Below are 144,179 nucleotides of genomic sequence, written 5' to 3' on the forward strand. Positions count from 1 at the left end.
TATAGGTGACCATTAAGGTCGACCAATGAATGATTTAAATATGATAATGAAAATTTCGATTAATGACAACAATAAAATATGAGGTAGCACTTTCAAGCGTGTATTGCAACATCTGAAATCCTCGTTCTTCGCACGGGGAGAGAAGGGTTTCGGAAAGTGTTTGAACCTCTTTTCCTTTAGAATATGTATGTGGTATACAGCATAGCGCTAAATTCGTTGTACAAAAGCGAAGGGGTGATTCCCGAGATTAAAACAAACAAAAATGTCTTAATAAACATAGGGCGAAAACCTCGTCGTTTACGTGTTACAGGCTGCCGAAAATGTGGAAAAACGAACTCTAGACTTAAATATTTCACTAATTAGTGAGCGTAGACTTGATGCGGCATGATACCGTCAAAGGATCCTAACCTGTTCAATCCAAATGTGCAGCTTTCAGATTTGTGCAGTGGCGGCGCAAGGGATTCCCCAAAGGATTTTAGGGATTCCCGGACATTTTATAACGTAAATTGAGTGGACAAGAGCATGTAAAAGACGCCTCATTGACTAGAAATAATATACTACTTGGCAGATCAGTATTCATACACGCAGATTAAAAGATGGCGGATGAGGTAAAGTTCACTGTGCGTGGTTGCATACCTTCTCAAAGAGTACTAGTAAAAACGCTGTATACTCCACATCAAAAAAAAAATTGCGACAGCTAACGACATGCAGTTAGGCAACCCAATATACACATTCTTATCCCATAATCATGTCAGGAAAAGAGACCCCCTCTCTCTTCTCCTTTCTTCTCTCCGATACTAAAATTAGCTAACAACATGACTGCAGTTCTTATTTCAAACTACACATGTATTAATTTCGACAAAATGAAATAACAAATCCGAGGTGAAACAAGATTCACAAGTTGATGTAGAGGGAAATTGAAACACACACAATGAGAAATTGAAACCAATGGATGTCTATTACACAGAGATTCAGAAATGAGGCAGAGAGAGAAGAGGAGAGAAGAAGAAAAAGAAAAGGGAGAACAAATAAAACTGTGGAATTCAAACTTAGTAAGAAAATAACCTAACATAATAAAGTTCCGTTTTCAGAAATCCAACAGTAATATAGAAATAACGTTTGTTTTTACATATTTTTCAAAACTATTCGAATATATAGAGGATGCTTTAAACATTCATTATGTCCCTTTCATAATGGATAGCATACTCAATTTCAAGTAGAACTGTATATCTCCGAGACATATCTAGGATAATGTCAAAAGTTTAACACACATGCTTTGTTTACGAGTGGTTCGATTGCAAATTCGGAAGTTTTCATTGAGGTACTGTTAAAAAATACATTCTAATAAACCCAGTAGATAGCGTTGGACATATTCCCCATTTCAGACTACTAATTCAAACTGGACAAAAACAAAAAAAAAAACAATGAATCGAAACGGAAAGAAAAGAAAAGAGAGAGAGAGAGAGAGAAAGAAAATAGAAGAGTTCTATTTTACTGCTAAATTTCTATCAGAAATACCATATATAAAAAGTCCAAAGTGTAATGAAAAGTTTCAAATGTTGGAAAGGATAAGTTTATGTTATTCATAGATGTAGTATGTTTCCAAGTTGAACGTGAAAAGAAACATTGAATTATAAGATGAAAACAAAATTTTATTTATACTAGTTCGACACAAAATTGGTTCCCAAATAACCAAAGAGGTTACCATTTTCTAGTCTTTTCCGAATATTTATCCGTTCCAAACATCCAGCATTGATTTTATCTCTTCCGGACATAACGTAATTCGCATAGATAAAATGAACACGTTAAGAGCTCAAACGGATCATCGCGTCCGTCGGATGATCTTGGATAGGTTATAGACCACCACTGGGTCGAAGATTCAACTCCGTAGTGACCCTATAATTCGACTGAGACTCGGTAACCCAGAGGATAAAAGAGATATTTTACTTATTGCCTTGCGTTTAAAAAGTATTTTTTTGTCAGAGATGACAAAGACTGGAGATTTTATCCCCAGAGCACGAAAAACATGACGCCGAAATTAACAGTTAATTAGACCCTCCAGACCAGGTATATCGGGCCCTTGCTCCGTTTTAACTTTGGAACATGAAGTGAGAGTGTGAGAGAGAGGGAGAGAGGAGGAGAAGTGAAAGATGCAAAGACAGGTTAGGGAAACGTCAAGAAAGAGAGAAAAGGGGACGAATGTGAATATGAAACATACTTATCATTACAGTGTTTATTCGAACTAGAACGCACACACTGTTTGTTCGAACTATCGCCAGTGATGCCTTGTAAGTTCTCCAAAGGAAGATAAATCTCTGCAGCCATTATTTTATGCGAAAAAATCATACTACCTCATGCGGAATCGAACCAAAATTTAACATTTGGAAGTCTGGCACGTTACCATTGCACCACCGATTGCTTTAGCCAAACTTTGTTTAACAAATGATGTAGTGTTTCTTTCTGTGAACGATAACACGAAAAGTGTATACTGCAGATCAACAATGTCATTGGAATGCCCTGATAATTTCCTTGCCCTTTCCCAACCAGCTTTCGCAAATCGTCTCTATCATGATACAGGTGTTTGCTTCCACATACCTATGTATTGCTTGTCCAGTATGATAAGTCAATTCTTCACAATCACTTTGCAAAATAATTAAGTATGGCGTGAACGGGACTTGAACTTACGTTCGATAGCTGTATTATTCACAAGGCCATTATGTTACCCCTACACTATTATGCCCTCTGAAATTACAACCCAAATATCACTTACTTTAGCCCTGATCTTTGGAACGAACAAAAGAACACTACCAAATTGATCTTTTCGACGGCCCAGAGAGAAATTAGTGCCCACCAATAAAGGAAACATATACAATGCAGGAAAAATTACAGAAATAAATTATTTTGCCGTAATTTCGTCTTCAAGTTCAAAAGTACGTGAATAATAATAATAATAATAATAATAATAATAATAATAATAATAATAATAATAATAATAATAATAAAAATGTTCACATTCACAGTACAGTAGTCTATTATTATTATTATTAACATCAATTACCCGCTTCGTTCGGTTAAATTGAGAAAAAATAGTAATATGTTCCGTTACTTAGTGGCTGTGTAAGATTACTAAAGTGCTCTGTGATATCGGTCATTTTCGATGTGTTTTATATAGCCCCTCCCCGCCCAAGTGGCCGATTCAAAGGGGCGATCGCGCCCCTCAGAAGAGGCAACTTTCTTATATATATATATATATATATATATATATATATATATATATATGTATATGTGTGTGTATGTATGTATGTATGTATATGTATATGTATGTATAACCCATCTCAGAGTTTGGAGCTCTTAAAAGTAGCTCTAAGTAGCAGAATTACAACCCACCGCCCCCAGAAATCTGCCCTGGATCCACCCCTGCCCCACTCTATGTTGTGGGGCACGGCATCTGCAGTGTCATTGTTGATCTCAGCGACCCGGAAAACTATGAATTCGACACTGATATTGGTTATTTCGATCATTTTTATATGTCTCCCCTCCAAATTGAGGGGCTGAATTTGGATTTAAACAGCTTCATATGTGTCACTGTGACTCCAAAAATTATAGGTTCGCCACTTACACTGGTAATTTTTCGTTCTTTTTTTAAATGTCGCTCCCCCTCCCCAAATCTTAAGTTACACCGTCAAAATGATATGACAGAAACCATCTCAGGTTCGAACTTAATCAAGGCTGAAAATTTGATCGAGATTGGTTTGATGGGTCAAGAGTCATTAAGTTTAATTTAGTTTTATATATCTTCCTCTCCCAATCCCCTCCCCAAGTTCTCCCGTGAAAGTGAAACGATAAAAATCATCTCAGGCCTGAACCTCAGCTATGTTCAAAATTTGATAGTGATTGACCTTTTGTTTTACGAGCTATCAAGTTTAATTTATTCCTTTTAAACCTTTCCTCCCCTCAACCCTGTTATATAGTCAAAGTAAATAGATAAATACCATCTTAGGCCCGAAATTATTACATGTTGAAAATTTAATCGAGATGGGTCGGCTGGTTCAAGAGCGATGAAGTCACAAAGACAGTCACTTTCATTTTCATTTTTGACATATATCTCCCTCTCTCCGGCCCCTACGTTGCACCGTAAAACTGAAATGATAAAAGCCGTCCCAGATCCGAACCTTATTTATGTTGAAAGTTTGATAGAGATATTATTCGCATACTTTTGAACTTGTATGGCGAAATTACTGCAAAATATGTTTTATTTCCCTATCTTTTTCTCGATTGTATGCTTTAATTTATCAATGGACACTGATTTCTCTCTAGGGCGTCGAATAAATCAATTTTGTTGTGCACTTTGGTGCAAATAACGTTACAGAAAGAAGCCGGTTCGCTACAAATATCAGAGCTAAAGTAATGTTTGGCTTATAATTTCAGATGGCATAATAGTTTAGGGGTAACGTAATGGTCTTATGAATAATGCAGCTATCGAACGTATGTTCAAATCCTGTTCACACCATACTTAATTTTTTACAAAGTGATTGTGAAGAATTGACTTGTCATACTGGACAAGCAATACATAAGATTGTGGAAGCAAACACCTGTATCATGATAAAGACGATTTATGAATGCTGCTTGGGAAAGGTAAAGCAGAGATAGATATTCTCTTCACACAGGAAGTGGCTTTGCCTGAATTTTCCAATTTATTTACTCACTCCTGGTGCTCTAATTTTAATCCCCAAGCCTTAGGAACTGCAGTTATCTATACAAGTGATATAGACTTTATTGAACATCGTACTCCTCTAACTGATAGACTTACTGTGGGCCAACTACGGACTATACGGTTATGTAACAGTTATGCTCCTGCTGGGAACTCTCAAACTAGGGCACGGAACAATTTCTTCGAAACTGATCTCATGCAGGTGTTATACAATGGGTCCAACCCTTGTATCCTCGCTGGAGACTTCAATGCAGTACTTTCAGAGATAGATGCCCATCCTCATTACCCCTTCTCACCTTCCCTCCACAAAGTGATTGAAACATATGACCTCGTCGATGTGTGGCGTTTCTATTTTTCCAGCGATCCGGGTCATACTTTTTGGACATCGCATTCATCCTCGAGACTCGATCAAATTTACGTCAGCCGCATCTTATTGCCTTACGTCAACGACATCAAAATTGAACCTGTGGTTTTTAGTGATCATTATTGTGTCGTTATGACTATCAATTTACCCGTAACTAAATTCCTTAAAAGTAATTCGTTGTGGTATTTTAATACGTCGATACTCGCTGAAGCGGGCTACCAATCTGTCATCCGTGCTGAACGCAGGAGGAGAAACGCAGCTATAAAGGTACTCTTATGAACTTTTGGGAGAAACGTGTAAAACCTATGTTTCGCTTTGTTAGTAAACAATACAGTATTGCTCGTCATCAGGCCTTCTGTGAACAGTATGCATATTATTCTAAGCTTTTACGGGACTATGTGAAGGCGCAGGCTCAAGGCGAATCTGTTCGGCCTCAAATTAATCAAATCAAGGCTTTTCTTCTCTCTATGCATCGCCGACGTATGTACGGCCATATTGTTCGTAGCAAGATTGCTTCGACCGATTCCACAGAATCTGTTAGTACTGTCCACGTACAGCGAGAACGCAGTAGAGGTAAACAACAGCTGATTTCGCATCTTAAAGACCCCGATGGACATTTATATGAGGGACCTCATGTGACTGCATATCTTATAGAACATTTTAAACATCTCTATGCCAAGCCTTCTTTGTTTGTCAGTGATGATACTATTTTTGATCACAAACCAGCTACTTTAACTGATGGTGACAGGGAGCGTCTTTGCCAGCCTTCACGGTAGACGAGGTCATGACATCCCTTAAACTTGGTAAGCGAGGCAAATCCACTGGTTTCGACTCCTTGCCCGTGGAATTCTATGTCACTTTTATTGACATCCTTGCTCCCTTTCTCACTGACCTTTTTAACGAGTATCGTGATAGTTGCATTTTAGGAACCTCCTTACGAACGGGTATCACTGTGTTGGTTCATAAACATGCAAACGCCCATGACGTTGATGCCCTTCGACCTCTCAGCTTATTGTGTATGGAGCTCAAAATTTTGACCCGTTGCCTCACTCTGCGAATGAAAACATACATTGAAGACCTCTTAAGCCCCTGCCAATATGGCCATGGACAGACTCGCCGTATGTATGAAGCGTTATCCAATCTTCGAGATTTTATAGCATACTATGAGTGTAGAACTGATCATACAGTGTTTATTCTTTCAACGGACTACCCTAAGGCTTTTGATAGAATTCAGCATCAATATTTGTTTAATGTGCTAAATCGCTTTGGCTTTGTTGAGAAATTTATCTCTATGATTAAAGGTGTCTATTCTCAGAGAATCACTAAGATGAAGATTAATGGTGGCTTAAGTGTAGCGATTCCTTTTAATAAAGGAATCCTTCAGGGCGATAGCATGTCCAGTATTTTATTTAGTTTATCTCTGGCTCCTTTGTTATTTTCTGTTCAATCTCTTTTACCAGGGGTCCCTGTATATAATACTAAAATTGTTGCACAAAGCTATGTCGACGACACACATTACTTCGTGAACAGCCCTGTAGAAATTCAACATATTCTGTATTTACTAACCAAGTATCAAAGAATATCTGGTGCAAAATTAAATGACAGTAAAACGAAAATTATGTGTTTAAATGACAATTGTACTCAAGAGTATGGGGTTTATTTTGCGGTTGTCGACTCTCTTAAAATACTAGGCATTGAATGGTTTCCTAATACCATACGTACCATTACTACTAATTTCGCCCACGTTGCTGCAAAAATTAGAAATATTTTTTTTTATTTTCATAAACATCATCATTTTAGTTTATTAGGCAGAATGTTGTTTCTTAAACAGACTGGGTAAAGCGTACTCTGGCACCTTGCCCAGATTTATCCCCTCCCCCACAATATCGCACGCTCCTTACATAGTTCTGCGTTGTTTTTCCCTTGGCACGGCAAATTATTACGTGTTTCTACTTAGTTACGTTTGCTTCCCAAGGATGGGGGCATTTGCTTTCTAGATGTAAACATTCAAGTCAAAGCTCTCTTGTTACATCGCAGCTGTCAAGTCCCGTGTTCTACTCACAGCACTCTCTCTGCAGCGGTGCTTGCAGCGTCTTTTGCCTGTATTGTCCTTGAGGGACCTATCAATGTATTCCCGTGGAGTTGGAAATATCCTCACCTAAAAGACGTCGTAATAGACATGGCTTACGCACTTTTGACAAAATGTGAAATAGAATGCATGTCTGTTAAGGACTTGTATTGGTACTATTTAAACATTCATCCCGCAGTTACACCTCATATAATAGTCAGACAACCCTCTCATAACTGGTCTCGTATCTGGTGTAATGTTCATGCTAAATTTCTGAACTATACCCACAAATCTCTTTGGTATGTTATTGTTAATAATGCATATGAAACAAAAGAACGTTTGTATCACTTAAACACTGGTGCTGATAACTTGTGTAATATTTGCCAACAACCTGACTCTCTTAGTCATAGATTCGAAACTTGCTCCTCAGTCACTAGTACTTGGCAGCAGTTGTGTGTACTTTTAAGCAAAATATGTCGTCTTCATCATTCCTCTTTTCGTGCCACTGCTTTAATACTCTACCCAGATTTTAATTACTATCCTGTTACAAAGAATAATACTGTTATTTGGTTTGTGGCACACACTATTCTCTCTTTGTTAACCACCCCCGGACTTTATCACCCCAATCTTTACCTTGCTTTCCTCAAATCCGCTCTTACCAGCATTTCTATAATATTTTGCAGAAATATTTTGCTAATTTTTTAACAGTCTTAACTTAATCGACTGCTATCTTGTGTATATACTATCAATATGTTTGGTGAGTTTTTTTCTTATCTTTTTTTAATGTTAAACCTTCCTGTGATCTTTATGTAATACTAAGCATGTAAATAAATTGTTATAAAAAAAACAAAAAAGTGGTGTAATTTTAACGTGCCAGACTTCCAAATGGAAAATCTTTGTTCGATTCCCTATTAGGTAGTATGATTTTTTCGCATAAAATAATGTCTGCAGAGATTTATCTTCTGTTGGAGGACTTACAAGGCATCACTGGCGATAGTTCCAATAAACAATGTATGCGTTCTAGTTCGAATAAACACTGTAATGGTAAGTATGCTTTTTATTCACATTCGTCCCCCTTTCTCTCTTTCTTGAAGTTTTCCTAACCTGTCTTTGCATCTTTCACTTTTCCCCATCTCTCCCACTCTCTCACACACGCACTTCATGTTCCAAAGTTAAAACGGAGCAAGGGCCCGATATAATTGGTCTGTAGAATCTAATTAACTGTTAACTTTAGCGTCGTGTGTTTTCGTGCTCTGGGGATAAAATCTCCAGTCTTTGTCATCTCTGACAAAAGGTACTGTTTAAACGCAAGGGAGTAAGTAAAACCTCTCTTTTATCCTCTGGGTTTCCGAGTCTCAGTCGAATTATAGGGTCACTACGGAGTTGAAACCTCGACCCAGTGGTGGTCTATAACCTATCCAAGATCATCCGACGAACGCGATGATCCGATTGAGCTCTTAACGTGTCCATACTATCTGTGCAAATTACGTTACATCCGGAAGAGAGAAAATCAATGCTGGATGTTCGGAACGGATAAATATTCGGAAAAGACTAGAAAATGGTAACCTCTTTGGTTATTTGAAAACAAAATTTTATTTATACTGGTTCGACACAAAATTTGTTCCCATCCTATAATTCAATGTTTTTTTTTCACGTTGAAATTTGAAACATGCTACATCTATGAGCAACATATCCTTTTCCTTTCTAACATTTGTAACTTTTTAATTACGATACACTTTGTACTTTTTATATATGGTATTTCTGATAGAAATTTAGCAGTAAAATAGAACTCTTCTATTTTGTCTTTCTTTTCTTTCTCTCTCTTTTCTGTTCTTTTCTTTCCATTTCGATTCGTTTTTTTTTTGCTTTTTTGTCCAGTTTGAATTAGTAGTCTGAAATGGGGAATACGACCGACGCTATCTACTGGGTTTATTAGAATGTATTTTTTAACAGTACCTCAATGAACACTTCCGAATTTGCAATCGAACCACGCGGAAAAAAAGCATGTGTGTTAAAATTTTGACATTATCCTAGATATGTCTCGGAGATATACAGTTCTACTTGAAATTGAGTATGCTATCCATTATGAAAGAGACATAATGAATGTTTAAAGCATCCTCTATATAGTCGAATAGTTCTGAAAATATGTAAAAACAAACGTTATTTCTATATTACTGTTGGATTTCTGAAAACGGAACTTTGTAATGTTAGGTTATTTTCTTTCTAAGTTTGAATTCCGCAGTTTTATCTGTTCTACCAATTATTTTTCTTTTTCTCTCCTCTTCTCTCTATCTGCCTCATTTCTGAATCTCTGTGTAATAGACATCCATTGGTTAAATTTTTTCATTGTGTGTGTTTCAGTTTCTCCCTATATCAATTTGTGAATCTTGTTTCTTCTTGGTTTTGTTTTTTCATTTTGTCGAATTTAATACATGTGTAGTTTGAAATAAGAATTGCGCTCATGTTATTAGCTAATTTTAGTATAGGAGAGAGAGGGGATCTCTTTACCTGACATGATTATGGGATAAGAGGGTGTATATTGGGTGGCCTAACTGCACGGCGTTAGCTGTCGCAATTTTTTTATGCGGATTGTACAAGAATTCACTGGAAACGTCACGTTACTACAATGTAAAAATGCATACAACACAAGCTGATAGGTAACAAGATAAAGAAGCTGCGATTGCTGATGATCTCATATTAATGATATCGCAACGATTTTGTAAACGCTTCCAATTTTACTACTAAAGGAATTGAACAAGAACTACTTTTAAAAGACAACTAAAGAACTCGTTATAATAATAATAATAATAATAATAATAATAATAATAATAATAATAATAATACACATAATTGTTTCAGCACATTTGTTTTGATCAGTGTATCAAATAAATGCGACTATCATACGTTCTTTTTCAATTAATGTTCTAAACTGACTGACGTGAAACAAAACATTCATTCCACTTGCGATATTTGTTGTAGCAGAGGCTGATGTTTCTTGTCCCAAATCGTATAACGGGACTGCATACCGAAGAGAATTGTAGGGAATAAGGTACAGAGAAGAATCTTTGTTAAAATTAAAAGAGGATGGTTTTCAGAACTGTCACTACAAAACGAATTCAAAGTTTCGACCTGCCACTTCAATGCAAAGGTTACAGCAGCGGTGAAGGGACCGGCGGGCACGTTGATACACTCCTGGCGTTTCCCTAATGCTCCAGGCAGCACCAAAAAAATCGAGAAAGCAAATCCTACTCTGATTGTACAGGCTTCGTATAGACTGGTTGTTTCCTATGGCCCCAGAAAAAAGAAATCAAAGGGGTTAAGATCTGGTGAGCGAGGTGGCCAAGACACTGGTCATTCTACGCCGATCCATTTGTTCAGAAAGAATGCGTTGAGAAAATTTCGCATCTCCGTAGCGAAATGTGCTTTAGCACCGTCGTGCATAAAAAAGCATGTTTCGACGAACAGCCAGTTTCACAATCTCTAATAGTTCAGGCAGAACCCCTTTCAAAAATATGCGATACTCCCACCTGGTCAAGCCTTGTGGTAGTAGGTACAGTCCGATGAGATAATTATCAACGATTTCTGCCTAAACATTCACAGAACTCCGTTTCTGCTGGGCAAGAGTTGACGTTCCGTGTGGGTTTGTCTCAGATCACAAATGTTGATTGTGAGTATTGAACACTCCATCACGGGAAACGTAGCTTCATCCGTGAAGAGAACATGAGACATGAAGCGAGGTGCATTAACATGCCGTTCGCGTAGCTACTGGACAAGCTGATCAACGTAGTATTACTTCTAGTCAATGAGGCGTCTTTTACATGTTCTTGTCCACTCAATTTACGTTATAAAATGTCCGGGAATCCCTAACGTCCTTTGGGGAATCCCTTGCACCGCCACTGCACAAATCTGAAAACTGCAAATTTGGATAGAGCAGGTTAGGATCCTTTGACGATATCATGCCACATCACATCTATGCTCAATAGTTAGTGAAATATTTAAGTCGTTTTCCCACGCTTTTGGCAGCCTATGACACATAAATGACGCAGTTTTCGCCCTATGTTTATTAGAACTTTTTTGTTTGTTTTACTCTCAGGAATCACCCCTCTCTTTTGTACAACGAATTTAGCGCCATACTGTATATTTGTACTTGAACGCTATCGAAAGTGTCACTATTCATCTCATCAACCCCTGAAAACTATGAATTAGACACTAATATATATTGTTTTCAATTATCTTTACATTTACTCCTTTCCTAACTCCACTCCTTATCCTATACTAATCGGGGATGAATTTGGAATTAACTGATTTCGAGGCTGCCATCTCAAGAGACCCCGAAAAATATTAATGAGACACTTGGTTGTTTTCAATTATTTTTAAATATCACTCACTCATACACTTTCTTCCCGTCATTGCAGAAAATGTGCTAAAATCCTGAGTTAGGTTAGTTCCACACCATCAAGTACCAAAAAATCAAAATCTGTATACGGTCTAGCAGGAGTTAAGTGTCAAGGATTATTTCAGTCATTTTTCCTTATGTCCATTATGTAGGTAGCATGTATCGATGACGATTACTTTGTTACTTACCACTGAGACTTTCCAAGCTTCAAAATGTCCTTTGTCAGAAATGGAAAGTTAATGCCTTTTCAATAATCACATATCTACAAATTTTAACTTTCAAAAATGTGCAGAGATAAAACTATATAATCTTTAATAAATCGAACGTCCGGAATTCGAAAATACAATCCGTTTTTTTTCCTATCATCATCAGATTTTCTGCTCTGATTACGATGATGATGATTCACTATTTACAAAATAAACTTAATTTCAGATATAAAATATACGTTGCTTATAAACTCAAAGTTTTAATGAAAGAAACACATACTTATTACATTGCATTATACGATATTAAATGTTATAAAAAAACATTTATCATTGGTATTATTTGTGATACATATTTATATAAAGGCTGAATGGAAACTGATTTACAGCAAAGGCCGTTTCGAAACACTTTTCCTTTTGTATGTTGCTGAGCCGTCTTTCATGAGAAACCAAAAGTAATCACTCATCATGGACGGGTCCCATTTAACTTTATAACAATGTACCATCTGCAAAATGTCTTGGTGAAAACGCTCACCTTGTTCATCGCTCATATCACCTAGGTTTTCAGGGAAAAAGCTCAAATGGGAATGGAGATAGTGTATTTTGAGCTACATTCTACATCATTCTGCCTTGTATTTTTCAAGAATGGTATTCACCAGCATTTCATAGTTTTCGTCTGTTCGTTTACCGAGAAAACCATTCACAACATCTTTGAACGATCTCCATGCTTCTAGTTAACTTTCACTTAGCTTACTATCAAAGACATAATCGGAAAGCAATTTCCTTATCTGAAGCCCAATAAATACGCTTTATTGCAATTTCGCATCACTTAAACCTGGAAAGATCGTTCGCAGATATTGAAAACCCTCACCACTTTTGTCCATACTCTTCCCAAAGTTTTCCATTGATCTAAGTTTTATATGCAAAGGTGGAAGAAGCACTTTTTTCGAGTCAACGATTAGTACGCATTTTATTTTTATTGCCTAGGTGTTAATTCATCCCGTTCCGGCCATTCTTTAACAATATAGTGTTTCCCTGTTTCACGACTGTCCCACAAGCACAAAAAAAAAAAAACAAAAAAAAAACGGATATTTTGTGAAGCTACTTTGTAAGCAGAAAAGAAGTCCTACGAATTTGAAGTCAGCACAAATCTGCCACTTGTAGTCATTGTATTTAATAGCTTGTAGAATATTTGACATGTTGCTGTAAGTTTTCTTTATTGCTACGGCATATACTGCAGGTATAGAAGAAAAAACGTTACCATTATGTAATAGTACAGCTTTCAAGCTAACATTAGAAGCGTCAATGAATAGGCGCCACTTTTCCGGTTTATGCTTAATACCCAATTTTGAAGATAACCCGTTTAGATCATTACAAGCACAAACACCAGTATCTGTAACACTGAAATATGGTAACAACTCACTATTTCTGTTTCTAAACACTGTCACCTTCGTTCCTTAATCCAGAACGTTCCATTGTTGCAGACGAGAAACTAAAAGTTCGGCTTGGTGCTTAGATAATACAGATCACGAACGAGATCGTTTAGTTCCTGTTGTGTTATCAAATGAGGCCTGTCCTCTTCTTCTGGAACGTATGAATCACCAGACCTTCATTATCTCGTTTCATCCAGTAATGGCGGATCATCTTCACGGATCTCTTCTATTGCAGTTGGTGGAATAGGAATAGGCAAAGCTTCTCCATGAGGGATTGGTCGCAAAGCTGAAGGGAAATTCGGGTATTGGATGGCTTTCTTGTTTTTCGCATAAAATCCTGTCACATTTGTTAAGCGAAATAAGTCATATATATGATTAGATGGTTCTCGCCACACCAATGGAACACCGAAGGGCAAGCGATCTTCTTTACTCTTCAGCTATTGAGTTGGTCTTACATCACATCTTTTAGAGGTAAAATAGGGTGCCCATTTTTGATCCTGATCACCAAGAGGACAAACGAAATAATACCTGTATCCAGCTTTGAAAATATCAGAAATTCGTCTTGTCTGAGATTTAGGAGTAAATTCTCCACGAACATAACAAAATAGATCTGGTGAGTTTTCTCATTTCACTAAAATGCATAAAAGAAAAATTAATATCGGAAACATCATTCAATAGTAAACTGACAACTTTTGCCTGAGGACAGAATTTATATTGTAGTGGAGGGAAAAAAAACTGTTTTTAAAAACATTAAAACCCAATCGGTTTTCTATCTAAACCAGTTCCAGTTTAAAACCGGTTTGGCATTCTTTCAAAACTGCTTTGATTTTCTATCAAAACCAGTTTCCATCTTAAAACCAGTTTTGAAGCAAATTGAAATTGTGGGTTTTCTATAAACTATTATCTGCCTTTATAGAATCGGTTTCGACCATCCCAAAACCTAGCGAAACGGTAACCATACATTCAGTTTCATTTACAATCCAAATCGTATAATTTCTCTCTCGGAACTAGACTCTGAACTCTTGGGTCAAAAGCCTAGGGAGTCAATCCTAAGCGGATCTCGTTCAATTTGTACAGTTTAACTTGCAGTCCATACCACATAATTCCCCGACTGGAATTAAATCCATATCTCTTCAGCAATTGTAAGATGAGTAACCATATAGAATTTAGGGAACATTCATATACTTACTATCTGTGTTGAAAGCAAAACGGTAATATTGATGTGTTGGGAGGGACTAGGAGTGGATTCAGTAGGAACAATTATCTGAATGACTAGTAAGAATTATTCATTCAAATTAACAATGCGTTACTATCAGTTTCAGCGGAGACCACCCAGGTTCAATACAATTTTCTTTAGCGTTACAAAATACCATCCGATTTCAAGGCGTTGTCAGGAAAAATGATGGATCGTTCTATGTTGTGATGGAGGGAAATTTTGGGAAAATAATAGGAGCATGATTCAAACACATTTTCATTTTTGCTCTCCAGAAACTACTTTTTAAAAAGTTTTACTTTTCTTTCCTATGTACATGCATATAATAAAGTTTAAAGAAAAGACGCAAGAAGTTTGGGACAGAATAATGTAAATTCCCAATCCTTTACGAACATGACATACAGTCTACACCGGAGTGAGTTTTCTCACACTCACTACTAGTTTTACGGTTGGCAAACTCTTAGCAAATTCTTACTCTCTTTGTTCGTCTGGTTGGCTGACTCTTGCTTCATTTTACATTCGTTATATTTTTTCGTTTTGTGATGTGTCCGCCTTCAAACACAAATGAAAGGAGTAAAGGGGAATAATAAAGCAGAACGGAAAAAAGTGCGATGATAAACTAGGTTTATTTCTATGCAATTTTAAACCTCAGTGCTGGTTATCAATTTTCATGAACATTTATCCCCAAGGAGAAGAAAGAAAAAAAAAACAAGTAAATGGCGTTCTTAGAAATTTATTTTATCACTGTCCTAGTTTAGTGGCTTAAGCAATCTGAAGGTTCATCGTAGCAGAAACAGATTCTTCATATTCTATAGCAATCTGGCTCGTGACGTCCTGCAGTGTTGTGCAGTCTTTTTAATAACCTATCTCCTTCAGGACTTACTATAAATTATTTTCTGAATTTCTTCTTCAACTGCCGAAATACCATTTACCTACTAACAGTTCTATGTTCTCGTCATTCTATTAAACCAGAGGAAAGTACTGTTCCTATCAGATAACTTGTTTCATAAGGATAATGTAACTAATATAATCATTATCACAGGTACTCTGCAATTAATAGCAGGTCCCCTGCCGCAAATGAGAAGCTTCCATGCTTCAAGACCTTCAATTAACCTCTTCGTATTGCACATTTTTTTCTGTTTTATATCGTCAATCAGCTGTAGTCTCCTTCGCCCCTCCCTCTCTCTCCTGCTGCCATAGTCTCTACCACATCCCTCATGATAGATCCTTCTCAACCAATGCACCAATCAATTTATCTTCCTTTACAATTACAACTAAAATACTTCTTTTCTCCCTATCTATTTCTAAGACCCTCTAAATCGTTTTTGGCTCGACTGAGCTAGTTTTCTCCGTTCTTCTTCATACCGATACTTTGGAAGCTTTCAGTCTTTTTTTTTTTCATTCCCTTTGTGTAATATCCATGTTTCTACCCTATGCAGTACAATACTCCACATGAAGCATTTTATGAATAATTTCTTTCAACACTACTCAAGGATCCACAAAATAGGTCATCTTGCTAAATGCTTGTTTCACCATTCCTATCCTTGGTTTTATTTCATACTCGCACTCCATATGATCACCAATACAGAAGTTGTTCAGCCTACGTTTGGCCGACTTCGTTTCTTCCCCCTCCCGGGCAGAATTGACTCACCCGACCTGGCTCGTAGTGTCCTGCAGTGGTTTCCTGGGAACGGAGTTGCTTTTCCGCGCGCACGACAATAACACACAAAACAGGAACATTGTTGTGAGTGTTGTGTTAAATTTGTTTCCAAGTGTGTGGGTTTCCGCTCTGTGACCAAAATGCCACCCAAACTAAGCCGGTTTTGAGAAGGCTACGTTGCGGCTCTTTATGACGCCCACTTTAGTGTTTCTGTCATTAGAAAACAGTGCAAGAAGAATGGTACAACATCAGTTTAAGTGGAATAAAAAATGTTATTAAAAAGTACAAGGGAAACGAAGCTCCACATTTTGGATCACCAACGTAGTTGCCTAGGAATCGGGAATGCACCAAGGCCACCTCCACCATGCAGAGGAAACTTCGCAAAATGGCAATGCAATAAAATCCGCCAACACAAAGGTGTATGGCTAATCGCCTTGACGTGTCTTTGGGGACTTTTAGCCGGACGTTACACCATCAACTCAAGCTGGAAACAGTCATAAAAGCTCGCGGCTATCTTCTCACGGATGCCCACCAAAAGGAACGAAAGTGTAACGCCCGGAAGCTGTACGAACGGAATCTGCCAAAACAAAGGTGGATGTACGTCTTAACGCTCGATGAAGCATGGATTCACCTTTCCGACTGTGGTAAACCAAGAGCCATCAGGTACCACAGAAAGGCGTCAAGAACTTCAGAAGGTGGGTCCCTGTGTGTAAAGAATCCTTCCCAAAAGGGTTCATGGTCGTTACTGGCTACTGTTACCGAGGTAAACTGAAGATTCATAGGGTGCTGAAGAACTGCAAAATCAATTCACAGTATTTTCAGGAGCAGATCATGCGGCCGATCTACGAGCACGAGATTCCAACAATGTACGGAAATGACGCCATTCTGGTGCTCATTCACATGGACAAGGCCTCATCACATGTCTCACGATCGTCCCTCGCATTCTACAGGTAGATGGAGGAGGCAAGTGGTATACAGATGATACCTTTCAATGAGGTACCTGTTAAATATCCAGATGCAAGTCCTATGGACTATTGTGAATTTGGATTGCTGAAGCGGGCCTTGGGAAAAGGGCGTGTGACAACTCTGGAAGGACTTTGGAAAGATGTGCAAAGGGAATGGGACAATATTCCGCTCCCAGTTCTTCAGAGAAGCCTTTTACAGTGGAAATTACGCTGTCGGGCTATTGCTAGGAACCAAGGGAAACAATCGAGCACTTACTGACCTGGCGCCATGGATTCTTCTAAATTTTTAGGTAAGTCAAAATTGGCCAAATGTAGACTGAACAACCTCTGTAATACGTACTACCCAGGTATATATATATATATATATATATATATATATAAAACCTCCTACTTCCAACATAAGTAACAGTTTATTTAGAATTTTCCATGTTCATAACATCCCTTGCTTTCCTATATGTTGTTGTAGTAAGAGTATAAAGGCGGCGAATTCATTGAAACCTTTCAGCATCTACGCGGTTTGGATGTAGCTTAATAAAGTTTGCTTTGCGTTTTTGAGGGTCTCTTGTTCAAACAATTTCGCTGATACAGCGCTTCGCTACTTTCCTTTCGTAAGAGAACTGGTGATGTAAACGAATTTATTTTACTCTTCCCTTTCTGACACAACACACTTTGACACATACTAACTTTTGTTTTACTTTGTTATATGAACTTAATTTCATGAGAGAGAGATATTCTATATAAGTTTTATGTACAGTACCCTATGTTTTAAAATTGACAACAGCTAAATGACATGATGAAGTGAAAAATAAGTATAAAATAAGTGCGTATATCTACTTCTTTGAATTACACTAGGTTCATACCGTATAGTAATTTTGTACGGAGACATATACTACTGTCGTACGTAATGTAGCGATTGCCCCTTAAAATTTACCTTTGTTTCAATGTCGTCCTACAGCTTACTAGATCACTTATTCTAATATATTCATCTCATTTCAGATGTTTAAAGTACAAATGTATTACAATCTGTTTGTTTAGATAGATATGGATGTAGATATATGAGCGGCTCAGAGGAAGACAATGATAAATCACATTTCCTAAGTTTCGAGTAAACTGAAGAAAGAAGAGTTCAGAATGCCTATGTGATGCAGTGCAATACACTTCCTATCATTTCACTTAACTCAATTTCAAAGGAAGTGGCGCTTACCATTGTCTTACCCTGAGCCGCTCACATATTGTTGTTATAAAACATCAAAATATTTGTGATTAAAATTATATGTATTCATTTAGTTTAAAGAGAGATCAGGACGTAAATAATATTATATTGAATTAATGTCAATTATAACTTGTACGATTTTTTATCATATATATTTAAATATTTAAAATTGTTCTAATAAAATTTGTTAAAAATTGAAAACCTTATGCTATAAAACAAGTTATTTTCTTCAGCTGAATCTTTTTACGGTTTCTAATGCTTAACCACAATATCTGTGCAATGTTTTTTCTTGAAGTATATATATATATATATATATATATATATATATATATATATATATATATATATATATATATATATATATATTTAAAACAAATAAAATACTGTGTTTTCTTAAAATTTGAGAAAAAATCAAATAATTTACGAAAACATTCAAAATTTATAAATAAAATCTTCAATGCTTTAATTGGATATAACCCTTCACAGGGGACACAATGGTTTGGTGATAAAGCGCTTACCTCTGGTTCGTGGATTCCCTAGTTCGATTTTCGACCAAATAATTTTGTAGGGGTCATCATTGTGTCCGTGGGTTTTCTCGAGGTATTCCCATTTCCTTCCACATTCTCATTCTACAAAATTTCCTTCGCCATTTACTTGTCTTAATCATACGTCTCCCTTAGCAAAAAGGACATCGTGGGACGTTAAACTGAAAGAACATTTTAAATCGTTGTTCCTATATATATATATATATATATATATATATATATATATATACCTATTTTAAAACCTGACACCTCTCTCTTGCTAATTTTGTATGAAGTATTCGTAATTCCTATGTTTCAGAAACAGTTATAATTTCTGGCTCTTATAAGCTTAATTCTAAATAGGAATTGAGTAAATCCAAGGGTGTATATGTTATCGATGTATAAACAGGGGTAAAAGTGAGGGGGGACGCGGGAATCTATTATGTTCCCACACTTCAAAACAAAATACAATGGGTGAAGATAGGCACAGGGAACGGCATGACGTCATGCGTCCCCTCACCTTTTCGGATCCACTTTCACCCTTCTGTATAACTATCTCTATGCTATCACACTTGATCATGTGGAATTTAATGGATTCGATAGAATAAAAGAATGCATCTTTTTACATATGACTGGAAGCGAATTCGAATATCGCAGGGTATGCGGTTACCATTCATTACCAAATCAGAGTGCATATACGCGTTAAAGCATGATCATTGTATGCCTGGTTGTATAACGCTGTTCTCTCACCACGCACAGGGGGTCAAAATAAGCTTACTCAATAAGCAAACTGTGTATTCTGTTTTCTCCGTCATTCACGTATATATACAAACATGGTAATATTTGTTGACGTACTTACCTTGATGTAAAAGAGAAACAAGCATAAATGTTGAAAAGATGCTTCCTTTAAAATTGTTCTAAATGTTTCAAGAGAAACAGGACAAAATTTAGTGCTTATGTTATCTACATATGTAGCACTTATAGAATACAATTGCATTCTTATCTTGGAACATCCTCGATGATAAACCTATTCCCATAATCGACCAACTTTATGACATAAACTCTTCATAAGTAACGCAATACTATAGGTTCTGTGATTCAATATTTCTAATATTTCACTATGTGTTGTAACTGAGCCAGATAGTGAACACATAGGTCTGGCTTAATAAATTAATGCTTTAATTAATTAAATAAATAGTAAATTTACTATATATGTATTATGATACGCTATGAGATTGTATTGTTAATATATACTTAATTACACAATAAGTCCTTAAGGACTTCCTTTACTCTACACAATAAGTCCTTAAGGAAGGCGAGGTTCTAAATTCTGATTTTGCAGTACATAACCAGAGTAGGTATCTCAGTTGAACTCCTAAATGGAGTCAACCTGTTAACATTTTCACAGTAACGGTGGCTTTAACTGTAGATATCCATATCTCATTCATTCAAACAACAGTTCTTTCAAAGCACTTATCAGTTACGAGTTGCATAAATACAAGTCTAAAATATTTAGAGAGTTCCTTCGTGGCCTAGTGGTCAGCGTACGCGCCTTTGGCGTGGGAGCACATGTGGCTCGGATTCCACGTTAATCAGTAGGTCCTGTCTCCATATACCCTCGCTGCTCAAAGAGAAGATGAACTCAAAACCAACTCAACAATATATTTAGATGGTCTTAGTTCTTATTAAGGTTAAATAACACATAGTGTGCCGTTCCCATGCAATCCCCCGTCCATGTGGGAGTCCACAAAGTTTCTGTTTTTAGAATGTGACATCAAAAATTCATTGGATTGTCTTTTTAAATTTACGAATGACGTATCGTGTCTGGGCCATTCCTATTTTGCGCTCCGACAGGCCACCTCGAAGACAAACCAGCCCGGTCGTGGCTAGTCGGTTGCGATTCTTTGGCTTTCTTCGGAGTACACGAAACGATACGAAGTTGACCAGAACCAAGGAAAATTGTGTAAGCAGTAGCGGCACTACACGGCACGGCATGGAATGTTTGCCGCAGCGACAGAGACGTAGAATGGCAAGGAAATGGCACAGACACAGCACACTATGTGTGAATCAACCTTTATAAACTCAAGTCCATCCATTTGTAAATGTTCGCTTTGATTGAACCACTTTCTGTATTTAGTAGAGCTTATTTATTCATCGAAAGACACAACAGATTGCAAAACCCATTTACAGTGTCCGCAACATTTATAGTACTTAAGTGTTTAAACAATATTTAAGTTTTTACAACATGGACAAATTCTCTATAATATTGCATATATCCGCCCTAACCATATCCGCTTATTAACGTTCCATTCAGACATTCCAAACAATTAAACGTGCAAATGACCGCAGATAAGAAGTGTACTACTTTCCAGCATGACCTAGCAATGATAGCAGAATACTCAACATTCATAATAACAGAATTGGATTGTCATAAATGAAACGTGTGACAATCAAGCAGCTCAACAATCAAACATTCAATAAAGCTTCAAAATAAAACTCACTCTAATAATCAATCAATCAAGGGACCAAACAACACAATCAATTAACCTCTTGCTTTCCAGGTATCATTTTCCTATGCGCGTGCTGTAATACCGGTTTCATTTATTGTTAAGAGACTGTCTTGACCAGGGACGCAAATTAACATTCACCCACACTATTGTATCATCGGTGCGGGCGAGTTTTTAATATCGCTATTATTTATTTCAAATGTAAGTAAATGATTTTTATTGTGAAATGTGGGGTAGTAGCTTTTATCTTGGGCTAGTAAAATGTTGTTACTTATTTGTAAAAATGAAATCTTTGAGTTTTACGTCCCACGGTTATGCCGGTTAGGCTAAAGGAGACGGTGATGATGAGTAATGAATGAAATGGTGGAATGAAGAAAGTGGGAGGAAACGGGAGAACCCCGAGAAAACCCACGCACACGGTGTTTGTCCACCACAAAGTTCACTTGGCGGGGGCTGGGATCGAACCCGGGACCCCAAGCACCAGAGGTGAACGCTCTACCACTGAGCCACCGCGGCCCCTGTTACTTATTTGTGTCCCTGGTCTAGACCGTTATTTAGTGCATAGTTATTGTGCGTGCATGAGGAGAGAATTCACATTACTAATAAAGACAATTATTTGCATTGTGGGACATTTGGAGTGAAAAGGGAAAATGTTGATGTTCTGAAGGAATTTTATGCTGCTTCAGGTTGGCAACGCTGACCGGAGATCAAAGACAAAAGGTATTCTTTTCCGGCGTCGAAATAGATCTCGAAGTTGCTAAATGTTTATATTTAAAATAAACACATGTGCGTTGTAAGTGAATTCTCCCTTGAGCCTGACATCTACTGAGATAACACATTTCTTTTTTGTCTTTTTGTTTTGTCTGTAAGGTGCTGTTATCTAAGGAGAAATAGTAGAATTAAGTCTACGAATTTCTGCATCTCGTGGATTAATACGACCTTCAACAAGGGATATGCCATGCCATCCACTTGGAGGCCACTGGTACGCAAGGGGTTAATCTAAAACGTATTCGAGCAGCAAATAACCTATAAAATAATCAAATATTCAAAGTACCAATTTGCCAATATTCAAAAAAAAAATATTAATTAACGAAACAACACAATAATCAAATAATGAAACAAAAAACACATATCTACGATTAACGCTACGTTAAGAACATATTTAAAAGCAATGATTATATTTAATTTTTAATATCTTTAAACTTATAACCAAGAACTGTGGTTATACTGTGACATTCCTGTTAGAACTATCACAATACAGTACAACCCTTACTATTCGAGGTCATCGGGAAAGAGAATATTTCGGATAATGAAAATCTCGGATAATACGGAGGTGAAATGCGTTTAAAGTTTATTTTATAAGTAGAGCTTTCTACACAAATACATGAATTTAAAACATATTTATTATCAACACATCGAGTGTTAAGTCTATTGGGAAATGATTTCAAAGAAAAACAATTCTAAAGAATAATCATTTTAAGAATGAATACAGTGTTTCATGAGCAATATTTAACATTAAACTTAAATTTAAGTTCTCAAAAAGAAGTTTTAATACTTAAATATTACGTTCAAGCTGAAAATAAAAATAATAAATTTATAAATAATATCCAACTCGGATAACCCGGAAGATCGGATAACCTGGGCTCGGTTATTCAATAGTGTACTGTTCTTTTGATTTTATATATATATATAAAAAAAGCCGTCTTCAAAGAAGGTACCGATATTTTTGTTGGATTTAACACAATATATAATTCATTTATTGACAGAATGGAGATGAACATCCTTTTTTTTTCTTTGTATTGTGTCTTAAAATATGGAGCTTATAGCTGAACTATTGGGGTTTTCATCCAATGTAAGTTAGCCCACTGGGCACCAAAGTGTTGTTAAACACACAGACAGAATGCATTAGCAAGTCTCCACAAAAGTTATAAAAGAAAAAGGAGTGTATAATTTGAATTATGGATCGTAGTAGTGTTACGTATATACTGCTTGAAAAACAAAGTTAGGTATCTAATAAAAGAGAATCCTTACAAATTCGGTGACTAGTGATTACTAATTAGTTACATTTTTTTTTCATACCATCATAAGAGAGTTGAGATAACACGTTGATTCAATTTCGGCTGTATATATTCCTAATATTCATCAAATTTCTTTGTTAATATTTTGGTATGATATAAGACAGTCAATTTCACATGCAGAAAGTTTTGATAGTCCAGAAGATGTTATTTTTCTAGTAATAATATTTACAGCAAAAATATTGAATCAGTTAATGAAAAATGGATAATAAAGATGTTGTTTGAGACTCCCAAGGCGCCGAATTCGTTTGGCTTCACATCTCTACAGGTCTTCCGTCAGGTTTATGATCTTCTGGCATGATGATACCTGCTAGTGCGTGACCTGGCTGTAAGAAGAAAAACAAGAAAATACCAATTTGATAAACAATTACCTCCCTATGTTAAAAGATACGAACAGTGGCTAATGCAGAGGGAGACCTATATAGGCACTCTAAGAACTAGAAGTAACAATAAAAACAGAAGAAACAGAGAGAGAGAGAGAGAGAGAGAGAGAGAGAGAGAGAATGTGGTGGCTGCTTCCAGCTTAAAAGAACTATCTTTTTAGCCTTGTTTCGTAATTAGTCTTCTGTTCATGATTCATATTTTTCTCGGACATTTTGCTATTTTTCTTCATTTATCTACTATTCTTCAAAGTTTTCCTTCTGCGTCAGCAGAGAAAGAAGTTAATATGTGATTCTTTTTTAGTTTATTATTAGAGAGAAAGCTTTTAGTACATGGAGCTATTGATAACAGAAATAACTTGAAAATGATGTGTGCTGAATGCATACTAAAACAAGTATATTTAAATATACACACATACACATACACACACACACATATATATATATATATATATATATATATATATATATATATGTGTGTGTGTGTGTGTGTGTGTGTCACTAAACAATGTAACAATGTGTATAACATGTTAAAACTAGGGATGGCCACATGGCCACACAGTTACGGTTCCACGAGGGAACGGTTCTTGAAGATCCGGTTTTCAGAACCGGTTCCAGACCTGGATCCGAAAACTCAGTTGTAGAACCAGATCTTAGGTACCGGTTCCAGACATGGATCTGAAAACCCTGGTTCCAGAACCGGATCTCAGGAATCTACTCCAGACCTGGGTCAAAAAGCCCCTCAAAGCCAAAAGACCTGCAAAAGAAGCACAAAGTTCACCTTAAAACACTGTAAAGGTGCTCTCCGCTCCCAGACCCGCTTGCATAACCTAGAAAAAAATTTTGGTCCACCAGTGGGTCTTAGCCAAATGAGTTTGCCTGTTTAGCCAATGACTTTGCCAGTTACCCAGTTTGATAAGCCAAATGAGACAAGCGGCCGACGGCTGGGCGCCTGCCTGTCGCTTCCACCATTTCATCTAGCACACGGTTCACAGCGTTCCAGCAGCTCGGGTTTAGCGTATGGATGGCCACAAAGTTCCGGTTCCGCGAGGAACCGGTTCCAGACCTGGACCCGAAAACCCGGTTCTAGACCTGGATCCGAAAAATCGGTTCCGGAACCGGATCTTCTAGAACCGGATCTCTTCAGAGCCGATAACCGATTCCACCAGGAAGATTTTCCGACCATCCCTAGTTAAAACAAAAGGCGAATCTTTACACAAAATTAAGTAAATGAGCAAAAATAAATAGTGTTACAAAAATGGTTCGTTAAGAAAGCAGGATTGTTGTGAAACCAAGGAATGTTTTCAGAATGGTACAACATGTCAGTAAGAAAGCATTGACCCAAGGAACACGAAGGGGGAGGGGCCCTCGGAGGCTCACAGATTATTTTTGTTATATTTTGTAAAATTTCTAATTGCATAAAAAATCTGAAAAAAAAAACTATGTTGTCAAGCTTGACCCCATTCATCATAAAACGTACTTGCTCAGTTTTTAGTGTTTTTTTTATATATATTTATAAATAAAGAAAATGCTGTGGGCTTCAGAGCCCCACTCCCCTTGGTAGTACTATTCACCGCATACGCTAAATGCTATATTCCAGTGTTTTGGCTATTTATTTTATTTTCCTTTGAAACAATTTTGGTATTACAACATGTAAGGGCACCCTGAGCTATTATTTTGGTGCAGTGTTGCCAACTTCACATTATAAAAATTTATTATATACGTTTTTTCTGATTATTTTTTCCAACCTAAATATTTTACTTTCTATTAGTTTATTACTTGAAACCTGCTAACACTTTATATTATAATCACACACACACACACACACACACATATATATATATATATATATATATATATATATATATATATATATAGCGAGAGAGAGAGAGAGAGAGAGAGAGAGAGAGAGAGAGATACGTAGGTAGGTAGATAGATAGATTTTTATATATCTCCCCTTCTTTCCACTCCCCTACGTTCCTCCGTCAAAGTGAATAGCTAAAAACAGTCCCAGACCAGCTACGACAAAGATTTGATCGAGATCGGTCGGGCGGTTCAAGAGATTAAGAGTCACAAACATAGTCTATTTCAATTATTTAATATGTTTTTGGCTAGCTCTGGGCTCCGCACCCAGAACCCTGCGTTTTCTCGGCCCACGGCCTCACACCTCTTAAACTCAGAAATCTGCCGAATTTCAAATTCCTTTTCCTATTTGAACTATCTAAAAAAAAAAGATTTTGTTTCCCAAGAAAACGCCCATTTAAATAACAAGGGAGTTTTTTCATCCCCCTTTAGATCCCTTAAAAACTAAAAATATTCCCTTTTGGCAATTTCTCTGTGTGTTAGTACCACAAGACTACAACCATGCCACATTTTATTATCCTAACCCTGCCCGAAGTGCCTAAACATTTTGGAGTGAATAAGATGTCCCATAAATGACATGGGAAATTTTTCACTACCCTATAAGAACATTTTAAAGCTGTAAATGTTTAATTTTGGTGATTTACTTAGATAAGGGTAACCGAAACGTACAGGCATACTGGATTTCAAATTTTTATTCGAATTCCAATTATATAAAATATATAAAAAAGTAAATAACCTGGGGAATTTCTTCATCCTCAAAAATATTTAAAAATATTCACTTTTGGCAATTTTTCTGTGGAATAGTCACGAGAAGCTACAATCATGCCTAAATTAATCATTGTAACTCTACAAGAAGTGCCCAATAATTTTGCCATGTAAAAGGTGACCCAAATAACCGAATGTGACCATTTTACGGCTACAATACCTGTACAGAGTTTCATTCACTTTGGTTAACTTCTTTCCTTTCGGGCGTCAAATTTCAAAATTGAAGGTGGGGCTTTTGCCCCTAAAACAGTTTTTCCGCAGAAAATAAAACATATTCGTTTATTTTTTCGTATGGTCACTACACAAAACTTTGTTCCAAGTCCTCATGTTCTTTAGGCACTTTTGATTTATTGCTATTATCACTTTTTATATTTCATGATCAAAGATTTGGAGGGGTCCGTGCCCCACTCAACCGTTTATTCCAGGGAAATACGAAACCTGTAATCCCTCATTTTACGTCTACAATATCTTACGTGCACAATTTCATTCACTTTGGTGCGCTTCATATTGCCTTTCGAACATCAACTTACTAAATTTTTGGTGGGGGCTTTTGCCCCATAAAACTGCTTCTCCGCAGAAAATTAAAAAAAAATATTCGTTTATTTTATTTCTAGTATCTACTTGTCATAGTATCCGAATTTTATCAAAATCGGAGTGTGACACTGGGAAGTGTTACTTGTTAGTATAGTCCTGACGGGTAGGAATGAGCAGTAAGATGAAATGTATAATAACCTTTGAAATACTGTAAGTCAGCGTAATCCAGCCAAGAGTCGGGCACAGCTCAAGAGGTATTGTGCTTTGCTAGATTAGTCTAACAACTATGGCCTTAAAGGATGGAAAGGATGTGCATTGCAGGCCATGCATGAGCTGCTTTTGTCATAGGTGTCCAAAGTAGCAAAGTCAAACTAAGCAGTTGCCAACCTAAGTAGCAAAGTCGGACTAAATAATTGAGCACGAGCCTCAGTAAAATAAGTAAGTGCGAGACCCGGTAGAGAGAAGTGAATGCCAGACCGAGTGAGCGATAGCGCAGATGTGAGAAGTGATCGCGAGCCTCAGTGAGCGGAAGCTCAGTTGAGAGAAGTGAGCGCGATTCGTTGTGAACGCGAGCACACTTAGGATTAGGATCTTTTAATAAACAAGCGGTATGTTTTCATGTTTTTTGATTTTTTTTTAAAGTATAATTCCTTCATTTCTTTTCAAATAACACTTAGGGTCACGGTAGCTCAGTGGTAAAGCGTTTACCTCTGGTGCGTGGAATCCCTGGTTCGATCCTCAGCCAATTAGGTTTGTGATGGACAACATAGGGTTTTCTCGGGATACTCTCGTTTTCTTCCACTTTTTCATTCCACCGATTCCTCCATCATCATTCACTTTCTTGAATCACCGTCTTCCTTAGCCTAAAGGGGATAATCGTGAGAAGTTAAACTGAACGGTTTCATTTCATTTTCTTCTGATTTTTCGTAAAAGGAGTTCTTGGTCCTGCAGACAATAATAAAAAAAAAAAAGGTTACATGTACATCTTTATGTTTGTCACTAATGTCATTCACTTCTGTCAGCTACCACTGACCATCATATACACATGCCATAGAATATCTTCTGTGAAGTGTAATTTATACAATTTTTGTAGTGTGAACTGCATTTCATATTGTGTACTTTGTAAAGCAACGAAGCATTTAAGGTTCCTCTCTGACACAGAGACAAAACAATGAATACTCCTTACGCCATTAATTATCACAAGTTTGCAAATCGATTCATGAGTTTATTGTTTCGATGTTGGATAACTGCTTGCGCAGGAAACTGTCATTTGTTGTCGGAAAATAATATGCATTTTAAGATAAGGGAATATATCTGACGTTCTCATATTATCAATTGACTGACCTCGTGGTTTCGAGTTTAAGCACAGGTATTCGATTCGCTTTATGAATATTGTATTGTTTTTTAAGTTGTGTGTTTGTAGATCATTATGGCCAATACTGTGCATTACTATTTAATGGACAAATACTAACAGCTGGGGATCCTACTGACTACGCTACTGTTGACATATAAAAGAAATCACTTATATGACTAAAACTTGTTTAGTATATACTCTTAGTAGGCGTTTAGAAATTAAACAAGACATCATTATTCTATTCACATTGGCCGTAACACTAAAATACTTCATTACTTGAAACATTGGGCATTAACGTACATAATTTCTGCACAAAGCTCATTTCAAACTTAACAGCAACAATCGTAATTAAATTATGAACCCAATCCAGCTCTGGCACTTGCTTGTCCGTCTTCCGTTTTGCTGTTTTCTGATAACAATACCTTTTCTGTGTGATTTTTAACGTCCGTTAACTTGCCTTAAAGATAAATATTGATCATGATATCTGCCCAGAAGCATAATACACGATTGTGACTTGTGCGATCTGTCAAAATTTTAGATTTTTAAATTGTCCCACTGGACATACAGGGTGTCCAAACTTGATTTTTTCTGAAATTTTTCATTCTTGAAACATTGTAACTTGTAAAGGAAAACACTATCAGCGATTATTATTATTATTTTTCATATAGCACATTAAGATAGCTACAAACCTGCAAGCAATTACGCCTGATATTACATTCCTTATTGGGTTGATATCCCTTCGAACATTATGATTTGTTGGATCATGCAAAGTTGTGTGTGAACAAAAGAGGTTCCTACTTTAAATACACCCATGTAAGTATATTCTACTCATTGTTCGTACAGCCAGTTTCGCTTCATAATAGTCGCACTGTGTAATTCCTCCTTTATGGCGTCGGCCCTTACCTTCCATAGTTGCTTCTGTGTTCTAGATTTATTTTCCTTTTATATCTTCCTCACCCTATTTAATGAAGAGTTAAGAAGCAAAAGTTTTATTTCATCTCCATTTTGAGATACTACTGAATTATGATGATCATCCAATAACGTGTACGTCCTTCTTTCACCTTCAATACAACAGCAATCTGACGTCGCAGGAATGTAACAGATATTCAATAGTCACCCGCTGGTATGGCCAACCCAAGTTGCATGTAATACAGCCTTCAATACCGAATCGGACATGAGAGGTGGGGAGTGGCAATGTTAAGTTAATAATATTGTACCATAAATTTTCCCTATTACTATCAGAATTCTTAGTTTCAAAAATTCCACCATCCACGCTTCATTAATTTTGCATTTACAGAGGAAGAATAAGATATTAGAAAACTGTATCCACTAATAACGACTTCGCCATATCATACAAGTTTAAGACTAAATTCATTAATAAATTTTTCAATATGACTTGTCAAATTTTGTCCACTACACTGAACAGTTCCATCACACCATCTGCATTACAAATTTGTACTTACGTCAAAATATCTGCTGTCTCTTACAAACTGTTCTGGAGAAATTTGACCAGACATTTTTCGAGCTTCTACAGAACTCTGTGCGTCAGTAACATATCTTGTATTTTCTTCACTAAGTCTCCTATAATCGGTTTTCTTGGAACCATCGTTACCTGAACACGACATATTTTGATCTTCTTGCAATAAATATTCAACCAACAACGGCTCTTCTGAGGTTTTAATATCAAACCTACAAAAGAATGAGATTTATTACGAACTTTTATTCTTAATACAAGCAATTTTCAATACATAAATTCTAAAGTTCATACATCAAAAAAATGTGTAATTTGCTTTAGGTAATGCTCATGTCATACCTACTATTAATGTGGGCTTTGAACTACACCGGTACTTAATATACGGTACAGCTGCCCTACGGACAGACTCTCATGCAAAATCATTGTGGTATCATACCGAGTTCTAAAATAAAATAAATTAAAAAAATATATATTGATGAATACACTTAATATTTACTCCTGAAAATATGGCTACAAAACCGAACAAAAAAAGATCATTCTCCACCATATTACCTAGGTACTCTGTTTACAAGAGAGCAGATTAATATTATCACATCATTAAATTCTTGCCATTTATGTAAAATTCTCTTAATTTCACTTTAAGAAAAAAAAAATGAACGTAAAAGAGCAAATAACCTTCATGTTAGCCTTACAATTTGCTGTCTGTCAGTTCCTTCTGTAAAACTTACTCTTGGACAACGCAATCGACTTATCAATAATTTCTTGAAAATTTCATTCCGAAGACTCATTTCTATTTATTTTTAAAGACATGGAAGACAGACATAAAGCGATCTTAGTACTTGCAGGTATTTTACTTCTGGATTAGAAATTATGTTAGCTTCGTTAATATGAGGTTCTAGGTTCAATTCTAGGATAAGGCAATTAGAATCATGGGTTTTCTTTAGTGCCAACAAGAAACGATGGAATAACTAACTAACAAACTCTATGGCTTATGGAACCCGGAGGTTCACGAAAGCTCTCCATTGACCTCTGTCCTTAGCCAACTGGATCAAGTTTCTACTTTGTATTCCTATCTCTGTAAGATCCATCTTAATATTGTCCTCCCATCTGCGCCTAGGTCTTTCTAATGGCCGTTGTCCGATTGGATTTCCAGTTAAAACTCTGAAAGTGTTCCTACTTTCTTCCATCTTTGCTACATGACCTGCGCACCTGAGCCTCCTAGACTTAATGACCCTAACAATGTTCGGTAAACGGTATAAATTATGTAGTTCCTCGTTATGAAGTTTCCGCCATTTCCCAATCCCGTTCCTCTTGAGTCTGAATATTCGCCTCAGGATCTTGTTCTCAAATACTTTCAATCTGGATTCTTCCCTCAGAGTAAGTGATCATGTTTCGCAACCATACAGAACAACAGATGGAATGGCATCTATAAATAAGATTCAGAGCGATACGTTCCGAACAATATAAACCGAGTGGGCTCAGACTAATAGTTAGTGTTCTTGCTTCGCAATCGGGAGTAACCAGGTTCGAATCCGGTAGCCACTCGTTCTGATATTTTCCTCAAGTTTGCTAGCCGAATGCCAGGATGATACTGTTAAAAATAGGCAGTGGCCGATTTTTTTCTACTTTTCTCATTGTTGTTCAGTTTTAGCCTACTTATTGAAACGAGCATAGCGAATCTCCTACCACTCGATTCCATCAGAATATGTATTTGTCCGACTGTTCTACGATTATTATCATAAAACTTTTTCGATTTTTAATGAGACTGGTATGTGTCTTCTTTCAACTTTGCAGAAGTAACAATATTATTGCTTTGGAGTTGTAACTTATCAGATTAAATATTTCCGTTTTACGTTCCACTGTAATGCTCTGTAGGCTAAAGGAAATAATGATGATGCAAATGAATGAAAGGAAGAGAGTGAGAGAAAACGGGAGAACGCACAGAAAACCCAAGTGCATGGTCTTTGTTTACCATAAAGCACACTTGGCGCGAGCTGGAATCGAACCAGAAACCAGAAGCACCATCCCATAGCTTGAGGTTGAAATTAGTGAAAGGAAGATGAAGCACTGTTTCCTTCAACAACGCACATACTATCAATAGTTTCATTGCAAACTGACCACGCAAGCTGTAACTTAAAGTTTGTTAGATAAATAAGTGGTTCTCACTTGTGCCCTTCTGAAGATGATGTGTATTCAGAACACAATACACATCATCTTTGTCTTTAGGGTTCTAATCCTAAAGTAACAATTGTTCGTCATATAACGTTCGCGTACGGATATCATTTAGTTTGTGAACTTTTTCTTTAAATAAACAATTTATGTTCTATTGAAACAAAAAATGGTCCAAACGTTGGCTTAAGCCAGCCAACCTTATTTTATTATATGTTTAGTTACAGTTCTAAAACCTCAAGACTCTACTTGCAGTCGTGTCTTTACTGTACACGATTAAAACCTAATATTCTTACTAAAAGCAAGCACTGAACCCTAACTAACCTGCGTTGCTAAGGTAAGCAACTCATTTTTAGATAATACACTTTATTGTTTTCTAAAACGTAACTGCCTACATATAAATTCTCACACTATTACATACTGACAAATACTTCCGGATTTACATATTATATTCCATTAAGAGTATTTTTAAGCCTATTAATGTCAACTTAAAAAAAAAATCTCTATCAAAATAGATATTTATAACCTCGAGACAATTCTATTACCACAGATTATATCACAATGGATTGTGAGCCTGCTGTTCCCCAAATACATGTTTGTTCCAATTCCTCTTCAACAGACCTGACATTAAGAATATATTTTGTGAAAAGCACTTTAGTGAGGTTTTCAGATAGTTTGCATAATCCGGAAACAACTAGTTTGCTCCATGAACTTTAATATTGAAAATGGTATCCTCTCATACAGGAAAAGTTCAAGAACTACCTGTCTAAATTTAATTAGCATTACATGAAAAAAAAAAAAAAAAAAAAAAGTTCACTCGAGCAGATGGTTCTACCAAATAGAAAATTTATAGGTAAAATACGATGTAAAATAGTTTACATTTTTCGTGAAGGAATGGGAGTGTGAATATAAGTAATTACTGATAGTGCTCATCATATTGAAATGAATTTTGAGTGATAGTGAAAGTATTGTATAAGTGTGTTCTTCCAGTATCCTCGTTTATGCCTATACCACCCCGTCGCTGACGCGCCTGCTCCCTACGGACGCACCCCGTCGCTACCGCTCCCCCCCCCTGCTGTGCTCCTCCAAGTAGTAATGGAGCTTCTCATTTAGTGCATGTTTTGCTAAAAGAAATACAAAGCTCTACCCTAACCTGTAAATGTAAGAAATATGTTATAATTTGGTAGAACCGTCTGCTCGAGTAATGCAAAAAAGTACGAAAAACACTACCAAATGAACCATCTTTCCGCCTGTAATGCTTGTAATGCTACACTGTAATTATTTCCTACTTCTGAACTAAGTTCCTTAGCGTTACAGTCAATGAAGAGTCAATGCGAGACGGCTTATAATTGGCGAACGTAGTTAGCATATTAGTTCCCACCGCTGTTATTCATGGCTTTCTAATCGGAGTTCGCTTCTTAACTAAAGATTATAATCTACTGCAGCGTTTCCCAACCGGTGTGCCGCGGCACACTGATGTGCCGCGAATGGGCTGCTGGTGTGCCGCGAGGAAATCGAAAGAAAATTATTAACTCTACAGCAATCAAACTGCAAGGCATATGGAAAATGTATATTCGTATTTCACATTACTATGGACCTCTACTATGAATCTACAATTTTAAATTTCATACTGTGTTACCTTTCTCTACATTTTTAATGTTGAAAAATGTTTTTGTTATCATTGTTATGACCATTATTGCTTCTTGTTGCAGACTATTTCGCAACTTGAAATTTTAATATATCATTCAATCCTTTCAACAAAGCAAACATGCATACAAATTACCTACATTTGTGTTTTAAAAGTAAAATACATTTATTTGTTCGTTATTTAGTGATCTTCCCTAGTGAAAGGTTGGATACAGTTTTCCAAAATCTCATTGCAATTGTTTTCTTTTTTTAAATTAGAATGAAAAATAAGCATAATGATTTAGCACGGGGGAAAACTAATGAACGAGCTTTCTTCTTTGTGAGAAGATCAGTAATCATAGAAAAACTTACCACGGTATATTATATTTACCAATAATATTAATAATATCTAGGAAGTAACCAAGAAAGTTCTGTTGCTTTTTGCGTAGGTCTGTGTTCAGTTGGCCCTCACACCGTGATTTAAATGCGAATGGAGATAAGGCGAAGGTCAGTTGTTGGTGTTGGTATATTCAATATACTACATGGTTGTGGCAGTTCAGTTACACCGGGAACTCCGTGAGGACATAGTGAACATGGGACCTCCACAGAGGTCCTAAGGGGATGTATGCTGTACGAGTTCAAACTTTAATCAAACGCCGCTGCAGCAGGGGCGGAAGATATGCCAGGTCTTTGGTGAGGGTGTTGTGACTACGCAGACAGTGCAGCGGTGGTTTAACAAGTTTAAGGACGGTGACGAAACACTCGAAAATCAACGCGTGCGGGAAGATCAACATATGTACAACATAAAGATATTCAGACAGCAATTGAGGCGAACAGTGGCCAGACATATGAGGAACTGCGATTACAGCCATTCGGCATCATCTCCATCAACTCGGGAAGCTTTATAATTGGGTCGATGGGTCACACGTGATTCAACTCCGGACTAGAAGGTAATGCGAGCAGACACCTGTGTTTCTTTGCTGTCTCGTCTGAGGAAGGAACCATTTTTGGACAGGGTGTTGGCATGTGATGAGAAGCGGGTCCTACATGAAGCTCGACGGCGCCATCATCATTGGTTAGCATCCTATGAACTGATTCCAGAACAGCCGAAACCAGCACTGCACCAGAAGATGATCCTCCTGAATGTTTGTTGGACTGCTAGTGGCATCGTGCATCGGGAACTGCTACCAACTGGTCAGAACATCAATGCAATTGTGTACTGTCAGCAGTTGAGTCATGTTCAAGAAAAACTCAAAACTCTGGAGCCAGCACTTCTGAATTGCAAAGAGGTCCTCCTGTTACAGAACAAAGCTAAGCCCCAAGTTTCTAGGATGACCCGGGACACCATTCTACGCCTTGGATGGGATACATTATTGCACCTGCCATACTACCCGGATATTGCACCGTCCGATTATCACCTGTTCCATTCCTTGGAAAATCACCTTAGAGGACGCCAGTTCAAATACCTAGTAGAGGTGCAAAATGTACTTGATACCTTCTTCGCTTCACAGCACACCAAGTTCTACCGCGAAGGAATCCATGGCCTTCCATAACGTTGGCAGAAGGTCGTCGATGCAGATGGGGACTACTGTTGATCTTCCAGATACGTCTTAGGTGAAATATCAATGTTCGAATGTGGTGGGTTAAAAGCGCAGAACTTTCTTGTTTACCTTTATATATGAGTGTGCCGCGAGAATTGAAGTTACACTTGTAGTGTGCCGCAAGTTGAAAAAGGTTGGGAAACGCTGATCTACTGATTTGCGATGTTGGATATTTATTATAAATTCCATTTACTCATCGGCATTCTAACCGACAGACATGCGCAACAAACGCATTCATGATAACATAAATTCTATCTTCTAAACTTACTTAACTTTCTCCTAGATTATTACTATGCAGCACTTATATAGATTAAGGATTTTTATGCACGAAGAATCTGAAAATATGCACTTAAAAGTTGGAAAATATAACCCTTACTTACATTCAAGCCTAAACTTCCTCACAACGTCCTCACTCTCACATATTATTGATGTCCTCCTGTTCAAGCCTCAACTTCTAGTCACGTTCAGGCCTCAACTCACTCACCCACTCTTACTCTTAATGGTATTGATGCCCTCATTTTTATTTACATTCAAGTCTAAACTCAGTGACTCACCCGTATCTTTAAATATACTTATGTTCACCCTCACATTGAAGCCTCAAGTCCCTGACTCGTCCTTTCCCGAGATCAAACAAGTTTCGGGTACAGAAGTCCAGATAGAAGATTTATGCTATTTTATCTGCGATAAGGTAACACCAGAACCGGGACTTACTATGCATCATTACTAGATAGACTTCATTCAGAGCTAAAGGGAAAACGCCGTACAAAGTTGTCTATCTTCATGACGATGCATCCCCTCACAAAATCAATGCTACAATAGACAAATCGGTGGTATTATGGTTTGAAACATTGAACCATTTCCACTCTATTCACCTGACCCAGCCCAGACCACCACCTATTCCCAAATTAACATTTGAATAATAAATATACAAATAAGAGAGAAAAATTCAGCAACATTTCTGAAGCGATTCCAGCTGGAAAAGGTTTTTTTTTTTTTTTTTTTTTTTCGTTAAACAAACTGCAGTATCGAAGCAAAAAATGCATTAAACTGAACTGGGACTATAGTGAATAAATCCATCATAAAACTTTGACTTGCTTTTCTTAGGAAAGATAAAGACTTCTCAGCACCTCCTTCTAATGCTGAAGCGTATGTTTTAATGTCTCTACAATTGAAATATAGCCACGATCGTAATATAAAAGAATGAACTTGGTTAGTGTAGGGACAGCGGTACTTCTACTTTTGACTACATACACCATGTAATGTACCTCAAAATAACTAATATCAATCTTCTATTTATATCTTTATTTCTTAATTGCGTTTACTCAACGCCTATCTAGAAACATTTACACATTTCCTCATACTTGAGAATACGCACTTTTCCACTTCTATCTCAACGCTTTTCTAACCGAACTTGTACATACTAAATCCTTTACAACTGATTCTCCCAAAATACCTACTGGTCAAGCATGTGTTAATTCTCACTTTAAATTCTGGCTAGCTACTACACTAATATTTGCGCCCAAACGGGATAAAACTTGGCTCAGAACCGGAGGATAATTTGTGAACTTTCATATTCTGTTTTGTTTATTATTGAAACTATTAGAATCACGTTCGTTAGGTGTATAATGTACCCCGTCTACAATCAGCGAAACGAGTTTAATTTTAAATTTCATGGATTATCTTCTAGTGTAATTAAATCTGAAGTCCAAAATCACACTTCATGAACATTTCAATAAGAAAATTATGTTACGTTATACTACATGAGACACTGCAAACAAGTTCATTTTCAAATTATTTAGAAACTTAAAAAGTGTTATACAAAATCATGTTCTATGCATTCAATTATTATTTTTGGAGTTAAGTATAATAGCTTATTTTGGACTTGTACTATTCTTCAAACTACCAATTTATCTTTGAGCAAATTTTTATCCATCTCTTGATCAGATTGATTAATATTCTTGGCCTTTGACAACATTCGAGCTATACAGAACGAGACCTACAGTCTAAAAATGAGATCCGAATCACGGTATTGCATTAAGGTTATTCATTACGTCCAAATAGTTTGTGTCTAAAACGGTAGATGGCGCCACCGTCACCAATGTTAACATATGCAACTAATAAAATTAAAACAATCAAAAATAAAATGAACAATTCAAAAATTAAGCAAAAACGGATATAATCTGGTTAATGGACGTTACAAAATCTAGGGAATGGTACGTGTCGATTTCACTTATTGTTATTAGTTTCATTGTTAGAGGCCACCATTGTTAAGTAAACAATCAACTTTATCTGCCGTACTTTCTACCAGAAACTGACCAAACTTTACACACTTATTTAAGATTGAAGTATCTAGGGAATGGTACGTGTCGATTTCACATATTGTTGTTAGTTTCATTGTTGAAGACCACCATTGTTAAATAAACAATCAACTTTATGTGTCACACTTTCTAAAACAAACTGACCAAACTTGGCACACCCATCCGATTAGCACAGAGACATCTAGCGAATGGTACCTGTCGATTTCACATATTGTAGTTAGTTTCATTGTTCGAGGAAACCATTGTTAAACAAACAATTGCTGGGTTTTTCCATTGTTAAATAAACAATTAATTTTATCTGCCATACTTTATACTACAAACTAACCAAACTTGGCATACTCATTTACAATTGAGACATCTATGGAACCGTACGTGTCTATTTCACTTATTGTTGTTAGTTTCATTGTTAGAGGACATCATTGTTAAATAAAGAATCAACTTTATCTGCCATACTTTCTACCAGAAACTGACCAAACCTTACACACTCATTTAAGATTGAAATATCTAGGGAAAGATAGGTGTCGATTTGTCATATTGTTGTTAGTTTCATTGTTCAAGACCATCATTGTTAAATACACAAGCGTTGGATTTCTACATTGTTAAATAAACGATCATCTTCATCTGCCATACTTTCTAACACAAACTGACCAAACTTGTCGCACCCATCTGATTACCACAGGGATATATACTGAATGGTACCAATTAATTTCTCATATTGTTGTTAGCTTCATTCTTCGAGGCCACCAATATTAAATAAACAATCGTTGGATTTCTCCATTATTAAATAAACAATCAACTTTATCTGCCATACTTTCTACCACAAACTGACCAAACTTGCACAATCATTTACGATTGAGATGTCGATGGAACGGTACGTGCCGGTTTCACTTATTGTTGTTAGTTTCATTCTTTTGCACACGCATTTAAGATTGAAATATCTAGGGAATGGTACGTGTCGATTTCACATATCGTTGTTTGTTTCATTGTTAGAGGCCACCATTGTTAAACAAACAATCAACATTAATGGCCATACGTTCTACCAAAAACTGACCAAATTTTGCACACCCATTTAAAGTTGAAATATCTATGGAATGCTATGTGTCGATTTCACATATTGTTGTTAGTTTCATTGTTGTAAGACACCATTGTTAAATACATAATCGTTGGATTTCTTCATTATTAAACAAACAATCAACTTTATCTGCCATATTTTCTACCACAAACTGACCAAACTTGCACAATCATTTACGATTGAGATGTCGATGGAACGGTACGTGCCGATTTCACTTATTGTTGTTACTTTCATTCTTAGAGGCCACCATTGTTAAAAAAAAAACAATCAACTTTGTCTGCCACACGTTCTACCAGAAACTGACCAAACTTTGCACACGCATTTAAGATTGAAATATCTAGGGAATGGTACGTGTCGATTTCACATATTGTTCTTTCATTGTTAGATGCCACCATTGTTAAATAAACAATCAAGTTTTTCTGCCACACTTTCTACCACAAACTAACCAAAATTTGCAGAATCATTTAAGATTAAGATATCTATGAAATGGTGTTGTTTGTTTCATTGTTAGAGGCCACCATTGTTAAACAAACAATCAACATTAATGGCCATACGTTCTACCAGAAACTGACCAAGCTTTGCACACCCATTTAAAGTTGAAATATCTATGGAATGCTATGTGAGATGTCGATGGAACGGTACGTGCCTATTTCACTTATTGTTGTTACTTTCATTCTTAGAGGCCACCATTTAAAAAAAAAAAAAAAAAAAAAAACAATCAACTTTGTCTGCCACACGTTCTACCAGAAACTGACCAAACTATGCACACGCACTTAAGATTGAAATATTTAGAGATCAACTGATCAAACTTGGCACACCCATCGGATTACCACAGAGATATCTACTGAATGGTACCAATCGATTTCACATGTTGTTAGTTTCACTGTTCGAGGCCACCATTTTAAAACAATCGTTGGATTTCTCCATTATTAAATAAACAATCAACTTTATCTGCCATACTTTATACTACAAACTAACCAAACGTGGCATACTTATTTACGATTGAGATATCTATGGAATGGTACGTGTCGATTTCATTTATTGTTGTTAGTATTATTGTTAAGAGACCACCATTTTTAAATAAACACTCAACTATATCTGCCATACTTTCTACCAGAAACTGACCAAATTTTGCATACCCCTTGAAAGTTGAAATATCTACGGAATGCTATGTGTCGATTTCACATGTTGTTGTTAGTTTCATTATTGATGGCCACCATTGTTAAATATAGAATCGTTGGATTTCTCCAGTGTTAAGTACACAGTCAACTTTTGTCTGCCATATTTTCTACCACAAACTAACCAAACGTGGCGCACTCATTTACGATTGAGATATCAATGGAATGGTTCGTGCCGATCTCACATATTGTTGTTAGTTTCATTGTTAGAGGCCAGCGTTGTTAAGTAAACAATCAACTTTATCTTTCGTACTTTCTACGAGAAAATGAAGAAACTTTGCACAACCATTTAAGATTGCAGTATCTAGGGAATGGTACGTGTGGATTCCACATATTGTAGTTAGTTTCATTGTTGAAGGCCACTATTCTTAAATAAACAATCAACTTTATCTGCCATACTTTCTAAAACAAACTGACGAAATTTGGCACACCCATCGGATTTGCACAGAGATATCTACTTAATGGTACAAGTCGATTTCATATATTGTTTTTAGTTTCATTGTTCGAGGCCACCAATATTAAATAAACAATCGTTGGATTTCTCCATGGTTAAATAAACAATCAAATTTATCTGCCATACTTTCAACCACAAACTAACCAAACTTGGCACACTCATTTACGATTGAGATATCTATGGAATGGTACGTGTCGATTTCACTTATTGTTGTTACTTTCATTGTTAGAGGCCAGCTATGTTAAATGAACAATCAGCTATATGTGCCATACTTTCTACCAGAAATTGGCCAAACCTTGCACACACATTTAAGATTGAAATATCTAGGGAAACATATGTGTCGATTTCTCATATTGTTGTTAGTTTCATTGTAAAGATCACCATTGTTAAATAGACATTCGTTGGATTTCTCCATTGTTAAATAAACGATCAACTTTATCTGCCATACTTTCTACCACAAACTAAGCAAACTTTGTACACTCATGAACGATTGAGATATCTATGGAATGGTATGTGTCGATTTCACATATTGTTGTTCTTTCATTGTTGAAGGCCACCATTGTTAAATAAACAATCGTTGAATTTCTAAATTGTTACCTAAACAATCAACTTTATCTTACACTCTTTCTACCAAAACTAACCAAATTTGGCGCACTCTTTTACAATTGAGACATCCATCGAACGGTACGTGTCGATTTCACTTATTGTTGTTAATTTCATTGTTAGAGGCCACCATTATTAAATAAAGAATCAACTTTATCTGCCATACTTTCTAGCAGAAACTAACCAAACCTTACACACTCATTTAAGATTGAAATATCTAGGGAAAGATATGTGTCGATTTCTCATATTGTTGTTAGTTTCATTGTTGAAGACCACCATTGTTAAATACACAAGCGTTGGATTTCTACATTGTGAAACAAACGATCAACTTTATCTGCCATACTTTCTACCACAGACTAACCAAACTTTGCACACCCATTTAAGATTGAAATATGTAGGAAACAGTACGTGTTGATTTCACATATTGTTCTTAGTTTCATTGTTGGAGGCCACCATTGTTAAATAAAGAATCAACTTTATTTGCTATATTTTGTACCAGAAACTGACCAAACTTGGCACACCAATCGGATTACCACTGAGATATCTAGGGAATGGTACTTGTCGATTTCACATATTATTGTGTTTTATCGTTTTAAGCCACCATTGTTCAATAAATAATTGTTGAATTTCTCCATTGTTAAATAAACAATCAACTTTATCTGCCATACTTTTTACCACAGATTAACCAAACTTAGCACACTCCTTTACGATTTAGATATCTATGAAATGGTACTTGTCGATTTCACTTGTTGTTGTTAGTTTCATTGTTAGAGGCCACCATTGTTAAATAAACAATAAACTTTATCTGTCATACTTTCTACCAGAAACTGACCAAACTTTGCGTACCTATGTAAGATTGAAATATCTATCCTATGGTTCATGTCGATTTCACATATTGTTTTAGTTACGTTGTTGGAGACTACCATTGTTAAATAAACGATTCACTTTATTTTCCATACTTTTTACCAGAAGCTGACCAAACTTGACATATTTACGATTCAGATATCTAGAGAATGGTACATGTCGATTTCTCATATTGTTGTTAGTTTCATTGTTGGAGGCCTCCATTTTTAAATAAACAGTAAACTATTTTCCATACTTGCTACCAGAAACTAAACAAACTTTGCTTACCTATTTACGATTGAAATATCTATGGAATGATACATGTCGATTATCAAGGGCTAACAAGCCCTAGCCAAATTGTGTGTAATACATCAGTATGCGTTGGGATCAAACGATAATTATTCGTAATCAAACGAGCTGGACAAATTCCGATTGAATTTGTTTTCATGGTGGCTGTGGTGGAGGGGCTAACACGTCATCGGTAAATGTTATTGTTCGGAAAATGGAATAGTAAAAAAAAAAATAAATAAATAAAATAAAATAAAATAAAATAAAAAATAAAATAAACATATTTGAGTCAGAACTTTGTTGCGCCTGTTTTATAACCAGTGTGAACTAGTTGTGTGCCTCCAGATTTTTTTTTTTTTTTTTTTTTTTTGTCTCAGGTGGAGCGAGATGGCCCCCTACAGCGTTCCTAGAATTACACTCTAAAAGCCCACAGTGTTCCTAGAATTGCACTCTAAATCCCCTCCCATACAACTGACCTGTGCTTCCCAGCAGACACCTCAAATTTGAACTCTGTTGAGATTCTATGTAAGTTTGTCGGCTGTACGTACAAATTCAGAGAATAAACATGTATTAGGGAATGAGAAGTTCTCGAAATAAATTTGCAAGCTGAATATTTTTTCGCGACATAAGTGAAGAGTAATGATATACCCTTGAAGAGTACCCTGGAGAGTAAGAAAGCTCTAAGCAAAATAATCATTGAATAAATAGCAATGTAATCACAGTAATGTGTATATATGGCATGTTGTATTTCTACCAGATTGTCAGAGCACTAATTCTCTCATTTTTTGATGTGAGCGATCTCGCTATCGAATTTCCAGAAGAACATTTTAAAAAAAAGTTGTATTTAGGTCTATTCCATTTTAAACAAACGAAATACGTTGCGTAAAAGAACTTTCCATGTTAAAATATTTGATGGGTAGAGTAGTTTGTGTGGGATTTGATTGTTATTGCATGTATCTATTGCATGCTGAATAGGTAGCTGGGAAAGCAGCCAGGATATTCATTCTGACGGTTGCAAGCCCGTGAAAATACAGAGCAACAGTTACTCCAAGGGAGTAGATAATAGATAAAAATTCTTAAAACTACCGTGGGAGAGAGAGCCGAAAGAGGGTATAGTGTGAAAGTTTGGGCCCACAGTGTTCCTAGAATTGCACTCTAAAAGCCCCTCCCATACAATTGACCTGTGCTTCCCAGCAGACACCAGTAGGGAAGTTCCGCCAGGAACGCAAAATCACCTGTATACAGCTCTCATTGTTGAGACACTAAAATTTTTCAATTACTCGTATACGGAAGATAAACATTACGAAACTATTTTTATTTATTTATTTATTTACTTATTCCTCGGGGGGTAGTCTATCTCAGAAGATTACGATTAGCATAATTCTATGTTTCAGGAGTGCGCTTCGAACCCACCCCTCAGAGGCGGGTTTTTGGGCGGGCCAACTATATCTTGTCCGCAGGTCCACACATTAATTAAAGTATATGTAACACACATGTACGTGTGTGTGTGTGTATGTATATATGTATGTGTGTGTATATATGTATGTGTGTGTATATATGTATGCTAAATGTAAAATATTTTTGAACCAATGTTTCCAATCCAAATAATAGAGCCCCACGGCTCCAATTCGCCAAGGGCTCCATGAGAACAAATTCCGCCTGTGTCACCTTCTACACATCAGTGGCTATGCCCATAGTATATTCTATGATAACAATTGACTAAATGTGCTGTTCAAGTTTCACTTTCTTGGAAAGAGAATGCGTAAGACTCTCTTAGTGTTCCAACGAGACGGGACTCGACTTTTTGAAGCGAGACACGATACAATACGAAACGTTTTGTGAAATGTCTCGTTTCGTGTCTGGAAAAATACAAACACAGTTTCTGAATTTGCTTAAAAATTTATTAACTCGGAATGAATTATTTGCCTTCGAAATGTATACCATCTTTTATCATTTCAAATGATCGAAATAATTCAATGTTTCAGATCCTACAAAGAACAGGGAATACCTAAAGAATTTTTTAAAATGATTCTTACAAACAGCTTTCACTTCCATTTTTCAATCGATTCAAGTTTAATTATTTTGTGATAGTGCTCCAGATTCAAACACAAATGTAAAGCGTTCATTGAGATCAGTGTTTCAGAAGATTTTATTCCGGGGGCTGGTGGAGATATCTACGTATAAAAATCCTGTTATAGAAGTACAAGTACGCATAGATGTGGCAATTTTATCAGTAACTAACTATTGTTTCATGGTCTTTCTCGTTCCGAACCAAGACTAGGGATGCGCACGAGACAAGATTTGTGGCTGTCTCGTCTCGAAAATGTGCTGTAAAATTGATGTCTCGACTCGAAAAATGTATATTTTACTATTGGAAGAGCTGTGTCTCGACTCGAATTTTGTCAGGAAAATTCTGTCTCGACTCGTCTCGTGCGCATCCCTAACCAAGACAGAAATGTGTCAGCCTTTCTCGATACTGAGTTTTGAAAAGATGCTGATTTGACAACAAAATTTATCTTTTTTATTGTTTTAAGATGTTATTCCAAGCTAAACCATTTTTTAAATGGGAAAGTTACATAGGCCTCCTTATTTGTTGAAGTGGCGCCAGGGGTTCTGAAAAAAGTATATCAGAATAAATGGGGAAATCTTGCCTTTCGACTGTACTGACGGTATTGACAAATAATTACTGGTTCAGTCGAATCTAAGCAGTCGTTGCTGGAAGATTGCAGTCGTGTTGTGTGTTGTGCTACCAAACAAAACTTGGTTACAAGTTGTAATTTTAACCACTTGGTATAACAGCTCTTTTGTGGACCTCAGCCTTTCTGGTGTTGCCACGAGACGAGACAGAACCATTCGATACGAGACGAGACGGGCAGATCGTTTCTAGACGAGACGACACAGCCAGAAATCTCGTCTTGTCTCGTGGCAACACTAGACTCTCTAGATATATCAGTAAAAGGAATGACAACGTTCCTCACGGAGCACGTGTTAGCTCTCAGCCTCCTTCTTTCACTGATGTTTGTTTACATAGTAGATGAATATATAGAGAAATGAAATGAAATGAAATCTTTGAGTTTTACGTCCCACGATTATGCCGGTTAGGCTAAAGGAGACGGTGATGATGAGTAATGAATGACATGGTGGAATGAAGAAAGTGGGAGGAAACGGGAGAACACGAGAAAACCCACGCACACGGTGTTTGTCCACCACAAAGTTCACTTGGCGGGAGTTGGGATCGAACCCGGGACCCCTAGCACCAGAGGTGAACGCTCTACCACTGAGCCACCGCGGCCTCCATGAATATATAGAGAGTAACAAAAGGATGAGATATGCAGATTCTCCTGAAACCACATTAAAATTGTAGCAGTATTTGGAGCTTGTTATAAATGGATTTACCGGGGAACTAAAATAATTCTTGGAATTGATCATACAGTATTGATATAAAAAAACATGGAAACAAGTAAAGACAAAGAACTGAAATCGTGAGTTTGTTTTCAAAATACAGAAATCTCGAAGGAATATCTGTTTAGCCGACTTTAATTGTAAACGAATTTTGAATAAATTTGCATTCCTTGAATTCTTATACATAAAAAATAGAAATCTTTCTTTTAGCGTACGAATGAGAGGCTTTAGGAAATTAGGCCAAGATAATTAAAATGATACTGTCCTTTACAAAATTTAAGGGGAATACCATGATCGAAAAAGCATGAGTCAAACTATAAAGGTCAGTGGTAGCTTTTGTCATTTCTTACGACCACTATACGCACCAAATTTATTCGTATTATAAAACCGATATCATTCAATAAATGTCAAATTTAACAGATCTTGAGAGATGAAATGACAAAAATTGTCATTACCTCTGTCGCATAATATATTCTAGCTTTGGGACCCATGTCATTATATGACTTTCACGATAAGTGACAAGGAGAACATAAATCCCAAGTTCAAAACGTAAGGAAAGAAACCGGCTGTTCGCACTTCAAATTATGAAAAATGTACCAAAATGGTTGAAATTATGATTTTGTATTTCTTTACGAGAAAGAAGAATAAAAATAAAAATTGGAGCAATTCTAATCATGTATGTATAAGTCCACTATCTTCTTCAAGTTACTAAAGCTAACTTCAAGTGTTTCAACCATTTTTGATACATAACTCGAAAACTTTTAGTGATATTAGAGGCAAGAATACGTGGTTGATAATGAATTTTTTGATTATGTCACAATACTTTTGAACTTTACATTATGAGAAATGGCATATTCCAAAAATAATTCAGTACCACCCTAACCTGAATTTTACCAAAAGATTAGCGAAAGTGATACGGTGTGCGTCGTCCAGGGTTTAATTCCCGGTGTGGCACTCAAACATTGCTGTGTTGACCAAACATCGAGAGAAAAGTTGGGAAACTAAAGATAGCGGACTTCAATCTAGACAGCCGGCTACGTTGGGTGTAGTTGTGCTGACCACTAACATAAGCCCGCTGCAGACTCAGATCACAAGGGACTGTTGCGCCAGGAGTTTATATATATATATATTGGTGTTATTATTTTACCTTACCTCTCAGTAGCGTAAGTAAGGACGAATGGGCCTCCCCGCAAAAATGTTAAACGGACCCCCTCTATCCACATCCATGAGTCACGTAAAATTTACAGAGAGCAGTTTTGACTTTCTATGTTCTATCTAGTGAGTCACAACTTGCTCATATGCAAAAATATGCACATTATTATTATTATTATATTATTGTGCTATAGTTTTCGTCTATTCTGCTGTACCAACCTCGAGAGTCTACGACATCCGACATTTTTAATGAGGTGTAGTAGCCCCACTTTTTGTTGTTTGGTTCGATGCTGGTTTCACTGTCCTTTTCCCACCTTTGAAATAATAAGCACTTGAAATACATAACTTGAAATACATAAGCACGGCAGAACGCGAAAACTCGACAAGTCGCGCTGTTTCCGAAATGAAGCTCCCAGCCATTTACTCACCCTGATATATCGTCGTCCTTCCCCATTCAAGGCACAAGCACCACACTGACTAATCGAGTGAGATTCTTGTCACGTTTGGCGCGCGGTTGTGTTATGCCTTGTAGCTCTTATCTCTGCACAATGATTTCGTTCAAAAAGTAGCGAGTGGTCATAATGTTTTCGCTAGTCAGTATAAGTTTTGTTGGCATTTAATTTACTAAATAATCGCTCAGGTGTTACCGTCTTCACAGGTAAAAATGAGATATAGTTGGAACATCACATAATTTTTAACATCCTAACATTATAAAGTTTAACTTCGAAACTGAAATGGGCTTCTCAATGTTGCGGGCTCTGCAGGCCCTTTAGTTGCGCCACAGCATTCTCTCTACTCAGAAGGATAGGGACAAATAGAAAAATCAAAATTCATTATGTCCATTTTTCAAGCATCATACGCTTGAGGAAAAAAAAAAATCATATAATACTGATACGTAAGAAAATATTGGTATTGTTTGTTTTCTGTATACAAAGAACCATTTAGGTTTTTTTTATCTCATATTCTGGTAATAATCGAAAAAAAAGAAAAGAACTTCATGTGATGAACGGACGAAAAAAAATTGTCAACGCGATGCGAATGACGTTCTCTGCAACCTAATTCACGTTTTTCGTACAAAAACTCTATTCCTACCTGCAAAAAGAAAAGATTTCTGTTACCCGTCAATGGTTGAGATTTTTCCCTGCGGCTGAACAACACGGCTTGTAAAAATAGACTGACTGACTGCAGGTGCACAAAGGAAAAAAAATGTTGGATTCCTCTCCCCGCCCACTTCAAGTGTGGATATCCTGGACACATTCAAACTGAGCGGTACGATCTTTCAGTTCTTCCCAGTAGAGGTGCCAGCAGTGATTGCTAAATGAAAAAGTGAGCATCTGGTGGCGAAAAGGCGAAGTGCTCGGACAAGGGGGTGGGCACAGTAACCTTAAAAGTCCTTACAAAGGTCCTCGTGCACCACAAACGTGCGTTCGCCACCAGACCAGTGAGGAAAGTTCCAACTCTTGAATTTGAAATATTGTCTTCCCTATTGTTTTCAGAAAGGGGAAAATTGTGTCGCCATACCAAGATTATACTTACCGTATTTTGCAGTATATACTGTGCACCTACGTTTTGGTGCAACATTTTACGAAGAAAAGTTATTAGTATAATTTCATACATAAGTTTAAATTTTTACTTTATGAAAGAGATCCAAAGTGCTTCTTGGTAACTCCATTATCACAATCTTTAGAACATTTAATAAATTTTAGCTTAAAACTGGCTGTTCATGAAAACTGTTCCGTGATTTTTTCAATTTTCTTATCCAACGTCATAGATTGCTAATTAGCACGTAAGGTGTAGAAAGAGTAATACCAACTCACGCAATGTTATCAAACCGGCACAACATATTACAGTAACGGTGCTTCATATGCAGTTAATAGTCAATCTCGATTCGTTTGTTTACACTGTCATTGCAATAGTGTGCTTAAAAATTTTATTGTTGTATTGCATTGTAATTCGTATAGGGATGTCGCTAATGTTTTCAGAAATAACACTTCTAACGCACAAACATACAAATATGAAAATTAAGATCATTTATATACACTGACTGCTTACTGAATTGCGACCACACAAGAAGGCGTGGCAAGCTGCCGAGCTGATAACATGACTCGAGGTTGTACGTTGGCAGACAGCACATTGTTACATTAGAAGGTAAGCAGGATTTATCCGCATTCCAACAGGCCATGTTTGTAGGTGCCCGAGCAACAGGTATGTCAATAACCGAGACAGCAACATTAGTCGGATGCGCCAGTTTCAGTCTATTGAAGAAGAAAATGGGGTAACAGCCTCCAAGAGACGGAAATGCAGGGGCGTACGGAAGATCACACTCTGGGGTAAGCGTCATGTCAAACGGATCGTCACAGTCATACGAACCTTCAGTGTCTGGGAATTACGTGACTAATACAATAGTGGATGCATAACGCCCATATCCCACGCTACTATGCGGCGTACACTGGCACGTATGAAATTCCACAGCAGACGACCCGTTTTTCACCTACTACTCACGACTCGTCACCGCCTACCGTATCGCGCTTGACACAGGAGGAAGTTAGTTGGACCGCAGATAATTGGAAAGGGTGTGTTGGTCCAATGAATCGCGATTTGTGCTACACTACTCGGACGGGTGCATACATGTATGACGCCAACAGCACGAAGCTATGGACATCTTCGTACATAGTGCGTACTGTTCAGGCAGGTGAGGGCGGCTGTATGGTTTGGACATGCTTCTGTTGACATGGACTTGGACCTTTGGTGTCCTTGGACCACAGCGTGACATTCGTTGTGTACCTGCAGGTGTTACGAGATCACGTACACCTTACAATACAACGCTTCTATTCGCACAGAGATGGCATTTTCCAGGACGACAATGCACGGTACCACCGAGCCAGGACTGTACCTGCTTGGCTTTAGCAACATTCCACGAAGCTGAGGCACATGAACTGGCCCCTAACTAGCCGGACCTTAATCCTATAGAACATCTATGGGATGTTGTGGAACGAGTACTTCGCGCCACGACTCCTAAACCGACATCTTTGGTCTCTGTGAGATATCATCAGGAATATATGGTATCAGATCCCCGTGGAAACATATAAGCAACTTCATGCCACGCTGTGTCCAGATCGTCCTTCGAGTGAAAGGTGGACTAACAAAGTATTAAGTAGGTGGTCACAATTCAGTGATGCTCAGTGCAAAAACGCAATTAGTACAAAAGGTGTATAAGGCACGTCCTTATTTTTCTTTTTAAAATAATGACAAAAAGTTGCGCATTATACACGGCAAAATACGGTACATACTTTAATGAATACTCAACAATGAGACATTTCTAAAAAAACATACCTCGATGAAAACATTTTTTAAGCATTAATACTTGCAAGCCTTTAGGTTTTTAGTAATCACTTCGACTTTTCTTGTAACATATATCATCTTGTTTCACGGAAATATTTACATTAGTAAGGACATTAGAAGGTTGCAAACAAAACTTTAGAAAAGTCAATAAATAATATGCTATAGAACTAAGAGAACACAAACACTCCGTATCTCTAAGCCTTAAAAATACAAATCAGTGATGTTACGCTAGGACGTAGAAAAATGTACCTGCTTCATGTACTACCATGCTTTATCTATTTTAAATATACTACTAATAAAATGCACTGCAAATATTTCAGATACTTTTTGTCGGTAGCAATTTTGGATAAGAATTAACTTTGGACAAATATGGCGCATTTAGAAGAATGTACTCTTCTCTAAAAATTGTGCGCCTGAATTTTACCAAGTCCCTTAAAACATTGTCAGTTTGCCAACAACACATTCGAAGTAATAGGAGGGAAAATCATAGGAAAAAATAGCGAAACCTCCGAACACAGCTCACGGTTCGCCGTTCGAAATACCCAGTTCCCCTTTTGTTACTTAATGTAATTACACTTTTAGGAGAAAATACTACCTTCGCGAAAGCAGAAAATTTGGTTATGGCAAACCACACACACCATTAATACGCATACTCGGAAGAATAAACGCTTTAACCCATTTAGTAAGAATGAGTAGCATCTATTTACCCTTAAAAAAAGAATAAAAGATGCTGAGATGATTCATTTCCTTGGTGTTTGGTAATTCGTCGAGCACAAACGCTAATCAGCGTCTCTATGAATCATAAAATCAAAAACTGTAATTTAAGAACAGCGGATTTTTTTTTTTTTTTTTTAATGAATGCACCGAGTGTGATTCGAATCAGGTTTAAAAGTTTTGAATCCTAACAGAAAGAAAAAAATAAACACGCGCGGTTACGAAACAAACTATAAAACTACCTGTCAGTTGTATTGATAGCGAGTGAGCTCCTTCAAATCTTCCTTGTTTTTTACGATTTTCTTTGAGTTGAAAATCATGTGTTTTCTTTAACAAAACGAAAAATTTGCATTCGCCAAGGTACTATTTTACTCTGAAACTAACACTACATTAGGTAATGGAATATGACCTGAATATTTCAAACAGCAGACAACAATGGCTTCACTACTCTTTTCTTCTTTTGACTTCCCTCCTATTACTTCGAGTGTCTTGTTACCAAACTGACAATTTTAAGCGAATTAGAAAAATTCAGGCACCCAATTATATTTTGGAGAAGTGTACAAAAAGTGTTTTTTATACACACAGACACACACACACACACACACACACACACACATATATATATATATATATATATATATATATATATATATATATATATATATATATATATATATATATAATTTTGCATCTGCTTTTGAAAGGAGCCATTACTTTCATTTTAATTTAGGAACAACTCTTTGCTTACATTATTGGCGACGAGGGAAATGAGAGTTTCTGGAAAATTTTCAGTGCAATGCTTATATGTTCAAAATAGAACACAGATTATTTACAAGAATATGCACATTTCAAATTCATTTCTTTCTTCTTCAATATTGTTGAATAATGTGAAAATATTCCATAAGTCTTTAAAGTGACATAAAGTTTACTCACATTCCAGACTCAAAACCCATTCCAAGACTTTCCGTATGTTCAGCTTTAAGAAGATTGACTGTCCTTAATTTCTCCTCCTCTCTTTTCTCTTCTGAAGTTATCTCTTGGTGTGTTAACTGCAAATTTAAACAATGGTGTTATGCACGCTAATTATTAAGAAAGAAAAAAAGTTTAGTAGTATTAGTCATTTTAGTATTGTAAGTAAACAACATGAAAGCAAAAATAGGACGATGAGAGAGAAAGCGTTATTCTTGCTAAACATTTCTGTTCAGAATACTTTTAATAGATGTAATATATATATCCTAAACATTTCTACCATATAAAACAGCTCCCTCTTCGTGTTCATAACCAACTAAAGGAAACACACGAGCGTACTGAAAGTTTCAGCCGAAATTAAACAGCAAAACGGAAAGTTTTTTTTTTATTAGGGATATATCAAGTGGCGTATTTAGGGAGGCTTCCGGGCTTTAGCCTCCCCTCGGAAAATGTTATTTACTATATTAAAGTAAATGAAATATCTTGCAGAATTTTCACATTTCTAGGACTAAAGTTAGCGAAGCGCCCCGAAACAAAATCGTAAATACGTCACTGGATATATCAGTACTTGAATTCGGAACCTTCTTGCTCCGAAAAATATGCAGTTTACAATATATATTTATATAAATAAGTTTTTTAGGTTTTCGTATGTAAAACTTATGACATAATTTATGACAAGATATTCATCAACACCATATAAATATTTACCAAGTTAACAGAAACACCTACAAGAATGGAATTAGACAAACTTTCACCCTCACAACAGTTCTGAGACGATGTGGAATTAAGTCATAAATGTCGTCAATGAAACGAAATGGAATATTACACCATTCCGTGTGTAGTGTATAAGTCAGTTCCGTGAGACAATGGAGGGGAAAATATGCACTGGATTCATATCTCCAAAACGGACCACACATGCTCGATTAAGTTCAGCTCCACGATTGAACAGGCCAGGAAATGCTTAATTTCATCTTGATATTCGTCAAACCACTCTGCAACATCTCAGCTATCTGAATGGGCCAATTATCAGTCTGAAATATAACGTCATCCTCTAAACCATAGGATGCATACGGTCCACTACAAAGGCGACATAATAGCGGCCAACGATGCGATAGGTAAGTATTAGCACAGGACCGACTGAGAAACAGGATATTGCAGCGCACAGCATGCCAGAGCTGCCGTCACGTTAATCGGTTGGGCGGAGAGACTGCAGATCATATCTTCTTTTGGCGTCCGCCACACATAAACACGTCCTATGGTTACAAATAAGATGAACAATGACTCATCCGACCATATTACGCGTTTTCAGTCATCAGCGGTCCGTGTTACACGTTCGCGACATCATTGGCGTCGTGCTAAAGCGTTATGATCTCTTATAAGCGGCTTCACGCGTTGAATCGGACGCCGTATGTCTGTGTCATGTAACTCGCAGATGATTGTGATTGTCGACTGAGGTTGTGGGAGTTGCTGCTTGAGTTCCTTCGTTACCTGTACCGCAGCTGCACAACGGTTTTGAGTGACACTCCGAATTAATGCTCAGCGGGACCTGTTATTGAGGGTTTTCTTCCAACCACTGTTCCTCCCTGTCGATGTGATTTTGCCGTGAGCTTTGTAAGATGTCATCACATTGGACACTATTCCTCGCAACTATTTCCAAATCCCTGTGCAAACCATATATAGGATGTTTCAAAACAACACGAACAAAATTTGGCAGTTGATTCCTGACACCAAGATAAGACAAAAAGTATAGACTAACCCGGGTGCACAAATGCTTCCATTTGGAGTTATAGACTGCTGAAAACATAAAAATGAACTTTAAAGGTCCATAGCTCCAAGATTATGGGACTACCGTATTCGGGTCAAAGCTTCACTTAGGAACTAGCATGTGTTCTATCCAAATATCCAAGTTTCAGAATCTGCGGTACTTCCGCAGTAATTTTTAAAGAGGTAGTTGGTGAGTAACTTAGGATTCTGAAACATGTATTTTTGGATAGCGCACATATTAGTTCCGAAGTGAAATCTTGACCCAAGTACAGTAGGTCCCATAGTTTTGGAGCTATGAACCTTCAAATGTTCATCAAATGTTCATTCTTAAATGTTTCCGGCAGCCTATAACTCAGAAAGGAAACATTTGTGAACCCAGATTGGTCTATACTTTTTGTTTTATCTTGGTGTTAGGTATCATCTCCCAAACGTTGGCGGTGTTTTGAAACACCCTATATATATATATATATATATGACACGTTTTGAATGAATAGGGAAAAAGTTACAACGGATTGAAAATTATTTTTTTTTCGAAAAACTGTGTAGATAAGTATACCTTATCTAAATGCATAGGTGGTTATGAATAAATGTGATCACAATACCGCTTACAGCAATTTGGTGCCTCTAAACTTCTGGAGACATGGTAAAAACTGTTAAAGTTTGCAACATTACAAAAAATTATGTAATCCCGAGAACTTGTATTTACAGTTACCAAAAGTATTGTTGTACTGTTATAGAAGCAAAGTAAATCAAATATCGTTTTAAAAAGTTCCCACAAATACGAAATTTTACACAATATGTTAAATTTTATTTATTTATTTATTTCATATCTCCGGAATGGTTTGAGATATCAATTTGTCGTAAATTGCATTATTATCTTCATGTCTCTTGAAAACCAAGTATGTAATTCAATGTGATACTTTTCAAACTAGTTTTTTCGAAATAAAGTCCTTTGGAAAAAGTCACCTTTTAAATTACTTGTAACTTTGTCTTACTGTTTCGAAATATATCATATGAGGACGGTGGTGTTCAACATTAAAGTAATTTGATTAAAGTACTTTACACCGTCCCTCTTGTGTTATTACTGTTGTAGAATCATAGAAAATTTAGTTGCTTCTCGAAGTTTGTGATATAATAGCGTCCTTAATTTGCAACACAGCATGACAAGTGTAGTATTGTAAGTTTTAGTTTTTCATGTAGATTTGAAATATGTAATAACGTGACGTAGTTCCCTTTGTAAAAAATACAACTATGTGTTGTGTTGGCAACATTGTTAATCTTGTGGTACCACGGAGTATGCCAAAGAATGTCCCCGTATCCATATTAGCATAGGTTTCAGCGTTTTCTGTGTATTAATTTAAAAGTTTCAAAATAAATGGTCCACCATATATATATATATATATATATATATATATATATATATAAACAAAATTTAAAACATTGTGAATAATAGCAAACGATTGATCTTAGTTTCGTCACAGCGTATAATATTAAAAGGGTGTAGTTACATAACGATTTAGTAGTACTCAGTAAAACCAAGTGAGTTTCTACATATTTTGTTTTCAATGTGCACCTAGAAATAACAATTTGTGTTTATAAGCTACCGTCACATATATAGGTTCGTTTATGTATTTCTATACTTTTATTTATTTTTAAAAATTTTTTTTATCGTTAATTTGACAGAAGATACACATTTCTCAGGACTTTCAATGACTCTAAAATATAAGTATAGGAACATGTAGAATTTGGAATCTGCTCCTGCCTGAAGAAGACAAATATTTAGCAGATAATTTCTGTTCTCATGAAACATTGAGGTCCGTTTTAGAAACATCAATAAGACCTTTCAGTTAGTATGCATAATATACTTCAAGAATTAACGTTTGCACATTGATATTCGAAAGCTGTAATTGGATACATATGATCATGGAAAAAAAGGTCGTGGTCGAAGCGGGGAGAAGCCCCACAGTCTGTGGCCAATTCCACACTGAAGCCCAGGAAAGTTATGCTCTGCATTTGGAGGGATTGAAGGAGCACTATGCATGGCGAGCTGCTGCCGCCGGACAGACAGTACAAAACACTCGGATCTGTGCTGTGGACAACTAGCTCGAGTGCACCTAGCAATTCAAAAGAAATGGTCGGAACTGACCAGCAGCAAGAGTGTCGTATAATATAGTGACAACGCCAGACTGCATGTATTTTGAACGACCGGTTAGAAACCGACAGAACTTGGCTTGGACGTTTAAACGCAATGGATAACACTGTCAGGCTACCATTTGTTCCGGTCTCTGCAGAATCCCTTGAATGGTCTTATGTTAGTCTCAAAAGAAGCCTGTGAGAACCATGTATCACACTTTTAAGCCAGACCACAGAAGCGGGTTTATGGTGTTGCCGGAAAAATAACAGAAGATTATGAAATAAGATGGTGCATAGGTGGTTCTATAATGTTATTTTCAAATAACAATACATGTATTCTCAATTTTGACCTCCAAAGACTCAATACGTTTTAGATTTCCAGTTATAATTTCATCAATTAATTTACAGAGAACGAGAGCGCAAAGATCACTAATATATATATATATATATATATATATATATATATATATATATATATATATATATATACACGACGAATGTACTATAACTAGGCGTTCGTGGAACAAGGATGGCGAGGTCACTACGATAGATTCAAACCGCATTAAAATCATACCAGCAGGTATGAATGTAGTTTTAAAAAGTCACATTTTCAAAAATGAATCACGTAAAAATTATAGATAGTCAAGCAACTAATTCACAAGTTGTATCACAGAGCAAGACCTGGAAAAATGAAATGAAATAAAATCTTTTAAGTTTTACGTTCCACAGTTATGCCGGTTAGGCTAAAGGAGACGATGATGATGAGAGATGAGTGAAGTGGTGGAATGAAGAAAGTGCGAGGAAACGGGAGAACCCCGAGAAAACCCACGAGCACGATGATTGTTCACCACAAAATCCACACGACGCGAGCTGGGATCGAACCAGGGACCCCAAGCACTGGAGGTGAACGCTCTACCACTGAGCTATCGCGCACCAGCAAGACATGGAGTACCTGTTCCTCAAATAAGTGAGCTCTTATGCAAACATAGATGGCAATATAACGTAACAGATTGTGGGATATAGTTGTGTCCTTTTCGCAACTATTTTAGCTACTGGTCGCGAAATACCTTTCTCACTAAATGATAACCAGATGTGTCAGTATCATTTCCAAATGACAAATTTGTAGTAATACGATACAACTGTTAGCCGTTAGCGTGATGCTTTTATATTCCTTAGTGAATGTATATAGTAATATTTGTTAACTTGAAAATCATCCGTTGCCTTTATGTTATTATAAACCATTATTAATATTTGGCACAAAAAAAAAAAAAAAAAAAAAAACTTTTCAAGTACAAATAGTGATCTAGAAAAAATAATTTTTCTACTCTTCAATGTGACTGATGAGTGTTTGTATTTTGTACAGGTAAGTGTGTGTTATCTGCTTACACATATCCTTTTTAAGGTCACTGTAACGTATAGGTCTCTTTCTATATATTTCAGAAAAGTTTTCAGTAATTGAAGACTTTAGGGCAAAAACCCGTCAAGTCCAAAAAGTGAAAGTGTAAATGAGATACTTTCGCAAGGGTTTCTCGTCATCCGATTTTCTTCAAATTTGGCACACCGAAAATAAATCGACACGTATTTTTTTGTTTCTTTCGGAAAATAAATTAAGGGGGCAAAGGGCTCCTTTTCAAAAAAGGGTCCTCATGATTAAAAGGCCCACTTTAAACAAATGAAACTCTGCCGATGCAAAGACGACTTCAAAATAGGAAATACGAGTTTTGTCGCTTTTGCGAGAAAAAGGTTCCAGGGGCAATGCCCCATTCGAAAGGCAAAGAGCCCCGCACAATCCTTACGGAAATTGGATTTGAATGGTATTGCTTCAAACCGTGATATGTTGTAGATATGATGTTCCTAAGAAAAAGTCTCAACGGGCACAACCATCCATCACTGACTGTTTGGCCACTACTGGACTTTTTTTTTAAAAAGTTCTAAAGGTAATGGTATTCCGGATTTCGGTGGAATTGCTTGAAACCGTGGTATGTTGTAGATATTGTGATCCTGAGAGAAAGTCTCCATGGTCACAACCACCAATCAGTGACCATTTGGTAACTGCGGAGCCACATTTTTTTTTTTTTTTTTTTTTTAACAGCAGAAGGTAAGGATACTCTGGAATTTTGGTAGAATTGCATGAAACCCTGAAAATCCATATCCCACAACCCGGAAAGAGATGGGGAGAGTAACAGCGAACATCATTTAAGCATAACCCATATTCACATGCTCATCTCAAGGGATAAAACATAGCCCTAGACAATTTTTCTCAGGATCACGACATCTACAACATATCACACTTTCACTCATTTACACCGAGATCAAAAAATCGTTGAACCTGGCTTTTTTTAATGGGCTTGTAGTGCACAAATAGGGCTGCCAACTGGCCGGTTTTTGACCTGCCTGGACGGAAAAATTGCAGTTATTTTGATTAAAGCCGGTGATTGGTACAAACTTCTTACCAACCCCTTTATGACTGTTTCTTTTTTTCTCTCTCTCAAATTTGTATCTAGTTCTAAGTATAGATTTAAAAAGTAACTTTCATTCTGTAAATTCAAAACTGTCACCTTTCCCCATCTATAAATGATTAATATACTGTATTTTGTTCATGTGTTTAGGTAATTTTAAAGAAGACAGGGACTGTATCAGGGAAATTTTGAAATTTAGTTGAATTTGAATTTTATATATTTATTGAGAGTGAAAAAGGATTTCTTAAAGCAATTTCCTGTAGTTGAAGTATAAGTTTAAAGAATAAATTTCATTTTCCAAACGCAAAATTGTCACGGAAAAATTAATATTTATTTATTTATTTATTTAACAATCACCAGATACAGCTCAGAGGCCACTTTACACTGGATATCCAACAACAACAATATACTTTTGTTCATCTGTTTCAATGACTTTAAAGAAGTGATAGTTACTGTTAAATACAATAAAATGATCAATGCGATTTCAGTTTCTCATTTATAGCATAATATATCTATTAAGCTTATTAGTGATTGTACTAAGCATATGCAGAATACAGATGTTAGTGCACTTTTGTTCACGATAGTACATTTCCTTCCCATGAATGGGTCCGAACAGAAATATTTCACACTCAGACCAATACCACAGGAAATTTTGAGGGGGAGTATTATTATTATTATTATTATTTTCCAGAGTTGGCAGTCCTATGGCCAAACGATCATAATACGATGGTTGTGTCCATTAAGACTTTTTCTCATGATAAAATCTTCAAATCAGTTTTACTAAACCTTACCGAAATCCAGAACATTGTTATATTCCAGCTGTTTTCACGAAAGTAGCCCTGTAGTGACCAAAGGATTAGTGATTTGTGGTTGTGTCCATGGAGGCTTTTTCTCAGGATAACATCAACAATATCACAGTTTCAGTCATTTTCACCGAAATACAAAACATCACTATCTTAGTTTGCTTTAAAAAAAAAAAAAAAAAAAAAATGCCTCGTAGTGCGCAAACGGTCAGTGAGTGATAGTTGTCTCCATTAAAACATTCCCTCAAGATCACAATATTTACAACATATCACGGTTCCAAGCAATTCTACCGAAATCCAGAATATCGTTAGTTACTCTTTCCAAAAAAAGCGACACTGTAGTGGCCAAACGGTCAGTGAATGGTGGTTGTGCTTATTGAGACATTTTCTCAGGATCACAACATCTACAACATATCACAGTTTCAGTCATTTTAATCGAAATCCAGAATATCACTATCTTCGGCTGCTTTCAGAAAAGTGGTCTCGTAGTGGCCAAACGATCAGTGATTGGTGGTTATGACCATTAACACTTTTTCTCAGAATCACATTTACAACAGATCACAGTTTCAGCCATTTTCACCGAAATACAGAACATCACTATCTTCGGTTGCCTTCAAAAAACTAGCCTCGTAGTGGCCAAACGTCAGTGATTTGTGGTTGTGCCAGTTGAGACTTTTTATTAGGAATATGATATCTACAACATACCACGGTTTGAAGCAATTCCATTTAAATCCAATTTCCGTAAGGATTGTGCGAAGTAATTTGTCATTTCGAAGGGGGCCATTGCCCCCTGCAACCCTTTTCTCGCAAAAGCGAGAAAAAACGTATTTCCTATTTTGAAGTCGTCTTTGCATCAGCAGAGTTTTGTTTCTTTAAAATGGCCCTTTTAATCACGAGGACCCTTTTTTGAAAAGGGGCCCTTTGCCTCTTAACGTATTTTCCGAAAGAAACAAAAAAAAAAAAAAAAAAAAAAACGTGTAGATTTATTTTCGGTCTAGTATATATGTGCCAAGTTTGAAGAAAATCGGATGACGAGAAACCCTTGTGAAAGTACCTCATTTACACTTTCACTGTCTGGACTTGACGGGTTTTTGCCCCAGTCTTCAATTTGACCTTTTAACCTTGAGAGTGACCCTAGATGGCTGGTTCGGTTATTGGTCTCGGTACTGACCTAAGGTGCCTATACACAAAATTTGAGCCCCCTAGCCTTTATAGGTAAAAAGTTATCTTGTTTACAGAGAAACGTATTTCACCCCATTTGAGAATTTGTATAGCTCGTACCCCGCCATATAATTTACCCTTTCTTTTTCCGTTCCAAGTGCAGTGGATCACTGACGTTTGGGAGGCAGTCATAGGCATCTAGGACGTCCATCTACAATTTAGGGGCGTCACTGACAACGGGAAGAAAGACAGCAGCTTACTGTCCAACTCAGTTCTTGAACCCCTGTGAGTGTTACTAACGGACAACATGAAAAGTGATTATGGAGAACACCGTTTGACGTAGTGACGTCGTGGTTTCTGTGAAAAGAGGACGTGGCCTCTGCTGAAATCTACAGGCGATTTGTGGCAGTGCGGAGACTGGATAGAAGGTTGAAAATTGGGTAGCATCTCGACGAAAAAGAGACGCAGTTTTAGAAAACAAGCAAGTGACAACTCCGGCCATCATCGCCATGGTAGAAATGGTCCTTCAAGAAAACAAATATATTACATTCCCTGAAATGGAGGCTGCCACAGGAATAACCAGAAGCACCCTGCAGCGCATCGTGCACAACCACTTACAGCTGGGGAAGGTCAATGCAAGATGGGTTCTAAAACTCTTGGCCGCAGAGCAAAAACAATGTCGTGTGGACGTTGCAGAGAAATTCTGTAATGCCACGATCATGATCCCAAAGATTTCACGTCTAGGTTTGTGACTGGTGATAAAACCTGGCTCCATTACCATCAGCCGACGACGAAGTAGCAATCAATGCATTGGAAACATAATGCCAGTTCACCGTCAAAGAAATTTTGAACAATATCTTCAGCTGGGAAGTGTATAGGTACAATATTCTGGAACACGAAAGGGATTATCCTGATCGACTTGCTGGAAGGTGGATCCACAATTAATAATGCAGCGTATGTAGAGAGCCTCAGACGCTTACGACATGCCCGTTCAAATGAAGCGCCCAGGAAAATGTGTGAAAGGAGTAATTCTGCAACATGATAATGCGTCTTCACACTAGCCGGGAAACCACTGCTGCCATTGATCAACTAGCGTTTACAGTGCTGCCACACCGTTCCTACTCTCCGGACTTGGCTCCCAGTGATTACCACCTGTTCGGGCCAATGGAAAAACCCGTGCGTAGTCGTTGGTTTGCAGACACTCATGAACTTGAACATGTGTGGGACTCCAAATAATTGGTTCCATCGACACACCGCTGGCAAGAGTGCATAAAGGGAGAAGGCGGACACATCAGTTTCTGTGTAACCTATATAAATATGTCTGAAAAAAAAAATAGTAGAAGTGTAAATCACTATAGTACAATCCTTGTATATATGTTTTCTGGCTAAAAGACTAAGATATAGCTTTTCAACCACGAAAACCCTTTTCTCATTGCTGTTGTTTCTTCGGTTCTAAAACAAGGCATATAAAAACCAGGTTCGTTTTAAAACATTAACGTAATATTAAATGTATGTAGCAAGTACTTTCTCTTCAATTTTACTAACAGTAAGATGTAAAGCTGAGCACACTGCATTTTGTCAAAATACAAAGAAAAGTTGTTATAGTAATAATAATAATAATAATAATAATAATAATAATAATAATAATAATAATAATAATAATAATAATAATAGATGAACTAGGATTAGACATTTTTCAGTACAGAGTGAGTCTCAGGATTCGTATGTTGATGTATACAATAAATTTTCTCCTTTATCATACAACGACAATTTAAAATCTGCTACAGTTTTGTTTAAACATGCAAGTGCTCTTCTGCATAACAAAATGGTTAACTTGCAGTACATGTAATACCTGATTTAATTCCCGGTGGAGGAACACAGCTTTAGAGAGAAACGAGTAATGCTTCAGGACACATTGTAATAAATAAGCTATTTCATATTTTGAGTTGTGTGAAATACAATAAACAATATTCAGATAAGTAAATGGGTGTTGCAGCGAAACTAAAAAAAAAAAAATTAAGAAAACAGTTAATCTGCTGTAAATCTACTTGTGGTGACAGTAAAAATAGTACAAGGAAACCAAGTTGGACAAAAAACAGAAAATTTATTTTGCAGTTTCTCCAAAATTAGTAACAAAACTTTATAAACACTTGTGTATAGTTTTTCTACCTACAATATGGTGGTATAAGAACTGCGGTTGTACTACTGCTAAATTAGGTATTTGGGTAGAGTTACGCAAGCGCAGTGCACTCGCATGTTTTATTCAGGTTCATATGCAACACATTTTCAGCAGTATTAAAAAATGTTTTAAAGCGTATTGTTGGTGCATTCTATGAAACGTACAACCCAAAAATTACTAGCGTTTTAATATCAAATTTCCAACTTTACTAAATAATCGAATTCACGGCTTTTTTGGTCTAAATTTTTCAATTTTACGGTCGGCGAGTTTATAAAATTAACCTTTACTGATCGCACAATGACAATAGAAACCGCCAAGCAGTCGTCCTGTTGCAGCGGAATAACTAAACTTAGCCATCGTTCAATCTTACAATGTCAATTGTACATACAAGAAACCAGAAAACAAAACAAAACAAAACAAAAGTGATTTTATTGTATTTTTATAACCTTTTGGATTCTGATAACCTGTGTAGCTATCGCAGTTTAGGTGCTATTTTCGATTTTCGAAACTCACTGGAGTTTCATACTTATGGATAAATGTTTATTTAAATTAGTTGCCATATGACTTACCAGCACTTCTCGAGGGACTACGACATCAGTAACTTGCTTAAAATCAGGTGCGATAAGCATTTTTTCGCATTCCTCATCGTGTGTGTACAGGCTACTTCCAACAACAGTACATCCACAATACTGACAGGACTTCATCTGATAGTCATCAGATGATTGGCTCGAAACCAATGTATAGTTAAACGTCTGTAAATATAGAAAACAAGGAAATGAAATACTTTTTAAGTCCTACGGTTACGCCCTGTAAGCTATACGAAACATATAATGATATAGGAAACAAAGAGACGCATCTATGAAGTCCAAATAATATCATAGGTTATCTTTTTCATAGAAGGAAATAAATTACTTCGCAGATATTCAGTACCATTGTTACCTTTAAAGGAAGATAACCTACGGAACGTTAGGTTTGAGTTTGGTAAGAACTAAGATTATTACTACAATTATAAAAGCATTTTCATGTGTGACTTGTTATCTTTACACCCTTGCTAGGAACTCAAGTTGTAAAAAGTTCCACTACTACTGCTAGTTTATATTTTATAGTGTCCAACGTTCCCAAGCTTATCATGAAAGTTAAGATACAAATGAAAACTAAGATACAAGAAATATATTGGATACAATGCAAGTTACAGTGATACAAAGGCTATTTCTCGACACATGTGACACCATTGTCCAAACATTTGTTCAAATGAGAAACAAATTTTTGTATTCCAGAATTACAAAAATCCGGAGCCTCCATCTGGAACCATATTGTGACTTCTTCTCTAAACTCATCGTCACTGTTAAAGTGTTTTCCACAAAGATGTTTCTTTAGGTAAAAAGAAAAAGATCATAGGCGATGGATGCGAGATCGGGACTGTAAGGCGGATGTTCAAGAATATCTCATTGAAAACTGCAAGCAACTCCTTGGTGGCATTTGTTGAATGGGGCCAGGTGTTGTTATAAATGAAGCGGATTCCACATCACAACATGTCCCTCCCTTTGTTTCGAATTGAACGACGAAGATCTTTCAAAGTCTGGAAGTTTGTGTCAGTATTAATTTATTACTCTCCTCACATTTAATTAATGCACTAACGAATCTCCACAGTTTTTGTTTGTGTTTTAATCAAAATAATTGTATTCTCTAGTTGCGATCAAGTGACGTCATCATGGCGTACTTCACATAACTACATAATCAATAAAGTGTAGTAACACAACTAAGGTGTATAGCTCGTGATAATACAGATGATTTAAGTTTATTTTACCAAATTTCAATAAACTAAGTAGTCAGCCATGTTTCCAGGGAGGCGTTTTTTTTTCATCACATTTCAATGTTTCCTTTATTTCGGACATATAAATTAACTGAGCAAAATATTACATTTGAATGTTTTTCTTTCTTTTTCTATTATTTACGACGTATAAATTATCTGAGTAATATTGAACAGAATATAGTATTATTTCCTTATGGATTTCCATATGTTTAAGTGGGCGTTGCCATGTTCGTATACATGCAACTCTCTCTAGTGAGCGGAGAGAGTTCGGTATAGAAATAACTATATGAAGAACGACAAGTACATAAGTTCTTTCAAGAGCACTAGATATTACATATTTTAACAGTTTCATTCAGCTACAAGGAGAAATAGTGACAGTTCTCACATTTTAGTAAGTACTTTTAAAGAGTTTTCAGTTGAATTAACGTTCAAAAGTTATTTATTTGCTTCAAACAAGTAATTTGATATCATGGCTGCAATTTGCATAAAAACAGGCTTCAATACGTTTTAGAACCATGGACCTAATACCTAATTCAAATAATCTAGTTCCAATTCGGCTATAGTCAGTAGATAGTGTGCAATTTAAAGTATATTTTCGAAGTTCAAATATGCAGTGCAAATTTCTAATAAATTTTACTGACAGTTTTATGATTCTACACATGAGCAGCTGAGTCGTTTCGCAGTCTTTCCAACACCCATAGCCAATGCCTAGCATTTGTTCAATCCGTAATACAATAAAAGTATAACGAGCAAAATGGAAAATTCTGTCACAAAAGTTATTATGTCTTCGATTACATAAATTTGTTTTCATATGAAAATCTGAAGTAAATATTTTGGAAATGTCTAAATTTATCGTTTGATTTCTGCTACCAAAAGATGCATTTTATTTTGAATTCTACATGTGATTATATTTGCAATGAAATTTCGGATTCTAGATTATCTAAAAGACAGCAAAATGAAATGAGATAGTTTTTTTTTTTTTTTTTTTTTTTTTTTTTTTTTTACGATATTCTGAATGAATTTACTAAATTATTCAATAATTTATTTTCAGAATTATTAATCAACATTTTATTTCTTTCTGGTATAAATAACTAATTCAATTTCTGATCAATAGTAATTTAATTACTTTGGTGTCAGAGATCCCTATATTTGTTTCATTTACGTACAAATGCTGGTTTAAGTAATTAAAAAGAATGAATGACTGATTTATTCGTCGCAATGTATATGTTCATGATTTCAGTGTGAATATAAATGCATTGATAATATATCGAAAGCTGAATAAGATTTAATTCAGTGTATAACGTATTCTCCGAAATACAAAGAGTGTTCAATAAGTTCAATAATATTATAGCCATCAATAACAGATGGTTATAATATTGTTATTAGTTCCAATATGATGATGAAATTTTAGATGAACATACTTTGATCTTTTGGCTACAAGACCATGTCAGTTTATAGCTTCCATCTGCTGTGACGCATCTCGTCCAACGTTCTTTCCATGCCTTTGGTACAGGTGGCTGACTTTTACACCATTGTTTCACAGAAGAAATGAGGGCCTTGTCACTGTCGAAGTTTTTTTTTTTTTTTTTTTTTCGCACATAAGCCTTCAGACGACCAAACAGGAAGACATTCGAAGAAGCCAAGTCCGGACTATAAGAAGGCTGAGGCATGATTTCCTATTCTATTTTCATGATTTTCTGCTGTGCCACCATGGCTGTGTGAGGCTTGGCAATGTCATGATGGAGTTTCATGAACTTGCCTTTCAGCTCCGGTCTCTTAACCTGGAGAGCAGGTTGTACCTTATCCAATGACAAACAATAATGTTCCTTGTTGATTCTGGAGCCAGGCTCCCAGAAATCTATGAAAATGACACCACACTGATCGCCGAAAAAGAAGGCCATAATTTTCTGTCCAAAAAAGTAGTTACCATCTTCAAACCGCTGCAAAAACGTTGGATATTGGCGCGATTCATGTGTGATTACCATACACGGAAGCAACTTCCTATGAATTGATGTGGCTAATTCATCATCAGTTTTAAATAAGAATGTCATTACCGACCATTGTCAAGTCCTTATGTCTACTTCAATTTCCATTGTGGTTAACCTGTGAACAATAGAAAACAACAATTACTACCTTTTTGAAGCCAAAGAATTCAAGTATGTTCACCTAAAATTTTAACATCATATTGCAACTAATAAAAATATTTACCCGTCTGTGCAAAACTTATTGAATACCCTTGGTGAAGTATAAAATGATTTTATTTAAGATTTGGTCACCGCAAAGTATACTAACACTGCTAATTAACAGAATGTTATAGATAATAAATATTCATTTCTTGTTTAGTTAATTTCCAAAAGGATTTTATATAATATTGACTTAGTAGCAAATAAAAAGAACTACATTATACTATTTTCTGGTTTATTCAGAAATAATTTCAAATGTGTTAGAAAAAAATACGTATGTTAATTGATTTTATTTACTTCAAATTTTGATTAGTCGTGTATTCTTATTTCCTGACATTTGTTAGCAAATACAGGAAACTGGAATTATCAATTCGAATAAAAAAGCTGACTATCTAAATAATATACTAGTTTCTAATCTGCTGTTTAGTTATTTCAGTAGTACTGAATGTGTTTCTGCTAAATATTACGCATTGCTTTACTCTAATATATGTTTCTTTCTCAAATAGCAACAGAGAGCACCACGAAGTTTTAACGTACCTTATAAATATAATAAATAATTAATTTATATTGAATGCATTAGGTTTTCGCGATTTTGGACCTTCATATTAATAATAATAAAAAAGAAGAAAAAAAAAAGAAAAAAGTTTCTTCTAAGAGGCATGCATTCTACCATCAGGATACTGTGGCGATCCCTGAAAACTGTTGCCATCAGCTTCCGGGTTGAAAATGAGATTTTAAACTTCTTGCTTTCACAGTATGGGTATGGCGCCACTGCAGTGACTGCTGCTTTGGTTCAGGCGTATGGTGGAACACTGAAGTCTCATCACTTGTCACAATGCAGTCCATGGATGCTTCTCTCTCCTCTGCATAGCACGTAAGTTATCCAGTGTGTATTCCATTCGTTGGTTTTGCGTTCGTCAATTAATTGTTTCGGGACCCAGTGTGCACACAACTTTTGTACCCTAACTAAACGACAACTTTACGAATAATGTTTCTTGAAACATTAGAAAACACACACAATTCTCTAATTGTCACCCGCCTGTTTGCACGCACCTCTGCTTCAATGTAATTGCTGAGATCGTCAATGATCATGGATGACCTCCCGCCCCTATCTTCATCGTGAATATCACACCAATCTTCTGCAAAGGCACGACACCATTTCGTTCCATTTTGCCTATTTATTATGTTCCCGTACACTGGGACAATTTCTCAATGGATCTCCAATGGAAAATTTCCTTGTGCCTCCAAAAACCTGATCACACTAAGCATTTTATACCTGACGGGGATTCGGTATTGCCGCTGCCACTTCCAACGCATTTATTTCAATCCTCATCGTATGAGTCAAGGTTACTGCCAGTTTTGCCGACTTTGGTATACATTTTTCCGCCAACGTGCAAATATTTTTGTATCTTAACTTTCCTGGGAAGCCTCTTGTATATTTAGCGCTATAGCTGTGTCTAACCGTAATTCTAAAATTTGTGTTAACTCTTTTAACTGTACCATATCATGATTTATTTACATTTTCTTAAAACATGCTTCATAGCCTTAAAAAAATAATTCAATAATACGGACGAAGGATTAAAAATACGATACGGAATAACCTTCATTAGGAAAGTCAAAACATGAAAACTTTTACACATATTTATCAACTCAGCTTTAGATTTTTCCTGTAAGCTAGCACTTTTCTCAATTTGAATACAATTAGTCAGTAAAACAAGAAATCACTCACGTAAGACAATTAATATTATATTATTTCCTATTAACTAGTTGAATATACGCATGCTTCGCACGGGGGCTGTATTTGGAAGTCAACGCCTGTGGGAGCATCACCATTGATCTTAGCGAGCCCGAAAACTATGAATTTGATACTAATATCGGTCATTTTGAATTACTTTTATATGTCTCGGTATCCCCCCCCCCCGGTGACCCCCGGCCCGGGGCTGAATAGCGTGAATTTGGAAGTTAATGCGATCGGAGTTTCACCATTGATTTCAGCGACCGCGAAAACTACGAATTCGACACTAATATCGGTCATTTTCTACTACTTTTACATGTCCCGGTAAGCGCCCTCCTGAGACCACCCTGGTTTGAAATTTTACAAAAGGGCTTCGTCTTGATCTGGGGCCTGGGCCAAGTTACGTTTGTTAACTGTCGGTCCACTCGTCTGGTCCCCAGGCCGCACACAGACAGACAGATAAACACACAAACAAACTCTCTATTTTATTTATATTAGATTTTGAAATGTATTCTATTCTTACTGAATTCAAACATAAAACATACTCCTTAGCTCTACGATAATAACCACATCTGCCACAAAAATGGGAATATCTTTTTTTCTTTCCTATAAAGGAGGGCAGTTCAATATCATTTCATATATTTCGTGAGTTTGTGCACCCTACATAAAATGTTAAGAAATTATATTTGATTCTTCATATTAACCTATTAAGCATTCACCAGTGTTTTACGATACATCTACTTGAGCTTCCCTGTACATCATTAATTTATCTTTGAAAATACGACTATCCGATTTCTTGAACCTCTTCCCTTTCGGGTGGTAGTTATATCACGATAATAAAAAATAATAACGAGTAATCAACAACTAAGATTTAAAACATCTTTAAGACTCATTTAAAAAGTTCCTACGCATTTATATAGCAAATTCAGCAACTATTACGCCAACTAGATAGGCTTCTATCTCTAAGGCTTACACAAAGTTATTCTTTGTTAGCAAACACAAGAGCTATGTATCTTATTAGCATGCCTACTCTGCGAGGAAGGTGTCACTACAAAGTTACCAGACTTCAAGACTCTATGCTTACCGTACTAGTCCAAGACAAATAGTTCATAATTAAAAGAGAATACCACAACGTTTTCTTATATCATACACAATGAATTTCATTTAATTTCGCGTAGTTGGTTAGTTTGAGTTTAATATTTTTCTCCACAACTCATGCCTACAACTTAGCGTGTTAGAGCTTAACCACATAAGCCTTACCAGAAGTCGTATGAGGATCTCCCGTAAAGAAGTTCTGAACTTATTGAATTACTAAAATCATAAAATATAATTAAGAAACACTAATGAAACAGGGTCCATGGTGCCTCAGTGGTATAGCGTTCACCTCCGGTGCATGGGGTCCCTGGTTCGATTCCTGCTCGCGCCACTTGGACTTTGTAGTGGACAAACATCGTGTACGTGGGTTTACTCGAGGTTCTCCCGTTTCCTCCCACTTTATTCGTTCCTAAAATTCATTCATATCTCATCAACGTCTCCTTTAGCCTCGCCGGTATAATCTTGGGACGAAAAAGTTAAAGATTTAATTTTATTTTTCACTAATGAAACAGATCAATGCGTTCTAACGCCACAGAAATTTACCTTCGGAAGACATTCCTGAAGACAATGCTCCAGTTCCATTGGATTCAATGTAGTTCCAGATTCAATTGATACATAGGACCAGTGAAGATGAATTTTCTTGATCTTTCGTCTTCTTTTCAAGTCCGGAATGAGATCGAATTCCCTCATTGGAAGATTATCCAGCGGGCAAATTTGCTTATTCCTGTACAACGTGAAGAGTCGTTAAAATTAGCGTAAATATACATCTGAATAATCAATACAATTTCTATAATATTATTTCAACTTAAAGTAAAATAATCCGGCAACACTACATTAACTGTAATTAACTACACAAAAAATATCATTGGATTTTTTAGTTTTTATTTTCCTAAATGTCAATAAAAGTTTACTTTTATTATTTTATATTGATTTCTTGCATCGATGATACATACAATAAATTAGCAAATATACTTACGTATTTTTCAAAGGAAGGTAAAAAAAGCAATTCTTAATTTCAGCTAGGAAGTTGCTCGAATTAAGATAAATGTGCCTCATGAGTATTCACTTGAGAACCCGTTTGGTCAATCTTCACGTTAAACGTTTCGTGAGGGATGACCCGCTTAACGCTTTCCTCAGTAAGATATAAGTCTTTCAATAAATCACATTACCAGTAGCATCCCTCTACTGAAATGAATTATTATCAAATCTACTTTCTTGATCACTCTGAATATCTTCTTTACTTTTAAAAGAACACTGAGAAGGATTAATGATGTAATAGTTCTCTACTTTCCTCTCGTTCTCTACTTGTGCTGCCTCCTTTCTACTGATTTTAAATTCAGGAATGAGAGTCGTAATATTTCAACTGTACATCGTTTTTAAAAGCAAAGAACTGAATTTACCTTTTACGTTTATGAAAATTGATAATGATGTATTCTACAGTGCAGGAATACGACCGATAGCGTGATACTTTAAGCAACGTAATATTTCCTTAAAGAAGTCATACTGAGGAAAGCGGCAGCCAGTTGCTGAAACATCTACAACGAGAGTGAGAAAAAGATGCTCAAATGAGTATAACTGCATTAGTAACGTACAAAGAGTGAAAAAGTGACTGCTCGACCGGGACCCGAACCCGGGACCTCCGGCATACCGTGCCAATTCATTAACCACTACACCACCGAGTCCGCTTCTCAGAACAGCCACTCACTCTTTCACTCTCGAGGTTGGTGCTCTCCACTCGGTAACCTGTAAATAGTGCAGATACAGGTTACCATTAAAAATACTAAGACTATACCAAGAAACTATTTTGTCAGCTACCATGGCGTACGCATCCAGCGTTTGGATTGATAGACTATTAAGAAATAAGACCTACAAAAACCAAATCAATAGACCACAAAGAAACCTATTAATCAGAATGTCTGGAGCTTTTAACACTACTTCGCATAGCACACTCTGTATAATCCTTGGTATCCAACCAATGAACTATGTGTTATTGCAAAGGGCAACTAATTACTGGTTAAGAAAAGAAGAGAAAAGGAAAATTAGAGCAATTTTTAACAGGGATCTAAAAGACGAGAAAGAAATAAATGACAACATAATACAACTATGGGATAAAGACTGGCAGGAATACAGTGGAGCGCAACGATTACATAGAATCTTTCCCAGCATCGTCGACAGACTAAAAATAAATCATTTAAATCCAACATATGGATTGGTTCATTATCTATCAGGCCATGGACCATACGAACAACACCTCCACAGAATCAAGTTAAGATCCAGCCCAATGTGTGAATGCGGAGAAGAAGGAACTGCTGAGCACCATGTCATGTGGTGTCCATTATTAGAAGAAATTTTAGAATTAAGAACTCAAATAAGAGAAAAACCGCTGAAAGAGATAATACAAGTAGAAGAAGACTGCAAAAAATTGGAAAATTTGACAAATGAATACTCCGAACTAAGACGAAAAACTTACAGAAGAAGAATAGAAGGATGAGTGCAAGTAAAAGAATGTGTGAAGAAGTCCTCGGACCGGAGAAAAGACTCCTGGAACCCAAGCACTGGATTACCGTGCTTTCGCCGAGGACCAGAATGCGTGCTGCACCTCCAGCCTCTCGGTTTGGAAAGGAACTCCGGTGCAAGAGTGAATGTTGCGTGAGTGCATGAGTAGAGGTGAAGCGAGAATAGTGTCTCAGAGAGAAAACATAGAGAAACTCTCGCCAATAGGACGGCCCATCCCGGGCGTGCCGGCCGAAGGATAAAACGGACCAGGGCCTGCACTAAGTGCTCTGAGTGGGCCCTGGACCTCAAGCCAGCACAAATGGGTAGAAACTGGCATTGATACGCAACTGCATTGATTACCATGTCCCTTAGCCTCGGTGCATAATCATGAAACTCTAAACTTTAAAAAAAAAAAAAAAAAAAAATCTACATGGGAATCTGTGAATCCCACACTTCGTGGCGTTTCATGGGTAACATTTTGTGCAATTGACATTTGCTTGTATTTCGATTTGTAGAAAGAATGAAATAGGCAATGTTATAGAGTAACAAAGAGGAAGGTTAATTCTATATAATACACAACAGGAATAAAATTCCCTATTACACTCAGGATTTAAATCCCTGATCAAGCAATCCTGATTGAAGATTACTTTAGTTTCCCTCAAAATAGGCGAGGCATGTACTAGGATAGTAGTTGAAGTTCAGGAGCCATAGATAAATAAAAAACCTTTATTAACCTTTAACGCATTAAGCCTAAATAGTCAACGTTGTTTACCAAACTGGGGTCTTCTCGGGACTCGAAGTATTATTTTAATTTTTCAACTTATTTTTCTATTCTTTTTTTTCTTTTTTTTTTTTTTTTGTACCTTTTTAACGAACGTATCATTGATCTAATTATGTAGCAGATATCCAAAAAGGATGCAGGTCACATATAAAAATCGAGAATAAATTGGTCCTTATAGTTGCAGCAGTATCACTAAATATCACCTTCTGGGATCCCTGGAGGACCCCGCTTGGTGTGTTAAGGGTTAAATGGATGCTGGTACTTTATAAAAAATAAAAAGTATTTTTTCTTTTAAGAATTGAAATGTTGGAAATGCAAATGTTTTTATTTATTACTTTATTCTCATTTCCTGTTTGTCAATTTGTTTTATTTTACAATAGATTTTACAACTAAAGGGCCTTTGGCATATGATAATTTTTCTATATATCACATAGTCCACCAAATATGCAAGGAGAATTCGGGAGTTTCACTATCTGATAGCTGTTAGTGCTGAGAAAATAGAGGTATAGCTGTAGTTCTTTTTTTAAGTGAAGTGTTTTCGATTTGTAATCAATGGACATTTTCCGATTTGCAAATAACTGACATATGGAGACACCATTTGTTTGTCTAATATGCGAGCACGTAATACAAAAAGAAAGGGAATGTAATCGCATTGCTTTTCACATCAAAGTAGCTAAAACTGAAATTACCAGTTCATTTGTTCATTTATCGTAACTGGATGAGTATTATAATGTATATACGAGGTAGATTAAATGTTCTGTTTCCAATTCCAGTTCCTTTAGACCTTTTAGGATTTCCACTCACTTTTCCGTATTATACACTAGAAACGAAAAAATCGGAGAAAATTGGGAGTTTAAAAAGAAATCAAACTTTTTGCGCCCCTCTGGCCCGGGCCTGGGTTCACGTAGGGATCTAAAAATCTCTTGAAAAATACGTAGTTATGTACACAATGTAATGTTTGATTTTTCCTACACAAGTCATTAATTTAATCTCCAACTTGAAGAAAAATATTTACCTGAACTTCGCTTCATTAACGAGAAAAGCAGTGTACACAAGAAAGTGTTAACCCCTCCTTGAAGGAATAAGACGGTTTAAGAAAATAATATATATGCAAAAACCCTGATGCGATAAGAACTTAGGAGATTAAATACCCAATTCATGAAATTCTGAGTACGATACTGAACGATAGATATTGTGTTTGAATCCTGCCGTCAGCCATTCTGATTTCTATTTCTCCAGCTTCTACCTCAGTTTCATAAGGAAAGTGATAAAGTGGAATCTGTAATGTCTAGATGATTCGACTTTTTACAGTGGCTGGGTGTTTATATTAAAAAAAAAAAAAAAAAAATCATCGCGGAAACTGTATCAGACGTGAACCTATTGACTGATCGTGAAAGAGGGTTCAAAATGTATACCATAAATAGAGAATCTCACGAGACCTTTAAATTTCCGGACAAGAAGTTCGGTGTATAGATTACTAATTTAAAATAAAGAGAGACATATTCTAGTGTTTTCAAAAACTCGGTTTTTATGAATAGGAAGAGGTAATTTCTACAATGATTTTCTTCACATTCTAGTCAAATAGTCTCATCATCATCACTACCATGACTGAACCGTTTGAAATGAATTTTTGAACATAGCCAGGACTTCAGTCGGACATAGTTTTCATCCATATACTTTGATTCCAATACGCATCCTAAGAGAAGGACGAGGTTTAAACAAACTTTCAAATATTTTTGAAATAAATGTACAATTTCCGTGCAAAGAACGGATATTTGTTATATTAAATCATTAAATGAAGAAACTTCCCACACTACCTCAATCAGACGCAGGTTAAAATACAAACATAATATGCGCCCTTCATATGTAGACTAAACTATTTCCTGTTTCATGGCAGCTGTATTTACTTTACTGGTCTTAAATGGTATTGTACATTAAATCTGACGTTATTTATTTACAATCTGAAGTAAATACAAAAATATTTCAAGTATATGCAATTTGAAAATGGTTCTTAAAGTATGCTGCGTTCCCTTGCAAATAAGTGGTATTCTTGTGATAGAAGTGTGAGCACCTTGGATTCGATTTTTGGTGAAAATAAATCTGCTGTGTATTCCACATTAAGCTGTGGGTTCAGGTCTTATATAGCCTCGGTGCTGCAAAAAGACGTTAAATTTCCAACAAGTAATTGGAGCAAAGCTCCTCTACTCGATTTAGGCATTCCGTTTCTAACCAAATTTAAAATGGCGATTAGAGAGCGCACTCGTGTGTCGTAAGGGTTGTATGTCCTGACTGGACGTACCATTGAGGAATAATCGTCGATAAACTCGATCTCCAAGATGCCTAAACCGTTCTCCACTAAACTGGACACGGTGATTCGAGAACTCGCGCTCAGTGTTGTAAGGGGTCGCGTGCCCAGATCGGATATACTATTCAGAAATAATCACCGAAAAACGGGATACCCATAGACTTAACATTTGAAAAGCATTTGGCGCGAGAATTCTCATTGTAAACAATGGAAAATAAAATTTTCGGCATTATAAATATAAATATGACGAAACGCTTTTTGTTTTGTTGTGCGAACAGTTTTTCAAAGCTAAGCTTCTCTTTATTCGACTTAGTCGTTTGTTTGGCCGGATATTCCTTCCAGATGCCTGAACAATTCTCAACCAAATTTGATTCAAAAGCGTGCGCAGAATGTCGTTAGGGGTTCCCTGTCCTGATTGGACATACCGTTGAGGAATAATCACCGAAAAACGGGAATAATCAATACAGGTCGATTGCTTTCTTCCAAAATTGCAATTATTGCATACCTAGTTTATAAGTATGCTAGATGATACGGTAGTGAGATGAGAATATACAAAATAAAATACTGTCACTATAAAATACTTGTTTCTGCCTCCAATCAAAACTACATAAAAGGGGATTTGTCTGTGATGTATAGAACTTCTCTAAAGACATTCACTTGTACTAAACACAAACTAGTAAGCAAGAGTTCGTTTCATTGCTCGATTGACTTTCTTGACTGAGACTACAGTGCTACGGAAGCTACAGAACACATAAGCAAATGAAGAGGTAGTCACTCCTCACGCACATAACGCTTTACTGACAAAACAGCTTGTCATAATAATAGTGGTAGACGAAGAATTACAACATAAGCAAGGACGTCGAGTCTTTGTACTAACCAGACAAATTCCACACTCAAATTCATATCAACTGCGAAAAGCCACTTGTATACATATGACTGTACAGACTTGTATATAACCCGATCCCAACAACTTGATGACAGACGATGAAATCATTGTAAATTTATTGAAATGAAATGAAGTTATGTCCTTGAAGTTACAGGACACTAATGATAAATGAGAGAAGAAATTAATTTGTTGTGCTCTTCCAACGGAAATCATCCCGGGACCACGTGCACCAAAAGATCACTCACTACGCACTAGACCAATGGAAACGGCTTGAAACTTAATAGTTTATTTGATGATACAATATTGTATTCATATTTATTTGCAACAGTTTACGAAGAATACATAACTTTTAACTACTTTCTTCATTTATCCATATAACAGCTCCTAATAGTATTTCTTTAACTTCAGTTTCATACTAAATCAGCTATCAAGCCACGGTGACTGTATTATACATATTATTATTTTAATTCTTAAAAGATTTCATTTGCAGCGAAAAGGTCATTTTACAGTGAAACATTAATAAGAAAGGAATAAAATTTAAAGAAAGTCTGTGAAGGGATATATTGTAATGAATTATAGGTAGAAGCTAAACAACGGTCCGGGCTAGTCTTTTCCGCTTCACCAATTTATTATAAAATTTGTTAAATACAAATGTCTTTGATTATAAAGAGTAAAATAGTGTATATCTTGTTATTGACCAGATGAAAGGAAATAGGTGTTTTGCACGGTGCCCCTTCTCTCAAGGCAGTTTTCAAGGCACCTGCTGGTTCCGGTGAGTCTTGAAGGATAGCCCCCTTAGCCCAAGGCAGCTTCGTGAGGCTTGGTTGTAATAAGGATCCCTAGTCCAATGCGACCTCGGGTAAGGATCGGTGTACCCCTAGTCCAGTGCGACATCAGGGCAGGTGTTAGTTAGTTAATCAGTTGGTCGACTGATGCCGGGTCCCTCGATGGTCGAGCTTTTATCTGCCCTCTTCGGGTCCTTCCGTGAGGTCCGTCTTCTTTCGGTGTTCCTCCGTGTCTTTCGTGTCGGCTTCTTGCCTGCTACGCTGTTTACAATCAATAGCACGTGCTGTGTTGACAGGTGCTTTTGTCGTGATGTGCGGATCCTTACAATATAGAAGGTATCCCAGCACTCACCTGGTGGAACTGAAAAATGATCAGTCAAGATGCCTGATATCGAAATTCGAACTTGGAGACTCCTGACTACGAAACGCCAACGTTAACCATTAACCTACGTTTGATCAGTAGCTGTGATCAAATTATCTTTCTGAACTTATTTTTGTAAAAATGTTTTTTTTTTCCCTTTCTTATTTTCACAAAGTAAAGGGTTCGTTTTCTACTGGGATTGAGAATTATCTCTACTACTGTTTCAATTGACAATTAACAGCTTGCGTTCATTATTTCTTCTCATTTTCTACACGTTACAATGTTTCACTAAAGTTTGCTGCTGGCATGCTAATTAAAGTTTAAAAGTTTTAAAATTTCCTTTTTCAGATTGACAATGACTAGAAACAAAATTTTCTTCCATTTGTAAAGTTTTTGATAGTTTTAACGTTTTAATTTTGAGCTCCTTGCAAATGTTCAAATAAATCATAATGAATCGAAAAATATAATACATTCCTGGAGCAAAAGATGTTAATGAAATGGCTGAAACAACCTAGTAAAAAACTGCCGACTATGGAATTGAACTGACGTTCATCGGAAAAGTGAAACTACAGGTTATACGCCAGTCATCTCATCTACAAAAGTGGACCGGAATTTTGTTTGTTGGTAAATGTACAGCGTGGTCCGGAAGTGGACGTACCCCTAATTGGTGTTTTCTAACGGTTTTAGGTTTTACCCGCATTTGTTTGGTAACATTGCTTGGTATTGTGTGGTAACATTGCTTGGCATTATCTGGCAACATTGCTATCCATGTTCATTTATTTTCTTCTTGGTAACAGTTATTTGCAGTGAACTCCTGGCCGCTGGATTGGAAGAAGTTGTGCAGCTTCACCAACTCCCTTTGCTTGGCCTCCAAGAAGTCCCGATTTGACGACACCAGACAATGCTCTTTGGGGTTTCATAAAGCAACATGTAAGAAACACTCGATAGCGACAACGCAGGAATTACAAGCAGCTGTGCAATACGCCTTCACCCTCGTGACTCCAGAGTATCTCCGCAAAACATCTGCGAGAACTTGGCGCAGAATTGAGCTGTGTTACGTCATAGATGGTGATCATACCGATGTTTATGACTCTTAAGACTTCAAGGTTACTGTGTACATTCTACCATAACTAACACTATACTGTTGAAACTAAAGGGGAGTACACCCACTTCCGAACCACCCTGTATACAAGGAAATCACTAACAAAAAGTGCGCGATCGCTTCGCTTCGCGTATTTCGTAGCTTATTTTTATGTAGTCTTTTCTTTACGTGTAAAACGAAAAATACGTATGCATATTAGAGGTTTGCAAGATGTACAATAACACTATGAAAGATTTGTATTCAATTTCTAATAAAGGTAAAAATTCCCTTTTTCTTTATGAATATCGCTGCGTATTTTCGACATTTACGAAAACGGAACTTAAGAATTGTCAAAGAAATTTCATAATTTCTTCTTTTCATTAGAACTTGCTTATTTTTTAAAAAATCTTATATAAATATATTGGAAATATATTTTCTTCTTCTGCACGTTTCGAAGAAGATATATGAACAATGCCAAAAATGAAAGATATGCCAAAAATGAATATTTTTAGTTCTTAAGGGGTCTAATGGGGATGAAGAAATTTCCCCGTTATTTAAATGGGCGTTTTCTTGGGATACAAAATCTTATCTTTTAGGTTCGGTAGAATTGTGGGTTTAAGAAGTGCGTGGCCAAAGGCCGAGCCAACACGGGGGTCTGGGGACATAGCCCTCAGCTAGCTAAAGGCTAGTTAAAGCTATGAAACTGAATTCTCAGGAAACATTTCGCTAGATTTGAAGACGAAATCAGTAAAATCACGTAATTAAAATTCTAGTTGATTTCAAAGAAAATGTAAAAATAGCGCACCATGTAAATCAATAAACTAAAAGCAAAGATGGCTCATTCAACACTCAAATCAAAAGTCATAGACACGCTTGCTAAAGACAAACATATTGGACTCTCTTTCCTAAAGTTACACTCCAACTACTCATTTGCATACAACATTTAAAAGTGCGTAAGTAGAGCTGATAGGTATCCAGAACTAAATCGACAATAATATATTTACTTTCTTTCTCATTACCTCGACTTCTTCGGTTCCAAAGCGTTCCAACATTTTTCCCTCCGGGCTCCGCAGCATGATATAACAATCTGATTTTTCAAACCGTTCTATGGCAGCTATTCCACGGCCTTCACTAGGACAATGGGAGAAACTCTCTTCATTGTCATCATCTATGCGCAGGGTATGCAAATAATCTGATTGGAATATTTCTGGAATAATAATAATAATAATAATAATAATAATAATAATAATAATAATAATAATAATAATAATAATAATAATAATAATAATAATAATACTAATACTAATAATAGTAATAATAATAATAATAGTAATAATAATAATGATAATAATAATAATAATAATAATAATAATAATAATAATAATAATAATAATAATAATAATAATAATAATAATAATAATAATAATTCCTGTGCCATGAACAGCCTAACGGCAAAAATACAGCACGTTATCAAACATAAAAAAACACATATTGCATACAATGTAACCTACATATTGAAACAATAAAATATAATGATAAAATAAAATAGTATTAGATTAAATAAAATGTATAGGATTAATAATTCCTTGTCAAAGTAATACCAATGATCTATAGTCTCAAAAGAGATACATTGTCAAAAATACTACAAATAATATTTGTCAAACTCTAAAATTCATGCTTATGTATTGATAAAAATAAATTTAAATTAAAAGAAATGGTTGCTCTTAAAATTTCAGATTTTGGATTCAAAGGAACTAATCTTGATTCATTTTTCGTATTATACATTGATATCCTTATACGTTTATTATGCAAACAATATTCATTATGATATCTATTGTCTAGTATTTTCTGGATAAAATCTCTTACAATAAGTTTTCTCCTGTCACTTAATGCCTGTAATCCGCAGAATTTTTTTTCCAGTATTCGTAACTACGTAAGTAGTAATCTCTATTCATTTTATGGCATAGTAGCATAATAAAAGATTTTTGGACTAAGTCAATTTTGTTTGCCAATGTTGTACCAATATTATTCCGAATAAGTACAGCAAACTCTAGTCTTGATCTTGCAAGCATCTTCTACAAATATAATAATAATAATAATAATACTAATAATAATAATAAAAATAAAAATAATAATAATAATAATAATAGATAAATCTTGTGAAAAAATAACAGTTGTATAAATAAATAGTACACTTAGCTCTGTGTCTCGTGAAAATTTTTGGTTTATTGTATTTAGGTATAATACAGATTCGCTCTGGAACCCTTGTCAGCACCATTTTTCACTGTTGCACATGCTTACATAATCATTTAAGTAACCAGTGGTAGAAAAGTGGTCTCATAGATGATAGGTAAGCAAACCGAGCAGTGAGAAATAATGCTGACGAGGATTCCAGAACACACTGTACATTAAACCAATAATTTTCACGGGATACAGAGATGAGTTTACCATTTATTTATGAATTAATTATAGGTTCTATAATTCAGTGGTTTCCAACCTGTTTTGACTAATGACAGTCACATTCTACTAAACGCCGATGACATCGCTACATACTTACTTTACTTTTATTAATACTAATCTTTATAAAGTATGGGACAAAAATAAACGACCAAAACGGTCATTAGTTTTAATTGTGTTTTTGGTCGTTTATTTTTGCCCCTATTTCATACAAAGGCGGATACGAGTTAGTGTGTTACCTCATCACACAATAACTACTGAACCAATTCAGATGGTATTTAACATGATTATCAACATTAGACTTTCAAAGAATCTTATGGTATTATACTGACTAGTTTCAGCATGAGAGGTGAGGGGGTAGAGCGAGAAGTGGTGAGATGTAAAAATAACACTAGCCAACAGTGAAAATGTAACTGGAATGAAATAGATTTTTGTTAAATATATCGACCATGCTGATAACGAAAACCACACTGAAAACTGGAATTTACTCTCGTTTCTAAGTTAAACGGGGAGGATGTATTTAATTATATTTATTATATTTTATTAGCATTCATTGTCAATCCCTTCCCATATAGGCTTCAAATCCCGCTGATTGTAGACAAAGTGATTAGGGTTCCTGCAGGCGACAATAGCTATGTGTATTTTGTTGCTATTTTTAGCCCGGGCTCGTAGCAACAACGGGGATGGAAAGGAGAAGGGAAGGGAGGAGTGAAGCATGTTTCATTTAAGCGTAGTTTCTGTCTGTTACAAGCTGTGTTGTGTTCTTGTGCTGGAATAACGTGTTATTAAAGTGTACTTAGTGCGTGTGGTCATTGTAATTCCTGTGATTCAATATGGCTCGCAAATGCGTAAACAGTGCTGACTATTTTTGTTACATTTCCGGACAGGCTACATTGAAATCGCAAAGGAGGCCAATAACGCCATATATTAGGAAGACGTACAGACTGTACTTTGGATGTGAAATCGGGGACCAGGACAAGACCTGGGCTCCTCATGTATGTTGCACATCTTGTGTCTCGAGTCTTCATTCGTGGTTAAACTGTAAAAAATCTTCCATGGGCTTTGCTATACCCATGATCTGGCGAGAACCATCAAACAATGTGGATGATTGTTACTTTTGTATGACAACTCAGCTAACACATGGTATTTCCAAGAAGAAAAAGTCTTCCTTGATATATCCTAACATACTGTCGGCCATACGACCAGTGCCTCACGGAGATGTACTGCCTGTTCCTGTTCCACCTGATTGTGATTGTGATAGGGCGGTAGTGAAACTAGTGCTGAACCATCACCTTCAAAACCCAGTTCTTTGAAACATCCTGATTTTGTGTGTAACGATGAGTGTATAGAGAATCACAAAATAACACAGTGTGAAATGAATGACCTAGTGAGAGATCTGGAATTGCCGAAAGATAAAGCTGAACTGTTGGCGTTAAGACTACAACAGTAGAATTGCCTTGATAAGACGGTAAATGTGACTGCATTCCGTAACCGCCATATGTCATTCCTTCCATTTTTCGAAAGTGAAATGAACTTGGTATTTTGTAGCGATGTAGAGGGACTAATGGCAGCTATGGGCATTGACTATAAAAGTGATGAGTGGAGGTTGTTCATCAACTCCTCCAAAATAAGTCCCAAATGTGTCCTGCGTAATGGCAACGTGCTACCATCGATTCCGATTGGGTATGCACCTTACATGAAAGAAACATATGATAACATGAAACAATTATTATTGCGATTGAACTATGACAAGTTTAAATGGCAGATTTCCGGGGATCTGAAAGTCCTAAGCATATTACTTGGGCTACAACAGGGTTACACCAAATACTGTTGCTTCCTGTGCTTCTGGGATAGCCGCGCCAAAGCACTTCATTATAAAAAGAAAGATTGGCCTAAGCGTCAATCATTTGAACCAGGACCTTATAATGTTATGCACGAAGCACTTATCGAATCCAAGAACATAATTCTCCCTGCTCTTCAAGTAAAACTGGGCCTAATGAAAAACTTTGTTAAGGCCATGGACAAAGCTAGGGAAGCATTTCTCTATTTGCGCGAGAAATTTCCACGTCTTAGTGAGGCGAAAATAAAAGAGGGGATTTTTGTGGGTCCCCAGATACATAAATTGTACAAAGATGAGCATTTCAACACCATCCTGACAGGTGATGAGAAGTTAGTTTGGTATGCCTTTGTTGAAGTGTCAACAAACTTTTTAGGAAATAAGAGGACAGAAAACTATAAGGATCTTGTGGCAAATCTCCTGCACTGTTACGATAGACTGGGGTGTAACATGTCCTGAAAGTTACATTTCTTAGATTCCCACTTGGACTTCTTTCTTGACAACTGTGGTGCTGTAAGCGACGAGCAAGGGGAACGCTTCCACAGCAAATTTAGGACATGGAAATGAGATACCAGGGAAAGCGGAATGCATCAATGTTGGCTAATCAAGAAATCACCAGCAGAAAACTACAAACGCCAGACAAAGCGGTTGCGCCTTCAGTGACATTCCTCCGAGGGATAACAACAAGGTAAATACACGGATAAGCTTATATAGGCAATAACGTAAAATTATCATAACTTCAAAACGAGAATTAATCTTGCATTTTCATTAACATTTTCGTTATCAGCACACCCGAAAACATAAAGATTAGCTGTTATCATATCAGTTACAGAAAAAAAGTAAAATTTTGTTGGCTAGTGTAATCGAAAACAAACGACTTTAGCCTTCAATTTATAGTTTTCGAGCTCACTGAGATGAATAGTGGCGTCCCCGATACCGTTTAAATAGAAGGGGTGAGGTATAACGGTGGGAAAGGGTTTCCTTTGCTTAAACCATAAACAAAATGCCATATTTCTCACCACTCTGAGACACTAATCGAATATAAGTCTGAAACTCATCTGTATGATGGTAGGATTTTAATAATGCAAGTTTAAGCAATGTATATAGTCTTTTAGAAGACTCAGTTTTAGAAGACTCGGAGTGCACTAGTGTTGAGGATACTTGGATTGAAATTAGAGATAGCATTAAAAGTTCAGCAATAGAAAAATTGGGACACGCGGAAATACGTAGGAACAAACCATGGTTCGACCAAGAATGCATTAAACTAGCAGAGAAGAGAAAACAGGCAAAATTACGGTGGCTACAAAATCCGAATGAAATAACTACACAAAATTTCGCAGATATCAGGCGGGAAACTTCCAAAACTTTTAGAACAAAGAAACGGGATTTTTTGAAAGCTAAAATTAAGGAACTGGAAGATAATAGTAAAAATAAAAATATTCGGGACATGTATAAGGGGATCAGCGAATTTAAGAAAGGCTATCAACCTCGTGCTTATATATTAAAGAAATCTGACGGAACAGTTGTCACTGATACGGATAGCCTCTTAAATAGATGGAAAGATTTCTTTGACGATTTGCTGAACACGCAGCCAAAAACTAATGTGCGTGGAGAAAAGGAGATACACACCGCAGAACCGTATATTGCAGAGCCCAATCGAATAGAAGTGGAAGCCGCTATAAAGAAATTAAAGAAACACAAATCTCCGGGGGTAGATGAAATTCCGGCTGAATTAATTTTAGCTGGAGGCGAAAAATTGCGGAACAAGATACACAAACTCATTCTCCTTATCTGGAACAAGGAAGAATTGCCACAAGAGTGGAAAGAGTCAATCATTGTTCCAATTCACAAGAAAGGCGACAAAACTGACTGTAATAATTATCGAGGCATTTCTCTTCTGTCAACATCCTATAAAATCCTTTCAAATATTCTGTTAGCTAGATTGACCCCATACGCAGACGAAATTATTGGAGATTATCAGTGCGGATTTAGACGAAATCGATCAACTATCGACCAAATATTTACCATTCGCCAAATACTCGAAAAGAAGTGGGAATACAATACCCCGGTACATCAACTATTTATTGATTTTAGAAAGGCTTACGACTCGGTTAGGAGAGAAACATTATACAACGTTCTTACAGAGCTTGGAATACCGAGAAAGCTAATTAGATTAATTAAGACATGTTTAAGTGAATCCCAAAGTAAAGTCCGGGTAGGAAAATTTTTGTCCACGAGCATCCACGTTGAAAATGGCCTGAAACAAGGAGATGCGTTGTCGCCATTATTATTTAACTTTGTGCTGGAATACGCTATAAGGAAAATCAAAGATAGCAACCAGGGCCTAGAGTTGAACGGCATTCACCAGGTTATGGCATATGCTGATGATGTAAATTTAATAGGGGATGATAGGAGAACAGTAGAAATAAATGCAGAGATATTATTAAACGCTTGCAGGGACATGGGTTTAGAAGTAAATGCAGAGAAAACTAAATACATGGAAGTGCGTCGGGACCGTAATACGGCAAATTGTGGAGGCGTTAAAATATTAAATAATACTTTTGATAAAGTGGATACTTTCAAATATTTAGGGTCAATATTAACAGACGAAAATCATATTCACGAAGAAATTAAATGTCGACTAAAAGCAGGGAATTCGTGTTACTATTCGGTTCAAAATCTCTTGTCGTCGCGAATTCTGTCGAGGAATTTGAAGCTATAAATATATAAAACGATAATCATGCCTATTGTTCTGTATGGTTGCGAAAGATGGTCGCTTACTCTGAGGGAAGAACATAGACTGAAAGTATTTGAGAACAGGGTCCTGAGAAGAATATTCGGACCCAAGAGGAACGAGAATGGGGAATGGCGAAAGCTTCATAACGAGGAACTACATAGTTTATACGGTTTACCCAACATTGTTAGGGTCGTCAAGTCTAGGAGGCTTAGGTGGGCAGGTCATGTAGCTAGAATGGAAGAAAGTAGAAACGCTTTCAAAGTCTTGACTGGTAGACCCATAGGAAAACGACCATTAGGAAGACCTAGGCGCAGATGGGAGGATAATATTAAGATGGATCTCGCAGAGATAGGAATACAAAGTAGAAACTGGATCCAATTAGCTAAGGATAGAAGTCAGTGGAGAGCTTTTGTGAACGCGGCACTGAACCTCCGGGTTCCATAGGCCATAGAGTTAGTTAGTTTAGTTTTATATAGTCTTTTAGATTACAGTTAACGAGATAAAAATTTTCACTATGTAGTGATTGAATCATTTCATATTGTACAGAAAACTTGAAGAGAAAGCTTGAATTCATTTAACATTCAATACTCACACTTTTTAGTTCAAAATTGTACATACCATGCTAATACATATCATAGCCTTTTCACCGTAACTTTTGTTATATAAAATACAGGAAGAACCGTTTGAAATTATGTTTTAAACATAGCACATGGATCAAACCAATTTTTATCATGTCACCTTCATGAAGCTGCATATCGTACAGAGTGCAGAAGAGGTGGTTTAAAATGTGAAAAAGAGTACCTGACAAGCCCCTCATGATCGGAAATTGAAACTTCGTATATAAAATGAAACTTCATATACTTCAACGTTTTAGTAAATTCGGCTTCTAACGGTGGAGCCCGCAATTACTATGTTATTCTCAATGTATAAAATATTATCGATGTTATCTGTTTCATCACTACGGGAAAACGGGTAAACCGTTTGGAATCAATATTTCAGCGTAATTAGTACTTGACGAGAGGTGAGATTTTATTTTGTCACTTTCATCAAAAAGCATATCCTAAAAGGAGGGGTTTAAAATTGTCGCAATGATGTCAGAAATGATTCGCAATTCATTCTCATTTTCTTTTAATAGTACGAGTGGTAAATTAACACTTATCTGTGTTAATTTATCAGCTTTCAAACAATGCATCACCCATTACTATATGATGATTTTTGATATATGATGATAGAACCACCCGACATACAAGAAAATTGCAATTAACTTTAGCCCCAAGCAGCTGCCCCCGCAACCCATGAATTGTCTAGCTCCCGATGTGTTGCGATGAATAAAAATTTAAAGAAGTAGAAATTCAATCTTACTTCAACTAAATAATTCAACTTGCAGACATTTGCGTTTATCTGTGTATACATTGTGATTTTCAAGCCGCAAAGACTTCCCTGTTCTTGGAAAGAAAAAATCGCCAGTAACAAGTACATCGAACTTCGACCCAGAGTTTTGGATAAGGAAGTCCTTTTGTTTCTCCCTCTCCGAGATCTTTACCCTTTTTGGCCTTTAAGATTTCCAACAAAACTCTCGGTTCGCTTTATGCGCACATATACTGCTACTATCTGAAAAGATTCCTAGGCTAAGGAATTCAGAGAGGAGCTGCAAGTATCCCCACCCCTTCAACTTAATGGTTGTAGAATTGATCACTTACGGGAAGTTATTTTGAGGAGGGTAACTAGTGACAGACATAAGAAAATAATCTTCTCCGTCCCACTTCCTCAGCTGAGACTAGCAAACAAACCAACTCCCAACAATAATACCTAGGATGAATCAGAGATATTGAAAACGGAATGAGAAGGGGTAATATGATGTTGAAAGTGTGACCACGTGACATGTATCTCATGAGAAATCTTCCTTGTTAGTAGGACGTAGAAGTAATATCAAGCAAATACAAGAAACAAAGTGGTGGTTGTGTGCGTGTTACTTTGGTGCATGCAGGGTATTCCCACTATAGGTGGGGTATTATTGCTTTTAGTATTGATTATGATGTTTGAGGTGTCACATTTTTTAAATCGTAGGCTATGATTTTCCACTGTGCAATGCCCCTCCGCAATAACTATGTTCAGAAAACGTGTGTATCCTAGCGAAGCAATAAAAAGGGGCGGGGGGATGAAAGGAAGGGATGTTTTTACCAAGATCCCCCCGAAAATTTCTTTACATTTTTCAGTATTCAAAGAAAATGAACTTCATGTTTCACCAGAAACTTCACAAAATCAAAAATCTGAGTCTCTGTGAATTCAAGGTGTCTAAAAATATGGAATGCGAATCCATGGGAAGTAAGCATAATGTTTCTTGCCCTTCAGATAACAAACTTACTGAAATGAACAGTAGTTCTTCCTTCACCTTTACTTCTCAATTTAGAGTTGATCAAACTGCTGAAGCATTAATTTTCTCTCACAAATATTCAATTGATCGAGGTAATTTTGATTTTGAAATTCCAGAAAACTTAAAATGCATTTTGAGTTAAGGCTTCTGCAAACCATTCGGTCTTTCATTAGATATGAGAAACATATATGTTTCTCTTCGGATTATTATTTTTAAAATATAAAACATGGCAAAATTCCACGGCAATGATTATGTTATTCGGAAAAACTGAACCGCATATATTCTGAACTCTACTGGCTCTTTTCTAATAGGAAAGCAACTCACTTTCAGTCAACACGGATTGATGGAATAAGTGACTGGCAAGGACTAAGGGGAAAACAATTAGAGCACGAACGAACTCAATATCATATGGAAACTTGTATTACTTACACAACATGGAAATATAATTGTAGTATGAGAAATATTTTATTAACTGAAATGGAATGGATGAGATAAATTATTTTCGACAAATATTCAGAAGGATAATAGACATCACACCCAATCTGACAATGGGTAATATTGCCTTTGAGGACATCGAGAAAAAACTGTGCGAACCTCACAGCGGTAATTTTCTTGAAGTAATTGAACTGTTTACTAAATATGAACCCATTTTTCTCGATTAATAAACGATAGGACAAAGGGCAAAAATGCACACTTAAGTCCCGAAATACAAAATGAAGTTATTCAAATGTTATCAACGCAAATAGAACAAATAAATAAATATACATATACAGAAATACAGGATGCGTTATTTATTTATTTTTTTCTTTGATATTAGATACTACTCAAGATGTTTCAAAACACGACCAATTAATTTCATTTTTCGATACGTCCTAGCAAGAAGGGAAAAAAAAAACGACATCCCCGTAGGACTCCTCATACACGGAAGTTTCTTGAGATTTTTGAAGGTATCAGACGGAAGTATACAAGGACTAGTAACGACCATTTTGCAATTCATTGAAAATAAGGGAATTACAATAAAACACTGCGGTGAACAAGGCTACGACGGGGCGAAAGTGGAGAGCGGAATGTATTTGGGAGTGCAAGAGTGCATCAAGAGACTTGAACCATCAGCTAGTTATGTAATATGTACTGCTTACAACTTGAATTTAGTCCTGAGGGACGCAGCTGAAATACTACAGGTAACATCGTTTTATAAGCTCCTGCAAAAACTTTGTGTTTTTAAGTTCCAGTATAGAAAAACGGCAACTTCTAAAACTGACAAGAAAGCCACAACTCTTAAAAGACTATGTCTATCAAGGCGGGATTCAGCTTACGATGCCTTATTAGCTGTCTGTTTTCATTATGGAGATGCTATGAAAGTTTTAAGCAACATAACAGTGAAATATTGCAAATCAGATTAAAGTGACGAAGCAATTTTCTTTAAGAAAGCAAATGAAATCCTACGAGTTTGTAGTTTAAGTGATAGTACAACATAAAGTTCTAGAAATTACCAACATTGTATCGAAAAAACTACAGTCACCAAATGAAGATGCACAAGCTATAACTGAAGTACTGGGTGAGGCACTTATTTCACTTCAAGAATTGAAAGACTTTGGGGCAAAAACCCATTAAATCCAGAAAGTGAAAGTGTAAAGGAGATAGCTTCACAATGGTTTCTCGTCATCCGATTTTCTTCAAACTTGGCACATATATACTAGACCGAAAATAAATCGACGCATGTTTTTTTTTTTATTATTTGTTTCTTTCTTTCGGGAAATAGGTTAAGGGGGGCAAAATGCTCCTTTTCAAAAAAGGATCCCCTTAACTAAAAGGGACACATTCAAAAAACGAAACTCTGCCGACGCAAAGATAACCTCAAAGTAGGAAATACCTGTTTTGTCGTTTTTGTGAGAAAGGGGTTTCAGGGGGCAATATCGACATGAAAAGGACTCTGCACAATTCTTACGGACATTGGATTTCGGTGGCACTGCCTGAAATCGTGATATGTTGTAGATATTGCGTTCCCGAGAAAAATTCTGGATGGGAATAACCACAAATCACTGACCGCTTGGCCACTACAGAGACACTTTTTTGAAGACAGCCGAAGATAACGATATTCTGGATTTCGTTAAAAATGACTGAAACCATGATATGTTGTAGATATTGTGATCGTGAGAAAAAATTCTCAATTTGCACAACCACTCACCACTGATCATTTGGCCACTACAGAGCCACGTTTTTGAAAACAGTTAAAGGTATTCTGGATTTCGGTGAAATTGTATGAAACTGTGATATGTTGTAGATATTGTGATTCTGAGAAAAAGTCTCAAGAGGCACAACCACCAATTACTGGCCGTTTGGCCACTACAGGGACATTATTTTAAAGAGCAAATGGTAACGGTAGTCTGGATTTCGGTAGAATTGCATGAAACCGTGATAGTTGTAGATATTGAGATTCTGAGAAAAAGTATCAATAGGCACAACCACCAATCACTGACCGTTTGGCCACTACAGGGACATTATTTTAAAGAGCAGATGGTAACGGTAGTCTGAATTTTGGTGGAATTGCTTGAAACTGTGATAGTTGTAGATATTGTGATGCTGGGAAAAAGTCTCAAGAGGCACAACCACCAATCACTGACCGTTTGGCCGCTACGAGGCCACTTTTGCAAACAGTAGAAGGTAACGGTATTTTGGATTTCGGTGGAATTACTTGAAGCCATAATATGTTGTTAAAACTGTGATCCTGAGAAAGTTTCAATAGGCACAATTACCTATCGCTGACCATTTGGCAACTACGGGATCACATTTCTTAAAACAGCAGGAGGTAAGGATATTCTAGAATTTTGGTGGAATTGTATGAAACTCTGAAAAGTCCTATCCCACAACCTGAAAAAGGAATGGGGAGAGTACCTGCTAACATCATTTAAGCATAGACAACACTCTGATGTTCATCTGGCTGGATAAAGGGAAACCCTGGAAAGCCCTAGACATTTTTTCTCGGGTTCATGGCATCTACAACATATCACAGTTTCATTCATTTACACCGAAATCAAAAATATCGTTATACTAGGCTATTTTCAAAAATCTGGACCCGTAATGGCCAAACGGTCAGTAATTAATGATTGTGTCCATTAGGACTTTTCCTCACGATGAGAAGATCTACAACTATCACACTTGCATTCATTCTTTCCGAAATCCAGAACATCGTTATACTCGGTTGTTTTCAAGAAAGTAGCCCTGTGGTGACCAAACGATTAGTGATTTCTGGTTGTGTCTCTTGAGACTTTTTTTCAAGATGACAATATATACAACATATCACGGTTGCTGTGAGTTTGACCGAAATCAAGAACATCGCTATCTTCGGCTCGGCTGCTTTCAGAAATGTGGCCTCGTAGTGGCCAAACGGTCAGTGATGGGTGGTTTTGCCCATTAACACTTTTTCTCAGAATCACAATATCTACAACATACCACGGTTTCAGTCATTTATACCGAATTCCAGAATATCAATATCTTCGGCTGCTTTCACAAAAGTGGCCTCGTAGTTGCCAAACGGTTAGTGATTTGTGGTTATATCTATTAAGACTTTTTCTCAGATCACAATATCTACAACATATCACGATTTCAGTCATTTTTAGCGAAATCCAGAATCCCGTTGCCTTCTGTTGTTTTCAAAAAAGTGGCCAAACGGTCAGTAATTTGTGGTCGTGCCCATTGAGACTTTTTCTCAGGTACACAATATCTACGACATATCACGATTTCAAGCAATTCCACCGAAATCTAATTTCCGTAAGGATTGTGCGGAGTCCTTCTCATTTCGATATTGCCCCCTGAAACCCTTTTCTCGCAAAAACGACAAAATACGTATTTCCTACTTTGAAGTCATCTTTGCGTCGGCAGAGTTTCGTTTCTTCAATGTGGCCCTTTTAATCAAGGGGACCATTTTTTGAAAAGGGGTCCTTTGCCTTCTTAACCTATTTTCCGAAAGAAACAAAAAAAAAAAAAAATATGTGTCGATTTGTTTTTGATCTAGTATATATGTGCTATGTTTGAAGAAAATCGGATGACGCGAAACCCTTGTGAAGCTATCTCCTTTGCACTTTCATTTTTGGACTCGACGCGTTTTTGCCCCAAAGTCTTCAATTAAGGAATTCTTTTAACAAAGTAAATGAAGATTCTGAAGAAATGGCACAAATGTGGGAAATCGAATGTTGTTTTACAAGTAAAGGTCCAAATAGAACAAATGTTTACTGACGAATTATGTGAAGATAAAAGACTAAGTAATCCCGAACAATATTTCAAAGTTAATGTGTTCTATAATTACTTCGATATTGTATAAGTCAATTACGGACCAGTTGGAAAGGATGATGAACATTACTCAAAAATTCTAGTGTTTGCAGCCCATTGTTCTTGTGGACAACAGTGACATGGAACTCAATTTAATGACAGAAAGACTTGTAGTGAGTTATCCGAACGATACTTCTTCAGAATTCCATCATCAGTTACTATTAACCCATAGTGTACTTCGAAATAATATAAAATATATAAAAGTGAGGACAATGCAAGACTTTGCGAAATTGGTCCTTATTAAAAATAATTTAATTATTTCCAATATCCCTGAGGTCTCTGTGGCGCTGAAATTGTTTTTCAACTTTTCCTGTGACACTGGCTTCAGCAGAACGGTCATTCTCAAAATTAAAATTAATTAAGAACCACATGCACAGTTCGATGATGCAGGAATGTTTGTCATCTCTGAGTATGACAAGAATCGAAGTGGACGCAGCATGCAAGTTAAATCTGGATTCATTTAGTGGAAGATCTTGATCGCAAGAATATTGCACGAAAAAATGCGTGCCAAGATTAGCTGTAAGCAGAAAGCACATGTATTATTATTATTATTATTATTATTACTGTCATAGCCACCGGCTTTACAACTAGGGTACCTTTTCTTTACTCTGCGAGGAGGGCCCGCAAAAGTTTGCTACGGCACTGGCCCAAAGGTGAAATCAGTTAATAAAAAGACATATTCTGGTCATTTCAGAAAAAAACGTAACTTTCCGTGTCCGCTTATAGTGTTCCATTATTATTGAAAAAACAACGCTTTCTTGACATCCTATACAGTAATTTTATTTTACTTAATAGCCCAATTAACATTATTTTTGAAATTATCACTTTAAGCGTTTTATTGTTTTTAGAAGTAACATTTGTATACCTATGTTACCTGTTCCAAGGTCATTTTTTACAACTTCAAACCGTCTACTCTCAAATATGAAATAATACATTACTCTAATTTCGTATTTGAAGTGGAGGCGGAATATTCTTGCTGCCTTTGGAGTACTTTTCGTCACAGATATATGAACACCGTATGAAGTAATAGTATATTGAGAGGTATCTCACGATTTATCTGTATCCTTCGTTACTGGGGATATCGTGATCAAATACGTCAACAGTTGGTAGCCCTGAGCCACCAAACAAAGAAAAATTGCGCGCAGTACACACCTGGTCAGAATGAAGTAAGAGTACGAGTGAGCTTGTGCAGTGCAGAGGAGATATCCTGATACAGTGTGTCAATTTTTCGAGGACGTCCTGATAAATGTGTATCCGCCGTTCCACGTAAAAGAGGTGTTATATGAACAATCAAAATGTAAATATAATATCAGTGTAGCATTTTTAACATAGTTGAATTCCATCACTCTTACATTACGTTTTAATAACAATAAGCGCGGTTTATTTCGAGAAAGTTAACAACTTGTATCCTCCGTATACTTATCTTACTACTGGGGTAACGGAAGATACACTGGCGTAACGGAGCATGCGGGATTGATGTGTGTATGTCTGTTCACGCTTATTTTTAGTTTAATGTTTTTTTGCTACTAAACTCCGATAAGCTTGTTTCGTTTTTGAGAAAGTTCAACCAAAACTCATGATTATTTTATATACAACACAAAATATTAGTCAGTCGAAGAAAACAGGAGTATATATAAACGACGAGGAATTTCCTTCTTCACGTCAGGGGTCAAAATTGCAAGCAAAACAAGTCACTTCAGAGACATGGAAAATATGCAAGTGCAAGTGAGAAAAATTGCGACTCGACCGGGGATCAAACTCGAATTTTCGGGTTCCCGTTTTCGCTTCGGGTTCGCATGTTTTCAACTTTCATTTGGGCAATATGGGTAAAGAAACATTATTGAATTGATTGATTCGGCATTGTGAATTAGGCCCCTATATATATATATATATATATATATATATATATATATATATATATATATATATATAAGAGGATTGGACTATTTGAGGTATAGTCTGTTCAGAAAGGATTTATGTGATGGAATTTCTTTTGGGCGAGAAGGGTTTGATTACTGATTGTCAAGCATGAATTGATAAGATTCATTCAATTGTTTGCATTTCCTGTAAACTTTCATTTGATGACACATTTCGTCCAGTTCAACGCAAAAGGTCATAATGTACAATGCATAAATTTTACAGAACAAAAAACTTCCAAAGAGCTCATTTAATCCCTTAACAAAGCTAGATGGATTCAATTGAGCTATCACGATTTGCCACCAGGTGTAAGGCCATCAAGGCCGACAAGAAAATATAAAAAATATATTTCTGGAAAAACGGCAACATACTCCCTCATGCCTTGAAAACGACGATTCACCTTTTTGTATATTAGTTTACGGTCATTTTCATTACGTACTTGTTGGAACAACTCTTCGCATGTGTGTTTCTTTCCAGAGAGATGGGTAAAGTTAAGAAGCAAAGTGGCAAAGAAAAAATGTGAAAATGTCGAAGAAAAATAAAGAAAGATGAAGAGAGGTATGAAGAAGCGACAAGAAAGGAGAGAAAAAGTTATAAAAGGAGAGTGCAACAAAAGAAAACCAAAACAGCAAAGACGAAAATAAGTGATCGTGTAAGAAGAGCTTTAAGAAAACAGCGGAGAGAAAGAACAAGAAGATACAGGAAAAACTTGCAAGAAAAGAAAATATTGCTGGACAATTTGGCTTTAAGTAGGCCTAATCCTCCGTCAAGTCCAAATTTGCAGGATGAACCGGGGTGTTCTCAAGACAGCCATGAGAATATTGCAGTACGTAATAACAGCAATGCGAGTAGAGAATTAGGTCGTAAAAATAGAATAAGACATAGGAACAAACTCAAAAAAAGATCAAACAATTATAACGAAAATTGAAACGGATGCCTAAAGATGTTGAAAAATATCGAAAGCGCTGTTATAGGTTTGAAAGGAAAGGCAGAAATAATAAAGCCAGCCCAAGGATAAACGTAAAATATTTGCTGACGTCAGAAAAAGTATCTCCGACGATTAGGAAGAAACTATTTGAAGGAATTGTCACGGAGAAGCAGATAAGAGAGTTTTGCAGAGCAGCTGTCCCGAAAGAGAAGAAAAGATTTTCTATCAAAATTAGCGGGGAAAATAGTGAAAAATATAAATGTCTCTATTACCTGAAATCGCTCATGTGGAACAGAACTACACGAACGTCTACTCAAGAAATTAAACAAATGGTAGAAGAAGGTTTACCTCTGAGGAAGAAAAACATGATGCAGGAATTCTTGGAGAATGATGAGAACAGCAGAATGGCTCCTGGGAAAAAGGATACATTTATGCGACATAAAGTTAAAAGACAAAAAGATTGTTGAACGATACGGTGAAACATTTATATGCAAAGTTTAAGAAGCAATACCCCAATTTAAAAATTTCATATACATTATTTTGCATATCAAGACAATTTTGGATCGTAGCTCCAGTGGTGAACGATAGACATACTTGTCTGTGTGTGCAACATGATTCATATTAAAGTCTGCCATTGCTTTATGCTAAATAGTTATTTAAGATCCGAAGCATATTATATAAGATTTATTTATAAATCTTAAAGCTAATATTGAAACTTTTTGAGAGGAATGTGATGTTTCTGTAATAATTCTTGTTTGTCATTCCTAACAACAGAATGAATACTCATTTTTCACGTTTAGAGGAAGGTAGTCTTTGAATTTACATTATTGTGAACTGGGTATCATTTAGAAAAGAAATCTTTGAATAATTATATCAAACACTTTTTATTTTGCAAAAAATTTACAGCTATATCGCCTTTAATGAAAAAATGGTACAGTTTTCGACCAATTTTCATTAGGCATTATTTGCTTAATTTCATGTCTATTATCACCTCCTTCACTTTGTTAGTGTATTATCGTAGCACCCTGTGTATAGGCCTATATACAGAAATGCAGTCCACATTCCTTGGAAATAAACAATTTTAATTTGAACATACCGCTGCCAGGCTTAAAAATTAAATCTAGGAGATAGTAGGTTTCATTAGGTCAAGTTAATCTACAACAAAAACTCAGTACGTATAGTTCACCATTTACCCAAAGCTACGTTAATGATATTACATATGAATAATTGCATCGTATTTTTCTATATTTACTGTGAGAATATAAATCAGCAAAGTAGTGAGAAGTTCTAGCCGTATTCTAGTGATTAAAACATAGACCAACATTCTGTGAAAGACAACCACATTCTCCCAAATACGTTATAGCATAAAGAAGTACTTCCAAAAAATATACTGAAAATTCAGTGCTTTGTTAAGCTGGGAAGAATAGTGCTTAAGTGAGGGAAGAAAAAGTGATTTTAAATCTTCTGAAAAAGAAAGAAAAGAAAAAAACTTCCAACTACAATTGCTTTTCTAATTATTCACGCTCCTTTAATCTCCTAGGACAGTGATCCGCAACTAGTGTGCCGCGGGAAGTTGAAAGATGTCACGCTAACTATTCTCTATTGTACGAAATTAATTGTAGTTTTTAATTTTATCACGGTTGTTGTGTTTGACACGTGTACAATATGTCGTTCGCTACTGTTGTATTTATTATTTAAGATGATACTTGTTTATTATTTTACTTGCCACAAATTTTTACGTATTCAAGAAATTAAATGTTAATTATTAACTCACAGTTATTGTATCGCAAGTTACATTACTTATTATTATTACAATATTCATTACTTATTATTATTATTATTATTTCCTGCCTCTACCGTTGCGATTCGTGATTCTTTCGATAGAGCATGTTCTGAAACATTTTCCCCGTCTTTTATTACTTTATTACGATGTTTTGGTATTTGGACTTTTTTTTTAATCAGTGCTTTTTTAAGTTTGTTAATTTTTTGCTATATCGATGCACCTACACATCGTTAAACACCAGTTTAAGGAAATCCGTACCACATATATGTTACTTCTTTTGAAGAGGATCTCAGTTTCATCTTAGTTGTGATCTGAATTAGTCCCAATATTGGTTGCCAGTCAGTAGTTACTCTTGCTATCTTCTGTTAGTATCAGTGAACTATTCAACGAACTTCAAAAGTCCGTTACTGAATTCCCTATGTCTGTGTGTGTCTGTCTCTGTTGTTTGCGATTTTCACAATTTTAAACCTTGCATTCGATAGAGGATCAAAAACTATCTGAGAAAGTGATTAAATTTTTCGCGTCACTCTTACCGTTCCCGTGATATTGGCCAAAAAATTGCCGATCTCCAGAGATTTAAGGAGTCATATCTCCGGAACCATAGGTCATAGAGAGATCATATTGGTGTCGGTCAATATCTAAAAGGATGGTAAATATTTTGGTACCAAATAATAACCGGTGACCACTGTCCAACTGGCCACTGGTTTGGTCAATGGCTAGTTTGTCAGTGGCCACTAATTAATATAGGTACCACAATGTTTACCATACTCTTAGGTATTGACTAACACCAATATTATCTCTCTATGACTTACCATTTCCGTGATATTGGCCAAAAAAGGGCTAATTTCTAGATATTTAAGGAGCCATAGCTTGGGAACCATAAGTTGTAGAGAGATGATATTGATGTTGATCAATACCTAAGAGAATGGTAAATATTTCAGTATCAAATAGTAACCGATGCCCACAGTCCAACTGGCCACTGGTTTGGTGAATGGCCAGTGGTCACCAATTAATATCGGTACAAAAATGTTTAACATTCTATTAGGGATTGATTAACACCAATATTATCTCTCTATGACTTACCGTTCCCGTTATATTGGCCAAAAGCTAGTTCCGATTTCGGGAGATTTAAGGAAACAAATCGCGGGAACCGTAAGTCACACAGGGATCGTATTGGTGTTGATTAATACCAAGGATGGTGAACATTCTGGTACCAAATAGTAACCGATGGCCACTGATTAACTGTCTACTGGTCAATTGCCACCGTTCCCCAGATATTCGGCAAAAAAGTTCGAATTTCTAGAAATTTAAGAAGCCATATCTCGAGAACTGTAAGTCATAGAGAAATGATATTTTGCTAATTTTTGCGAGAAAGAGAAGGTCCGAATATAAATATTTACTTTTACATGTAGGAACAATGACAGTTATCCTTCCTGCTCCATCTCTCCATTTTGTTTAAGTTCGTTCTGGCAATGCTCTTGGAGCATTCTCAACTGGTTTATTTCTGCAAGATGGACAAATTCCTTGTACGGAATATTTCCTCCACGAGTACAAATAGTGAAAGTATTGAGCCAGAAAATTAGAAACAATAATTAGAGTGCACCAGCAGTATAGTGATAATTATTTACACTACGGTTTATTTTGTTACGGTTACGTGTCAGATTCCCAATGTATCGTTTGTGACGAAAAACTCAGTAGTGCTGCTATGACTCCTAGTAAACAGAGACAATATTTATCAACAGAACATTCTTCTCTAGCAAGTAGTAAAGATGCCGATTATTGTCGTCGGTTGTTGAAACCGAACAAAAACCAAAGAACAATCATGACAGCTACAGTACGTATTTCGGAAAACGTACAGAAAGCTAGTTATAAGGTAGCCGAACTTATCGTAAAAGCAAAGAAACCACATATAGTAACTGAAACGTTATTCATGCCTGCTTGGAAAGAAATGGTAAAAACGGTCCTGGGTCCAGAAGCTGCTAGTGAAATTTCAAAAATTCCTCTCTCTGCTGATACTGCCAATCGCCGAATTATTGAGATGTCCTGTGACATCAAAGACATTATAACGGAAAATATCAACAACAGTAGAAAGTTCTCAATTCAGATTGATGAGTGCACTGATACTAGCGACCACGTACAATTTCTTGCTTGCATTCGTTATATCGATGGAGATATAACAGCAAATAATTTCTTTTTTGCAAAAAGTTTCTAAACAAAGCAACCAGTGAAGAAATATTTCGAGTAACTAATGAATATGTATTCCACAATGAATTAAAATGGAGGGACTGTGTTAATGTTTGTACGGATGGGGCCGCTTCTATGTCAGGACGAGTGAAAGAATTTGTAGCTGAAGTGCGCAAGCGAATCCTAAGATTCGATAAGATCATTGTCTCATTCACCACCAAGCTATTGTTGCTAAGTCCTTGCAAACTTCTATGAAAGTTTTGCTGGACGAAGTATTAAAAGTGTGATTATAATCAAAGCGAAAGCCCTCAACTCGTATCTTTTTTTTCCATTTTGTGTCAGGATATGGGATCAAAACGCACTAAATTCCTTCTACATACAGAAGTACGGTGGTTATCACGAGTAAAAGTGTTACCACGAATATTTGAACTTAAAGAGGAGGTCCGTACATTTTTGAACATTCAAGGGCATTAGTACGCGGATTTATTTGCAGATAGTAATTGGGTATGTAAGCTGGCATATCTTTCCGATATTTTCGAGCATTTTTGCTGACTAGTATGAATAAGATTGAAGGTTTTATGAATGGGCTGAATTTGTGGGTAGACAGAATTGAAAATGGGTCGCTCAGATGTTACGAAACATATGGCCACTTTCTGACGGTAATAAAGTGGAAATAGACTTAATTAAAGAACATTTACAAATCCTGAAGCAGAAATTCAAAAAGTATTTTCGCGGGATTGTTCAAGATTACTACTGGGTTCATGATCCATTCGTTGCAAATTCAGAACATTTTCCAATATACAAGAATTCGCATATTTAAAAGCCGACAGAACATTAAAATTTAAACTTCTCGAAGTTCCTTTAGATACATTTTGGTTGTCAACAAGGATTGAATACCCGGCTAACTTTCGATATGGCAGTTAATGCGTTATTACCATCTTCAGCTTCAAATTTATGTGAACTTGGCCTCTCGATGTTGATTGAAATTAAAACAGCGAAGACGAAAGGACTCATCCGTCAGTGAAGAAACGAAACTTGCATTGTTAGCGATTCCTCCAAGGATCAGCCGCCTATGTGCAGTTAAGCAGGCACAAGTATCACATTGGAAGGTATGAGTAAAATTATTTATTTTACTAGTAATAGAAAAGTGTATTTTCTACAGTAGGATAAATTGATATATAGAGTTAAAATCTATTACTTTTATTTGCATAATACGGTTTAATTCATTTAATAAATTAAATGATTCGATTTTCGTTTAATAATAACAATAGTAATAGATTAATTACAATACGTATTTATATTAATAGTGTCATATAATACGTTTTCGTTTGCAATGTTGTCATAAATAATTCATGCTGTGTCGCGAGTAGAAAAGGTTGAGGAACACTGTTCTAGGATAACCCCAGTTTACGAGAGATGTTTTAAAGGAATCTAATGTTACTAGATTCTGTATTATTCAGAAAGATATCGCATATTGTTGCTGTATTAAAGGAAATTATTTAAATTTCAGTTTCAAGCCGGATACAGAGATTAGTGCACTTATATTCATCTATACCTGGTATTTTGTTTACGAGCAAATTTGATTCTTCGAAACGACACAAAGAGGACAGACAATCATGCAGATTTGACATAAGAGTTGCTTATATTTAGCAAATGCCTACCTTTGAGACAGCAACGTTGCGGTCACAACAGCACCTGTGAGAATAAGAAGTTAATTTAATTTATTTCACTAAGGCTTCTCTTGTCATTTGACGACTGCAGCACCCTTGGAATCTGTTGTATTTTTTATCACATTAAATCACACATTCATTCACTAGGAGACTACACAACTGAGAATTGTTTGTTTTACTACAGCGACATAAAAGAAAAATCATTAGAGACTTTTTTTCTGCATTAGACTACTATCAAACACGTGCCGTGGTGCATATCGCATAGGAACCACGTTTGATGCATGTAAGACTAAAATGAAGGTCACTTTTTTTTTATTTATTTTTTTTAATGAAATTGAAAATACCTGCCTGGAAGTTTTCAACTTGTCTTTGGCACACATGAGGTCCTTATTTTTCTTGCTGATTCAAACTCCATCACACAATAATACTTTGTATAATTGTTTATTTATTTTTTTTAAATTTATACCCCACGATTCTGCTCTTTAGGCTAAACGACACAACGAAAAATGAATGACGGTGATGATAATTAATGGTGAAATGGCAACACATAATACTCGTATACTGAATGGGATTTGAACCCACGACAGAGAGGTCTTCCGATTGCTAACCTACTATTTTAAGTCAGCTGGCTTTACTAAATAAATACTTTCGTTAAACATAAGAAAGTGAAAAGGACAACGAATAAGAAGAGAAAAGAGAGAAACTAATGAATTGGATTAATGAACTAAATATTCATGGTTTGTGGAAAAAAATTAGATATGATACAGAAGAAAGAGGACAGACAGGCACAACTTGCAGTGTACTATAACATAACGACATGACAAGGCAGGTGGGTTTCTAATTAAAAGTGGATATTACGAAAAATAAACGGCTAAACCTACTTAAAAGTTGAGGTCTGTGCCTAACTAAAAATTCAGAAGTGTGCAAATGAATGGAAGGATCTTATTGGTTATTACAAGCGATCTCCTCTCAGTTTCTAACATTTATAAGAAGTAGCCTTGGATTGTATTTTCCTAATGTACCTAATGAAGGCAGAGATATCTTGCCGAAACTGAATCACAGAATAGTAATAATACCAGGTGTGTTAGTTGAAGTTTGCCGGTTTTACAGTTAGATGTCTCTAGCAATATGTATACATTTCTATGATACGGCATGTACGTCATTTCTTTCTATAAACCTTAACCTTAAAAAATACACAAGTCACATTCGGCCAACAGAATAGCGTCAGAGTTGTTTACCTCAGTGAATATGGCGAGTTTCATTCCAAGTAAATCGCATTTGCGGCATGCATTGCTGTTCTTATTTCATCAAAAGAAAAAAGCATCTGAAGCTCATCGGTTGCTGGTAGAAACCTACGGTGAACATGCTCCAGTGATTAGAACATGCGAGACATGGTTTCGTCAATTTAAAAGTGGAGATTTCGATTTGACAGACAAGGAACATCCCGGTGCAGCGAAAAAGTTCAAAGACGAGGAATTGCAGGCGTTATTAGATGAAGACCCAACCCAATCGCAAGCAACATTAGCACAAACACTAAATGTGACTCGAGGAGCAATTTCTCAACGTTTAAAAGCCATGGGAAAGATCCAGAAGTATGGAAAATGGGTGCCACACGAACTGACGGATAGACAAATGGAAAAGCGAAAAACTGTGTGTGAAATCCTGCTTCAACGGTTCGAAAGGAAATCATTTTTGCATCGAATTGTCACGGGGGATGAAAAATGGATTTATTTTGAGAACCCGAAGCGAAAAAAATCATGGCTTGCACCTGGTGAAGCCGGCCCATCGACGGCAAGGCCAAATCGCTTTGGCCGTAAGACAATGCTCTGTGTTTGGTGGAACCAGTGTGGTGCGGTGTACTACGAGTTATTAAGGCCTGGTGAAACAGTGAATACGGATCGCTACAGACAACAAATTATTAATTTGAATCATGCCTTGATCGAAAAACGGCCGGAATGGGCCCGAAGACATGGCAAGGTTATCATGCAACATGACAACGCGCCGTCTCATACCGCTAAACTGGTGCAGGACACATCAAAAACACTTAATTGGGAAATATTACCGCACCCGCCATACTCTCCAGACCTCGCCCCGTCGGACTATTACCTTTTCGCCTCGATGGTACACTCACTTGCAGAGCAGCGCTTCGCTAATTTTGAAGACGTCGAAAAATGGCTCGTCGAATGGTTTGGCTCGAAAGAGAAAAAGTTTTTTGGGGATGGCATCCATGATTTGCCTAAAAGATGGGCAAAGTGTGTAGAATCCAATAGTCATTATTTTGAATAAAGAAATTGTGAGATTCCCTGAATATTAAGTGTTTTCTTTCTCGAAAAAACCGGCAAATTTCAACTAACACACCTGGTAAGTGTTTGCTTTGATCAAATTACACTTTCATTTAAATGAATGTGATTACAGAGCTCCAAGTGAAGATAGCTCTAAATGAGATTTAAAAGTACGATCTTTTAAATTCCTGATTTCTAGATCACTATCTTCAAACATTTTTCTTCTCTTTACCTGATTCAATGTTCAGAAGTCTCTGAAGGGTTGGAAACATTACAGCAGCTCCTGTTGCTGCAGATGACGCACTAATTTGAATATTGTCCTTTTCCATTCTCCAGCCAGGCTTTCTGAACTTGAGCAACTTCTCCTGAAAATACCATTAAACATTTAAGAAACAAATATAAATTTATCCAAGATAAAATATATTAACAAAACTTTTCAATAACGAATTATCATCTTCATCAGTACAACTCTTTAAGGAAACAACGTTACTAGAAGAATTAAATTGTTGGTCAATTTATTTCCGTATATAAACAAATCAAATTAAAGTGTCCTCCTTTCACTACATAAATAGAACCTTAAGTTAATGTAACATAGTTCTAGCTATCCTTTATCCTTCATTCATGCTGCTTCCTCTTTATGTGTTTAAGCTCGATGAAAAAACAGCCCTCTTATTGTATTAATCTATGCCCAACTAGTCGGCACTTACCAGAATATTCATTTCAGAATAATGAATACTCGATTTCATTCACTCTACCTTTCTTGTTGTCAAAACAATTTGTTTACTTCAATATTTAACAACTGTGTAGTAAGTTGATTTTAACACACAGCGCTAAACAATTTATGAGTAAAAGTGGAAATTTCAGGTTATGCACCTTTATTTTTATTTATTTATTTATTTTTTTCTCTATTTAAATGTGTAAATTACCTTGTCTTGTAAAGAAAACATTAAATAAACACTTCTGTGTTCTGGTTTCACCTTTGGGCACTTATTTCAATATATGCACCTATTTGCATCTTTTCTCAATGTCATAACATTTTTTTTGAATTTTCTGAAACTGTATTTTACCTCCCTAGTCGCATTTTGTTACAATATTTAAACAAGAAACATCGGACGTGTGCAGTATTATATTACTTTCGTTTCAATGCAGTCCTATCAGTAAAAGCTATTGAATAAGTAGAAAAAAGTGAAAACATTAAATTGATCCATCGCGGCTATCACAAATCGGTATTCTTACGTGCTTTTGCACATGCAAATATTTACCTAAACACTAGAGATGCACGCCTCATCGTAAAAATATTAAAATGTTTTCATAGGAGCAGAAAATGGTAGAGGGAGGAAGAAACCTGATGATTTTCGACAGATATATAGAATGAACGGAAGTATGGAAAGGAACAAGGCAATTGGAGAAATTCGTAACGAAGATTAAAGATGAAGAGAACTGCATAAGAATGGAAACAGAAGTGAAAATGTATAATGTTATGAACTTACTGGGCATGACCACAGAAAGATGAGACGAACGATTTTTATTACGAGATGATAAACGAAAGTCTCCTCAGCAGGGAATTACTCACATGAAAGGAGTAATGCACATAAAAGCACGAAAAGGAACTTTATAAGGTATATGGAGAAAATTGAGGAAATGGATACCGAAGGAAAACAGTGAGAAGTTACTAGGGAAAAATGGTTACAACAAAAATAAATTAATGAGAAGGAAAATAGAGGAGAGAAGAAAAAGGGAAGAATAAGAGAAGAGGAAATGCAACAGAATAGAGAACGCCGGAGAAAGGGTTCATAAAAAACGGTGTAATAAGGGTGAACAGAGAAGGAAGAAGAGTTTGGACGTAGTTACGAAGATGAGGAATAGAAGGGAAAAAAGAAGTGAAATCTTTAAGTTTTACGTCCCACGGTTATACCGGTTAGGCTAAAGGAGACGGTGATGATGAGAAATGAATGAAATGGTGGAATGATGAAAGTGGGAGAACGCTAACAAAACCCACGAGCACGGTGTTTGTCCACCACAAAGTCTACACGGCGCGAGGGGAATAGAAGGAAGATGGAGGGATATATATGTGAAGAACATAAAAATGTTGTATATAAGGTGGAACGTGAAGAATAGTGATATGAAATATACTGGGGAAACAAGGTAAAAAAGAAAATTAAAAAATATGATGAAAGAATGAAATAAGACAGGGACGATGTAAGTGTGAAGAGGAAGAACAACGATGTTTAAGAAGATGTTAAAGAAACGGATCATGAGATAGATTGGGAAGGAATCCAAGAACTGGAAATGGAGAATAAAATAATAAGAAAAGGAAGAAAGCACAATGGACAGAGAAAGTACAATGGAAGTGACAAATCAGTAAACTGGACAAATGGATTGTTGGTACATGAGCTGTGGGGTGAAGTGCTGGAACAAATCGAAAGAAAGAAGAAGTCTAGATTTATTTCTATACACTGCATAGGGTTATTTGTATAATGTTTATATGTAGTTTTAACCAGAAACATTTTTCTTACTTTGTTTTAGCTGCTATTCATTAAGAAAACAGGTGGGAGAGGGATATATGTATGGTATCAGATTTAACGTAGGTGGCTTGAAAAAGGAAAAAGCAAGAAAAAAAAAACGTGTTTTCTCACACAAACAAGGGGCCATTGGACCTTTCACATTTAGGACTTGGGTTCCTAATATGTTTATCATTGAACGTCTGAGAAAGACAACGTTAAATTGTTGAAATTGCTACACGATATTTTAGTTTTAATAAATAAGTGTACTACTTCGATCAGAAATTTTTTACTGATGAAACGTGAAATGTTATCTGTTCTAACTCTTTTTTCGGATTTGTGACTTTCACTGAAATGCTGAATGTTATATGCTTGACAGTTTTCTAGACCAGTGACTTTAATAATATTGAGTTTGGAACTTGTTTTTTGTAGGCTTTTTAATATATGAGGGAATTTTGAATACTTATATATGATATGATTAGTTTTGGTACTGTTCTTATCAATATTTACGGGGCAAGTAGTAGAACGCTCATCTCTGGTGCGTGGGTATCTGGTTCGATCCAATTTCCCTCCAAGTAGGCTTTGTGGTGCACAAACATCGTGTGTGTGGATTTTCTCAGAACCCCCTTCCTTCCTCCTACTCTTGTCATTCCAGCATCATAATCCATCGCATCAGCACTGAACTAGAATAATCATGAGTGGTCTAACTTAAATGTCTTACAACAAAGATTTGAGTGCCGACAGTGCGAATTGCCAATACTTAGTGAAGTGGTAATACTCAAGTCGTAAGGTTTTAAAATATTTACAACAATCTATAACGCTTACCACATAGATATTCAATTACATTCACACATAAAGTAATATAATTTGCTTAAGGGAATGCCATGAAAAGAGATCAACCAAGGTATATATACAAGGTACGAACCGAAATTGACTTCGTATAGCTACAGAAGATTACGGTTCTCACGACTCCAACTATTCATAACAGCGATATGCAAAGAGCGAAAACAATCCACGACTGGAACGAGATTAGAACGCGAGCCTCCGGCTTTCCGTGCTGATGTGTTAGTCACGAAATTATTCAGTTCACTCGTGAACAACCACACATTATATAACTCTTGAGGTCGATGCTCAGTCACTCAGACCACGGAGTATATCACAACTCCTGTTGTGATTGGAGAGCCCTATATCCACATTTAGAACATCTTTAACGGATACCAAAGTAATTTCTATTTCTCATCCTCAAGCAAATTGTTTCACTGATAGATTACTTAAAATGTATAAGCAGAAAAGAGCAGCTTGCGCTGCCTTTTATGGGGTAAGAATGATTTTCGTATTATCCCTGTTTCTGTGGCTACATGGCTTATTCGGAACAAACACGATTCATACACTATAAAGAGTTTTCCCATTATGACCCCATAAAGAAAGAAAGAAAGAAAAAACCTCACCTTGACAACACAGCATAGCGATGGATTAAGATCAACCATCTAACGTCAGAAACCCTGTACACGTATGGCAAAATAGGCTGGGAGGCGCTGTTTTGAACAGGGTCGTATGAAAGTGTAGTATGGAGACCACAGAATTGCAAGTGATTTTTCTTTGCCAATTCAAACTGGGACATTCTGCACACCAAGCCGATTAAAACATTAACAACACATTTAGGCAATGAAATTTAATTAAGGTGACACTAACTAACAAACTAACGAACTCTATGGCCTATGGAACCCGGAGGTTCAATGCCGCGTTCACAAAAGCTCTCCACTGACTTCTATCCTTAGCTAACTGCATCCAGTTTCTACTTTGTATTCCAATCTCTGCGAGATCCATCTTAATATTGTCCTCCCATCTGCGCCTAGGTCTTCCTAATGGTCGTTTTCCGATTGGTCTTCCAGTCAAGACTTTGAAAGCGTTTCTACTTTCTTCCATTCTAGCTACATGACCCGCCCACCTAAGTCTCCTACTCTTGACGACCCTAACAATGTTGGGTGAACCATATAAATTATGTAGTTCCTCGTTATGAAGTTTCCTCCATTCCCCATTCCCGTTCCTCTTAAGGTGACACAGCACTGCAAAATGAAACTCGTGGGCACTAACCAACATTATGTCTGGACGAGCTCCTCAGAAACATCGTGTGAGTTAAGCAGCAATGTCGTACTTTCTCTTGCAAAATTAATCTCATCAACTTCCACGAATAATAATATTGAACTCACGTAAGTACTGTTTATCAAATTGTTCCTATATGATCAAACAATGAACTGTCTTCATCTTTAGCATAAATTCCAGGCTTTCCAACGCTAATGAACATATATAGGAAGGAAATCACGATGAAAAATATAGGTGGTTTCGTGAAGCTGTGAAAAAGGAACATTTCAATTATCTCCTGGAACATTTGTGCGTTTGGAACATTTTGAAAGAGCATGGAACAAAGAAACTCATATAACAATATTTCTACCTATCGGAAGGAACATTTTAATTATCCAATAGGTATGAACAGAACAAAAAACGGAGAAATGACAATGGAATACTGAAAACGCTACGGAGAAGAAGCAGAAATATCGCTGCACCCTTCCTGGAACAATTATCTGAAATGTAAAATAAAATATAAAATGTAAACATTCTGCAGCTGGCCCTTTTAAGGTCAGATTTGACCATCTGTAACATATTCTACAATTATTTGCCTACAGTTAATGCGAAAAGTATTTATACACCTAAATGAATTATTTATAAGTCTTTAAAATCACTACTCTATAAAACTTTTTAAAGAATATGATGAAACTAGTTTATTCTTTGTTTCATTTTGTAGGTGTATGAATACTTTTTACTCTAACTGTATATTGTTTGGTGTAATTATCTTTAGACAATAAGCAGGAAAGAACAAAACAGAAGGGTATAAATTCAACCACCCTACTGTGGAGACAAAATGACCTCCAACAACCCACACCTTATTTCCTTATGTTATTTTCACAAATGGAAGTAGCAATACCACAAAAATATAGGAGGTTTCGTTAAAATGTAGGAAATATTGGAGTACGTAGGAAGAGACGCAAATATATAGGAAAAATAGGAAATATAGGAGCCGGGAATTGTTCAAAGATTTCTTTACGTTGCTTTGTAGACTTACATTGCCGCTATCACTCTGTAATAGAAAAAATTATTATTAAGCTTCATACTTAATAATTTCTACACTGTATTGCTTCTTATTTTACTTTTGATTCACTCTCGCGAACAAATAGTCTACTTTTCGGGCTCTAGCCCCATAAACTTAAAAGTTATACTAAAGCTTCACTTTGGAAAAAGAGTATATTAGAGCGCATTATCTGCAATATTCATTCTGATTCTTAGTATCTACTTATTGACTTTAAAACAAACTTGCTTTCTTAACACTTTCGGCACTTATTTTAAAGACACAATGATCGAAAGTAAAACAATTGTATATTAAAACAGGTATTAGTGCTCATCTCCCCAAATTTAAATTTAATACCGTACATCATTTTTCTTTCCTTCTTAGGTTAATTCAATCTTATTAATATTCCTCATGCATAGAACTAGTATATTAAATAATTGCACGAATAAAGATCTTCATCAAGTTTATTCTGTACTTACTATTTAAAACTTTTTCTACTAACAGGATTATTTTTTCTGTGCTATTTCATTTTAGGGGTATACTTACATTCATGACATACCGTACTGACTTCTCTTAGCAGGAAATGCTTTCACTTACAAAGTGTATCTTAAGGAATGAGTTGCATTAATGGGTGCTGATTGACTTGAGAAGGGCTGAGTATAAATACAGCGTGTGAAGATATGGCATAAAATATACACTGCATAGAACACGAATCAACTTGTATGAGGGGGTCAGTAAGAAGCACGAATGCTATGCAACCAAGTCAAAGTAGGACAGCAACAGAGGCTCTGCGTGGTAGTACATCCGTAGGGAACAGGCACGTCAGAGACGGCGAGTATATGCATAAATAAGAACAGTGGAGAAAACACTTCATATAGCATAATACACGCCTTGCGTGTGGCACAGCTTTACAACAACTCCAATTTTAAGGGAATTGTTACATTACTTGGTGCAGATTAACTTTAGGAGAGCTGAGTATAAAGTTACATAAACAAACCTACAACCACCAACCAACTTGTACTAGGTGAGCACCAAAAAGCACGAATGCTATCTAATCAAGTAACTCCAGAACAGTAGGGAGCCCGAGCGAGGATGTGTCCGTAGGGATGGGACGCGTCAGCGACAGTGGGTATACGCATAAACGAGGATAGCAAACGGATATTCTATATAGCACAGCTTTGCGATACTTTTATGATCACTTTGTACACTGCTTTTACACACCACTTCACTTCATCATCATTTCCTTATGGAGTACTACGTGGTAAAGAGCATACTTTGCATTTCGTATTTCTACCTTGTGATACATATGAGAGGTAAGATCCCGACATATTTTGATTTCTTATACGATCCTATTGTGAAGTACCATATTTCACCCATAGATTTTTCAAATTTATATCCCCCTAAACCGAGATAGCGCCAATTATTTCTTTTAAAAAAATATCCATGATCAAGATAACAAGAGGTCTTTCAAACGTGCCATCGGTATGTCATTTTAAATTTGGATGCTTCAGTGAGCACAATTTTTACTCTTATTACTAATATGTATCCTATTACTCAAAGTAATTTCTGTCAAAAGTATCTGTTCTCCTTGTATCCCTTCAAGAATCGCTAAGTATATTTGAGCCAAGAAAGGAATAATATGAGTTTCAATTGTTTTCTTTTATCTAAGCGACAAGGAAACAACCGCAAGAGTCATATTCAACTTCCGAAATATCCATTGACCTTCAATAAACTCACCAATTTCATAATTTATTCAGCGAAATTTATTTAATCAGCTTCCACGAATAAAATTTAGTAATTTGCTGTATTTAGTTTATTCATAAGCTTTGCTCTTATTTGTTTTAGTTGTTCCGATAAAGGTAGCTTATATGTGTTACAATTCACATATTCAAGTTAGTGCTAAATGAAGTAGTAAATCGGAACACAGAACCATGGGAATAAATATTACACGATATACACAGAATGAAAAAGTTTATGACTTGAGATAGACTCGAACCTGGGATCTAGGTTATGGTACAAGCCATGTGATCTGAGTAAAGACCACCGGGTTCAACAAGGAAAGAGTGTATTGCTGTTCTGGGAAGCGGACTGGGCAGGGTTTGGTTAACGCATCGGCACAGTATGCCAAAGATCCCAGGATAGAGTTCCGTTCCAGTCATTCACTTTCTCACTTTTTGTATATCATTGAACTCGCACCTACAAAGGACCTGATGTGTAAAAAAGTTTTCTCCTTTCATTAATACACTAGCTGAAATATCCATTCTTCGCATGGGTCAGATAAAATATTTACGTAAACAAATTTAACAAAGGAAAATCAGTAATTTTGTACTACTTTTACATATCCCGTTAAACGCCCCCTGAATCTCCCTGGGTCCCAACCGATGGGGGCTGTATTTGGAAGTCAACGCTTGTGAGAGTATCACCATTTATCTCAGCGAACGCGGAAACTATGGATTTGATACTAATATAGGTCATATTGGATTATTTATACATGTCTCGGTAACCCCCCCCCCCCCTGCTGACACTCGGTTTACAGCCGAATGGAGCTAATGCAATCGGAATTTCACCATTGATCTCAGCAACCGCAGAAACTATGAATTTCACACTAATATCCGTCACTTTCTACTACTTTTACATGTCCATGTAAACGACCCCCTCCCCTGAGACACTCTGGTTCGAATTTTGAATAAAAACGCTTCGCCTTGGTCTGGGGCTTGGACCAAGGTACCCGTGACCAAAATTTGGTAACTCTCGGTCCACTCGTCTGGTCCCCAGACCCCACACAGACACAGAGACAAACAATTCTTTATTTTATTTCTATTAGATTAGATAAATAAACATTACATTTGGCTTATTAATATTTGGTATAAGTACAAGGAACAAATAGACCCTGTAAGGTGACGAAAAACTGTACGAACACCAGTGTTTATGACCATGTTCATTATGGTCCTCTCAATTTTGCCTATGCTTAGGAAAGTAGATAGTAAGATATGGATCTGTAAAATAAATGTAAAAAAAAAAAAAAAAAGATAAAAACTCTATATATATATGTTTGGTTGGCTTATTTAACTTTACCTGTACCACATGGGCACAATGAAGCGTTCTATAGCGCATTCCTGTCTATTTTCTGGGAGATAACACGAAATATAAATTTCACGTTGGCGCTATCCTATTTTGGAGGGCACAAATTTGTAAAATATACAGAAGAAATATGTTACTTGATGTCACAATAAGATTCTATAAGATAGATACACAAAATATGTCGGGACCTTACCCCTCATATCTATAGTAAGGCAGAAATATGAAATGGAAAGGTCTCTTTACCACGTAGTACTCCATGAGGAAGATATGATGAAGTGAAGTGCTATGTGAAGGCATGGCATTTATTCTGAAGTTGGTCGCCCACCTAGTTTTCGGCCAAAAGGGTAATTAAAGTTACGAAAATTTAAAAATTCATGGTTTTTCACTTTCATTCACTTGATCAAATCTTAATACTGAATCCATATAGTAATATCGAGTGAACGAAAGCGAGTGAAGGGGGGTTAGTTGCCAGGTTGATTATCTTACTTACCGTTACATTCAAAAGTATAACTTTTTCCTCGTTTCTTTGCAGTTATTTGCTAATCTTACTTTCTGCAATTTATTCTTAGATATATTAAACGATTACTGTCACATACTTTTAATAGATTTTTCTGATTATCACCGCATTGCTTCACAAACTGTATTAATGTTAGCTCACACCTAGGGCAACGTGCCTGTATACCTGCAGCCATGTTATAATACAAATCCTCATTACTTTCCCACAATCATACCATGCGGTAACCTAGCACCAAGTAGTTCCCTCCGCTTGCCAAATAGTTCCATGTTTAAAACCGCTTATGTAAATACATGATAATCACAAATTTCGCTTTCCTTGTATACTATCACGCATACGAACGAACAAATTATTCATTTCATCCCGGTAAATTTTGCTAGAAACGGACGACCAACTTTGGAACTTAACCCGAAGATGGTGTAGAAAGTGATCATAAAAGTAGAGCAAAGCTGTGCCATACGCGAGGCATGTGCTTCCTTACTATATAGTTTTCTTCCGCTATTCTCGTTATGCATATACCCACTGTCGCTGGTGCGCCTGCTCCACAGGGACGGATCCTCGCGCGGGTCCCCTGCTGCGCTCCTGTCCTGACTTTCTTTTAAGCCGTCGCCTAGTACAAATTAGTTGGCGTTTATAGGATATTTCTTGTTGTAATACTCAGCCTTCCTAAAGTTAATCTGCACGGAGTGATGTAACTCTTCGCTTAAAAAATACGGGTAAACTTACGCTCCAGCTGGGCATTGATAAATAGGACCGCTTTAAAAGAGTATAATGCAGTAGCGTAGGGCAGAGCAGAGTAAAGTAAACTATAATTAGGGAAGCTTTTAAAATAGTGTAATTTTTCGTCTATGCTTATGGGTACCAACTAGAGCGGGCGTTGTGAAGATAAACGAAAAATGTTTTGTAAGTCAGTAGTAATGCATTTCGTACTAAAACAACCCAACCTTAAAAACGGAAAGTACTACACTTTTCTTTATTATTTAATATCTATCTCCGTCAGCTGCAAAATTTCTCGCTTATAAATGACTTGAAACGATTCTCGATTTTACTTGTAAATTGTCCAAATATTCGTACCTTTATTCTTAACCTGCTTCTTTCTTCGTTATCACTCGTACAAAATTATTGATATTGCAGATTATATAACTACAGTTTTTAAATCTCAGAATCATGATTAGCGGAAACAAATAAGTATTCCAAATCTTACCTGTTGAAACTGATTTCCTTGTCAATGTAGTGCGATATTACATTAGTAAAAATAAATTGGTATAGTTTACAATCTAGAGAAATATTTAAATAAAACTTGGGAATAAAAGTAATACTGCATACCTTCCCAAAAGATTTTAATTTTTAGCGCTTTAAAGCACACACTCTTCTTGTTTGGCGAGCTCTTATGCTACACACACCAGGCAGCTTAAAAGCATTTGCACGGTTGCTATGGAAACTAAATAAACAAAGTGTTGCCATAACCGTTTACTTGGTTGCTATGGAAACTAAAGTGTTGACATATGAACGTTTCATATGAAAACTATTAGCAATGTGTGGCATTTATTCTATTTTGAAAATAATAATTACAGTTCAGTTTATAAGTAGTAAAAGAATTGAAATAACCGTTTATCATAAAAATTATACTTATTATAAAAACCAAGGAAAATATGTATAATCAAGAATTGAGTCAAATAACAGGTGGGCACATTCCGTACATATCAATGCAACGAAAATTTTGTATTTTAGTTCGTGATTGTCTATTTGCGTTTTAAGTTTTGTTAAATTTTGCCATTTTCGAGGAGTCAGGAACGGAATGAGCCGTAAATCGCTCTATACTCTAAAGCAGTGATTCTCAAAGTGGGGTCCGCGGGACCTAGCCAGGGAGTTCGCGAGGCCTAAAATTGAAATTTCTTGTAATAAAATGGAACTCGCACTTGTTATGCAAGAATTATTTTTAAGAAAAAGAAACTGCGGCTATGGGCAGCACGAGTACAAAACAATAACTATTCAGCATTTCCAGTACTCAACGATTTCATTGATTCTTCAGGTGAAAAACTCTCTGCTGAAATACACAAAACATTTGTACAACACTTGAAAGCATTAGCAGCAAGTTTTCCAGAATATTTCCCAGTCTCACAACCTGGTAATGGCTGAATTGAATATCCTTTCACTAATATAGAAATCCATGACATTATTGTTGTAAAAAAAAAACGTTTTTTTTTCTGTGGAGTTTTTTTTAAATAAAAGAACATCGTTCTTTTTCATGTTTTTTTAAATATCTGTTTTTTTTCTGGCAACTATTATTTATTGTTTTATATTGCAGATTATTCAAATAATCAATAGAACTTGACTCGAAGCCCTCGTAAATTACAAATCGTTTGTTTCTTTGTATTATCTGTCAGGAAAGTAAATGTACACCTATTTTTCGAGTCTGGCATTCCTGCTCTCCATCCGTGGAGAGTATGAGAATTAAATCAATCAAATGTTTACTGAGGGGCAAAAAGAAAAGTTTAATCTGAATAAGACATTGCAGAGGGACACAAGCTGTGAATACGAATAATGCATAGTGTAAATAAAGGACGACACCAAAAGAGAAAACCAGAAACAGCTGTTAAACTTAGAAAAAAGAATAAAAATTGTTGAAGTGGGAACATAAAACACAAATACAACAAATACGCCGACAACTAAACTATCACCATGCCATGATCTTGTTGTAGTGGTTAAGGTGTTGGCTTACAAATGCAAAGGTCGCCAGTTCGAATCTCAGTGAGGACTTTTTTAAAATTTTTTGTTAATAATACATGCAGCTCATGAGAGATGGTAAAAGAGGTCGTATTTAGTTTTTCGTAGCAATTATTATTGGTAATGTTTAGTACTGATAATACTTTTTGTCTTTGCGTATTGCTTTTATTCTTTTCTTCATTTCAAAAGAGAAGAATATCCGAACAAATGCCAACAAAATTCCTCATATTTTGAATGTAAACGCCATTTGCAACTAGTAAAGAATAAAAATTGAACGTTCCGATGTAGCTGCAAAAAGTAAAAAGAAAAACATGGAAGTGGAGTGTTCAAATCCGTACTCATGGTAATTAAAAATACAATTTCTACATGCCTTACACCTCCCGACCACGTTTCTACGTTAGCAAGTAGGAGGTTTGTGTTTAGGTTAGGCTGGTCAAAACGTTTTGCAAAGGGGCCCGGTTTAGCTCTGACGCACCACAGGTGCGAGAAGAGAGCAAAACACTTTCTCTCTCCCTCTGTGTGTCTATTTATCTATCTATCTGTATATATATAACGGTATTTGTGAATGCCATAACCACCCTAATTTTCAGCGGATTGAGACGAAACTTGGCACAAACATTAATTGTTGAAATATCTTGAGGAGTTCGTTAACCAGAATAATCAGATCAAAATGTTCAAAATGGCGGCCCTTCAAACTCTCCAAAATTTCCAAGGGAACCAAATTTCGACCATAAATAGGTATTTAGAAAGTTTGAATAACTTTTCCTCTTTTACTGAAATATTTGTGTGCAGAGACTTATTGAAATATTGGACCCGATTAATCGCATAAAGAAGGTTCACGCCCTTTCGCTACGGTCAGGCTTTTTTTTTTTTTGCAGGAGGGAGTTATTTTCGTATCGGAACAAGATGATTGTTAGTAATGATATGAAATAACACATTGAAAGTGAAGTAACTTGCGAAACGTGTTATTTGAAAGAATAATATAATAAATGTGCTTTCCCCTAACACAGAGAACTGTAAATCATGTATTTCGAGTTCGGGGGCGTGTATGGCGAGGAATGTTATTTGATTTGCTTTTTAGTAACACATTGCATTGCAAATAAAGGTAGACAACATTAGTGGTAAGTAAAATAATAATAATAATAATAATAATAATAATAATAATAATAATAATAATAACAATAATAGGTGTTGTTTGTGGCAAGGCAATATCTTCCTGAATTCTTCTTCAAACGTAATAATTGTAACGCCATATCTCCCTTACAAACAAAATATTAGCAATTTATATCGAGAGAACGGGAAATTGTAGAGTGATGGGAGGAACGTTGGACAGTATGCACTCATAGTAATCAGAAAAATAAGCGATTTCAATGCAAAATGAACGAAGAGTCATGTCATGGGTAGTCATGGAACCACGGCAGAGCCCTCTTTAGGCAAAATGTCGATAACTTATATCGAGAGAACAGGAGGTGATAGTGAGATGGGATGAACGTTGGACACCGTGGACCCATAAGGCGCATCGAAAAAAATTAGGGGGGGGTGCCAGCCAGCCTTACTTATTTCCACATAATAATATAAAATTATATTGTCGAAATACACACACGAGTTACCTAGTAATATTTCATATTATTATTATTATTATTATTATTATTATTATTATTATTATCGACAGCATCTTTTCATTACGTGTGCATGTTTGACATGAAGCCAAAGAGAAGATCCATCATTCGTAGAAAGAATAAGAGTAGTCAGTTACTTTAACTGTGAACGACAGCGAAAAATACGAAAAGAGTGATTACCTGTAGCCAGGGGCCGATCCAGGGGGGGGGACGACGCCCCCCAGAAGAGGGAATTTTTTTCATTTTATATATATATATATATAAATAAAACCCATCTCAAAGTTTGGAGCCCTTAAAAGTAACAGTATGACAACCCACCGCCCCCCCCAGAAGTCGGTCCTGGATCCGTCTCTGCCTGTAGCGAAAAGAAACAATACTTTCTCTCAAATGGATAAAAAATCAAGCCAAGATAGATTAGAATTCGCATGGACGGCGCGAAAAGTCAGTGCTTTGTCCACTTTTTTTCTTTAACTGGCTCACCGAACGTGTTTCAGTAACTTACTTATTGCTAATTTTACTTGCTTCACTCGTTTAACTTGCTTTTTCTAATAACTTATAACGACAGGGACACGAACACAGAAACATAAGAAACAGTTAAAAATCATAGATGCTCTCTCGCCGGGAATCGAACCCGGGACACCATACACCAAAGGCGCACTTGCTAGTCACTAGACCAGCGGGGAAGGCACTGCTCAGTTTCTGTGTCGTTAGGGATAACGACCACTGTATTGCCAGCTATCACTTCTTTGGGTTGTATACTATGATCACATGTTTCTTCTTTGCTGGAAGAGTTAAACCTACATTCTATGTAATACATGGGGTATTTAGACCTATATGCTCTTCATATAATGTAATAAAAGGGCCATGCTGGGAATAACAAAAAGAACATTCCTTGGACAAAACGGAAACTATTGGCATCAGAAATATTTATCTACGAGGCATGCGCAGTAGTATATTTCAGAATAGTTACTGGTTAGTTCAGTAAACGAAGAAAGGGGTATAAAAAAGCAAATATGTCGCGTCAACGAGATCGGCCAGAGTTGACAGAGGCGGAAGCAGATGTGTAGTAATACAACAACTTGGTTAAATTGATAATTTGTTCTTTATTCTGTAGTAGATCGTATCACAACTTTACGGGAGAGCAGAGAAAGACTTACTAACGCTGTCATATAGTAAGCTTTAGTAACACGATCATACAGACACAAATGGATGTAACTTTGAGTACTACAACTTGGATTTAACGAAAGCCGTTTAGATATTCAGACACAAAAAGTTAAGACACAATACAATTCTTCATACCTCAGCTTCCAGTAACTAGATACATGCAATTTCTGGATAGATACTGAAACTGCTGTCGGATTTTAATACATGACGTATTGCAGGATACAAAATGCTTTGCATTACTTGTTTGTTTGTAGACAGCTACTAGCTTAGTGTTCTGAAAGGTTGTGTATAAACTAGAGATAGCCAATTCCGGAATTATTACTTTTCGGACTCCCGAAAGTAAAACCGGACAAATTCCGGAATTCGGGAAAATCCGATTTTGGAATAATTCCGGAATTCGGAAAAATTCGGAATTTAGAAATTTCTGATTTCGTTTACATTCCAGAATTCGGAACAATCCGGATTTTTTCGAAATCCGGAGTTTTTCTCAATTCCGGAATTTTCTATATTCCGGATTCTTCCCGACTTCCGGAATTCTTCTGAATTATGGAGTTTAACTGATTTCCATAATTTTCCGAAATCCGGAAAGTGAAAGTTCCGCTTCCAAAAAATGAATTTATTTTGGTTAATATGAATCGTGGTGGAAATAAGTCTTTGACCAGGTAATGGCCAGTGCTTTGAAAGAAATAGAGAGTATGAGAATTCAATCTGTCATATTTGTAGTTTCGTGTGGAGAAAAAACAAACTTGTGAACCAACGGTTTAAGAACAACTCAAGTTATTAATGTAAACTTTTCCGACATCATAAAAGAAATACGAAAGACATTTTGAATCGAAGAAATATAACATACAAGTTTGCAAGCGGAGACAAAGAAACCTAACGTAACCAGACTAAAGACGAATCGTTTACCGCGTAGCGATCAAGGTCAAGCTGTTTTCCAGGGCGAGTTTCGAGTTGAGTCGAGTTTGATAATGGCTCGCTCGCTCGTTCAGCTCGTTTTAACTCTTTTTTTAAATAATGGCCTGATTAGACTGGAAAGCGAAAGCCATGAGAAATATAAGCACTAATGTGGAATACATTTTAGTGTTGCTCACGAGAGGGGTGCGTCTCGTCTCGTAATTTTAGTGCATCTCGTGGGGCAATTTTTGTGTATCTCGTCTCGTCTAGGTAAAGAAAAGAAGTTTTTTTTATTATTACGAGACAGCCTCAAATGTCGTAATCACCAATATAAGTATATACTGTTGTTCTTAAAATCAAGGCTGAGACCTTCACTGTCGAATTTTTGAGCCCAAGCAGAAGACCAACTCGTGTAGCGATATCAACCGGCTCGGCTCGTATCAACTGAGCGAACAGCTCGAGTCGGCTCGGTTGGGATGAGCCGATGACCCGAGCCGGCTCAGTTGGAACGAGCCATCTACTCAGCTCAATTGAACCGATGGCTCGAGCTTTCTCGGTTGGGATGGGTCCCCTACTCGGCTTATGTGAACCGGTTCAAGCCAGCTAAGTTGAAATTAGTCCATCGGCACGTTTCGATTCAGCTCAACTAAGCCGATGGCTCAAATCGGCTCGGTTGGTTGAACTGTTGGCTCGGCTCACTTCTTGGTTCGGTTCGATAGTGAATGAGCTGTAAGCCGAGCCGCTCGAGCCGTTGATAAGCCTAAACCCGGTCCCAGCTGTTTTGAACATGTTTGGCTGAAGCCTATAACTTTTAAAAATTTTTGGCTCAAGCCCGAAAACTTGCCCCTTCGGAACTCAAACCCAGAACGTGACCGATGTCCTTCCCTCCTGAAGACTTCTCGACGACCGAGATCGACAGTCAATTAGCTTTTACTATTCAGATACAAACCGTATATCTTTCAAAGATTATACACGGTGTTGATATAATAATAATAATAATAATAATAATAATAATAATAATAATAATAATAATAATAATAATAATAATAATAATAATAAAAAGTTTTAAGCTTGCCGTTGAAATTTGGCAAAACTTACTTAAAAGTAGAGATTTCGGGGAAAGGGTTCCGTACCTTCAAGACAGTGGCGTAGGAAAGGGGGGGCCCGGAGGGGCCGGGCCCCCCCCAAACAGGTCCGACAATGTACTTTGGTACTTTGATGTTTGTAATTTTTTATATATTTTTATGTTTATTCATTTTTTGTTTGTAATTTTTCTATATGTGCCTATAACAGCACTTGCCCCCCCCCCAAACACACATCCTGGCTACGCTACTGCTTCAAGACACACCTCTGCAACTACCAACATTTTAAACTACAACGTTCCATTGAAGTTTCATGTAGAAAGTATTCTACTGTATGTTTTAAGGAAAATAAATGTAATAAATATAACTGAATATCACGCAACAGTAAGGCATATAATAAACTAATTTTTAGGATATGCAGAGGTAAATATAAAAGCTTTGCTACAAAATACCTACACAGAGCATAATTCAATGAGCTCTCAAATATAATGTAACGAAATAGCCTATGAGATTCAGTCTACAGAGCAATTGTTACTTAAAGAACGGACATACACTATTTCGAGAATCGAGGCAAGACGGGAAATGTTTACCATACTTTTCGTCTCGTCTCGATTCGCATCTCCAAAGAGAGACGAAAATTTTGAGTTAGCCTTGACCCGTCTCGAATGTAAAATGTTAATTCTCATGTTATTTTATTTGTTTTAGAAACGAGATGAGAAACTCCTCTTCTCGTGAGCAACATTAAACCAAACCGAAATATTCTTTCCAAATGTCACGTTTCTGCTTGTAATGGTATGACCTGAGCAGATAATTAGAGCCTAGCTTTTAATCTTCTACGAGATAATAATAATTATTATTAGTTTATTATTATTATTATTATTATTATTATTATTATTATTATTATTATTATTATTATTATTCCTGAAGATTTGATTGTTCAAATATTGAAACATCCGAGTATTCAAATATCTGAATATAATAAAACATATGTTATCGCTGATCAATCGCCATCAAAAATCCTAAAGTAAAAAAAATTACAATGTGCATTCGCACAAGCACCTTGACCACTGAACCGCGATCGCTACGCGGTAAAAGATTCGTTTTTAGTCTGGTTACGTTAGGTTTCTTTGTCTCCGCTTGCAAATTTGTATGTTATATTTCTTCGATTCAAAATGCCTTTCACATTTCTTTTATGAAGTTGGAAAAGTTTACATTAATAACTTGAGTTGTTCTTAAACCGCTGGTTCACAAGTTTGTTTTTTCTCCACACGAAACTACAAATATGACAGATTGAATTCTCATACATCCCATTTCTTTCAAAGAAGTCGCCATTACCTGGTCAAAGACTTATTTCCGCCACGATTCATATTAACCAAAATAAATTCATTTTTCGGAAGCGGAACTTTCACTTTCCGGATTTTGGAAAATTATGAAATTCAGTTAAACTCCGGAATTCAGAATAATTTGGAAACTCGGAAACAATTCGGAATTTAGAAAATTCCGGAATTGAGAAAAACTCCGGATTTCGAAAAAAATCGGATTGTTCCGAATTCTGGAATGTAAACGAAATCAGAAATTTCTAAATTCCGGATTTTTCCGACTCCGGAATTTGTCCGGTTTTACTTTCGGGAGTCCGAAAATTAATAATTCCGGAATTGGCTATCTCTAGTTTATACACAACCTTTCAGAACACTAAGCTAGTAGCTGTCTACAAACAAACAAGTAATGCAAAGCATTTTGTATCCTGCAATACGTCATGTATTAAAATCCGACAGCAGTTTCAGTATCTATCCAGAAATTGCATGTATCTAGTTACTGGAAGCTGAGGTATGAAGAATTGTATTGTGTCTTAACTTTTTGTGTCTTATACAACCCTGCAAACCACTGAATATCTAAACGGCTTTCGTTAAATCCAAGTTGTAGTACTCACAGTTACATCCATTTGTGTCTGTATGATCGTGTTACTAAAGCTTACTATATGACAGCGTTAGTAAGTCTCTCTGCTCTCCCGTAAAGTTGTGATACGATCTACTACAGAATAAAGAACAAATTATCAATTTAACCAAGTTGTTGTATTACTACACATCTGCTTCCGCCTCTGTCAACTCTGGCCGATCTCGTTGACGCGACATATTTGCTTTTTTATATCCCTTTCTTCGTTTACTGAACTAAACAGTAACTATTCTGAAATATACTACTGCGCATGCCTCGTAGATAAATATTTCTGATGCCAATAGTTTCCGTTTTGTCCAAGGAATGTTCTTTTTCTTATTCCCAGCATGGCCCTTTTATTACATTATATGAAGAGCATGTAGGTCTAAATACCCCATGTATTACATAGAATGTAGGTTTAACTCTTCCAGCAAAGAAGAAACATGTGATCATAGTATACAACCCACAGAAGTGATAGCTGGCAATACAGTGGTCGTTATCCCTAACGACACAGAAAGTGAGCAGTGCCCTCCCCGCCGGTCTAGTGACTAGCAAGTGCGCCTTTGGTGTATGGTGTCCCGGGTTCGATTCCCGGCGGGAGAGCAGCTATGATTTTTAACTGTTCCTTATGTTTCTGTGTTCGTGTCCCTGTCGTTATAAGTTATTAGAAAAAGCAAGTTAAACGAGTGAAGCAAGTAAAATTAGCAACAAGTAAGTTACTCAAACACGTTCGGTGAGTCAGACAAAGAAAAAAAAGTGGACAAAGCACTGACTTTTCGCGCCGTCCATGCGAGTTCTAATCTATCTCGGCTTGATTTTTTATCCATTTGAGAGAAAGCATTGTTTCTTTTCGCTACAGGCAGAGACGGATCCAGGACCGACTTCTGGGGGGGGCGGTGGGTTGTCATACTGTTACTTTTAAGGGCTCCAAACTTTGAGATGGGTTTTATTTATATATATATATATATAAAATGAAAAAAATTCCCTCTTCTGGGGGGCGTCGTCCCCCCCTGGATCGGCCCCTGGCTACAGGTAGTCACTCTTTCCGTATTTTTCGCTGTCGTTCACAGTTAAAGTAACTGACTACTCTTATTCTTTCTATGAATGATGGATCTTCTCTTTGGCTTCATGTCAAACATGCACACGTAATGAAAAGATGCTGTCGATAATAATAATAATAATAATAATAATAATAATAATAATAATAATAATATGAAATATTACTAGGTAACTCGTGTGTGTATTTCGACAATATAATTTTATATTATTATGTGGAAATAAGTAAGGCTGGCTGGCACCCCCCCCCTAATTTTTTTCGATGCGCATTATGGGTCCACGGTGTCCATCGTTCATCCCATCTCACTATCACCTCCTGTTCTCTCGATATAAGTTATCGACATTTTGCCTAAAGAGGGCTCTGCCGTGGTTCCATGACTACCCATGACATGACTCTTCGTTCATTTTGCATTGAAATCGCTTATTTTTCTGATTACTATGAGTGCATACTGTCCAACGTTCCTCCCATCACTCTACAATTTCCCGTTCTCTCGATATAAGTTGCTAATATTTTGTTTGTAAGGGAGATATGGCGTTACAATTATTACGTTTGAAGAAGAATTCAGGAAGATATTGCCTTGCCACAAACAACACCTATTATTATTATTATTATTATTATTATTATTATTATTATTATTATTATTATTATTATTATTATTATTTTACTTACCACTAATGTTGTCTACCTTTATTTGCAATGCAATGTAAAACTGGAAAAAGGGGGGTCGTTGCCACAGCAACCACTGTTGCCATAACAACGAATCCTGTCACCACTCGTCAATCTAAAACTGATTGAGGAAAAAGGAAGCTGCAACAAATGTGATGCACAGAATAAGTCGTGAGTGGGAACCCTTCACCCCTGGTGGGGATGTTCATGAAGCTATCAGCTTATGCCTAATTATATCGGAATATAATTTCCATTTCTTAATTTCTTAATTTCGAACATACTAGGTTCGATCGAAAAGAGAAAACCTTTTATCGGACTTCTAAAGAAAATAAAATCAAATAAATACATGACCGTGTTTATTACATATAGAATTCCCAGTCACGACCCCCCTTTCAGTTTTATTAAAAATAGAAGAAGAAGATGAAGAAAGGAAGAGGAAGATAGAAGAGGAAAGAGGTAAAGTAAGAAGGTGATAAAGAGGAAACTGTTACTGGATATTTTGAGGAATATGGTAAAGGAAAGTGAATAAATATCTAATTGTGATCATTTCCAATAGCTATTGGGTGAATGTCTGGTATTAGGGTGATCAAAGGTAGACACATGTTAACCCATACATCCCCGATCTAGATCCATTTGACCCCAACTACCGAATTATCCCAATCTAGCTCGGAGATAGATGAGAAAGTTTAATTTTACCGTTTATTCAATATTTCCAGAAGTTTTAGACTAATATTCAATATTTGAAAAATGAACGACGCAGTTGATGGCATGTTAGAAACGACCACAGAAAAAAAAAAATCAGAGTATCACATATTTGCCGAAGATTTTTGACTTACACAGTTCTTTCATGATGATCATTCGTTCAGGCTACTTCAGTCCTTTTTACTTCCTTCATAGAGCCAACTTAAGTTAGTATTAACATTCAATGAGTTCAATTGATAACTACCAATAATTATAATAAATTACACATGTATGACAAGATAATTGGTGCACTTAATACTAAACCTACATTTCACTCACACACACATTCATACAGGACAATGTATACTTCGGGTTGTATTTGGTTGAATTAAACTAACCTAACTACATTGCTATAGACATTTATTACATTTCAATAGAAGAAGATTTAGTTTGACATAACAGAAAAAATTTAATACACGAAAAGAATGTTTCATAAACATGCACAAAAATTCGCTACTTTCAACAAGATCAAATAACACATTTCTCTTTCTATATATATATATATTAAAAATTGGATTACATGAAAAAAAAATTAAACCAAAGACAAGACAAGAAAAAAAAATTCAAGGGTCAATATATATTTAAAATTCAGTGCAATGAATACATATCATTGCAGGCAAAGAGAAAAATAATTGGTTAATCATTTAAAAAAAAAAACACTTTAGTAATATTTTATTGAGTCTTTGTCTCAATAGGAGACATATCGACAGTTTTATGAGTCTTTGTTCTCACTTCGATAATAGCTTCTTTTTCCAACTCTCTTTACGCACCGTGATTTGTGTCCATGAGAGTATTTACTTATTTTTTTGTTTCAACTATAGACAAATAATTGCTTCATATCATATATATGTTTATATTCTTCATTTCGTCACTCAACGCACTTGATCTAAAATTTCAAAGTTTGTTAATATTAAAGAAAAATTATTAAATCCAGTCACAGATATTGGGAACATATTTCCATATTCCGGTATTCACATCAAATTATTAAACAGATTTCAGTTCGGTGAATTTAAGATCACTAATTTTTCCCTAGTATATATCTTGTAGTCAAAAGATTCTAAATATTGAATAGTTTGGTTTCCGATCGTAGGGGAAGGATTTGTTTCCTTGTTTACTGATGGAAAAAGTCGTTGGAGGGGCGCACTGTTTCGTAGATTGCTAATTTCACTCGCAAAGTAAATTTGGGTAAGGATTAGGGTTATTCTCATTTATCTTACGACCCGCTACTTGTTTTATTCACATGCATTATTTAACATTATATTCCACTTTAATAGTTACAAAAAATTAATAACAACTCAACAAAAAGTAATTTATGACAATTTACGCGGTAATACTATATATCACAAATAGTCGGTAAATGTCGGGTGTCAAAAATCTATGGCAACCTAACAAGACCAGGGTAAATATCGAGCCCATTACATACATACTCGCATATATATATATGTGTATTCATATTAATCAATACAATAAATTTCACTTTAATATCTATCTTAATATTTCGTCGACGTTTACATTCTACATCACCGTTCATATTCGACAAGTATTCATATTTTATAAATATTTATATTTATTTGGCTCAAAGACAAAACAAAAACCCTGACTATCAAAATTCACTTTTTTCCTTCATAAGGTTGCAACATTGTATTTTATATGTATAAACCCGATAATCAATAATCATTTTCAACTTACTAAAGATCCGCGTATATAAAAAAAAAAATAGTTGGTGTTATTTAATAAGTTAACATAAGAGGTGGAAAATGCAACAAATAGAGCAGGCACGTAACTTTTAAAACTATGTAAGTACATATATAGATGTATATACAAAAAAAAAAAATCAATGTTATTCGAAACTAGTGGGCCCAAACTATTAATACATACACACTATATGACCAATCAATAGAAATAAAAACCAGAAATCAGTAATCAATTGATATAAGTTGTATGATCAATGAATAACAAAGGTTTCTAGGAATCTGAAAGCATAGTGTACCTTCCCGTCAGTTTCTCCCGTGGTGGATTGAATATCGCGAAAATGGTCCTGAGTTGTGCTGCAATACCTCCACGAATTGCATCCCTCGATGTCTCAATTAGTACATACGATCGAAATAAGTGAAATGAATATTGTATGTTTTATGAGTTTCAGAAACCGGGGGGGGGGGAGGTTGAAAAATTAAAAAAAAACTTGAAGAAATGAAGACAGAGAGAGAGATAGAGAAGAAGGAAGACGAAGAATAGGGGCGCCAAAGACTTAAGTGAGAAATAACTAACGCTACAAAGTTAGAAGTCGAATTTCGCTCTCAACAAAAATCCATAGCCAAAATATTCTTAACATGCCAAAAGGGTGGTCTACTCAAATAAATAGCCAATAAAACTGTCTGCGAAGATGAGACAAGTCTGTGTCCACAATGGGATTTTCGGAAAGACAAAGGCTTTAGGGAAATCCCACCACTCACCGTATCCGGTCAACACCCTTGCAGACCCCGAAATCCTCCGGAAGGTTAGAGACGGCGTTAATTTAGGATTTCAAAAGAAAAAAAATCATCCGACCTCTTGGAAACTAGAAGATTCCAGGATAGTAATGAAATTAGAGTAATAGTTAAGATATCCCTAATTAGTGATTTGCCAAAATAAAAAAAAAATTAAATAAACTGAATTTTGGATCGGTGATTTCAATAACCAAATTTCACCGATAGCTACCCTGCGCAGACACGCCACAGTCTGGGATGTCGTTAATTTCCCTCATCTAATTAAACTAAGAAAAGAAATGAAAATACTTAAAGGGACTAGGGGTCGACATCCGGGTACGCTATAACATAAATATTAATTTAGTAGCAGTTAATTTAATCGGATAGTCCGAACTGAGTTATATGAACACTGCACAATAAATAAATAAGGTAAGCAACAAAAAAAAAAAAAATCTCGGAGAGGCTATGAATGCTAAAGGTACAAATGACCGAAACCTGTACTTTTCGATGATCACAGGATATAGCAGTTGGTTTTCTTAATTATCATTTCTGTCATCCTTTAGAAGTAATTCCCACATGATGATACTCTATCTATTGAAAGGCTTAAGATCTGGGGCTGTTATTATGAGGTACATAAATGCAAAGTAACACACAATTCCCAACTATAATTTACTATCCAAGTAGCAAACTCGGTTGGATGAATGCACTGGTGTGGAAGTCAAAACGCGAGAGATTTTTTTTTTCTTTTCTTCGTAAACGTATTCATATTTTCACTATATAAAATTCACTAGGCCTATCCATTTAAATATAGGGGTCATCATCTCATTCGTATTATATATCATATTATTAACATATCATTACATTCATTCATTATCTACTAATTTTCGCACGAAGTAATATTTTATAGACACCCTATTTCGTACATTTTACACGCAGGCCATACACATATTTACATTACGCAGTAATAAATATATATATAACTATCACAATCTATCACGCTCAAACCACCACACGATCACATTCATCGAACCACGTACTCTTTATTTCGAAGCACCCAAATTGTATTTACCTTGCAGGTTTAAAAAAAAAAAAATCATACATGTATTTACGGAAAGTTAAATTGTCAACGATTAATCTATTTCTGATTTGTTGATAAAACTGAAGCAACAATGGAATTTTCTACAGCCACGGGAAAAGAGAATTTAATATTACATTTTTAAACAAATAGTAACAGCATATGGGCTTTACTTCTATTAAGAAAATAGGTGTTCTTTATTTCAACGGATTATTCATTAACTACTGGACCTAGCAAGCTGAAATTTTCAGTACAGTAAGATCTCATGCTATTTTATACGAAGGTATACTCATCCGAACCGAAAACCATGTCCACGGGAAGTAATTTGAGAATAACTGTCCAAAATCAAACAATCTAAATCACTAAGTCATGCGATGTCGTACTGTCAACAAACAATTGGCTACCGAAAACCGACGCTATGGCGCTGTAGTGGAGGCATAATTTACCGTGTACTGAAATGTATACTTGTACTCATTAATCAGAAATTTAATATTTACTCTGGTTTATTTATGTTAGAAAAATGGTACTAAATTAAAGCATATTTATACACTGTCCAAATCGAAAATTCACACACTCACACAAAACTACTAACTACATACACCACTGTTAGTACTATACATAAAGACAACTAACTAAACTAAACATGCACCATTTAGTTACATGCATGTTGACGAAAATAACCTAACACATTAGATTTAAAATACATTACTCCCTCGTCGATATATACAGTCGGCTCTATTTAATTTAAAGGGGGTCAAAAATGAGAAAGGTAACACTAGGTCTAATTGACCTGACCAATTGTTTACATAATGATTGCCAAAAATTGATGCCCTGGGGGCACCTTAACGAGGTTTGTGGAGGGACCCTTCCCCTGAAAGGGGAAAAGGCCCTAAAACGAACAATAACTAACCCATTCCCCCGCTAGAACTGGTTCAATTTGGAAAAGGGGATAGGAGCCCTTTTGAACTAACTTAAGCTGCCATTATGATTATTTACAGTACTATCAAACCTACTACATACATGCAATTACGAAATAAATAATGATAAATCACATTTACTGTATACACGACCAACATGCACTAATCAGGTCGTAATTTCCCTATCCCTAATTGAATTTGGAATAACAAAAAAAATAAAGTCACTCTTTCACTTCTGCTATTATAGCTGGGCAGCAAACATGGCTTCCTAGAAAACAGAACTGGATGCTTCACTAAATTATTGTTTCTTTACGAAAATGTAGCTTTTTTTCACTGTTTTTAGGGCTCCTACACAGCCTTCAGTGTTCAATTATGAAATTAAATCATATTTTTTACCTGAATTCTATTAAAATACTAGTCCTTTTACCGCAGATATGTAGAAGAAGAAATCACGGGCTGCTCCTCGTAGTGTGTCTTCGATTGTTCTGATAATATTGCGCCGAAAAAGCCAGAGGTAGGAGAATTCCTCCAATAGGAACGAAAACTTTAGCCGCGGAAATTACAAAGCAAATAGAAATTTGGCAAATCCAGATATAACCGGATCTGAAAGTGACTATGGACTAGTGAGAGGGGGTGAGGGAAAGATTAGGTACCTGGCCAAAATCTACATTGGTCTGAAATTAAGGAAATTTATATCCAATAACGGAACTATGTTTCGGTATGACGTCAGAATGGTAAACCTTGTAACTATTCAAATTATATATCCGGAAATGGGATTTACACTTAATCAAAATATAAATAAATATATTATACAGTGGGAATATGGTTACTAATGAAACCTTTGGGTTCATTATATTTAATTCGAAGTAAAGAGAGTAAATAAATTATGTAACTAAACCGAAATTGAATTAAAAAAAAAAATTACTAGGTACAGGGTGCGTAAAAAAAAAGAAAATTGCCATTACTTTCAACTGTAATGGTATATTACAGTTTTCCCCGGCCCATTAACAAAATTTTGTTAGAATAACAAAATTTTGCTAATTGGGAATACTAACTAATGATGCTTGTTAAGTTAACACACTCATTCATCCCATTCAAACGTTACCAGTCACTCTAGGACAGTGTATTATATCTACTTAGGGTATTGCGCAAGTAATTCACTACGTTTATCTTCTGTACAATTGAAAATCTTTAAATTTCGAAAATTGTGAGTTCCGATACTTTTTTTTTTTTTTTCAGTAGTGTTCATATAGCAATAGAACGGACAGAAGTTCCAACTGAGAAATCGACAGAGACAATTCGTAAGGCTTCACTCGCCGACTAGTATATCTGATGACATTAGGCCGCAGTTTCCCGTCTATCACTGCCATTTAATATTGTTCTAGGCTCACCGTTACCACGCACTTGCGAAGGGACTGAATTCTGGGGTCGATTTACATTATTGTTACTATTATTGTTATTATTATTCTGACTATTACCGTTCTCCCTTCTTCCGTACGCCCTGTTAAAATTCCTCCTGGTGTTATCGCCCCTACCCAGGTTCGATTCCATGTTGGTACGGTCATAGGGACGATAACTCCGGCGATTGTTGAACATGGGCCGATTCCTAAATAGTCGCCGGCCATTATTGTTGTTTTCTGAGCCATACCCACTAGGATAACGAGATCCAGCTTGGGTATAACTCAGGAAATCTGTCTGGCAACTTGCCGTTACTTTCGTCTTCGTCGGTTTTAGAATTTTTGCCTGTCGGGCGAAGTATCGTTTTGGTGGACCACCAACTTCCTTACCGCACAAGGCAGCTAAACGTGAGGTGACTTCTCGCACCGTTTGGCACAAGTGGGACGCTATGGCCCGGGACTCATCGGGTGGAAGAGCGTTAACTATAATATCTACAAGTTCAGCCTGAGAGGGATGTTCAGCTATCTGATAATATAGTTCGATAATTTTCCAAGCATAGTCCAAGAGGGACCCATACTTGGAGCGATCATACCGGAGTGATTGTAAGTTTCTCTTTTGGAGCCGTTCGATGTGCTCATTACAATATTCTTCTTTGAAAAGAATCAAAAAATCACTAAACGTCCGGATTTGGTATTTAACCGAAGCAAACCATGCGCCCGAAGCGGCGATCAAACATTTTTCAACTATCTGTAGGCGTTCCCCATCAGTAAGTTTATACATGTCTAAATATTGCTGCAGTCTCCGCAGGAAAACTCGAGGTAACCCGTTAGTAATGTTCCCATCGAAAGTGGGAAAACGTTCAATATCCCGGAGGGAAACTTTAGAGCTCATACTATACGGGGCAGGAAAAGAATCCAGTGGAATCAACGCGTTATCCTGAGCAGTTGGGGTTGTCACCGGATTTGCCACCGACGGAGTGGTCACTGAACTGAACGCTCCCATATGACCAAGAGAGGTTTTGTAATTAGTGTTGAGCATGTAAGGTTCAAACTTAGGACCCACCACGGTAGTAACCGACGGTCCGGCACATCTCCTTTCCCCTCCTGGCAGCACGCTGTACGATTGTACCATTCCAAAGGTAGAGTGAGCATTTACGCTAGTGACTGTTGTAGTCACAACACTCGACTGCATCGGTACATCGAAATTACTCAACCATGATTTCGAGGTTGGCTGATGCGGGGGGCAATACATTGCTGTGTCCCGTGCATCAGGCAACACTTGACTCTTACCCGGGAGGACATTACTTGTTTCTGGGAAAATTTTCCCTGGAGAATCGCCATCAGGAAAAGGATAGGAGATATCGGACTTGGCGATTTGCAATTTAGTAATATTCCCCTTAATACTGTCTACTTCGGTTTGAATTCGACTAATTCTTTGATCAACCGACTCTAGCCTGGTTTCTATTGATAGGTCGGATATTACAACATTCAATCTACTTATTTCAGCCTGCTGCTGTTCAACTTTTTGTTCGATGTCACCAACTCTTTTGTTTGTACTCTCAAACCTTATATCTATTTCGTTGAATTTCTCATTTGTTTCGTCTCTGAGCTGCTCGGTAGACTGTTGGGCCCGGTATCTAACCTGCTCTAGTTCCGTAGACGTTTGCTCTTTCAATTTGCTCATCGAAGAAGCAAAGTCTAAACAAATCTGGTCAAATTTATTGTTTAATACCTCGAATCGAGCATCGGTCTCTCGTTTCGAGGTATCAAACTTTTCATTTATTTCACGTCTCAGATCTACACTATTCTGATCTAACTTCTCATTTATCTCACGCCTCAGGTCTGCACTATTTTGATCTATTTTAACTTCCATGTTAGTGAATTTTTCGTTCATCATTTGCATCATTTGGAGAATTAATGCAGACGTGTCAGACCCTCCAGATGACATTCCTTCCTTCGGGTTTGCCGTCTGATCACGAGAATCGTTGTGATCTCCATTCTTTTCATCATCATCGAGGTCAGATATCTCCGCTGGAGATATTTGGCCTCGGTCCTTTTCACAGTCCTCACAGTATTTTATTATTTCGCCGGTTTGAACTTTTTCTGCATTTTCAGCAGTATCATCCAAATTGGTGCAAGCAAAGTGGATCCATTTTAGTCCACAACCGGTGCATCTTATTAATCTCCGCGGGGCGCGAGATCTTTTCTCTTTTTCATCTAACGTGCATTGAGTGCACGTGACTTCACATTCGTCCTGTGACAAAACAACTTTTTTATTTGTTGCCATAGCTTTGACACTTTACACTTTACAAAAGACAAGATATATATATCAAAAATACACATATACTATAAAATACTTATTCGCTATCCAGACAAGTATTATTCATAAACTAAAGGACTCCCATTCTCTTTCCTTCCTTGAAACCCTTCTAGCGTTTAGTTCTAATTTAGAAAAAATTTTGACAATCCTTCTCTTTTTTCCCCCTTAGAAAAGGAAACAAAAATGACAAAGTAGCCAACGACTCTACTTGTTTCACTTGACTATAAAATTTCTCGTATTAATTTCAATGTTGTAATCAATTCAACATGCCTTCAACCTCACTCTTTGACATTCTTAAAAAAATTTCAAATCTATCGGTCGCCATTTAAACGGAGATCCGTTGCCATGGGAACAAACGTTGCCATGACAAACATTCTTGTCGCGGTTCACCAATTCAAACTGATTGGCATGATAACTGGTATTATTCAATAAACATTTTCAGATCCGTTACCACAGTAAACATGGTTACCATGGCAACAATCTTGTCACGTGTCGCCATTCTAAAACTGGAAAAAGGGGGGTCGTTGCCACAGCAACCACTGTTGCCATAACAACGAATCCTGTCACCACTCGTCAATCTAAAACTGATTGAGGAAAAAGGAAGCTGCAACAAATGTGATGCACAGAATAAGTCGTGAGTGGGAACCCTTCACCCCTGGTGGGGATGTTCATGAAGCTATCAGCTTATGCCTAATTATATCGGAATATAATTTCCATTTCTTAATTTCTTAATTTCGAACATACTAGGTTCGATCGAAAAGAGAAAACCTTTTATCGGACTTCTAAAGAAAATAAAATCAAATAAATACATGACCGTGTTTATTACATATAGAATTCCCAGTCACGACCCCCCTTTCAGTTTTATTAAAAATAGAAGAAGAAGATGAAGAAAGGAAGAGGAAGATAGAAGAGGAAAGAGGTAAAGTAAGAAGGTGATAAAGAGGAAACTGTTACTGGATATTTTGAGGAATATGGTAAAGGAAAGTGAATAAATATCTAATTGTGATCATTTCCAATAGCTATTGGGTGAATGTCTGGTATTAGGGTGATCAAAGGTAGACACATGTTAACCCATACATCCCCGATCTAGATCCATTTGACCCCAACTACCGAATTATCCCAATCTAGCTCGGAGATAGATGAGAAAGTTTAATTTTACCGTTTATTCAATATTTCCAGAAGTTTTAGACTAATATTCAATATTTGAAAAATGAACGACGCAGTTGATGGCATGTTAGAAACGACCACAGAAAAAAAAAATCAGAGTATCACATATTTGCCGAAGATTTTTGACTTACACAGTTCTTTCATGATGATCATTCGTTCAGGCTACTTCAGTCCTTTTTACTTCCTTCATAGAGCCAACTTAAGTTAGTATTAACATTCAATGAGTTCAATTGATAACTACCAATAATTATAATAAATTACACATGTATGACAAGATAATTGGTGCACTTAATACTAAACCTACATTTCACTCACACACACATTCATACAGGACAATGTATACTTCGGGTTGTATTTGGTTGAATTAAACTAACCTAACTACATTGCTATAGACATTTATTACATTTCAATAGAAGAAGATTTAGTTTGACATAACAGAAAAAATTTAATACACGAAAAGAATGTTTCATAAACATGCACAAAAATTCGCTACTTTCAACAAGATCAAATAACACATTTCTCTTTCTATATATATATATATTAAAAATTGGATTACATGAAAAAAAAATTAAACCAAAGACAAGACAAGAAAAAAAAAATTCAAGGGTCAATATATATTTAAAATTCAGTGCAATGAATACATATCATTGCAGGCAAAGAGAAAAATAATTGGTTAATCATTTAAAAAAAAAAACACTTTAGTAATATTTTATTGAGTCTTTGTCTCAATAGGAGACATATCGACAGTTTTATGAGTCTTTGTTCTCACTTCGATAATAGCTTCTTTTTCCAACTCTCTTTACGCACCGTGATTTGTGTCCATGAGAGTATTTACTTATTTTTTTGTTTCAACTATAGACAAATAATTGCTTCATATCATATATATGTTTATATTCTTCATTTCGTCACTCAACGCACTTGATCTAAAATTTCAAAGTTTGTTAATATTAAAGAAAAATTATTAAATCCAGTCACAGATATTGGGAACATATTTCCATATTCCGGTATTCACATCAAATTATTAAACAGATTTCAGTTCGGTGAATTTAAGATCACTAATTTTTCCCTAGTATATATCTTGTAGTCAAAAGATTCTAAATATTGAATAGTTTGGTTTCCGATCGTAGGGGAAGGATTTGTTTCCTGGTTTACTGATGGAAAAAGTCGTTGGAGGGGCGCACTGTTTCGTAGATTGCTAATTTCACTCGCAAAGTAAATTTGGGTAAGGATTAGGGTTATTCTCATTTATCTTACGACCCGCTACTTGTTTTATTCACATGCATTATTTAACATTATATTCCACTTTAATAGTTACAAAAAATTAATAACAACTCAACAAAAAGTAATTTATGACAATTTACGCGGTAATACTATATATCACAAATAGTCGGTAAATGTCGGGTGTCAAAAATCTATGGCAACCTAACAAGACCAGGGTAAATATCGAGCCCATTACATACATACTCGCATATATATATATGTGTATTCATATTAATCAATACAATAAATTTCACTTTAATATCTATCTTAATATTTCGTCGACGTTTACATTCTACATCACCGTTCATATTCGACAAGTATTCATATTTTATAAATATTTATATTTATTTGGCTCAAAGACAAAACAAAAACCCTGACTATCAAAATTCACTTTTTTCCTTCATAAGGTTGCAACATTGTATTTTATATGTATAAACCCGATAATCAATAATCATTTTCAACTTACTAAAGATCCGCGTATATAAAAAAAAAATAGTTGGTGTTATTTAATAAGTTAACATAAGAGGTGGAAAATGCAACAAATAGAGCAGGCACGTAACTTTTAAAACTATGTAAGTACATATATAGATGTATATACAAAAAAAAAATCAATGTTATTCGAAACTAGTGGGCCCAAACTATTAATACATACACACTATATGACCAATCAATAGAAATAAAAACCAGAAATCAGTAATCAATTGATATAAGTTGTATGATCAATGAATAACAAAGGTTTCTAGGAATCTGAAAGCATAGTGTACCTTCCCGTCAGTTTCTCCCGTGGTGGATTGAATATCGCGAAAATGGTCCTGAGTTGTGCTGCAATACCTCCACGAATTGCATCCCTCGATGTCTCAATTAGTACATACGATCGAAATAAGTGAAATGAATATTGTATGTTTTATGAGTTTCAGAAACCGGGGGGGGGGGAGGTTGAAAAATTAAAAAAAACTTGAAGAAATGAAGACAGAGAGAGAGATAGAGAAGAAGGAAGACGAAGAATAGGGGCGCCAAAGACTTAAGTGAGAAATAACTAACGCTACAAAGTTAGAAGTCGAATTTCGCTCTCAACAAAAATCCATAGCCAAAATATTCTTAACATGCCAAAAGGGTGGTCTACTCAAATAAATAGCCAATAAAACTGTCTGCGAAGATGAGACAAGTCTGTGTCCACAATGGGATTTTCGGAAAGACAAAGGCTTTAGGGAAATCCCACCACTCACCGTATCCGGTCAACACCCTTGCAGACCCCGAAATCCTCCGGAAGGTTAGAGACGGCGTTAATTTAGGATTTCAAAAGAAAAAAAATCATCCGACCTCTTGGAAACTAGAAGATTCCAGGATAGTAATGAAATTAGAGTAATAGTTAAGATATCCCTAATTAGTGATTTGCCAAAATAAAAAAAAAAAATTAAATAAACTGAATTTTGGATCGGTGATTTCAATAACCAAATTTCACCGATAGCTACCCTGCGCAGACACGCCACAGTCTGGGATGTCGTTAATTTCCCTCATCTAATTAAACTAAGAAAAGAAATGAAAATACTTAAAGGGACTAGGGGTCGACATCCGGGTACGCTATAACATAAATATTAATTTAGTAGCAGTTAATTTAATCGGATAGTCCGAACTGAGTTATATGAACACTGCACAATAAATAAATAAGGTAAGCAACAAAAAAAAAATCTCGGAGAGGCTATGAATGCTAAAGGTACAAATGACCGAAACCTGTACTTTTCGATGATCACAGGATATAGCAGTTGGTTTTCTTAATTATCATTTCTGTCATCCTTTAGAAGTAATTCCCACATGATGATACTCTATCTATTGAAAGGCTTAAGATCTGGGGCTGTTATTATGAGGTACATAAATGCAAAGTAACACACAATTCCCAACTATAATTTACTATCCAAGTAGCAAACTCGGTTGGATGAATGCACTGGTGTGGAAGTCAAAACGCGAGAGATTTTTTTTTTCTTTTCTTCGTAAACGTATTCATATTTTCACTATATAAAATTCACTAGGCCTATCCATTTAAATATAGGGGTCATCATCTCATTCGTATTATATATCATATTATTAACATATCATTACATTCATTCATTATCTACTAATTTTCGCACGAAGTAATATTTTATAGACACCCTATTTCGTACATTTTACACGCAGGCCATACACATATTTACATTACGCAGTAATAAATATATATATAACTATCACAATCTATCACGCTCAAACCACCACACGATCACATTCATCGAACCACGTACTCTTTATTTCGAAGCACCCAAATTGTATTTACCTTGCAGGTTTAAAAAAAAAAATCATACATGTATTTACGGAAAGTTAAATTGTCAACGATTAATCTATTTCTGATTTGTTGATAAAACTGAAGCAACAATGGAATTTTCTACAGCCACGGGAAAAGAGAATTTAATATTACATTTTTAAACAAATAGTAACAGCATATGGGCTTTACTTCTATTAAGAAAATAGGTGTTCTTTATTTCAACGGATTATTCATTAACTACTGGACCTAGCAAGCTGAAATTTTCAGTACAGTAAGATCTCATGCTATTTTATACGAAGGTATACTCATCCGAACCGAAAACCATGTCCACGGGAAGTAATTTGAGAATAACTGTCCAAAATCAAACAATCTAAATCACTAAGTCATGCGATGTCGTACTGTCAACAAACAATTGGCTACCGAAAACCGACGCTATGGCGCTGTAGTGGAGGCATAATTTACCGTGTACTGAAATGTATACTTGTACTCATTAATCAGAAATTTAATATTTACTCTGGTTTATTTATGTTAGAAAAATGGTACTAAATTAAAGCATATTTATACACTGTCCAAATCGAAAATTCACACACTCACACAAAACTACTAACTACATACACCACTGTTAGTACTATACATAAAGACAACTAACTAAACTAAACATGCACCATTTAGTTACATGCATGTTGACGAAAATAACCTAACACATTAGATTTAAAATACATTACTCCCTCGTCGATATATACAGTCGGCTCTATTTAATTTAAAGGGGGTCAAAAATGAGAAAGGTAACACTAGGTCTAATTGACCTGACCAATTGTTTACATAATGATTGCCAAAAATTGATGCCCTGGGGGCACCTTAACGAGGTTTGTGGAGGGACCCTTCCCCTGAAAGGGGAAAAGGCCCTAAAACGAACAATAACTAACCCATTCCCCCGCTAGAACTGGTTCAATTTGGAAAAGGGGATAGGAGCCCTTTTGAACTAACTTAAGCTGCCATTATGATTATTTACAGTACTATCAAACCTACTACATACATGCAATTACGAAATAAATAATGATAAATCACATTTACTGTATACACGACCAACATGCACTAATCAGGTCGTAATTTCCCTAATCCCTAATTGAATTTGGAATAACAAAAAAAATAAAGTCACTCTTTCACTTCTGCTATTATAGCTGGGCAGCAAACATGGCTTCCTAGAAAACAGAACTGGATGCTTCACTAAATTATTGTTTCTTTACGAAAATGTAGCTTTTTTTCACTGTTTTTAGGGCTCCTACACAGCCTTCAGTGTTCAATTATGAAATTAAATCATATTTTTTTACCTGAATTCTATTAAAATACTAGTCCTTTTACCGCAGATATGTAGAAGAAGAAATCACGGGCTGCTCCTCGTAGTGTGTCTTCGATTGTTCTGATAATATTGCGCCGAAAAAGCCAGAGGTAGGAGAATTCCTCCAATAGGAACGAAAACTTTAGCCGCGGAAATTACAAAGCAAATAGAAATTTGGCAAATCCAGATATAACCGGATCTGAAAGTGACTATGGACTAGTGAGAGGGGGTGAGGGAAAGATTAGGTACCTGGCCAAAATCTACATTGGTCTGAAATTAAGGAAATTTATATCCAATAACGGAACTATGTTCGGTATGACGTCAGAATGGTAAACCTTGTAACTATTCAAATTATATATCCGGAAATGGGATTTACACTTAATCAAAATATAAATAAATATATTATACAGTGGGAATATGGTTACTAATGAAACCTTTGGGTTCATTATATTTAATTCGAAGTAAAGAGAGTAAATAAATTATGTAACTAAACCGAAATTGAATTAAAAAAAAAATTACTAGGTACAGGGTGCGTAAAAAAAAAGAAAATTGCCATTACTTTCAACTGTAATGGTATATTACAAATGTGTTACTAAAAAGCAAATCAAATAACATTCCTCGCCATACACGCCCCCGAACTCGAAATACATGATTTACAGTTCTCTGTGTTAGGGGAAAGCACATTTATTATATTATTCTTTCAAATAACACGTTTCACAAGTTACTTCACTTTCAATGTGTTATTTCATATCATTACTAACAATCATCTTGTTCCGATACGAAAATAACTCCCTCCTGCAAAAAAAAAAAGCCTGACCGTAGCGAAAGGGCGTGAACCTTCTTTATGCGATTAATCGGGTCCAATATTTCAATAAGTCTCTGCACACAAATATTTCAGTAAAAGAAGAAAAGTTATTCAAACTTTCTAAATACCTATTTATGGTCGAAATTTGGTTCCCTTGGAAATTTTAGAGAGTTTGAAGGGCCGCCATTTTGAACATTTTCATCTGATTATTCTGGTTAACGAACTCCTCAAGATATTTCAACAATTAATGTTTGTGCCAAGTTTCGTCTCAATCCGCTGAAAATTAGGGTGGTTATGGCATTCACAAATACCGTTATATATATACACAGATAGATAGATAAATAGACACACAGAGGGAGAGAGAAAGTGTTTTGCTCTCTTCTCGCACCTGTGGTGCGTCAGAGCTAAACCGGGCCCCTTTGCAAAACGTTTTGACCAGCCTAACCTAAACACAAACCTCCTACTTGCTAACGTAGAAACGTGGTCGGGAGGTGTAAGGCATGTAGAAATTGTATTTTTAATTACCATGAGTATGGATTTGAACACTCCACTTCCATGTTTTTCTTTTTACTTTTTGCAGCTACATCGGAACGTTCAATTTTTATTCTTTACTAATTGCAAATGGCGTTTACATTCAAAATATGAGGAATTTTGTTGGCATTTGTTCGGATATTCTTCTCTTTTGAAATGAAGAAAAGAATAAAAGCAATACGCAAAGACAAAAAGTATTATCAGTACTAAACATTACCAATAATAATTGCTACGAAAGACTAAATACGACCTCTTTTACCATCTCTCATGAGCTGCATGTATTATTAACAAAAAATTTTAAAAAAGTCCTCACTGAAGATTCGAACTGGCGACCTTTGCATTTGCAAGCCAACACCTTAACCACTACACCAAGATCATGGCATGGTGATCGTTTAGTTGTCGGCGTATTTGTTGTATTTGTGTTTTATGTTCCCACTTCAACAATTTTTATTCTTTTTTCTAAGTTTAACAACTGTTTCTGGCTTTCTCTTTTGGTGTCGTCCTTTATTTACACTATGCACTATTCGTATTCACAGCTTGTGTCCCTCTGCAATGTCTTATTCAGATTAAACTTTTCTTTTTGCCCCTCAGTAAACATTTGATTGATTTAATTCTCATACTCTCCACGGATGGAGAGCAGGAATGCCAGACTCGAAAAATAGGTGTACATTTACTTTCCTGACAGATAATACCTATATACTAGCAAAATTGTGTGATTATTCCTTTCGAAATCAGGTCATTTTTGACGTTTTCCTACATTTTCAGTTAGTGGCTTATTGCTCAAAAACTGTATATTTAATTGATATGATTAAGGCGTTGCCTTTTAGAAAATGGATGTGGCTATTTTTTTGGTGTATCTTACATTGCAGTCTTGCCAACGGGTGGGAAATTATTGTGGGAAATGTAGGGGTGAAAATTTACAAAAAAAAAAAAACTAACTAAATTTCAAAATTTTTGTATCTATCACCACTGCTGCCATATGGGTTCAAGTCATCTAAAAAAATGTTTGGTGTGTTGGCAAGGTACAGTGACATCCTGAAGTCGCTGGCTTCCATTCAAAGAGGGAAAGGAAAAATTCTCTGTCATCATACACATGAAATTTTGACACTTTTTACGCCTCAGAAGCAAAAATCAACAGATATGCCGAGGCTACAACTTGTCTAATTATCCTATTGAAACTTTATATGCTACGTTCTGTAGGCCAAAGAGGAAGCTTTCAGGTAGTGGTACGTTTTTTTCAATGTAGCCAGCAAGAGGGAAATAATAGAGGGGAAAGAAAAATTTTCCGAAATTTTCACAGAAATTCGGGAATTAATTGTTTTGGTTGGACACACTGCCATCAGACAGACGAAAACTATCTGAATAAACTTTGATACCCCGAGAATATATCCTACAAGTATCATGGGGATATCTAACAAAGTAAGCATGATTTAAAAAAAATATCTCATTCTACCTCAGAAATTCACCATTATATTGCCATTTACAGAACATGGTTTATTGTAAACCTCAACTGTACTTTCTCTAATTACTCGAGTGAAACGTTTTATGGTGCGCTATGTAGGCTAAGGACGAGGCTTTTAGACACTGATACGTTTGTTCGAATGTAGCGAATATGTGGGAAATAATAGAGATAAAAAGGAAATTATTCGAAATTTCCACTTAAAATCTGGAATTATTTTTTTCTATAGCTGGCAACACTGCTATCAGACACACAAACAATCTTAAAATAAGGCGTGCCATACATTATATAAGAGATCCTAGGAAATCTCTTACGATTTGTCCTAGAGTCAAAATCTCAACGTGTATGGCATCAGATGTGTTCTAAACGATCCTATGAGATTTCTCTTGTTCTTGGGAATTGTTTTGCCCTGACGCCGAGTCTTCTGGGCAGTTCAGTTAGATTCGTCTATATTGGTTTATATGCACTATTGGCAGTCCTTACAGGAGGATATATCCCACTTGAGAGTTATACCGAGCTGTAGAGCAAGAGCTAATTAAATCGTAATGTTGTTGATTATTATGTATTGTAGGAGGTGATACACTACTGTTCGAATATTGTTTGCTAAGAGAAAGGGAACATTCACTGGTGTGGTATGGTGGAAATGACGAATTACAGTATATAGGTTGGTACGGTAGGCTGGAGTTAACTTACACTGAAATATGAGATGAGATAATCTCCCTTCTTGTTCGGCACAATAACAAAGAGGTGTGTTACTATGTCCTTGTCGGTATAATATATACGGTGTTTGAGTTACTCCTAAGTACAATCTAAAAAATAAACCCACATGTCTTCGCGACCAACCTGCAGGCATAATCCACTGTTTCGTCGTGGGTCTTGGAAATATTGCCCAAAAGTATTTACCTTCTCGGTGTCTATGTTGATCTTGGTATCGTCTCCAGTTTTTTAGTCGTTGTTTTTGGAGTTGGGTGTGGAGGCTCTCCGTGGGAATCAAGATGTCAGTGATGTGATCCAAATGTGTACTTTCCTTTGCAAGACGGTCGGCCACCATATTGCCATGAATGCCAGTGTGACCAAGTGCGTGGAAAAAGAGTACACTGTGTCCTTTGTCCTTGATGGTTGTGATCTGTTGTTTGATATTACCGTGGATCCATGTCATGCGGTTAGATAGGCTCGTTGTTTGGAGGCTTTTAAAGGCACTAAGACTGTCACTACAGATTCCAAAACTTTGGTAGTTATGTTCTATGGCGTGTCGCAATCCCATACGTATAGCCCATAATTCAGCGTGGAAAATTGGCATCTGATTTGGTAGTCGTTGTCTTTCAACGTGCAGGGAATGAGGTATGTATATACTCGACCCTGTGTATGCCACTCCTGCTTGCATTCGTTTAGAAGCATCTGTATTTATTAGGATGCAATGAGAATGGTTTGCTGCCATGTAAGAGTCCCATCTGGGAGCCACGCTCTGCGGGCATAATAAGTTCGTTCGTTTGTTAGTAGAACTCGGCAATTCCAGTGTAGCTGATTGCAATGTAGTTCGATATTGCAGGTTATAGCAAGGTAGACGAGGATTTCGGTATATTGTTTGTTTCCAGCGTCGCAGGTTTGCATATGCGTGATATAACCAAGGATGTAATGGAGGGTATATGCGGGTATACGGCGTATACCCACCTCTAATTTTTGTAAACTATCGTATAGTCACCTAAAATTTAGAAAGTACGCGGGTATACGCTACATTCGACCCATAGTATCACTTCATTGGAACAAACAACTGCTTTTCATGTACTGTATTTCAAAGTAAAAATTCTCACTAAACAGATGATCGTTAGGCTTGGCGCGAATGATGTATAAATTCTTTTAAAATGTTTGCGTTTTCGGGGTGTGGGAATCGAGCTTTCCAAGAATCTCTTCTATAATGAAGAACAGCAATCTGAACTTGCAGTGGTTTTTCAACATGTCAGATGGGCTGTCCTTTAAGATCAGTGTAGAACTCTTTGTTTCTAAAGATCAGTGAGAAACAGAGTTGAGGGTGAGGAGTAGGACCTATATTCATGTGGTGACGTTGAAAATTTTCTGTTTTGACCACAGTTTTCACGCAATCTTTGATCCAAATTCAAAGTCTGCCAACTGGACATAATTTGAGCGAGGTAATATGGGTTGGAACACGCTTCTTTCTGATCGCGGAAGCCGATTCTGATAAAATGTGTTCTTTACTTTAGTTTAAAGGTTAAGAGGAAATTAAATGAATATATTTACTATAAGAAATCGTTGAACTCCACAAAAATAACAACACATGTGAACTATCATCGGTGTGGTTTGAAGCATTCACCGTCGTTCTCAATATCATCATCAATTACAACAGCAAACCGTGGATTAGTACTATCCATGTGTAGCCGCAACTGACATCCAGGAAAGCGCCAATTGATTTCTAAAATTACTCAGCAGCTAGTACTGTAGTAGTAGTAGACGTTAAACAAACCGAGCGAAGAGGTTTAATTATTGTCCCTCTTGAGCGATCGAGCTTAGAGTAGGACTCTTGCATGTACAGGCCTTGCCGACAGTCAGAGAGCAAGTAGGCTAAGCTATATCCCAACGGGACGACATTCTAGTTACAGAAACAAACAACTACATGTACACACATCTACAACATCGTAGTTGTGTATACCTTGAAGTGTTATTCCAAGGAGTTGCTTCACTAAGAAAACAAACAAACACCTATCCATCTTGTAAATTACTGGAAGCAGAGCGACAAAGTGTTAGTACCCTTTTTAGGCCACACAGGAACTAAAAACCTATATATATATATATATATATATATATATATATATATATATATATATATATATTAAAACGCCACTGAACGCAAGGATGTTACACATAGAAGACCAACCAATAAATAGAGGAGAACAAAGGAGGTGTTTCCAGCTATCGTCAGAGGTCGACGGAAAACTCTCCTGAGAAGAAGCCACCTTCTGAAGAAGGCTTGAACCCAGAGGCTACCTTCTCTCCAGCTTAGGGGTCATCTAAATTCGTCTATAGCTATCCTGATGCCGCGAAATCACCTGCGCTACGGAGTCGGAAAACTGATCACATATTAGTAGACAAAGAAATACTGAAAAAATGGCTGAGAATGACTGCTGATACACCACCTCAACCTAATCGAAGCTGATAAGACAGATATATACACCCAGTGGACACATACTGCAGACAGATATACACATACTGCTCAATGAGAAAACCCACAGAGAACCATAACAATACCTAATCAGGAGCCAGCATCTCTCACTCAAAGAGAATAAAAAGTTTTTCAATTGAATTTCATGCTGGGGGCTTTGCCTGTTCTCCGCATGTATGGATTTCTAATCTGGATGATCTTAAAGAATGTGATTCAGAACTACCTAAGATGATTAAGCCTGCCTCCAGTATAAAATCCTATCTACACAAAATATAATATACCTTAACTCCCAGAACATTCTGTTCGCAATGAACACATCAACAGAAAATATACAAATTGGACAAAGTAATCGTTTAAAGTCTAGACGTCCCTCCCCCCTTCGGGGGCAAAACAGACTTGACTTCACTCCGGTCTCTTCATCACAATCTTTAAAGATGAATGCAATTACTGCATTTGAAATGGCATATGTCAATACCTTCAACTGACTCCCGTAGCCCGAGAAGACTTACTAAAATTATAAAGGTTGTTATGGCATCTCCGGCTTGATGATGAAGATGTCGGAGGAATAACATTCTTCGTTAAAGACATTTGAAGGGAAACTACTTGGGACCTACAGGAGAAATACCATTCCGACCTTTGCCTGGTGTGAATGAAGAAAAACCTCTCCTAGGACAGCTGATCTGCAAAGACATTTTCACACCATGATCGATTTAGTATTATAATTATTTGAATTTACATCTGTGTGAACGGCAACAGTAGATACAAAATTCCACAAATTAAGTCAAAGTCTCATAGATAATAGTGAATGAATGGGGCATTTTTCGAAAATACAAGTAAGGATTCCTCTGAAATTGACCATATTGCTTCTAACACTATTAGTCTTTGCGCTAGTAATACTTAAAGTTCAATTTTCAGCACTT

At 36.3% G+C, this 144,179-nt stretch overlaps 1 protein-coding gene across 3 annotated transcripts; it reads right to left on the reverse strand.

The window, feature by feature from the left end:
• Positions 1 to 22,589: 22,589 nt before the first annotated feature.
• LOC145674643 (uncharacterized) lies at positions 22,590 to 112,597 on the reverse strand. Of its 3 annotated transcripts, XM_081744860.1 has the most exons (9): positions 112,498 to 112,597; positions 105,901 to 107,034; positions 102,184 to 102,316; positions 99,661 to 99,694; positions 69,302 to 69,482; positions 62,502 to 62,684; positions 51,398 to 51,513; positions 29,692 to 29,917; positions 22,590 to 23,658 (listed from the first exon to the last, which is right to left on the reverse strand). In XM_081744860.1, exons 2-9 carry the CDS (start codon positions 105,937 to 105,939, stop codon positions 23,587 to 23,589), a joined length of 984 nt encoding a protein of 327 aa, XP_081600986.1. In that variant the 5' UTR covers positions 105,940 to 107,034; positions 112,498 to 112,597; the 3' UTR covers positions 22,590 to 23,586. The 3 variants fall into 3 exon arrangements, with proteins under 3 accessions (XP_081600986.1, XP_081600987.1, XP_081600988.1); XM_081744861.1 differs by lacking the exon at positions 105,901 to 107,034 and having other exon boundaries at positions 112,498 to 112,593; XM_081744862.1 differs by lacking the exon at positions 105,901 to 107,034 and having other exon boundaries at positions 112,376 to 112,508.
• Between the last annotated feature and the right edge of the window lie 31,582 nt (positions 112,598 to 144,179).

This window comes from Thermobia domestica, chromosome 17 (genome assembly GCF_964235325.1).
Source record: "Thermobia domestica chromosome 17, izTheDome1.hap1.1, whole genome shotgun sequence".
NCBI classification, from domain to species: domain Eukaryota; kingdom Metazoa; phylum Arthropoda; class Insecta; order Zygentoma; family Lepismatidae; genus Thermobia; species Thermobia domestica.

Coding starts and splice junctions, on each gene's coding strand:
- LOC145674643 (XM_081744860.1), bottom strand. CDS start 105,939: ATGGTTGATCTTAATCCATCGCTATGCTGTGTTGTCAAG. Junction 29,918..51,397: donor ATGGGTTTTGAGTCTGGAAT/GTGAGTAAACTT, acceptor ATTCTTTTGTAG/GTTTGATATTAAAACCTCAG. Junction 23,659..29,691: donor GAGACAGCAGATATTTTGAC/GTAAGTACAAAT, acceptor TTCTTCTTACAG/CCAGGTCACGCACTAGCAGG.